At 37.1% G+C, this 144,179-nt stretch overlaps 5 protein-coding genes and 2 pseudogenes across 10 annotated transcripts; 3 read left to right on the top strand and 4 right to left on the bottom strand.

The window, feature by feature from the left end:
• Nucleotides 1–187: 187 nt before the first annotated feature.
• LOC306880816 (UMP-CMP kinase-like) lies at nt 188–6,036 on the top strand. 2 transcript variants are annotated; one of them, XR_013785107.1, is made up of 7 exons: nt 209–471; nt 2,050–2,196; nt 2,562–2,714; nt 3,796–3,872; nt 4,113–4,209; nt 4,369–4,523; nt 4,920–5,803. XR_013785107.1 is itself a non-coding variant. In XM_079434586.1 (6 exons), the coding sequence occupies exons 1-6, from the start codon at nt 328–330 to the stop codon at nt 4,959–4,961; spliced, it is 660 nt and encodes a 219-aa protein (XP_079290712.1). In that variant the 5' UTR covers nt 188–327; the 3' UTR covers nt 4,962–6,036. The 2 variants fall into 2 exon arrangements, 1 of the variants encoding a protein (XP_079290712.1); XM_079434586.1 differs by lacking the exon at nt 4,369–4,523 and having other exon boundaries at nt 188–471; nt 4,920–6,036.
• Nucleotides 6,037–7,134: 1,098 nt separating this feature from the next.
• LOC306881778 (B-cell lymphoma 6 protein-like) lies at nt 7,135–15,243 on the bottom strand. Of its 2 annotated transcripts, none has more exons than XM_079436053.1 (9): nt 14,948–15,243; nt 13,553–13,720; nt 13,249–13,470; nt 10,707–11,408; nt 10,527–10,618; nt 8,705–8,863; nt 8,483–8,616; nt 8,262–8,399; nt 7,135–7,769 (listed from the first exon to the last, which is right to left on the bottom strand). In XM_079436053.1, the coding sequence occupies exons 2-9, from the start codon at nt 13,711–13,713 to the stop codon at nt 7,626–7,628; spliced, it is 1,752 nt and encodes a 583-aa protein (XP_079292179.1). In that variant the 5' UTR covers nt 13,714–13,720; nt 14,948–15,243; the 3' UTR covers nt 7,135–7,625. The 2 variants fall into 2 exon arrangements, with proteins under 2 accessions (XP_079292179.1, XP_079292180.1); XM_079436054.1 differs by having other exon boundaries at nt 7,139–7,769; nt 8,483–8,613; nt 14,948–15,057.
• An 11,372-nt stretch (nt 15,244–26,615) lies between these two features.
• LOC306881141 (relaxin-like) lies at nt 26,616–27,477 on the top strand (the record flags this gene model as incomplete). The annotated part of the gene is made up of 2 exons (XM_079435062.1): nt 26,616–26,781; nt 27,353–27,477. The coding sequence occupies 2 exons, from the start codon at nt 26,616–26,618 to the stop codon at nt 27,475–27,477; spliced, it is 291 nt and encodes a 96-aa protein (XP_079291188.1).
• A 10,251-nt stretch (nt 27,478–37,728) lies between these two features.
• On the top strand, nt 37,729–47,867 carry LOC306881607 (NLR family CARD domain-containing protein 3-like; the record flags this gene model as incomplete). The annotated part of the gene is made up of 7 exons (XM_079435774.1): nt 37,729–37,862; nt 39,648–41,450; nt 42,808–42,981; nt 43,162–43,335; nt 46,219–46,382; nt 47,185–47,235; nt 47,320–47,867. The coding sequence occupies 7 exons, from the start codon at nt 37,729–37,731 to the stop codon at nt 47,865–47,867; spliced, it is 3,048 nt and encodes a 1,015-aa protein (XP_079291900.1).
• Nucleotides 47,868–48,470: 603 nt separating this feature from the next.
• LOC306880793 (dynein light chain Tctex-type 5-like) lies at nt 48,471–50,766 on the bottom strand (annotated as a pseudogene). Its single transcript has 4 exons — nt 50,657–50,766; nt 50,001–50,092; nt 49,381–49,505; nt 48,471–49,202 (listed from the first exon to the last, which is right to left on the bottom strand). The product of its transcript is annotated as a dynein light chain Tctex-type 5-like (transcript).
• A 3,098-nt stretch (nt 50,767–53,864) lies between these two features.
• LOC306881605 (SH3-containing GRB2-like protein 3-interacting protein 1) lies at nt 53,865–82,394 on the bottom strand (annotated as a pseudogene). The gene is made up of 21 exons: nt 81,965–82,394; nt 79,426–79,489; nt 78,726–78,750; nt 78,564–78,620; nt 78,381–78,471; nt 78,082–78,272; nt 71,245–71,256; nt 66,957–66,981; nt 66,791–66,866; nt 66,573–66,637; nt 66,303–66,383; nt 63,697–64,368; nt 60,835–60,956; nt 60,321–60,523; nt 60,120–60,231; nt 59,856–60,011; nt 58,442–58,574; nt 58,126–58,328; nt 57,975–58,039; nt 54,583–54,747; nt 53,865–53,887 (listed from the first exon to the last, which is right to left on the bottom strand). The product of its transcript is annotated as an SH3-containing GRB2-like protein 3-interacting protein 1 (transcript).
• Nucleotides 82,395–86,366: 3,972 nt separating this feature from the next.
• LOC306881050 (3',5'-cyclic-AMP phosphodiesterase 4B-like) lies at nt 86,367–97,612 on the bottom strand. Of its 2 annotated transcripts, none has more exons than XM_079434937.1 (10): nt 97,495–97,612; nt 95,735–95,828; nt 92,735–92,919; nt 92,537–92,635; nt 92,288–92,452; nt 91,212–91,311; nt 90,904–91,058; nt 89,430–89,552; nt 89,150–89,332; nt 86,367–88,353 (listed from the first exon to the last, which is right to left on the bottom strand). In XM_079434937.1, exons 1-10 carry the CDS (start codon nt 97,591–97,593, stop codon nt 88,072–88,074), a joined length of 1,485 nt encoding a protein of 494 aa, XP_079291063.1. In that variant the 5' UTR covers nt 97,594–97,612; the 3' UTR covers nt 86,367–88,071. The 2 variants fall into 2 exon arrangements, with proteins under 2 accessions (XP_079291063.1, XP_079291064.1); XM_079434938.1 differs by lacking the exon at nt 97,495–97,612 and adding an exon at nt 96,024–96,140.
• Nucleotides 97,613–144,179: the final 46,567 nt, after the last annotated feature.

Raw genomic sequence — 144,179 nt, 5'->3', positions numbered from 1 at the left:
GATCTTAATCCGTATCTTAAAAAAATCTTTAAAAAAATCCGTCGCTTATAATAAGCGGACATGGCAACACGGTGCTGATGCTGGCGCGCGAACCCCAGGTTCAGGAGGGGTGCGCGTTCTAGAGAGCGTTCAGAGCTGTGGGCGTGGCTTAAGTAACGTCAGCGTCTCCTCTGCTCTCTGATTGGTCGGATACGTGTACGGCGGAAGTGGAATCTGCCCCGCGCACTTCCTGGACACGCATCAACCGGTCATTCAAGCAGCTCTGTACCTGACTCGCAGGGGTCGATGGTCATTCATTAGTGCAGCTCTCTCTTATCCGCTCTGTTTATGATTGTGGCTTTGCTGCACAGGCTGTCGGAGAAGCTCCCACGCGGTGTGCACAGGTTGAGTGTGATGATGAAGCCGCAGGTTGTGTTTGTTTTGGGCGGGCCTGGCGCGGGGAAGGGGACACAATGCGCGAGAATCGTCGAGGTAAGAGAGATGCAGAGCATTAAGTCTTTTATCATATTAATAGAGAATAACTATATAAGCGCTGTATGCAAGACAACGAGGCTTTATGGGGCTGCTGGAGTGACATTTCATAAAGAAAAAGCCTTTCCCAGCGCCATTTGGTCCCTTCTGCAGCGATACTATGTTTCATCATGCTATAATAAATTTGATGGAAAGAGAATTTTCTCAGAATGAAAATGTGCATTGAGTTGTAATAATTCCCTGGAGTGTTCCCACAGTCATATATCCTTGTTATGAGCAGGAGCTGTGTTTAATCTGCTGTCTGTGCAGTGTTCAGCTGTCATGGCACCAGTAATGGGTTAAAGGCCATATGTGTGAAATGTACAATTGATATGACTGTGAATGGGATTTTTTTTATTTCTTTTGGATTTTTAGATTTATTATCGGTTTGATCAAAAATACAGTAAAAACAGTGATATTGTATATAATGTTGAATACTTTCTGAAGGATCATGTAAGGACACTAAAGATGCACATGAATAAGTAAAATGATGAAATATGTGAAAATTGAAAAATTTGAAAGTGATATGTACAGTATTGCTGTTTTACTGTAGTTTTGATCAACATATGTCCTTCAAAAGCTTAAAAAAAACCTAATTACATTTATTCATTTAGCAGACGCTTTTATCCCAAAGTAACTTACAATAGAGGAGTACAAAACGATTTATCATAGAGGCCAATAAACTCAGGAAGTGCTCGTAATACAAGACATTTCAGACATTGTTCAGATTACTACAAGGTAGACAGGAAGGGGTTAAGGAAAGCCCCCCCCCCAGCTTTAGACTGGAAAGTGTATATTGTAATAACCCTTTTTGAATCTTCTAGTTCATTTTCTTTTGGATAATTGGAATTTTTAATAATTGGAATAATTGTTTAAAATGGTTTTAGATGAATAATTTAGAAGAATAACATCACGCCACTTCAATGTCAACTACTCATTTCTTATAACTTTGTTGTTAGGTTGCATTTAATGCAAAAGAGTTATTGAACAAGTAGTCTCTGTTCTTATATTGTACTTTGAGTGCTAGAAAAAAACTCTTCTTTATTAGCCTTATGGCATCTGAACAAGGTTGTGAAACGATTTTTTTTGGATGCTTATGAAGGCCACACAAAAGGAAACCGCTATTTTTAGCGCTCCAAAAGCTGCACCTTGTGCCAAAGAAATGAATTTGCATTTTCATTCAGACCAACGCGAAAATCAAGTCGACTCTTTCTTTTGAGAGACAATAACTTCATACACGGTGCACTTTCAGATTTAAAACTTTGCAGGATGTTTTCATTCATCTTACACACTGCATGAAAGGTCTTTTTCAAAAATCCATAATAGGGGCACTTTAAAAACCATTTGATCTGTCAAAAGGAGTGTCTGGACAGCCTTTGTTACCAAACTCATACACATCCCTCTTTTGTGATTCCATTCATATAAATGACTGCTGTCATGTTCCTTTGTAAGAAGCTTACAATCTGACTATATATCGACTATAATGCACTGAAGTTTGTAATGTGTAAAGGTGTGTAATGAGTTTTCTCCTGCGCTCAGAACTACAGCTACACTCACCTGTCAGCCGGAGACCTGCTGAGAGAGGAGCGCAGCCGCACCGGCTCCGAGTTTGGTCAGCTCATCGACACCTACATCAAAGACGGCAAAATAGTTCCTGTTGAAATCACCATCAACTTGCTGAAAAAGGTGGTTACACTCGTCCGTCACGCTTACCAAGCCAAAGCATTCCAGGTCGTGACTCATGGTGATTGTAGAAGGAAAGAGGTGGACATTTTCAAACAGATTGAGAATTATCACTGAGAATGAACTTGATGACAAATGCGAGCAGATTCACTATCAGGGGTGGAGAGTTCAAAGAGCAGCTTATAATGGACAGGCTTGTCTCATAATAGGCATAAATCATAACTGCGATACCATTATAAAACTGACGAGCCTCTTTACAGTCATGTTATAATTCTGATGGACCAGCCTTTTCTGAACAGATGAGTCATTTATCTAAAAATGGATGTTTTCAGATATTTATTTTTACTGAAGAAACATGTATTTGTCAGGCAATGGAAGATACCATGAAAGCCGATGAAAAGAAGTTCCGCTTTCTTATCGATGGGTTCCCACGAAACCATGACAACCTGCAGGGATGGAACACTGTCATGGACGGGAAGGCGGATGTCAAGTTTGTGCTTTTCTTTGACTGCAGTAATGAGGTGAGGAGCAGCTTAGGTTTTAAGAGTTTATTTATTGTACTACCATTACAGTTGATTAAAGTGGCATATGATTATTGAAATATAATTTTGAATGTATAATGAACTAATTTTGGGGAATTTTTATTTGTAAATAATAGGGGTGTAACGGTATACGGTATACTGGTTTTGATGTCACTTCAGTACAGCAGGGAGGAATTTTTTTAATTTTTTTATTTTTTAAATTAAAGAGTGGTTTACTGAACAAATTGTTTCTCTGATTAAATAAGTTCAATTATAATTTGGTTCTTAGCCCGATTACTTTCACATTTTTATTATACTATAGGTTAAAATGAACAACGGTGTTATTTTTATGTATAATAAATAATGTTTTTATTTGACGTAAATTGCACGTAAGGCCATTTTTACATTAACCTCTAATTATAAAGTTTCTATTTGTTGTTGAAATATAATAATATGCACAGTGGCTGTCATAACTTGTTAATAATTGAGACGTTAATTAAGATAGGTAAATATTATGAAAATATAGGCTAATATATAGTGAAATGCTCTTCTCTAGTGAACAAACAAGCTGAGGTAAATGTGATGTTGTTTTATTGACATCTTTCTGTGGTTGAAACACTGATTGAGTGATTACACGAGGCATGAGATGTTCAGTCATGTTTATTTCATGCTATAACTAGTAGTAAAGCTGCCGTTTGAACTCAAACATCAAAAAGCGTCAAAACAGCATTTCTTTTTTTTTCAATTTCCTAAAAAAAAGACTTTTTTTTTTTTTTTTTATTGAAAGTAACAATATATAAAACTGTAAGTTTCACTCGTGTAGTGGTTAAAACAACACTGTATTTGTACCGTACACATGCGTAGCGAACCAAAAGACCTGTGCACCCCTAGTAAATAACATTTAGTAGAAAGTATGTTCAGAATTTTTTTAAATAACATCATCTTAAGGATTTGTTTTATTAATAATGTAAAACAAAACAAACAAAAAAGCACAGTTGAACAAGCAGAAACACCAAAAAGATCACATTGACAATTTAAACTGTCTAGATTGAATGTGATTTTCAGCTGTTGTGTATTTCAGGTTTGCATTGACAGATGTTTAGAGCGGGGGAAGAGCAGCGGACGCAGCGATGACAACAGGGAAAGTCTAGAGAAAAGGTAGTTCTCCCCATTATAACTGTGTCAGATATATTGAGCTATATGCAAAGCATGTAGTATGACTACTGGAATAATTTTAGCAGATCTCAGAAATTAGCATTGTGTTTGGAAAATGTTGTGTGTGGTGACAGTCACCATATAGTTTGGCATTATATGGAAATGTATGGACTACTGTCTCTTTGTTTACAGTGACTTTGCACTTTTAGTTCACCTCATGAAACGTTTTTGTTTCATTTTCAGGATCCAGACGTACCTCCAGTCCACACGGCCCATTATAGAGCAGTACGAGAAGCAGGGGAAGGTGTGCACGATTGATGCCTCCCGATCAGTGGATGAGGTATGACTGTTGTTTTAGCTCATTTCATTAAATTGATCAGTTTTTTTGAGCCTGAGGCTTTTGGTGCAGTTCTGCATGAAAGGTAAATCATATATAAGTTATTTTATTATGCTTTATTAATTGAAAGGTTTTGAAAAAATGAAAATTACTCACCCTCAGGCCTTCTAAAACATAGAGGAAATATGTTTCTTCAATTTCTTCAACTTGGAGAAATGTAGCATTGCATCACTTGCTCAGCAACGGATCCTCTGCAGTGAATGGGTGCCGTCAGAATGAGAGTCCAAACAGAATGAGAGTCCATACTGTCATAGTTTGTATGTTGTTGTTGAAATTCCACGTGTCGCTGTCGCGGCTAGTTAGGACAAAACCTCTGATTAACATGGAAAAGATACCTTTTATAGCGTCTCGTGTGTAGTTAAGACTGAAGTCAAAATAAATCAGAGCTAAATAGAACAAATATTTAAATTACAAAAGCACATAAAATGACTAAAATTAAAATGAAAAACTTGAAATTGACTTTGCATAATTTTTGTTTTTTAATTAGTTTTTATACCCTATTAATACATTGATGTATTATTAAATATTATAATAATATAGAAATAACACTAAAGTGCTTTACTGTGCCATAGTGCAGTCAAGGTCAATAATAAACATCTGTCCATTCTTTTGAGTTTCATTTTGCTTCCTTTTATCTGTTTTTGTTCTTGCAGGTGTTTGGAGATGTGAAGAACATTCTGGAGAAAGAAGGCTAAACATCCACAGCAAAAATCCAAATTCTTGAAAATTAAGGAGTCTGTTACTTGTCAGCAGCGCTATGCCTTCATGTACCGATATATACATTTTTACTCATTCAACAGTACAATTTTTTTATTTTTTATTTTTTTTATATAGACGCGAGAGAGTGTGTGCTTATATCTATGTTTGTAAGTCTGAAAGGAAAACACTTTTGCTGAGCAAGCGATCTGTACTTAATATTACGCTGATGAGGAACAATATTTCATTAGAGAATCAAGCAAGCTTGAGCAATAATGTTCAGGGCACTTCTATAGGAAGAGAACATGCACGCTTCTGCTCTTAACTTCAGGAGAATCTTCCATTCAGTGTATAAAACACAATTACAAATAAGAAATACTGCAGTTCCTATTGGCTCCTGCACTTAACCGTTTCATTGTCCAAGCTGTAAATGACCAACAGGAAGTAAGAGTGTTTGAGTAGATTTCCAGACCTGTTTGTGTTATATTTGGTGACGTATTTCTCATTGTTTTGTACAGTAATCCACAGCAGGTTCTGAGGACCGTTTGCTGGCCACCCATTAGAGTGCTGCGTTTTAGCTGTATGTTTTTCTTTTATCATATTGTGACTGCTGTATTCCAAACACATGCCATCTTTGCTCAGGCGGTAGATTTTAAGTTGTGGTGCTCATGCTTTTATTTGATTGTCTCAGCATCTTGGTGTTCTTCATGAAGAAACTGAATTTGTCATATTGATGTGACCGTTCCATAAATAACACAAAACAATATATGAAATATCAAGGATGACAGAACCCACTGAACAAAATAAATAAACGTTCTGATGTTGAATGTCTTCTGACTCCAATCTAATGCTCCGTTTGAATTTCAGTATTTCACAATTCTGCACTAAAGGATAAAAGCCTTCTTGAGTTGAATGCTAGTTTCACAAGGCACTATTATATGCATCACCAATTTTTTTGTTCTGATGATTCATAAGCTGTTAGTCATTTCTAAATTCAGTTTAGACAATATCCTGAGGTCAATTTTTTTTTACTTTTCCTGATTTCAAATAAATGAAAAAAAAATGTTTCCCACAAAAATATGAACTGTTTTCAAAATTAATAATCAAAAATGCATATAAGACTGATTTCTGACGGATCATGTGACACTGAAGACTGGAAATTCAGCTTTGCATCATAATAAATTACATTTTAAAATATATTGCAATTGAACAGTTATTTTAAATTGTAATATTTCATAATATACCTGTTTTTCCTGTATTTGTAATCAAATAAATCCAATGTAAGAAACTTGGCATTGAAATAATCTTACAGAACAGAAAGTGAGGGACGAAGAAATTTAGCATTACCTCACAGTGAAGAACAACAGTAAATTCACTTAGTAATAATTTAGATTTATAGCATCTAATTTTTACTCTATAACTCATTCAATTGTGATGCTTCTCAACACAGACTAAAACACTTCAAACGTGATGCGTCCAATTGGGAATTGCTGTTCTTTCACACGCAATTACAATAGAAAAGATTAAAATATCTAGTTTCTCAACTATAATAACATGTGCTCACACTGTTCGCATTCATTGGAGGAAAATAATAGCTGACGCCCTTTAAATGCGCTGTAGGTATAAAGCACTGCTTGTGAAAGGACCTCTCGTGTTTCTGCACAACAATAACCCTTTGGACAAAGCTTCATTCATACAGAAATTGTATTGTATTCTGTGTTGTGTGGAAGAACTAGAAGAGCATGAGAAGTGCCTTATATATAATGGACCCTAGAACTTATATAGGTGAATGTGTGACAAAATCCTTTTTGGTAATACTTTACAATAATTCATTAACTTACAATAAAGCAAACTAAACATGACAATGTCAAATAGTGTGTTAAAATTGTAACTACACAAACCAACTCTTTAGAAATTGTTGGTATGAAACTTGACAATTGATTTAAAATTTCATACTTCAGCTATGCTACTCAACACCACTCCATTTGAATAATCTATTAATATTTTCTATCATTGAATGTCAGCATTCAATGATATCATTGAACTGTGATTTGGCTGTACATAATTATTAGCATTTAACTATAGAATATCAAAAATGTGTATGCATATGTAAGATTCTTAAATATGCAAAAAAGAGGAAATAAATAATAATCAAACCAGAACTTTGCTTTTGTTTGGTATGAAATATTTTATTGCAAGGACCTTCGGCCCTCTAGTACCAAAAGTAGCTGTACAAATACATATAAATCCAATATAACTGTCAGACAAAGCAGAGCTTCTTTAAAATGTACCACACTGACAACATATACACTGCAAATGCATAATTATTTTTGTACCAATATTCCCTGTCATATATTATATACAATGCATAGTTTTAATGAAAAGGGAGTGAAATAGCATTCTTCATAAAAAAATAAATACTACTTAGACTATAACTCAGGCTGTCATGACAAGTGCTTGACGTACGATGCCCGTATTTACAGTAAAATCTTAAATCATCATGATGAAATAAATCATGCCATATTTAAGAAATAATATACAGCGCCACCATACGAGTAAACAAGGACATTGGCAAGACAACGATCCATGCGGGCATCTGTATTTTGTCCTCGGCTTTTCTCGCTAAAGGAACTGTAAAATGTCTGAAACAGCTTGATGTGTTTTCAAGAGGTCACGAGGGAGGCGACGGGCAGGTCTGTTCTGCTTCTGCGGTACTGGACCTTGGTGTTGGTGACGGCTCCGTGCTTTTGTCGTAGATGCAGACGCAGCTGACTCTTGTGGCGGAAGTGCAGGTCACAGTTCTCACACTGAAATGAGAAACCAAGAAGCGTTCACATCAAATGCTCTCTCAGTTCTAACATTCAATACTGATACTAGAACAAATGTGACCCAGGACCACAAAACCAGTCACAAGGGTCATTTGTTTTTAATGAATGAATGAGTTTTCCATTGATGTATGGTTTGTTAGGCTAGGATAACATTTGGCTGAGATACAACTATTTGAAAATCTGGAATCTGAGGGTGCAGAAAAAATCTAAAATGTTGAGAAAATTGCCTTTAAAGTTGTCCAAATGAAGTCCTTAGCAATGCATATAACTAATAAAAAAGTTTTGATATGATAGGAAATTTACCAAATATCTTACTGATCTTTCCTTAATATCCTAATGATTTTTTGACATAAACGAAAAATGTATAATTTTGACCCATACAATGTATTTTTGGCTATTGCTACAAATATACCCGTGCGACTTAAGACTGGTTTTGTGCTCCAGGGTCACAAATGTGCAGGTGATGCTCACATGATAAGGTTTCTCTCCCGTGTGTATTCGTAAGTGACTCTTCAGCGTCTGAAGGTGGCGGAAGCGCGTGCCGCAGATGTCACATGGGTACGGTTTCTCTCCGGTGTGGATCAGTACGTGAGCCCTCAGATGAGCCACCTGAAACCACGTAAGTAGAAGATGAAGCACATTTGCTTTGCATCGTCACTGTACATAAACACGCTCTGGGGGTCTGATTGTACCTGGACGAAGCGTGAGCCGCAGGTTTCACATTTGTATGGTTTTTCTCCTGAGTGGATCCGTGAGTGTGTCTTCAGATTGGCAGGTCTGTTGAACTGCGCTCCACACACGCTGCAGCGGTACGGTTTCTCTCCTGCTATAATAAACCAGTATAAAAATGTAAAACTGCAACACACAGGTCTGAGTGAGCACCATCGCAGAGTTCCAAAGCATTGCAAATGTACCTGTGTGGACGGACTTGTGGCTCACTAGGTTTCCGTTATAGCAGAACATGGCCTGGCAGCGGTCACATTTGTACGGTTTTCCGTCCTGCAGCCACCGCGGCTTCTCTGCATCAGATTCGCTCCTGGACTCACAGTCGTTACAGTAGACTCTGTCCCGCTCTGCAAACACAACACAAGAGCTATAAGGATTCATTCACACGCTGGAAGTTATGAAATCAGATCCGTTAGTTCAGACTGTCAACATAGGTTATGATAATAATGATATAACAACAACAAGATTCCATAAGACTTTTATCCACAACAGTTAAGAGTAGCAGACATTGTGGGAAAATTCGGCTGTATTTTTCACATTCACCGCACATACTGCCCTGTGACCAATAGGGGGCCCAAAAAAAATAAAAAAAAATAAAAATTGTTAAATTACAAAATAATGTAATACCAAAATATAGTTAAATATTATTAATATTAACTATTAAAACATTAAAAGATTTAATCAGGTATAACATATACATCACTTAAATATATAACACACACACATATATAAACAAAGTAATTCCTAAATATTATTAAATATGACTGCAACTATTTGGAGATTTGGTCACACTTTATATTAGGTGGCCTTATCCACTATGTACTTACATAAAAAAAATAAGTACATTGTGGTCATATTGTGCTGCTATTGAGGTGGGATACAGGTTAGGGACAGGTTAAGTGGTATGGGCAGGTGTAAGGGATGGGTCAACAGTGTAATTATAAACGTAATTACATACAGGTATTTTTAAAAATATAAGTACAATGTAAGAACATGTATGCACACAATAAGTGCATTGTATCAAATTATTAATTTAAATGTAAGTACATAGTAGTTAAGGCCACCTAATATAAAGTGGGACCGAAGATTTAGTATGTATATTACTTGTATTTTAATACTTAAATTGATCATTTTCCCGTGACGTCACACCCTAATAGGAACGCCCACCTGGAGGGCAAATCGAAGCTTTGCTCCACTGACCGCCAGCTATTTTTAAGCAGATTGCATCAAGTAATAATGTAGTAAAACGCAGATATTAAAAGGCGAGATTCAGTAAACACCTTATTGGTGATGCATGTTTTGTACAGGCAAGAAGATGAAGCCAGAATATAAACGCAATGTGCAAAGTTTCACATTAAATGGCTTCGGAAAGAAAACCATTAGAAGGAAAACACTGAACCATTAAGCGGATTGCATTCATATTCCGGCCTCATCTGCTTGCCTGTGTAAACTATGCATCATTAATGTGGTGATTACTGAATTTGACCTTTTAATATTACTGTTTTAAATATATTAAGGCACTTTAAGTGTTTTTACAATGTTTTGTCGCACTGTTTATGATTGAAATATTGCCGCGGGTGCTTAATATGGATTGCAAATGGCCAAAACTTGCATTTTGTTCAGAAATACCTTTGTTTTATTCTTTTGAGAGGTGATCTAAATATTTGCGGCTGTGAAACTGACAGGCTTGTGCTGGACAGCCCTCCAAGTCTTCGAGCCGGTATTACATTATATATACTATACTAATAAATATAATATAATATGATATAAAATATCCTATTATTTCTTAAAAGTTTTTTACAGAAAAAGATGGGGGCCACAGTCAAATCTTACATGTATCTCAAATTATGAAAAAAATAAAACAAAAAAAACTGTTACTCTGACCACTCTGACTGACACGTGTAATATTAAATTCTCCAAAAAAAAAAAAAAAAAAATCAGATTTCGCCAATGTACGAATGCTGTTTAGGCCTAAAATCCATTTCAACATTGTGAAGAAAGTGTGTTCACCTGATCTTGTGGGTCCTGTGCTGCTCTCCTCTGTCAAAGTGTTGGGAAGTGAAGAGTCGTGTTCCTCTTTTTTGATGTGGTTATCTGCAGAGCTAAAAACACAAGACACCATGTTTAAGAATAATGCGTCAAATACTAACACTTGCCACACTGCCATCTTTAAAGTTTGGCTTCACTGACCTGCTATCCATAATGAGCTGCCCTCGGGCTTCACCACTCTTGTTGGTGGATTCTGTAGCCATGTGGGATGGAGTCGGTGAGCTATTGTCATTCGCCCCGTCTGTGGAGTTTAGCACAATGAACTTGTACTTCTTCCAGTTGCGGACCTTCGGGGGACTGATGGAGCTGGGAGGAGACGCCGCTCCTCGACTGCAGCTGCTGGACTCTGCGGGTGAGTTGGGTTGGCAGTCTGATCTGAGAGGGCTCTTGGGCCCGCTGGTGTGACACGGCTCAATGCTCTCCACCTCCGAATTCAGAAGCGGAGTCTTCCTGTCTCCCTCGGCTCGAGCTGAATGGAAGAGCACAGATGGACGGTTCTTCTCCTCTCTGGCCTCCATGGCTCCTCCGTTAGTCTCAGTCCGAGCCGAGGCTCTGCTGTCTGGCGGGGAGTGCTGCTGGCGAGCTATTGCGCCGGTCTTCGGGATCTGCCAGAGCGGGTTTGTGGTGTTGGAGGTGTCCATGGGGAGAGGTAGATGTCTGTAGAAGCAAGAAGGGCTTTCGGTGGAAGTGCTGACTGCATAGTGCAGATTGGGAGGAGCGTAAGTGCTGAAGTTCACGCTGGATTGGGTGTTCAGGGCATCGCTGAGGATGAAGGGAGCTTCTGAAGATAAACAGCCGTGATTAACCAGCATCTCTGCTCTGGTCTGCTTTACACACAAGCCCCTTTGAGGAAACCAGCAGATGATGAGTCAGTGATAAATAACAGTGTCCAAGATGAAGAAAAAGAAATCTAAGGGCCAGTTCTGTAATTGTATTCTTATTGGTTTATTTTTGTTTTAAAAAACCTTTATACCATTTTTAACCATCATTTGATTTAATGACTGACTTTAAAAATGTAATGTGGTGTAATTGTGTAAAAAGTGGTGCTGTCAAATGATTAACCGTGATTAATCGCATCCAATATAAAAGTTTTTGTTTACATAATATATGTGTGTATTATGTATATTTATTATATACACATATACATATATATATATATATATAAAATATTTTTTACACCTTTATTATATGCAAGCATATACATTAAAATGTTCAAAAAGTATAATTTTGTTTATAAATATAATAATAATAATAAAATATTATAATATAATAAAAATTAATCTAAAAAATCTATAAACAGTATTAAAATTATATATACAGTATAAAATAATTATTATATAAATAACTATTATAATATATATATGAAGAGTTCATTTGCAAAAACCGATAAACGCCATTTAAAAAAAAAAAGAGCTGATTGCCGCGCATTATTCTCCACATATAGCACGATCTGAACCTTAAACACATTTTGTCAAAAAAGCCTGTATTGTCCATTTTCAAGGCATCGCGAGTTCACGTTTTACTGCAGAAGCTGACAAGCGCCCGTGTTATTTTCGAACAGAAGCTGATAAGTCCATTTTAGCGAATCAGCGCGCTGTATTCAGGTCAGGTGACAAGGCTACTTTCACTTTGAAAAGACGTGCTAGAGTGAAGTTTTGTCAAAGCTGACTAAAAGTGATCGAGGATGGATAATTTCGACGAGTTTAATGAACCTGTGATATCTTCTTCAGGGCGAAAAAAGAAAATAAAAGCTGAAATGTTTTCATGGTGAGGGAAAAGCTCTGTGTATTGCGTGTAATCACATCCAGAAATCTATGATCACAACATTAACAACGTTTGTCAGGCATCTACATTTTCATCTGAGGAGATTGCAAAGATTAAATGAGTGTTTTTTAAACTCTAAAACATGAAATGTGGAGTTATCTGCTTTTGCTATAAAACTTTTAATATGTAAAAAAAAAAAAAACATACTTTCAATGAACTTTAATTTTGCAAATTGCCTGTATTTGTTTAGTTATTATTATTTAATCAAAACAACCCAACTGCATTTTGATTGATATTACGATATTACTTGGAATGCGAAATAATAAAACGTGCTTTCTGAAAAAAATTGGTTGTTGAGCAGAGTTGTTGGTTTTTGCAAATTAACTTTTCATATATATATATATATATATATATAACATTTTATTATTATAATATTAAATTTATCCAAAATTACAAATATAATGAATTATAATGTTTAATGTTTTGGAGGCTAGACAAGTTCCAAAGAAGTCAAAAATCTAATTATGTGATATTTTAGGAGACTTAAAAACTTAAAACCGAAGAGTTTTTCCAACTATTCAATATTAACAGGTAGTGAAGCAGTTTTTTCCCCCTAAGAAACAACAATAAACGATGATGCCATTCTATTTAATTGATACATTCCTTTTAATGAGGTTTTTTTCTTCATTATGATGATATCAGGAAAGTTGTATCATCCTATTTGTTTCTATATGCAGCCCAAATAAATAAATTAATTAAAATTTTTAAAATATGCTCATCATATATGAAGTGAACTACATTTGTAATCTATTTCTGAATTATTAATTCAAATATTAAGATATAATTTAAGACAAAAAAGATCAATGTTATGTCTCTGATGTCTGTGTTTGACAGTTTTTGTGTATTTCTAAGCACTCACCTGGAGTCTATGAACCTCTGGCATGTGTCCATCACATGCTCCATCTGTAAGTATGTGGCTGTGTTGAGGGTGGCTATAATGAAGTTATCTGTAAGTGTGAGGCAAGACGTATACATGAACTCCAATAATATGGCGAAGCCGTCGGGGTCCACCTTTGGATCTAAACTTATGATGCTCAAGGTGCTTTTATAAGCATCTGCAAACATGGAGTAGAAGAGGCCACTGGAAAAAGACAAGATGGAATACACTTACTGTGCATGTCATGCAATTAACATTTTGCAAAATGCAAAAGTCATAGCACTACCTGCACGCCATCAGAACTGTCTTATGGGCCCGGAAATGCTGCCCACCGACCACAATGGTGACATCGGTCAGGATGTTTCTGCTGCGGAGGCGGTTGAAGTTGAACAGCACATCACCAGCATGGCGAGTGAACTTAATGCAGCCGTCTGCTGCACTTGACATTGTTCACCTGCACACAAAGCATTCAGAATCAAACATTTGAATGAATGTTATACATTCAATGAATACAAGCCCTCTTGTCTACTAAACTTTTAAAAATAAACACACCAGAAATACTTAAAAAAAAAAAAAAAAATCTGTATAATTATATCTAATGCTACACAATAGGCTATATTAACCTAAAATCTTCATGTCAAAACTGAAGGTGTGCAAGTTTAGTCAAATGAACACTAGATGTCCATGATGAGTTTGTTCATTTTGAATAGTTCTTCATTTATAGTAAGATATCTGATGTTTTACACATATGCACACATACTGTACAATCTATACATACTTTTAAATATTTAAAAATCCCCCTTAACTGCTATATTCATATAATTTTAATATGTACTATATGCATTTTACCTGAGAGACCAAAGTGTGCAGACAAACCTAGAGAGCTGCCTATCTAGACAACTTTAAACAGCATTATTTATGCTTTTATATTAGATAGAAAATGCCATCTAAGTAGGCAGCTTACTAAGTCATGAAATTACACTTTTGATATGACTTCAGAACAACAACAACAACAAAAACATGCATACCCTTGCATTTAGACAAACATCACTAGATAGTGAGCATAGGCGTATGATTTAAGACACTTTGACACTTGTTGAACAGCGAAGCTTCAAACCTTGTGGCATATTGACTAAGTATTATGAGTTTATGAATAAAAGCCACATGAGCAGACTCTATTAATCTCACGATATTAATATGCTTGAACAGAACATAAAACATATCCGCATGCTGCATTTATTGACCATAATTTATTACATTTTCCATGAAAATAAATCAGTTTGAGAGTTCACCAGCATTTAATCACATGCACATGAATGACAAAGTCAGAGAAAACTTATGAATAATAATAAAAACAGCAATTTTGACATTTAAAATGATCCAGGCGTCTGTTTTATCAGCACACAGGCTGTCTATTATAGAGTTTCCCTCCCATATAAACCTGTCTATAGAATTCAGAGCGTTCTAAAGCAGCTTAACTTCATTGATTCTAACGCAACTCTACAGAAACTGACAAATGAGTCGAAGACTAGTAATTAGGCCAACAAAAGTCGAGTTGCGTAATTAACACGACAGCTCTAAAGACAAGAAAGTAGTCTGGAGTAAAACAAAATAACTATAGAAATAACTCGTTTCTTTTGAGCGTCTCGTGTTTAGTCTAGACTCGATAGAAGAAAATCACCTGGTGTATTTTTCTTGGAAGTGTCCACCGAAGGCAGTTCTTGGAAGAACTCTTCAGAGAACACGCAGCTCGCAATTCTCGGAATTTTACCAGTGGACCGTACCACTGAGGCACCAGAGAGGGGACACCCAGACTTTCTGTCCTCGCGCTCCTGTACTGCTAACCTACCGCTTATCAGAAACACCATCCAAGTCATTCTGAACGCTTTAAAACTAACACGTATGCTAGATGATATCGCTTTTAACTCCTTATTTATTAACATTGTCGTTGTAAACCCACTCCGCGCCTCTGTATGTGGTGGTTTGCCCCAGAGACTCGGTCATAATCTACGTCACTCCTCCTCCCACAGATCCGGCAGAGACGGCTCCTCCCTCTATTATAATAATGTGTATATTATTATTATATCATGTTGAATTAACTCAGCTATTACCGTCATAAGCTACATTGTGAAGATAAATCACTTTGATTTACAAAGTAAATCACACAGAAAACGCAATCTATTTTTGTATGTATATATATATATATGTCAGATGATGACAGTAGCTGTTTGATATTCTCCAGTTCTAGGTTAACTACATCACAATATTATAATAATATTATTACATTGTTATTATTATTATTTAACATTTTGGGAGTTGTCTATTTTATAAAAGGTTGAGATACTTCTTCCAAATCAATAAATTTGTGGTTTTGCTCAGTTTATAATAGATAAAATCTCGAATCACTTGTCACTGATTGTTTGCATTATTTGTTTGCATTATTTTTAAATAAAAATGAAACATGAACCTGTTACAAAAAAACAAATCTTGTTTATTAACATTATTTAAAAAAAAAACTTTTTTTTTTTACAAAAAAAAAAAAAAATAAAAAACAAAAAAAAATTGTCTGTATCCACATATATTTTTAATGAGTCAGGGAATGTGGCAGCATTATAATAATACTGTACTATAATATTATGACAAATGATGCGTTTTGATACTTTAAGAAGGTGTTATATCTAAATGAATTTGCTCTTTAACATGGTCCTTTTCTAATTACATGCTCTCTAAAGTAATATCACAAGATCTGGGAGGTCACAGATTGATTACAGCATAGAATTACGATGGCAACTGAGGCCAATAAGGTCTCACACACACACACACACACACACACACACACACACACACACACTTAAGCTCATGACTGCTTCAGCAGTGTACTGTAACTTAACACTCAACAAAGCAGCTATTCAGGACCATAACGCAGTGCACACAGCTCTCAAAACTATTTATAAATCAGTCCCAAAGAGGTTCTGGAAACATGCACAGAAAAAAACTCTCATCTAACACATTGTGCTTCAGGTACTTCAGGAACAAAGCATAAAATGTACAAAACTAATAGACGATCGTGAATTCCCCTCAAGAAATAGGTCCAGAGGTCAAACTAAAAAATAAATTATATATTATATTATATATATATAATTTGTAGGCATCTGAATGCAGATATTAATTAGAAATAATAGGTAAATAAATGAAAATTGCATTAAACTGCTATTGAATGTGCACGAGCAGAAATTACAGCATTTTTTTATAGTAAAAAAAAAAGTAGCATGCTAGAAATGACGGGCATATCAGAGCGCTGAACGACTGGCCTAGAAACGTCTGCAATGCCGAGACAATCATTACAGTGTAGCGCTTTGATATTGCACATCTTCCTGACAGTTAAGTGAAGTTCTGTATTGCTTCTGTATGGGAAATCATTTCTGAAGTTCTTTCATTGTGAAAGGTTGGCAACATCTCATATATCTTAAACCTCATTGTGAAACTGCCCCCACCTCTCACACATCCAAATACATGCTTCCTCTTTCTTCAGAAGAGGAAAGTGGCCTATCGGAAATAAACGCTGCTGTCACAGACCTCTCATTCTCATATGGACGATGACTTTTTCTAGAGAAATTTGTCTCACAGTATTTCTTTATACCGATTTCAGTGTTTTAGGCCTTGTTGAAAGTGAAGGTCATCCTTTTCTTCAGAAACATGAACATATTTATTCCATATTTATTGGCAGGCCCAGCTCACTCCACCCGGCCAGGGTAATATATTTTTTGTTTGTTGGTCATTTTATGGCTTGTCCTTTGGCACACCTCAGAACTGGAGTCAAGTCTGTTCACCAACATTTCTTCAAATAGACCATACTGCTTTATAACTCTAGTTTGAATGCTAAATCAAGTTGCTGTTTTTATCAACATAGATTGAATACACAAACACATATCTGTCACATCGATATACTTGTCAATGGCAACAATGCAGTGTCAATTTTACTCATCACTATCACACATCAAAGACACAGTTCAGAAAGTTGACAGGCTGTTCCAAGAAAAGCATTCATATCCAGGCCATAGATGACTCAGTGACTGTCATCTAGTGTGGTTATCTCAGTCCTTCAGGTTTTGTAGTGATCTGCAAGGCTGCACCTACAGTGGTGTAAAACCTCACTGCATTCGAACACCTCGTTCATTGACAAACACACACAGACGCTTGTCTCTCTTTAGCTTCAGATAAAACACAAGTTTGTTTTGAAATATGTCTGAAAGTGTTCCTTTACATTATGATGTTTTATTTGGTTGTCGGTTGTGACATTAGTGACAATATATATATTTTTTAAAAAGAAAACCTATATGACTTTCTTTTGTGTAACACAAAAGAAGATATTTTGAAGAATGTTGATGACCAAACAGTTTTGGTTCCTATTGACAGAATAGAGTAAGTCATACAGGGTTAGAACAACATGAGGGCGAGTAAACGATGACAGGACTTTCATTTTTGGATGGACTATGCCTTTAATAGAAACTTTCACCCAGTGATATAACCGGTGACTTTTCACTGCTCTAGAAAATAATGCATGAAAATTTTAGCATGGGATCATTCCTGCACACAAACATCCGTTAAAGTTACCATGAAATTAAAGTCATGGCAGTTATAAAGGTCATTTTATAACAGTACTTTGAGGTTGTGCTCAATATTTACAACTTCATTTAAGTGTATTCATTTCACAATGACAGTTTTTCTCTTCTGAGAAAATGGATAAAAAATAACGAACAATCAAATACTTTCCAAAATGAGAATTTATTCACCTAAATGTCATCTGCAACCAACAAGCAAGTAGCAAATCCTTAGCTAAAGCCTATTGGCTACTTATAATGAGCCCTTCAATATGCTCCTGTTTCAAAAGGGAAAGATATTTCAACACACCGTGCTTTCACAGGGTCTTGGAGCTGTAAGTCCCCATGCAGAGCTGGATCCAGTGCACACACCTGTACTGCACTTTGCACCCGCGTGTACTTTCAAAACACATGTGTCGGTTTTCTCAGGTCAGGATCGATTCAGCACACATGACCTGGTACTGGAAACATAAGAAAACTACTAAACCAAACAGATCCAGAAGTCCATTGATCTTCCATGGAGTATGTTGACCTTAGCTCAGTTCAACGGTACAGAATCTGTGCATGAGGGGTCAAGCACTGCACCAAACTACGGTTTACTTTTTAATGAATCTGTATTGAATTGCACTGCTATTGCTTTGCTACTTGAACAGTACTGATCGATGAAGTGACAGAGGTCATAATACAGACTTTACATACTGGGATAGTTCTCCCAAAAAAAAGAAATTCTGTCATCATTTGCTCACTTTCATGTCGATCCAAACCCTTAACAGTTTCGATCATCTTTAACCCACAAATGAAAATATTTTTTAAAGAAATCTAAGAGGTTTTTTTATGTTCAATGAGAATCCATTCCTCAAACTTTCAAGCTTAAAACAGTTCATGAAGACATGGTAAAAGAAGTTCACCCAAAAATGAAAACACTCACCCTCATGTCGTTCCAAACCCGTAAGACCTACGTTCATCTCCGGAACACAAATTAAGATATTTTTGATGAAATCCAATAGCTTTCTGACCCTGCATAGACAGCAACACAACTACCACATTAAAGGCCCAGAAAGGTAGTAAAGACATTGTTAAAATAGTCCCCATGACATCAGTGGTTCAACCGTAATGAATACTTTTTGTGCGCAAAGAAAACAAAAACAAAGACTTTATTCAACAATTTCTAACCCTAACCCTAACCCTGTGGTCTGTGTGGGTCCTAATGCCCCAGTATAGTGATGGGGACACTATACTGTCAACAAGCACCATCCTTCAGATGAGACGTTAAACCGAGGTCCTGACTCTCTGTGCTCATTAAAAATCCAAAAAGAGTAAGGGTGTGAGCTCGGCATCCTGGCCAAATTTGCCCATTGGCCTCTGATCAACATGGCCTCCTAACAATCCCCATATCTACTGATTGGCTCCTCTCCATCAATAAGCTGGTGTGTGGTGGGCGTTCTGGCACAATATGGCTGCCATCGCATCATCCAGGTGGATGCTGCACACTGGTGGTCGATGAGGAGAAACCCCCGTCACAATTGTAGAGCGCTTTGAGTGTTTAGAAAAAAGCAGAAATGTAATGAATTAATTCTTACTGATGTCACATTTTAACAATGTCCTTTCAGGGCCTTGAAGGTGGCAGTTCCCTTGCTGTCTATGGAGGGTCAGAGAGCTCTCGGATTTCATCAAAAATAGTTTTGTTCCAAAGATGAACGAAGGTCTTATGGGTTTGGAATAACATGAGGGTGAGACAGTTTTGGGTGAACTATTCCTTAAATACAAGTCTAATGAAGAGACACGATAACTTTATATAATTTAGTGAATGAATTAAATTAGAATTGAATCAATTACAAATTTAGGCTTTTACACTCTTAAAAATAAAGCTTCTTTATTGGCATCAATGGATCCATGATGAACATTTAACATTCATGCAACTTTTTCATTCCACAAAAGGTTATGGAAAAAGATTCCTTAGATGTTCATACATAAAAAAAAATATTCTTCATACTAAGAAAGAAATGTTAATTAAAAGGTTCTCTGGGGAACAAAAGGTTTCTTTATTGTGAACTATGGTTCCATAAAAACACGAAGGACCTTTAACATCTATGGAACCTTTGAAAATGTTCTTTATAGTCAAAAATGGTTATTTAGATTTTTTTGAAATGTTCTTCACACTAAGGAAAAAAATAATTCTGTTAAGAAATATTCACTGAAAGGTTCTTTTAGGAACCCAAAATGGTTCTTCTATGGCAGGGGTCGGTCCTGGAGTACCGCTGTTCTGTAGAGTTTAGCTCTAACCCTAACCAAACACACCTGAACAAGCTAATCAAGGTCTTCAGAATTACTAGGGTTAAAGGCAGGTGAGTTTTTTTCAGGGTTGGAGCTAAACTCTGAAGGACATTGGCACTCCAGGACCGACGTTGCCTACCCCTGTTCTATGGCATCACTGCGGAGGGAAAAACTTTTGGAACCTTTATTTTTAAGAGTGTATAAACATCGATTGATGCACATACAGAGCACATCAAATATGGTCAACAGAAGCCAAGCTATACATGCCTGACGAGTGAGAACTAATGTGAAGACTCTTCAGAAACTGCTCAGTTCATATGGATTACTCTTACAATGTCTTTATGAACTTTCTGAAGAGTCAAAATTTTGGTGTAACTGATTTTCAGTGGAGCGTCATAAATCTTTCAGGTTTCATTAAAAATATATTCATTGTTTTCGAAGATAAATAAAAATCTAACAGTGACACGAGACAGTTTTCATTTTTGAGGAACCTTTTACGAGTTTTCCAAAAAAATGTGTCATGTTTTTGACAGGAAGGGGATTAAAAAAAATCGTTTTTATTCAGAAAGTACTGTGTTTCCCCCTTATATTAGTGGATTTTTTCGAAAGCGCCACTATTGCTCATTCTTACAGGGATTTTCCCCAAATCCTTAAGTATTAAACTTTGGCATATAAATCATCCTGTCCCGTTTTTGCAACAGATTTGAATCATACGCCAAATCATACGTCAAAATAGATTAAACTGATTTCTAGCTTTATCCCTCACCCGCCCCCTTCTATGATTCTCTTGTTTCAACACCTGATCTGATTACTTAACTTTCTCCTCCATCCAGCGCTGCCCTATCCAATTACCTCACCTCACGCTGGTGTGACGTCTCTCCGCCTAAACATTTTAATAATGCACATCCAATGCAGCTTAGCAAAGATTTACAACATCTTGTAACAGTCAGCCAAATCGGTTAAAGTTGCCGGGTTCGATTGTACTGTGTATGTACAAGCTGTTTGTGCATAGATAAGAACCTCACAGAACCTCGAACCGCGTAAACATTACACCAAATAAACAAAATAATGTTTATTTTGCCCCCTTTAAAAGAATGAGACACAGGCCTACAACAGAAATACATTAGATAAGAATGGTGTATTTACAATATTCACATGAAAAATTAAACATGTTCTCTGAATCTTTTTTTATTAAAAAAGAACAAAAACTTTGTGGTTGGTATAATTTTTTTTACGTTTTTCAAAGAAGTCTCTTATTCTTCTAAGGCCGCATATTTGCAATATGAATGTGGAATTATTTGGAATAGACGTCTTTTGTAACATTATAAATGTTGATAATGTCACTTGATCGATGTAATACAACCTTGCTGAATAAAAATATTAATTTCTTTAAAAAATTAATAAATAAATCTTTAACTGATAAAGTCTATGCAGCTGTGCCTTAGGTGTCTTTTTCTGTTGTTTAATTTTTAAAGGAAATGCAGATAGACAAGTCATTTCATGACAAAAACTAACATTGACAACAACAACAACAGCATTAATAAAGTAACAATCCTATAACAGTAATGGCATAATTGATTCATGATGCAATGCATGCTGGGAGCCCGTAAACAAATAAGCAGCATTGTTCAATATGAAACTGTTTGTTCAGGCAGCTCTGTTCTGCGGGACAACATTTGGGGTGAATATTGTGTACGTTTTATGTAAAGTCACATTTCATATCTTCATATCACCACATGGGGTGGTGATGGCGCAGTGGATAAGACACATGCCTTTGGTGTGAGAGACCCGGGTTCGAATCCACTGTGAGACACCAAGGTGTCCCTGAGCAAGACACTTAACCCCTAGTTGCTCCAGAGGCGTGCGACCTCTGACATATATAGCAATTGTAAGTCGCTTTGGATAAAAGCGTCAGCTAAATGAATAAATGTAAATGTAATATCTGTGACTCAAGATGTTCCATATGCTGCAATTACTTTAAATGTAATAGCTTTTTTAACCATGTGTGTTTATACACATTAACGATAGCGTTGGCCCCATGTCAGTGTGTTTGCGCTTGAACCATCTCACAGACCCTGACCTCTGTATGGCTGATACTAAGATGATATGATATAAACCCCTAAACACAGTGAACTTACACCTCAAGCACATGTCGACATCCTAACCTAAATATAGAGAAAACCACACACAAGTGACTGTGTTTCCCATGCATTCTAAACACATGAAACATTATCATTTAACTTAGGTGATAATTGGTAACTCATTAACATGAACCAACAATTTATTAATTTTAGTTAAAGAAATAGCTCATCCAAAAATAAAATTTGCTTAAAATGTACTCACCCTCAGGCCATCCAATATGTACAGCAGGTCAGTTTGTTTCTTCATCAGAACAGATTTGGAGAAAGTTAGCATTATACTTGTTCACCAATGGATGCTCTGCAGTGAATGGGTGCCGTCAGAGAGTCCAAACAGCTGATAAAAACATCACAATAATCCACACAACTCCAGTCCATCAATTAATGTCTTTTAACTCTATACTATTGTTTCTGGGCAAAGTCCATAATCCATAATAATGCTTTCTCCAATGACGGTGCTTGATCTGTGCATATTTCTCTCCTGATTCAGACGAGACGCCTTTTTTACTAGAGAAAGCAATTTCTATGGATAGAGGACTAATTTGAAGATAAAATGTCCTGAGGGTAAATTTTCAGCATATTTTAATTTTCGGGTGAACTATTCCGTTAATGTTACTTTTATCATTTACTAATACATTATTAAAATTCATATCTGTTAACATTATTTAATGGTCCTAACATGAATTAACAACAAACAGCTGTATTTTTTATTAGGTGACATTAACAAAAATTTATAAAAATCTTTAATTTCTCATTGTTAGATTATTTTAGTTAATGCTTTACCTAAAATTATGGGACCTTATTGTAAAGTGTTCATTATTAAGTCACTAACAAATATTATATAATGACATGCATGCATGAACATACATAAAAAACTAACTGAATCACTGTTGCATATTTATAATATTTCATATTTCTATTATTAAGCATACAATCCTAAGCATAATATTATGTGGTTTTTGAAAGTTTTTATGAAGTGATATCAACGTAAGACATCTAGAGCCCTTCAGCTGTGATCATACAGGCTCAGAAGTGATACCCTCAGCACTTGTTGCTTCTGCAAGTGCTCACTTCAGCTATCTTTAGCCCTGACACTTCCATACTTAGAGTAAACAGCTTATCATTGGCCAGCGTTGGGTCATAAACCTGTTACACCATATATCACTACTTCCGCTTCCAGAAATACAGCATTATAAGCGCAAACGGATCATCTTTTTGAGGTTATTCAAAGTTTACTGTGCACTTAATATTATATGATGTTCAATATTGATCATACAGCAGCAAAACTGACAAGGAGGACTGATTTGATGATTAACATAAATGCTCTAGTTTGGTGGTAAATATCAGTGTTCCATAGGCATCTGTTTGCGTATGTTCTGTACAAAGCAATTAAGGAGACATAGTTACTGGAAAAGAACAACATGCAAAACTGGATCTCTCACCTCAGGCATTACTATCTAGTATGTTGAAATGGGTGAGGCGAGTCACGGCAGGTTGAATACAGGTTATTTTAAGAAGGTGAATGTTACAGCAAACCCCACCTTATGCGTGAAGGTATCTGCCAAGACTGTCAGCTGAGTGAGGAGTGCATGGCTTTCTAGGAATTCAGGACAGAGTGATAGAGCTCTTCAAAAACAAGACCTCGACCTACAGCGGGAACCTGTTTTCAATGCGTCCCCTGGTGGACAAACAAACACATCTGAAATGACTCAACTTGACTAGTCTTTACCCCTTAAAGTGGATTATTAAATAAACATCCTTGAGCTGTAATACCTCTAATAATGCTAACCTCCTTTATGGTTGAAAGGACAACATACGAACAGGTTTGAACTGAAGAACTAGGCCACGCAATGTTTCCACAGAACTCTGAGATGGAATTTCAACTGGATCGCGTGAGCTTCTGTTTCCACCCTCATTCCTCATCAACCTCATTTAAACCACAGTTTTGTTCAGTTTGTCTTCTGTTTGAAGTGTCATTACATTGGTAAGGTTAGAGGGCATTATGCATTATTCAAGAAGGGAACTCATTTAGTTTGTACATCTACATAACTAAAAAATAAATTAAATAAAAAATAAATTATATATATATATATGAGACCCGGGGCCACAAAACCAGTGTTATGTCGTTTGGGTATAATTGTAGCAATAGCCAAAATAACATTGTATGGGTCAAAATTATCGATATTTCTTGCCAAAAATCATTAGGATATTAAGTAAATATCATGTTCCATGAAGACATTGTACATTTTCTACCGCAAATATATCAAAACTTATTTTTTGATTAGTAATGTGCATTACTAAGAACTTAATTTGGACAACTTTTAAGGCAATTCTCTCAATATTTAGATTTTTTTGCACCCTCAGATTCCAGATTTTCAAATACAGTAGCTGTATCTCGGCCAAATATTGTCCTATCCTTACAAACCATACATCGATGGAAAGCTTATTTATTCAGCTTTCATATGTATAAATCTCAATTTCAAATAATTGACCCTTATGACTGGTTTTGTGGTCCAGGGTCACATACATACACATTGATATTTTGAAGAATATTAGTAACCAAACAGTTGCTGGTAGCCATTGACTACCACAGTATGGGGAAAAATATAATGAAGTCAATGGCTACAAATGTCTCACTCCTCTGGGAGCAAGGGAATGAAGGAGCGAGGAGATGAGGAGTAAACGTCTGTGAAGGTTTTAATCAAGACAAATGAGGGTACAAACACACGGGAACTCTGGTATGACATTTTGAACACAGTACACTGGGCTAATAAACACAGGATAACGAGGGACCTAAGGAGAACCACCTGGAAACTAATTAAAAACGAATCAAACACAGTTGGGACTAATAGAACTGAATGGGGACAGGAGCAGAAACACCAAATAAGGGCACAAGATGGAGGGAAACACAAGACATGGGGAACCAGGACTGACAACCAACAAGTGTTTGGTTAACATTTTTCAAAATATTATATTTTGTGTTCAGCAGTAGAGAGAAACTCATACAGGTTTATTTTATTATACTTTATTTTATTGTCTGGAACCCATTTTGACACATTTTTGGATTTTAACTTACAAAAGTTAATTTTGCACCTACATTTTTTTGCCTTTCAGTCAATGTATTTACTTTTTTTTATGCACTATGCATATTTTACAACTTAAGAACAAAAATAAATAAATAAAAAATAACCTTTAGGCCCTCACAAGACCCAAGGCACTTCAGTTACGTGGAATTCAGACTTTAATCTAGTGATGTCAGTATTACGGTGTTTCTCACTGATTTTTCCTACTCGGAGAACAAACTCAAACACACAAACAAAATATAAATGTTCTCTCAGGTTACTAACATAGCATTTTAAGAACTGCAAAGCTAAGTGCTGGTGTTGAATGCCAGAATGACTAGGAGTGATCATGTGCTACATACTTTACAACTTCTTATCTATAAACATTGTAGATAAGGTTTTATAGCATCTCTTTTGTTTCTATGCCCTGCCTAGGTCAACAATAACAACAAATATGAGCTTTAGAAATAAATCGCACTTGTTCAGTTAAAATAGCTTTACAAAGAGCCCAAACTGTCCTAATTCCAGAGGCCGACTTCAAAATGAGTTCAACTCTCACATCCGTTTGTTCAAAAGCAAGCCACACTGTCACTCAGTTGCTGCTGCTTTATGAACAACCGCATAAAATTAATTGACACGCTACATAAAACAAATGACGCAAAATGAAAGGATTAGGTGTAGGCTGTATCTTCTGATGACTCATAGAAGTGTCCTTTAGGAATGACTGCAATTAAAGCCAAAACGTGTACGCCTGCGCCAAATACTGATGGTAGGGTTATCCCATAAACCGCAATGTTATGTGGAAGCACTTGGCAACAAAGTGTTTGCCAGCCAGATATATATAGGCTCATTATGGTGCTCAGCCTTTTAGGTCAAATTAACAAGGTTTGGGAGGAAGTAAGTGCTGTCATTATCCCGGTGTCAATCCATAATGCTGGTGTGACACATGCTCAAATTTGCGATATTCAGTTTTATGGACATGCATCTCTAAAACATCATTAAAGAGCACTTTGCCGTAGCAAATAAAACAAAGACCTCACGCCACTTTGTTAAATTAGCTGTATTTTGATACACCATTTGTACATCATCTACTTATTTAAAACCAACAAACCCATTTTGACAAACGGAAGTCTCTGCTCATTTAAAAGGTCATGGAAAAGAAGTGCGTCAATAACACATAAATCACTCTTTGTGTGGTATATAAATGAAGATGCTCCGAGGTCAGAAAACAAAAGACTTCCATTAGCTCAGCAGAAGACACTCGATTTCCAGCCATGAAGGTGGTGCTGCTGGTGGTGCTGTTGGTGTTGGCCGCGTGGGCAGATACGACCCAGGCCCAGAAAGCTCTGAGACTCTGTGGCCGTGAGTTTTTTCGGGCTGTCGTCTACACATGCGGGGGTTCCAGATGGAGGCGGGGCCAAAACGAGGACCCCTTAAATGGTCAGTATATGTTTTGACTTTTCTTGATCAGTCTTCATCCCAATGTAAGTGAGAGCAGAAAACAACCTCCTAGATTTTTGGTAATTGTTATTACTGTAACAACACCAACTACTTACATTTTAGACAGTGTCTTTAATGTATTATATGTTTTAAAGTTTTAGTGGCCTGCCTTTTACAGATATATAATATACTATGTTTGCAATATAATATTCTCTATCTACAGGAAAAGTGCTCTGTACATTTAATTATGTGCTCTGATCACGTAATTAAATGTAGTTTTTAGCTTTGTAGATAAGAACTCACAAGACCCACTGAAATTATGCAATGATGCAATCAAAATAAAACTTCAAATTAAATCTTGGCCGAATTTGGCTATTTCTACCATACAAAGCTATTGCACAAATAGCAGGAGTAGCATAACTGTGCTGTTTCAAATTCAGCTCTTCTGCTGTAGAGATATGAATTTTACATTCTGAAGTACCTTTCCGACATCCCCAACTCATCCCTAGTACAGCATGAACTGTGGAGGAAACAGAAATCATGTACAGTGCATGTCTTTGTTTTTACACAGGTTATGAAGTCGAGTCACTGACCTCTGCAGAAATGGATCGAGTAAGAAGAGAGGACTATGAAGCGCTGCCCTCCACGTGCTGTACAGTGGGATGCAGAAAAAGTGATCTTGTTCGCATGTGCTGAGAAACACTCCCAACATCATCATCTTCTCTTTGCAAAATGCATTTAAAATATTATTTTTCAGAGGGCTTGAATTACATAGAAACAAAGTTAAAATGGTTTTAAAATGAACATTTGAAAAATGTTCAGATGTTGTTTTCCAAGAAATTCTTCAAATGCACAAAAGTATCTATTTAAAACAAGGCAACATTTAAAGAGGACCAGTACTCAACAGAAAGGATTGTCCTTTTTTAAGAGGTAGTATTAAGGAAATAGTTCACCTTAAAAGAAAACGACAACAAAAAAACACCCTATGTTGTTCAGAACCCATGGCCTACTTTTGGCTGTCAGACAGTACTGAAATATATAGGGTATTGCTTGAGTATTGACTATACTATATGTGCCCCAAAACATGGTTAAGTGGTTAAATGTTTATGAAGTTAAATGGTTATGAACCTGAACTAATGTTTTTAAAAATGTTAAGATAGGTTAAAATCTAGAAGCAAAATTTGAATATATATATATTTTTATTATTATTATTTATAGTCTACCCAATATTGTATTTTAAGGAATATATCCAATATCAACTGTGAAATTGAAATAAAATTATTTTGAACAAAAACATAAACATGGTTTATTTGAGTCCTTATTTGTAGGGAAATAGCAATAAATACAGTATTTTTAAATTCCTGCCACTTTAACTTGAGATTCACAATAACCTCATATTACCCAGTCCTTAAAGCAGTGGTCCCAAAGTGACAGCGCCACCTACCGGTTTAGAGAGGACCAGCGAAGATGGATGACAATCACAGTGTGAATCCATTTTTATTTGTTTAACATTAAAAACAATTGTGATGCATTTTATTGGAAAGTTAACGTAGCCGAAGTGATTTGCTAAATAGTCTTGAATGCATAGCCATCATATATGAGCCTCTAATGCTGTACAATTAATTGTTAGCACATTAATTTAACGAAACTGTTGCATGATAAGCTTGTGTTGACTTATTGATAAACTGTAGCACGTTCGTTGTGAAAGCTTGTTAATTACTCATTGTTTTTCCATTTTAATTAAGTTGATGTTTTAACTGTCACGTGCTCACAGTCACCCCGCAATACATGTTATGAGTACATCTCTTCATTTTGACATGGTTTTATTATGTTGGTTGAGACATATGACATTTTAATAGTCAGACATAACAGAGAGGCCATCATAATAACTGACTGTTGAAATACCACGTGTTAGATTGTGTAATTACTGTGTACTGTACTCTATATGAAGTGCTTTCAAGGACACAGCTCAGGGCAGGCAATGGTATGAAGTGCAGTTAAAATTTCCAGAGGTATGCAAAACAATATAATGTATTGTGCATGTTTCATACCTTATGCTACTTATGTACAGACCTGTGTATATTTCAATTAACAATTTTCTTTTGATAGGCCATCATATATGGCCAGGCTGGGCTTCAGAATTGGTCTCTGCAGGATGCTGAGCAGGCCTTCCTCTCTGGTCCTGATTATCATCACAGGTAAGAGTAGAAAATGGAGTTGTTTTTACACAATGGCCAATGTATCCTTTTTTTTAAGCGTTAACAGTACTTCTGTTAACCTAGCAGTGATTATGCTCTCCATTTACTATTTCAGTGAAGTGGAAGAATTGAATAGGGTGATAGAGAAACAATTGAGAAAAGAGGGGAGAGCATCCAGGTGGTAGGTAGTGCTGCTGCATACATCACAATGTGTGCTTTAAATATTTAAAGGTCAGGAAAAGTCATGTTAATAATATGTTATTTCTATTCAGATTTCTTGCATCAGATGGGCTTTATTGACATGAATGTTTCAAGAACCTTTGTTCCCACATCATCAAAATATATTTTTTTCCCAAATCTTTGAACAGTATGCAATAATAATATTATGAACATTAACTGGCATGAAGATTGATATAATTATTTGTGTATCGTATATGTGTGTGCGCTCTGTGGTAACTAAGATCTTTTAAATATGAACTTTAAAATTAGAGAGAACATGTTCAACTAAATGTTCCTTATTTCATTCACTTCTCTCTCTTAGGAGTCGGTGAAGACGTTGTCCATGAAGTTCTTTCTATGTGGTTCACGTCATGAACAAATTTGTTTTTGTGTGTGTTCAAGTTCAACTGTTGTAATATATTATTTTATAAAATATACACAATCTTAAATCTACCCCCAGAGTCACTCTTGTGTCTTCCCTCTGTACTTGAAAATGTGGTTGATCTAGTGACTGAAAACACTATACCATGATTCCTTGTTTATTTTACTTGAGTTATTATATCATGCTACTTAGACCCAATAATTACTCAACATTCCTAGGAACCAGGTTTAATTGCGATAAAGAAAGTAGCATTTCTGTGTAATAAAACAAAACAAAAAAACCCTCTAAAACTCTAATGTAGTTAAAACTGGGTGGAAATACTGCCTGGGTGGAAGTTTTGTCGGTCCTCCAAAACTAGGGTCCTGGAAATACGGTCCTGAAAGTGTGGCCTCCGGTACGAGAAGGAGGTCTCTGCAGAGCAACAAAAGGCGTGCCTCAATTTTGGGGCGTTTTCCAACTGGGTAGGCGTTTTTCAACCTCTGTGCCTGGTTTGCTAAAACTTGAGTGGGCGATTCCTAATACTTGAATACGCTTTTCCCATCAGATAGGAGTGAGAAAGCAAGAAAGCGGTGAAATGAGGAGAGAGATCACCTGTCCTGCATATGGATGTAAGTGGATTTTTGTAAATTCTCATTTTGTCAAAGTTAACGTTTTAATTAGTTTGTGTAAATTTGCTTGCAACATGATTAGACAGAAAAAGCTCCAAGAGGTCTGCCACTTACAATCTATCGCTAACCATTATTAGCAAACATTCGCTAACTTTTTGGTGCATAAGTTTGTTACTTTAGTGTTGATGGTGGTAGTTTGCTTAATTTTTTCCTGTCGGCGTATTCTAATATAAAAATGAATAGTTAGCTTGTCAGACTAGAAAACACTACATAAATAAGTTAATAAATAGTTGTAAACAAATGTTAATGGCCTATTCCACCGAATAGGTGCCATTTATGTCCCCAGGACATTATGGCCCGGTTTCACAGACAGGGTTTAGCCTAAACCAGGATTAGTCCATAGTTCAATTAGGACATTTAAATAATTTTCATAAACATGCTTAGAAAAAAACATTACTGGTGTTCATCTTGAGACAAAACAAAGGCACTGATATATTTTAAGATCAGTCAGTGCAAGTTTATTTCAGTTGGAACAGCTCAGACTTACATTTTAGTCTGGGACTAGGCTTTAAAATTGTTTGTGAAACCGGGGGGTATAGGTACTATGTACAAAAAATAACTATAAATACATTTTGTGCACATTAATCTAACTGCAAATTTGATCTAATTAAAAAATATTAAAAACTATAATATTTTGGTTAAATCATCAAAATATAAAAAATATCAATTTTAATGTAATATTTATAATTTTTCTGTTATTTATATTATATCTCATAACCCATTATGTAAACATAACCCTAACAAAAACCTCTGCAGACCACTAGATTTAAATAGAAACATGATTTGACCTTTTTTAGCAGTGATATCAGCTCACTAGTCAATGTTCAACACTCTTCATTATATCAGTGCAGGCATTAATACCTCACATGTGTAGTCAAACCTATAGACTAACATAATGGATGAATGTTAAAATGTAAAATGATTATGTACAGAGGAGGCAACTTGTTTTAAATTAAAATGTATGAATTTGTTGTCTATTCAGCACATCACAATTCAGGGGAGAGGACTAGAGCCTCAACCACAGTGCTACCTTGCAGATGCCCCTTCTGCACATCTCAAATATGTAAGCCCAGACAGTATCATCAAATAGTGGCCCATATAGCTGGGCATAAAATAAGAGCAATTGAATATGGAGGTGAGTGTATATGCATATCTTATAAATGTGTATTAAAACATTTTTTACGTCTACTAACATGGCTATTTTCAATTTTGCTTTAGATTATGTTATATACAGCTGTGGCCTTGGCTGTGGCCAAAAGGCCAAGCATTTTCACTGCTGTCAGTGTCCACAGACCTACATAAATAAAGCTGCTATAAAAAGGCATCTTTGCAGTTTCCACCCGCTGCTGATCCACCACAAGAAAAATACGATGAGGAAAAGTACCTCAAATACTTCAACTAACAATTTTCTTTTTGCGGCCAGAATGTGGACATCTATCCAGTTGACAGCCATGCCATAGTGACATGGTTGCCACCAATTTGTGCACATCCCATGGACCACTTACCTGTAAGGATCACTGACATTTGTAATGTCTTTAAACATTAAACATACTGTATACTATAAAATATATTTTTAATATACATGTAGCCTGAAATTATGAGCAAGGATGCTGTGGTCTTCCCATCTTGGGTGCCAGGGCATTGGATGCTGTGTGTGAGTCTGCTTTAATGTTGCGATACATAAACATACAATACCAATTGTTGTGGAAACTCAAATCAGCGGCATATTTCTGATTATTTCCTTGATATTATGCGTTTCCTAACAACTAACACAGGGTGAAAACATTTTTTCAGATCATGAAGCCAAAATTGCGTGAATTGTATTTTCTCAATTCCCTGAAAACTGCAGGTTTTGGAGATGGCACTTACATTGCCATATACAGGTTTTCCTGTTACAGAATTTTGTGTTCTCTTGTACTATGTTCAGTTCTTTTTTTCCATTGGCTTTTTTCTCATTGCATACAATTTAAGAAACACTTTACTTGCAACACACTTTAATTTTAGGGTCATATATTAATTAATTTTGTGCATCCCTGCATTAAGAAGAAATCCATGGGAAAAATAAAGGCGGGACCGTTCCTGTTAAACTCTGCCTTTATTATTTTCTGTTCTATTTCAAATTTACTTGGTAATCATATGTAGTATTGCAGGGTAGTTATATTTTAAAAACCCTGTTTGATTGGCTGTTTGTAGTGTATATCTTAATGTGTTGGGTTTTTTTTTTTTGCGGCTGGGGGGGCATTCATTTATTTTGACAGAGAAATTGCTCAGAGCCTGTGTCCTGGGACATGGACAGAATTATATTCTGAGGACCTTGGGGTATGTTTCATTTTACACCAAGTGATTGAAAATTTTAATGAATTAGGAATTTAGTGGTACTAGTTAAAAATGATATCATATGTAATTTACTTATATCTAGGATATACCTTGACAAGAGATGTCTTGCAGCTGTGGAGTCTTCTTTCTAATGGTAGGATCAATGGCTACTATTGGTTCTGCAGGTGCCATGTCAGAATTAAACCCATGTGCAGTTATTAATACATAATTCATGTTGCAGTATGCTCTCTATGTCATCTTGGGGGGAACATTTGACTTTTCAGAGGTGGGTTTTCCAAGCTCATTAAAAAACATTCTGTAAGTTTAAGAATTGTTTTGATAAACTTGTGCTTTTTCCAACAATAGTCAGACATGCCAAGCATAAGAAGATGTCCTTTTGCTGGAGAAATTCCCACCAAGGTGTTTGACTCTTTCTTTCTTTCTTTCTTTCTTTCATTTTCCTTGTTATTAGTCCTTTTCTAAAAAATAATGACAAGGATGGCAAAATGCCTTTACAGTTAGTGTGACTTTTAGTTGTCATATCTTCATGCAATGAAACTTGATATACTGTATTATTAATGTGTGTTTTTATGTCATAAATTTATCAAGATCGGTCATGGAAATCCAGCAAAGAAAGAGAAGGCGGACTGACAAGCCACACAAAACTGGTATGATTTATTTTGTTTGAGATGCTCTATTATTTATAATAAATGTTGACTGTCATTTACTGATGTTCTTAATTTGTCCCTTCATAGTGGCAAACGTTGACCAACCCCTGAACATACAGGAGGCATGTATTTGTTATTACTCAATTTATAAAATGCAAGGGAATCATTATAACCACAAGAAGTTCAGATTATGTTTTGTTCATGTATAGCTTCCTCCGCTGGTCCTTCGTGAAATCTTACTGGAGGTTGTGCTTCAAGATGGTGATGTTGCAATTGGCTCCCTTGCCCTCACTTCAACAGCATTGTGAGCATGGAAAGTGTCCGCCGAGAGGCTCACTTTCGGTGGTTGGACAGTAAGTTTTATTAGTGTCACTGTTTGGTTAATCACAGCTCTCTCTCTGTTTTTTCTCAGTTATGTATGGTTGAATATTAAGACAATGATGAGGTCAGCTGACAACTTTTTTTTTTTTTTTTTTTCCAGGTGTCGTAAACTGGAAGGCATTCAGTGAAAATTTCACAAACCTGTACAGGGTTCCATACAGTCTATCCAGATGTCTCCATTGTGAGACTACATACAAAGACTGTGGTGAAGGCTACAGAGGAAGAGGGCAAAGAGGTGTGATGCAGGGGTTCTTTGGCTCTGATGACTTCCAAGGATACTGCGCAAGCGACTGTTTCTATGAGGCTGGAGGAAGCATCTAATGTTTCATGCAATGTGTTCCTCATGTTGAGCTTGCCACATTTATTGCTTATTTTATTTTATTGGATTCTCTCTTTTTTACTATTACATTAATCTAATAGTAAAAAAGAGAGAATCCAACAATGCTGCATTTATCAATATAGTTTTTCATCATATTGGTTACAGTATCTATACGGTCAATAAAGTAATGCTAATGTTTAAAATTTTCAGAGTCATTATTGTAAGTTAACACATTTTACCTTAATTTAAAGGTCAATACGTTTTACTTTATATATCATTTAATGTAAGCTACAAATGTCACTTAAATATCAGTCATTACATATAAATATCATATTTTGAAAAATACAGGTGAGAAAGACCAATACAATCATTTTCACCATTGCTTTACAATAGGATTTGGTAACTTTATTGGAAATTGCTATTAATTTTCCTTGTTAATCACCGTTACAACTTGATTTATGTTGTGTTGTTCACACACACACACACACACACACACACACAAAACGAAAATAAAACAGTAATGTAATTATAAGTAGTTGAGTAATAAAGTAATTTTTAATACTTTTAGCTTTTAAGGTTTACATTTAGAGAAAAATTGCATGCAGGTAGGAGAGAATATTATAAAATATAATACACACTTACAGGCCATTATATACAAGATCTGTATCTTATAACATAAGAACGGGAAATTTGGTTTATGAAAGAATTCCATATTAAAGGTCTCTCAGTAGTTTAATGTAACAGTTTTTTTTTTTTTTTAAAGAAAATAGGTGCTGTAGCCTGTATTTTATACACATATTTTATTTTGACATAAATGTTGTCGCGATATCGACATAATAGTAAAAAACAAGAAATAATAATAACGCATTTCCGCTTCTGAAAGGGCTTCCGTACGGTTTTGATTGGATGGTTGGAAAATGCCTAGACCGGTTTGAAAACGCCCAATAATTGGGAAACACCTTCTTGTTGTTCCGCAAAGACGTATGTTTGTGTCCGGTACTGCAGACGGATAATATTGGGTTCTTCCGCTTGTCAAAGACAACCAAAGCAGTAAAAAAACCACGACCGAAGCAGATAAAAAACGAAACATGGCAGCTATGAAGAAGCTGATGGGGTAACAAGCGGCAGTTCTTCTCTGTAAGTTCTTCAGAAAAAATATAGGCAGGTTTTGTTAAACAATTTATGAAACAAAAGTGTCAAATAGGCTATATATCTTTTAAAACAGACCTACCATTACCTCTTAAGTTGTTGATATAGTAAACAGTTGCGAAAGAAAACGCAAGTATTGAAAATGTGAAATAGGTCTTGTGACAGTAATGTTAATCAAACAACAAAAGACAGAGGAAATCCCTCACTGCTCTTGAATAATGTTTTGTTGAATAACTTTAATGTTAATTTAAACTTTATTCAATTTCTGTAGCCTATTTAGAAAATGAAGTTACTATTTGCATCATTAATGATTTATCTTATCCAACCGCGACCCACCTGCAAATAATCAGAATGCATTTTTTTATATCCGCGGGTCGGGTATAACCGCCATCATCACTAACACACACACAAAAAAACCCTTCCCAATGAAGAACTACAATACCCACGCTGTGCTATCAGTGAACTACTACTCCCATGAAGCATTGCGAATGACGTAATCAAATCGACTTTTGTTTATTTATTCATCTGATTGTTGTAATTCTTATAATAATTCACTAAACGTGCTTTGCAGGTCTTGGGGACTCACACGATTGAAGCCGATAAAAACCAAACATGGCAGCTTGAAATCAAGGAAGATCAACGAGGGGTGTCCGAAGTTCATCAGATAAAAGAAATATACTGCATATTAAGTCAGATAATTTAACAGTATAAAACGAAAGTGTCTAACATATAGGTAAAATCCAAAGTGTAGGAATGACGTAATCAAATCGACTTTTTTGTCTAATGTAATAATTTGTTTATAATTTTGGGGAGACTTCGAGACATTTCAATCAATTCAATGCACTGTTTTTTTTATTTATTTATTTAGTCATTTAGCAGATGCTTTTATCCAAAGCGACTTACAAATGAGGACATAAGAAGCAATCAAAACCAACAAAAGAGCGACAATGTGCAAGTGCTATTACAAGTCTCAGTTAGCCTAATGCAGTACAGATAAATATTATTATTAATTTTTTTTTTTTTTTAAATAAAAAGACAGATAAAATAAAATTAGAATAGAGAGTGCTAGAGTTAGAGGGTCAAGTAAAGATGGAACAGATGAGTTTTTAGCCGTTTCGTGAAGATGGGTAAGGATTCGGCTACACGGAATTGGGCAGGTCATTCCACCAGATGGGAACAGTTAATGAAAAAGTCTGTGAAAGTGTTTTTGTGTGTCTTTGGGATGGTACAATAATGCGTCGTTCACTTGAAGAACGCAAGCTTCTAGAGGGCATATAAGTCTGAATTAATGAATTTAGGTAAAGGGGTGCAGAGCCAGTGGTGGTTCTGTAGGCAAACATTAATGCCTTGAATTTAATGCGAGCAGCTATTGGTAGCCAGTGCAAATTGATGAACAGAGGCGTGACGTGCGTTCTTTTCGGCTCATTAAAGATTAATCTAGCAGTGGCATTTTGGATTAATTGTAGAGGTTTAATAGAATTGGCTGGAAGACCTGCCAAGAGAGCATTGCAATAGTCAAGTCTGGACAGAACAAGAGCCTGAACAAGGAGTTGTGTTGCATGTTCCGAGAGAAAAGGCCTGATCTTCTTAATATTGTATAATGCAAATCTGCAGGACCGGGCAGTTTTAGCAATGTGGTCTGAGAAATTTAGCTTATCATCAATCACAACTCCAAGGTTTCTGGCTGTTTTTGAAGGAGTTATGGTAGATGAGCCTAACTGGAAGGTGAGCTTGTGATGAAGCGATGGGTTAGCTGAAACTACAAGCAGTTCTGTCTTAGCTAGGTTGAGTTGAAGGTGATGGTCCATCATCCAGCAAGAAATGTCTGTTAGACATGCTGAGATGTGAGCAGCTATCGTCGGATCATCAGGATGGAATGAGAGGTAGAGTTGAGTGTCATCAGCATAGCAGTGATATGAAAAGCCATGTTTCTGAATGACAGAACCTAGTGATGCCATGTAGACAGAAAAGAGAAGTGGTCCAAGAACTGAGCCCAGAGGCACCCCAGTAGTTAGATGTTGCGACTTGGATACCTCACCTCTCCAAGATACTTTGAAGGACCTATCAGAGAGGTAAGACTCAAACCACTGGAGTGCGGTTCCTGAGATGCCCTTTCTCAATAGGGTTGACAAGAGGATCTGATGGTTGACCGTATCAAAAGCAGCAGACAGATCCAGCAAGATAAGTAATGAAGATTTTAGAGATGATGTTAGAGATGATGAAGGAGGAGGAGGACAAAGGAGGGAGGAAAATGTTTTAAAGAGCATGCGAGAGTTAGGCGAATTGTTAATTTTGTCACTGTTAGCATTAAGAGAGGATAACTGTTTAGGGGGAGGAAGTGAAGATGAAACCATAGCAGATAGCCGGGAGGGTGAGAGTGAACGCAAGTTACATCGAAAAGTGACATGTGGAGGGTTATGTGATGTATCAGGAATCATGTTGAGGTTGAGAGTGAGGAGGAAGTGATCCGAGGTTATCTGTATAGCTATGTTTAGCAATATTTGGCCAGTTTTTTTTCTTTTAATAATATTCTGAAAACAAATTTTGTTAAGGAAACTGACAAATAAATGGTTTCCATGCAATGAAACCTTCTTTTTTTTTCTTACTGTACATGTCTTCTCTATGAGAAGTGAGATATTGCCTCAAAATGAGTGTGTATGAGGGGAGCGATGAGGATGGTGCTATCCATCACCAGATCCCGAAAACATCTCCAAACTCCATTTGTATGTCAGTGAGTAATAAATCCATGGATTACCCACCTGCAATGGCCTCTGACCCCAGGTAAGACAAAACACTTAAATCGAATAATTTAGTAAAGAAATACTTTAATTTCAGCGTCTTTAACATTTTACATTCATTGTAATAATTTTAATTTAATCAGACATGAGGTACACACAACCGCATCTCCAGAGCCCAGCTGTGTGTCCTTGAAGAGCAGCGGTTTCTTTCAGCCATGCAGTAAGAAAACAATGACCTCTGATTTCAGGTAAATGACAATTATGTAATACGAAAGGATGCAAAATATATGACAAATGAGTAATTTAAAAGCAGTTCAAAAAAATAAATAAAAACTGAATCTGTCATCGTTTACTCACTCTTATGGTTTTAAACCTGAAGAACTTCCCCCTTCCTTCCATATAACTCAAAAGGAAATTTTGTAGAATGTTTATCCCCCTCTTTTCCATACAATTAAAGTAAATGGGTTGGCCACTGATGAGCACAAAAATTATTTTAAAAAAAGGTGTAAAAATACCATAAAATAGTCTGTGTGAGCTGTAATGCGAGTCTTTTGATAGCAGTTATTTATATTTTCAATGTGCTTATCTAGTTGACTAAACATCACTTACACAGTCTGCAAGAATACTTAAAAATCCAGAAATTTTCAGAGACACAAGCTGTATTAATTAGATGTCCCTAATCATTTTTATTGTATAAAAAGTAGATTCAGTCCAAATGTGATGTTTGTGAGCAAATTCAGAAATATTTAGTCCCTATGAGCTATGCATCAGCATTCATACTGTGATCAAACAGGTCATATCAGACATCAAATTTTTTGGAAAAAATATTATTTATATATATATATATATATATATATATATATATATATATTTTTTTTTTTTATTTTTTTATTATTTTTATTTTTTTACAATAACGATAATTAGGCGATATTTTACAGAGTGTGTTATTGTACTGAAATCTGACTACCGTGGACAGCTGCAGTCAATTAGAATAATAAGACATTTAGGCTGTTACCAAACAAATGAAACCAGTATAAAACAAAATGAATCTTTGCAGAAGTTGCATCTGAATGGCATTTAGATGTATTTACACACTGTTTAATGCAGCTCAGAGGGACATGGAGTTCTTTAACCTGCAGTTACAAATGCATAATGTTTTTATTTTAAACATTGATCATAATACATTGAATACTGATATTTGAAATTATTTAAAAAATGAAAAGATACTTTAAATGTGAAATTAAAATCGTCAGAAGGTAGCAGCACGTCACTGTTACCGAGTCATTGCGATTGAACTGATTCATTTAAACAGTTGATTAATTCAGGAACGAAACACTGTCATGTTGCTCAGAGACGTAAAACAGTGCTGTGGCTGTGTTTGGAATAATTTTTTTGTTGGCGAAATAGAGCAAAAACAGGCAATACGGTATCTAAAATTTAAGTCTCTTAATATTAACTTATTGTTTATTGAACTGTTGGTTAAAATCAATATCACATTTTTTTTAACTACATGAAATGATATACATTTTCTGCCCCCATATCATATTTTGTGATCTTTCTTAATGCATTTTAATAGACTGAATCATGCACTGAAAGAATACTCTAAATGCGCACGCGCACTGTTTAACCCACTAGACTTCACGTAATGTATGCGTGCACTCCGTAGGTGTTTTGTTTGGTTTTTGCAAAATACTCCATGATGTCAAATTGCACATCGTTAAAACAACAATTACGACATTATCGCAGACGATATATATCGCACACCCCTAATCAGACACTTTAATTTTCCCCGGTGCAGAGATAAACACTCTGTTCTACATCCACACAGAGTTGAGGTGAATGAAGACTTGCAACAGGATTGTCACCAACCAGTGGATGACGTTCTACAAAGAGTCAAAGAGATTCACAAAACCAGCATGAAGAACAAGTATGAGCACTTATTTGAGGGACTCAAAATACAAGAGAATCAAACCCTACTCAACATGATTTATACACATCTGTACATCATAGAGGGAGAATGTGAAAGGGTGAATGGAGAACATGAGGTTTTACACATGGAGAAAACACCCAGAACACAAAACTCACAAGACACTCCAATCTACTGCAATGACATATTTGACCCTTCACTTAAACAAGTAAAAATAAAGACTGTTCTCACTAAAGGCATTGCTGGAATCGGAAAAACGGTCTCTGTGCAGAAGTTCATTCTGGATTGGGCTGAGGGAAAAGCCAATCAGGATGTAGATTTCATGTTTGTGCTTCCATTTCGAGAGATTAACTTGGTTAAAGAGCAGTGGTATAGTCTTCACAAACTTCTTCTGACCTTCTACCCTGAGCTTCAATGTCTGGACTCAAAGATTTATGCTAAGAGTAAAGTGGTGTTCATCTTTGATGGTTTGGATGAAAGCAGAATTTCACTCTTTTTAGACACTGACACAGTTTCTGATGTGAATGAGTTTTCATCAGTGGGTGTGTTGATGTCAAACCTCATGAAAGGAGAGCTGCTTCCCACTGCTCTCATCTGGATCACCTCCAGACCAGCAGCAGCCAGTCAGATCCCCTCAAAATACATCAACCGTGTGACTGAAATTCAGGGATTCAATGACTCTCAGAAGGAACAGTATTTCAGGAAGAGAATCAGTGATGAGCATCAGGCCAGTAGAATCATCTCACACATTAGAAGATCAAGAAGCCTCCACATCATGTGTCACATCCCCGTCTTTTGCTGGATCTCAGCCACTGTGCTTCAAAACCTTCTGAAACAAGATGACAGCGCAGAAATCCCTCAAACTCTGACGGAAATGTATATACACTTCCTGATCATTCAGACAAATGTTAAGAACCAAAAGTATGATGGGTCAGATCCAAAAATCCTGCAGTCCAACAAAGAAGTCATCTTGAAGCTTGCTGAACTGGCTTACAAGCACCTGATGAAGGGCAATATCATGTTCTATGAGGAGGACCTGAAAGAGTGCAGCATAAATGTCATTGAGGCCTCAGTGTATTCTGGGATTTGCACTGAGATCTTCAAGGAGGAAGCTGTGGTTAATGAGATAAAAGTCTACTGCTTCATACATCTGAGTTTTCAAGAGTTCCTTGCTGCATTTTATGTTTTTTACTATTATGTGAGTACGACTATGGAGGTGCTGAGTTGTTTTACCGCACTGCATCGCTTGTTTAAAGGGGTAGTAGACAAAGCTTTAGAAAGTCAGAATGGACAATTTGATCTTTTCCTTCGATTCCTTTTGGGCATCTCACTGGAGTCCAATCGAGGACTTTTATATGGTCTTTTGGCTCACACTGAGAGCAGCTCCGAGAGCATAAAGGAAATCACAAGGTATATTAAAGAGAAAATCAAAAAGGATCCCCAACTATCAGCAGATAGATCCATCTGCCTGTTCCTCTGTCTGCTGGAAGTCAAAGATCAGACTCTGTACAGAGAGATCCAGGAGTTTCTGACCTCAGCGAAACACTTAGAGAAGAAACTGTCTCCTGGACACTGTTCAGCAATAGCCTACATGCTTCAGATGTCAGACAAAGTGATGGATGAGCTAGATCTAAAGAAATACAACACATCAGAGGAGGGTAGAAAGAGACTAATACCTGCTGTGACGAACTGCAGAAAAGCTCTGTAAGTGTTAAATTGTTGTAGTTTTACAATTACAGTTCCATTTATCTGTTTATCAATTTAAAAGTGTAGTGTAATTAATGGTCACTTCTTAAATTGACATTTGTCAAATATTTAATAGTTGGAATAATTTATTTACATTTGATTTTTTGATAAATTAATTGATCGTTTTATTTTTAAATGGCACTCCTCGTTCTCCATATAGATGAACTGGGAACAAAAACTTAAAATTGTTCAACCAACCTGTTTAACTGCTTCTATAATTTGTAGCAAGCAGTGACCGTGTGAGAAAATATATGTGATATAGGGAAAAATAGTGTACATGGAATTTATTTGAGACAACTGAAAGGTGAGTGAGCTGCCTGGTGAACTTGCAGATGCTTGCTTTTCTGCTGATCCCATGGAATTTACTGTAACACCTTCCTTGCATGCTCAACCTGTTCCTCCTTTGGCCACAACAAAATATCATTTATGTATACAGTGATGTGGAGTTAAATGTCTTTGAGCTATAAAATGAAAAAGTCAGCAAAGGTGAGGGTGCCCTCTGGTGATTTGCAGAAGTACTGAATGCAGATGTACATGTACAGATTTTTTTTGGTGTTTAGCTTAGTGTTATGTTAGAAACATTATTATACTCATACCTTTTGTTGTTTTAATATTTGAAATTGTTTTTAGCTTATTTTTTTTGTTTTCATTTAAATGTTTAGTATTGAAATGTTGTATGCATTTGTCAATTTTATTTCATTTCTTTATTTTCTTAAATGTGAGTATATAGTATTTACAGAGTTTTGACTTTTAGTTTTAGTTACTTTTTCTTATTTGCAAGTCGCTTTGGATAAAAGCGTTTGCTAAATGACTAAAAGTAAAGTATGTACATTTTCCTATAACTAATACAATCAGAGGTCCCAAAGCTATGTTACGACCAATTCATATGTATTTTACGAGGTGGCTAATTCGTACGACCTCACTCATATGATTTTGTATGATTTCTGTGAGGGGTAGGTTTAGGGGCGGGGTTAGGGGTAGTCATTCTTATGTCCTGCTACAAATTAGCCACCAAGTAAAATATATACGAATTGGGTTGGAAGTCCAGCTGCCACAAAAACATTCCGCACAATATTCAACTTAGAACATCCTCTTTGACCTTTGTATTTGGTTATTTAAATAACACCGTGTGGATTATATTCAAAATTTCTAAAATATTGTGAATAATTCTAGACTTCAGCAGAAATATGTAACATTAAGCATTATGTTGACATCTTACATTCAACATATACTATATTTAAATAAAAAGCAAACTGATTATGACCAATTGTGTATTTGTTATTCATACAGAGGATTGTGTTTCCTTCTGTTTTAGGTTTTTTGGCTGTGATCTCATTGATCAGTGCTGTGAAAGTGTGGCTTCAGCTCTACAATCAACAGACTGCCCCCTGAGAGAGCTGGACTTGAGTAATAATGACCTGCGGGATTCAGGAGTGAAGCTGCTCTGTGATGGACTGAAGAATCCTAACTGTCAACTAGAAATACTCAGGTGTCTAGTTAAAAGGACAGTTCACCCAAAAATTTATATTCTGTCATCATTTACTCACCCTTATATAGTTTAAAAACTTTCTTACTTCTGTGGAACACGAAATATATTTTGAATAGTGTCTCAACTGTTTTTCTGTGTGTTTCACAATACTCTGTTTTGCTGTGATTCCTTCCTCTCTAGATTGTCTGGCTGTATGGTGACAGAGGAAGGCTGCTCAGACCTGACGTCGGCTCTGAGTTCAAACCCCTCACACCTGAGAGAGCTGGATCTGAGCTACAATCACCCAGGAGATTCAGGAGTGAAGCTGCTATCAGATCTATTGAAGAATCCAAACATTAATTTGGAGAAACTCAAGTACCTGTTATTGCTATAAAATTAATTGTATAAAATTGTATTCCATTTTTAGGACTCAAAGGGCCAGATTTACTAAACAGGGCACATTAGTGCAATCCCATAAAAGTACAGAAAAGAGTTCTGTGGATGATTTACTGACAATATGCGAAACACAGTAATGTAAAGAACACAGATGCAGCCAGATCATTTCCATTATGACCAATGCAATCTACCAAAAGCAGCACAAATGAGAAACTATCACAGACACGTCAAGTGCAAAATGGGATAAAAAAAAAAAAGATTTTTGGGAGGCATTAAAGTGCCCCTATTATGGGTTATGATGGGTTCATATTTTGGTTTTGGGAGTCCCCAACAACAGGTTGACATGCATGCATGGCCAAAAAACACTTTCATTTTCTTATAATATGCATATACACTCACTGGCCACTTTATTAGGTACACCTTGCTAGTACCGGGTTGGACCCCCTTTTGCCTTCAGACCTGCCTTAATTTGTCGTGGCATAGATTCAACTAGGTGTTGGAAACATTCCTCAGAGATTTTGGTCAATATTGACATGATTTTGTCGGCTGCACATCCATGATGCGAATCTCCCGTTCCACCACATCCCAAAGGTGCTCTATTGGATTGAGATATGGTGACTGTGGAGGCCATTTGAGTAAAGTGAACTCATTGTCATGTTCAAGAAACCAGTCTGAGATGATTTGAGCTTTGTGACATGGTGCATTATCCTGCTGGAAGTAGCCATCAGAAGATGGGTACACTGTAGTCATAAAGGGATGGACATGGTCAGCAACAATACTCAGATAGGCTGTGGCGTTTAAACAATGCTCAATTGGTACTAAGGGGCCCACAGTGTGCCAAGAAAATATCCCCCACACCATTACACCACCACCACTAGCCTGAACCGTTGAGACAAGGCAGATTGGATCTATGCTTTCATGTTCTTTACACCAAATTCTGACCCTACCATCTGAATGTCGCAGCAGAAATCGAGACTCATCAGACCAGGCAACGTTTTTCCAATCTTCTATTGTCCATTAGGTGAGCCTGTGCGAATTGTAGCCTCTGTTTCCTGTTCTTAGCAGACAGGAGCGGCACCCGGTGTGGTCTTCTGCTGCTGTAGCCCATCTGCTTCAGGGTTCGACGTGTTGTGTTCAGAGATGGTATTCTGCATACCTTGCTTGTAACGAGTGGTTATTTGAGTTACTGTTGCCTTTCTATCATCTCTAACCAGTCTGCCCATTCTCCTCTGACATCAACAAGGCATTTTCGTCCACACAACTGCCGCTCACTGGATATTTTCTCTTTTTCTGACCATTCTCTGTAAACCCTAGAGATGTTTGTGCGTGAAAATCCCAGTAGATCAGCAGTTTTTGAAATACTCAGACCAGCCCATCTGGCACCAACAACCATTCCACGTTCAAAGTCACTTAAATCCCCTTTCTTCCTCATTCTGATGCTCGGTTTGAACTTCAGCAAGTCGTCTTCACCAAATCTAGATGCCTAAATGCATTGAGTTGCTGCCATGTGATTGGTTGATTAGCAATTTGTGTTACCAAGCAATTGAACAGGTGTACCTAATAAAGTGGCCGGTGAGTGTATTTTTACCTTATTTGCTCAATGACTCCCAAACAATTCATTTTTCCAAACCCCTCCTTTGCATGACGCTAATCTGCGGTGATTGGTCGATTTCATTTAAAGCAGTGTTTGTGAGCTTGTGGCAAAGAATGAATTTGCAGTTTCATTCAGATCAACGCGAAAATCAAGTTTCCCAGGAGTAATGTCACGTTTTTGTCTTGTTTTGCCCTGAGTTCTTACTGTTTTTCCTCATATGGTTATTTTCCTGTTCTTGTTTAGTTTAATTGATTATTACCCGGCACCTGTGTTTTGTAATTATCCTGTGTACTTAAGTTCCAGTCTGTTCAGTTCTGGTTTGTTGGGTCTACTCGTTACATTCTCTGTGTTTCTTTGTTTAATGTGCAAGCCTTAATGTTGGATTATCCCTGTGTTTCGTCATTAAAGACTGTTATTTAGTTTATTCCTCATCTTTTGCGTTCTCCCTGCTCCTACGTTACGTTACGGAAGACCCGACCTATACAGTAAGCGGCGCCCCATCTTCCTGTTTTGTTTCTCGTTTTTTTTAATGTTTTTTTGTTTTCCTGCTTTTTCCCCCTGCGGCATGGAAGTCGCCACTCGCTATTCTGTCCTAGCCCGCAGCGGGTTAGCGAGGAAATTCAGACTCATCAGTCATGTTCGCCGGCCGCTCCAAAGTCAAGTTCGTGGGCTGCCGCTAGCTCAAGCCCGCCGGCCGTTCCGAAGTCAAGCCTGCCGGCTGCGGCTCCCTCAACCACCGGCTGGACCTCACTTCAGCTCCAGAGTTTGCTCCAGCCCCTGACCAAGGGTCCAGTGCAGGCTCCAGCCCCTGAGCAAGGGTCCAGTGCAGGCTCCAGCCCCTGACCAAGAGTCCAGTGCAGGCTCCAGCCCCTGACCAAGAGTCCAGTGCAGGCTCCAGCCCCTGACCAAGAGTCCAGTGCAGGCTCCAGCCCCTGACCAAGAGTCCAGTGCAGGCTCCAGCCCCTGACCAAGAGTCCAGTGCAGGCTCCAGCCCCTGACCAAGAGTCCAGTGCAGGCTCCAGCCCCTGACCAAGAGTCCAGTGCAGGCTCCAGCCCCTGACCAAGAGTCCAGTGCAGGCTCCAGCCCCTGACCAAGAGTCCAGTGCAGGCTCCAGCCCCTGACCAAGAGTCCAGTGCAGGCACCAGCCCCTGACCAAGAGTCCAGTGCAGGCACCAGCCCCTGACTAGAGTCCAGTGCAGGCTCCAGCCCCTGACCAGAGTCAAGTCATGTCCCCTGAAGTACTGTCCACAGGAAAATTTTCAATCAGTCTTGTCGGTCTTGTCTTGTCTGTTGGGGTTCCTCAAAAGCAGGCTGCTTCTCCTGTCATAGCCATTCCCAAGGCGCTTGCTTCTCGTGTTGCCTCGATGGAAGCGGTTCCTGAGTTCACCCCTGAGAAGGGCTCCTGTCACCATGTTCAGCCCAAGGAGGGCTGTTGGTCTCATGTCTGGCCCAGAGAGGGCCTCAGATTCCGAGCCTTGCCCAGAACGGGCTCCTGTTCCTGTGGATAGCCCCGATAGGGCTCCTGTTCCTGAGTTTAGCCCAAGGAGGGCTCCTTTTCCTGAGTTTAGCCCACAGAGGACTCCAGTTCCTGAGTTTAGCCCACGGAGGGCTCCTCTTCCTGAGTTTAGCCCATGGAGGGCTCCAATCCCCGTATCCAGCCCTGAGAGGGCTCCAGTCCTCGAATCCAGCCCAGGGAGGGCCCCTAGACCCGATTCTCCTCAAGTTATTTTTTTGGGGGGGCTAATGGGATCCGGCCGTAGTGGCCAGGTTGAGACCAAGGTCACGGAGGCTGGCCCGCCAGGGGACTGTCTATCCCACCCTGGCCCCGGAGCTCCCAGCTCCGCCCTGACTTCCTGGACTGAATGTCTGAAAGGAAAACTTCTCCAAATGCAATAAAGTCAGCCACAAAAATAACTGTCAATGCGTTTTCATTGCTAATTTTTCACTGCATGTTTTTAGTAAATCCTGACAGCAGTTTTTTAACACCAAAAGAGGGTTTGCTCTGGTGCAAGCTGTTAGTAAATCTGTCTCAAAGCATTAATATACAAACATAAAATTAATACAAATACTACAACAGAACAGAAGCTGGGAAAGAGTAAAAAAGCATAAAGGAGGCCTATACAAAGATAAAAATAATTTTATAAAAATAATTACATGATAGTAATTAAATTCACTTTGGTTCAATTGAGTTTAGTTTAGATTTAAATGTAATTTATGTTTTATGTCTTTATAGTTTGGAACATGGAGAACAGCTCAGAATCACACCTGGGTTACGGAAATGTAGGTACTCACTCAGACACAAACCTTTTGTCACACTTGCTTTAAATATTTGTAATTATAATGTTCCCTAATACCTTTTTGTATGCAGATTCATGTGCTATCACATTGGACCCAAACACAGCACACACTCAGCTCATCCTGTCTGAGGGCTACACAAAAGTGACATATGTGAAAGAGAAGCAACTGTATCCTGACCATCCGGAGAGATTTGAGAACTTAGAGCAGGTGTTGAGCAGAGAGAGTCTGTCTGGACGCTGTTACTGGGAGGCTGAATGCAGCGGACAGGCTGTTGTAGCAGTGTCGTATAAAGGAATCAGCAGGAAAGGAGGAAGAGAATGTCGGTTTGGACTCAATGAAAAGTCTTGGATTCTGTTCAACTCCGATAACAGATTTACTGCCTGTCATAATAATAAGAGAATTGACGTACCTGCCCCTTCAACTCCCTCTACTAGAGTCGGCCTGTTTGTAGACTGGCTGGGTGGCAGTCTGTCCTTCTACAGCGTCTCTGACACACTCACACACTTGCACACATTTCATTGCACTTTCACTGAGCCTCTCTATGCAGGATTTTTGCTTGACTTGGGATCCACAGCATCTCTGTCCCCTGTCAGAAACAACAGACACACAACTGGGTGAATTATTTAGAATATTTAGTTTTATTCAAATTCACACTTTTTCTGTCTTAAAAAAAGAATATGCTGCCATTATTCATGCACACTCACATCAAACCAAACTTATATGACATTCCGTCCTCTGTGGAACACAAAAGAAGATATTATGTTAATTCAGTTAAATGAACTGTTAAGCCTGAAGCTAAAAGATGTCGCTAATGTTACTTTGTTGGTCTTTCAAGTATAACAATATTTGTCTATTTATAATTGTTTTATTTATTTTAATATTTTCAAACTTGTACAAAGTGTTAACTGATGACTGTGCGAATGCGAGTAAGAGTTTTTTCCGCAAAATAATAATTTGATGGTTTACTTAATAGTAATGGTATGATTTTTGGTATGAATGTTCAATTTATTTTCATTTAAATAATTTTAAACCATATTTTCATAGACTTCTGTTGCAGAGTTATTTTCTGTTAAACAAAACATGAATTAAAACTATATTAACTAAACTGAATAAATAACATTGTCAATTATATTGAAATGTATAATTGGCATTAATGAATTACCAAACAATAATAGTTGAAACAGTTAATAATAATAACTGGAAATACTTATAAAGTAGTCTAAGTTCTTAAATACAGATTTATTGACACACAATGAGGTATTAAAATGATGACCTTTCAACTCAATGTGCAGGAAGAGATTAATATTTTTAATTGTTTATATGAGGAAAAATGTTTTCTTGTTACGACAATGGTATTTAAATTGTGTCCATAATATAAACATTAAATAGTAGGCATTAATATAGACAATAATTACACTTCTGGCCAACATTTACAGCCCTTAGTAACTTCATTTGAATCTGTCACAAATATCATCAGCAAGAATGTAGAATTAACATGAGTGCAATATATATATATATATATATAAACAGCAGTATGTTCCTATGTTTGTTTAAACCGTTGCATTTAACTTATCATTATGAGAGATGTTGAGGAAACAGAATTGCCTCATACATACTCAACCTCTAGTTATAATCTCAAAAAGTCATTTTAAAGGCCTTTTAACTGGCTTGAGAAAGCTCACAGCAAATATGTAGTGATGCCACTGTTTGGCTGAAATCATTCGTTACTAAAACCCAGCTGATATTCTTACACACTCATTCAAAATAAACACCATAGACAGAAGCGGTGGCAAAGAGCGAGCTGTTTTTGAAAGTATGCGAGGAGAAATTATCGTGCGTATCGTCCCACAGGCATCGACTCCCCATGTTCTGGTCTCTGATCTGACCAATGCTGATGATGACGATGATCTTATAGCGGGGAATCATCAAATCTTTAACTCTGGCCTTGACCACCTGAAATCACAATAACAGAACATGCTTTAGCATATATTTGTGTTTATATATTTATAACCTCAATGTGCTTTTACTAAATAAAATATGCGTGCTGATAAGTCAGTGTTAAATGTTGATGTGCTATGTCTTTATTATGATTTAGAAAAAATGACTAATGAGTGTGTGAAGGTCGGCTGACCTCAGAGATGGTTTTGGTCATCTGTCTGCACAGCTCGGGTTCATATTTCTCCTCCTGCAGGTAGCTGGTCAACACATCCTTCAGAATGTCCTTCACTGTTAACACCGGGAAACGTCATGCAGGGCCTGCGCAAACATTTACCATGATTTACTGATATAAAACTCATAAAATGCACATGACTGTGGGGCAAAATAAGAAGGACAAGATGGCTAGCAAATGACCTCTGACTTCATAGCCCATCTCAATTCCAAACTTTTAAATGTATTTCTGTCATATTATTCCTGTTCTGCACTGTGTGGCTAAAACTCTGTGACTAAAAAAAATCCTAATAAGCTTGTTGTGTTGCAGTTTAAAGAAGTATTTCTATAAAATTATATACCAGACATCACAGTTTGGACCAGACAAGCTCGATTACTTTACAGCTTGATTACTTTCACATTATGAGTTATATCCAATATACTAAGACATATACAACGAGGACTTGAAAAATGTACTGCACGACAGGAATTACCCATGTATGATATCAGTTTGTTTTGAGTAAAATCATGTTGCTGGATCTTAATGAATGGCTGATTTGGTGAGGTCAGTATCTCTAAGGCAGTGGAGGAGAAGAGACTCACTGAGCTGATAGGTGTTCTCCATTTGCACCGCAGGCCGTGGAATATCATCATGATGTCCAGGCTCCTCCATGTAGGACACTGTGCTCATAGAGCTACACACAAACACTAATGATCCTTCATCATCTATACTTTTATAGTGACACCTTTCAGCATTATTAGTTTGTTCCGTGAGTTGGTAGATAACTCACATTATTACACGGCTCTCTGGAATGCTTGATTCTGATTGGTCAGTTGAGACATTTGCAGGTTAGTTCTTTTCAAATAATAACCGCTCCAAAGTAATAACGCATAGCCGGCACTACTTGTATGTTTAAAATCCCTCCGCGCCAACAAAGATTACCGTTTGGCGCCATCTTGTGACAAACATAATGTTAGTCACGTGGTACTATATCGTTTCGCGGAAGGATAAAAATGTTAATTTAAAACAAATATGCCAATAAAATGTTTCAAATTCATATTCATGTCCAGTTTTTTTTCCTTATGTGGCAAGTAGCCGTGTAATAAGCGGGATAATGTACAGGCAGCCTGTAGTTATCGCGAAATAAGCCCCTTCAGTGTGATACAAGACCCGCTTCGCGTCTGGTCCTGATCACACTGTCGGGGCTTATTTCGCGATAACTACCGGCTGCCTGTACATTATCCCTTACGTAACTCACTCCTTAGTTTTGGCAAAGGTTTCTTTAGCTCTGACCTCATGACTGCCCAGAGATACGCTTCCGCGCTTCTTCAGCAGACGTGCTGCTTTCTCTTTCGCCAAATCAGACATTTTATCGCAGAATATCGACTAAATTGAAAATGCTCTTCTATGAAAACCTGATAGACATAAAACAAACATTTACAACAGTTTAGTTTTGAAACGTTAATTATAGCCTGCTGACTTTGCTTAGTTACGTTCACGTGAGTTGATATTAATGTATTCTAGTCTTTGAAATATCTTACAATGAGCTTAATTCAAAAGGAAATTCAATTCCAATTTCATACCCCACTGACAGATATTTTGTTCTTATTTTAAACAAACACATTTAATTTTGTTCAGTTTCTCTGAAAACAAGACTTCATATGCTTCTACTTGCACCTCAAGTAAATGTATCATGATTTAAGGATGTTTCATGCCATGACTTTAAGACTTTCTGCTTTGATTCAAGACCTTTTTAAGTCTTAATTTGTGGATGGTCAAGGCAGAAACCCTGTAATTAGTGTTTATAAGATAAAGTGATAGTTATAGTGGGATTTGTGTGAATTAGGATTAATCAAAATTAATTTTTTTTCCTCTGTGGACAAAAGTCCACCAGTTATTATGTTAAACACAGTTCAGATTGTTTGGTAAAACTGTAGTCATTCTTTTTAAAGAAAGAAAACAAAAAATAAAATTATGAATATTTTATGTTCTAAGCATAAACTCATAGTGTTGACTATAGTTGATAATTTCTGAGAATATTTAATACTGGTAATTTTATCCCAGCAATAATAAATAAAAAGCAATGTTTTTCGTGTCAGGATTTGTTTAAGTGTGTATATTGTGTTTGGTGACAATAACTAGTAACCAAGAATGTTAAACATGAATTTCTTGATTTTATTTTTAAGACATTACATAATTTTCACTGATATATTTAGCATTTTCAGTCTCTATATTCTCTTAAAATCTGGGGAGAGGTTACTCTATGCATGAAATGTTTGCATATTCCATTTTCTGAACGATGTATGAACAAGATGCAAGATAGCTGACAAACACAATACCACAACATCTGTGGGATAAAAAGAAATAAGTACATTTTATATATATATAAAATGAGAGATGGAGACATGTTTTAACTGGAATAAACCATCCACAAGCAGCAGCTGTCTTTCAATCCCTCCACTTTTAGGGTAAGGCCTCCAAACCACTGAAATAAAGTACACTTAATGAATGGCAGAAATAATGTGACACTTAACTAAAACCAGGCTAGCCGACCCACATGACCAGGAATGTCATGTGCATTTCTAAATGATATCTCTACAACTAGAGATATTTTTTAGACGCTGTAAGTTTCTACACACTTGGATGGATGGATACTCTCACAATCGTAAATGCAACGATCCACATATAAGTCTTTTGACAAAGTCTACATAGCTCAGCAAACAAAAACATTGAGAATAAAGATGAACATTTTCTTACTTTCAACACAAAACATTACAAGGATGTGATAAATGCTGTTTCTTTCCCGTTTTCCACAATAAAAACAGTCTGAGTGTTCATAACCCATTACAAACCACACAATAGGCATAAAATAAATTCCATGAATTTTAAACAAATTAAATTAAAATAAAGTGCCGTCATGAACTGTAAATGCTAACAATAACTTGACAGGAAAGACATAGAAACTTTATCCATTTGGATACATGTATAACAATTTCTATTTTACATTTTTACACATCATCTTTAAATATTGCTACATACAGTACAATGATTTGGGAAAATAAAATCCACATTGTGGAAAACCAAAAGGGAAATTGTTTATATTGGACCAATTCCTTAAATTTGTTTCGATTTAAGGAATTCTACATCCCTGACACAAATGAAATTTGTCTACATAAATAAATTATTTAAAGAAAAAAAAAAAAAAAAGTATGCATCACTTTTTGCATGAATTATGAATGTCAGTTACATCCATGTTTAAGCACTTCATTTAACAAAGGGCTACGGGCAACTAGACAGAAGTGATGCACTCTAACATGCATTCATCAAATCAACATTAACACTGACGCTAGAAGCATTTGAGATGATATTGAGGAGAATATTCTGTGGAAGCATGTCTGTATTTCTCTCTAATTGTAGCAAGGTAAGACTTTACAATAAGGGTTAATTCTTTAATATTGGTTTTACGCATCATAAACTAATAATGAACAACATTTTTACAGCATTAATAATCTAGGGCAATGTTAATTCATAAATTTACTAACATAGCTAATTCATATTTGCTCATAATTAATGTTCATTTCTATGACTGGAAATGTTTGAGGTCGGTGAGATTAAATTTGTTTTTGTTTTTAAAGAAGTCAATTTATTTAATCAAAATTACAATAAAAACATTAAGATATTATTACAATTTAAAATAACTGCTTTCTATTTGAATATATATTATTAATGTAATTTATTCCTGTGAGACAAAGCTGAATTTCCAGCATCATTACTCCAGTCTATATGCTGTTTTGATGCTCAAGAAAGAATTATTATTAGAAATCTTCTGTAACATTATAAATGTATTTATTGTTACAACTGAGTGAATCCTTGCTGAATAAATATTAATAAAAAAAATAAAAAAAAATAAAAAACTTACTGACTTTAAACAGTAGTGTACAGTACATGCAGAAATGAACATTAACCTAGAATTAAAAAGGCTGTAACAATATTGTTTGTTGTCAGTGATACCTAATGCAATAACTAATGTTAACAAACTGAATCTCAAAATCTGTAGCATTGTTTGGGAGAGACCTCGTGTTAGTTAAACCCTATGGTTTATAATCTGTCAAAATAGCTAAAAGAAAACCAAACACTGCTGACAGGTGTGTTCCCTGTGTGAACCCTGGTATCATTAGATTGTATTGGGCAGAGAGAGAATGTGCGATAGTGACAAAGGAAACTAACCCAGCGAAAAAAAGTCCACGTATTGCATTTGTCCTGAAGTTTTATCATATACACACAAAATATTTACTAATATTCACATACACACACCCACAGAACGCACTGATGATATTCTACACCAGACATTATACGTGAGATTTTGAGTGCTGTATTTCAATAAAAACATTTTCGAAAGTCTTTGTAGTACCAAAAGAGCATCCTAACATCCCACTCACGGTCCATCCTACATCGCTGTGGCCGGGTCAGTTGTCTGCCAGATATTTACCTGTAGAATACAAAAAAAGCCCATCTTTGTATCAGATACTGCATAAAAATGAACTTCAGGGTTCGTACAGATACTATAATAATTCCAGGACTTTTCCGTTTTCAAACACTATTTTGGAGGTTTTCAAGGATTACAGTTGGGCCAGTGGTTCATATGTCTACTTGCCCTGCCACAAAATAAAGAAATGAATTAAAAAAATATAAAAGTTATTGTTTTCATTGTGTTTGATCCAGGAAACTTTATAAATAAAAACGCCACCAAAAATTTGAGATATTTTAGAAACTGAAATTTCGCAATTTCAATACCACAGCAAAAACTATTAGCAAATAGTCAGTAATGCAATAAGAACAAATGAGCTAATTACAAGCAATAGCACAAATAAATACAACAGAACAAAGATGCAAATGAAATAAACAGTGCTTTAAATTGTCCAAGCTGGTCTAAAAGTCATATTCAGCTACAGAAATTGAAAATAGATTAAATCCTTGTTAAAGCAACAAAAGTTATTCAGTCAAGAGCAGCGAGCGATTTCTTTTTCTTTGTTGTTAGGACACAGACCGCATCAAGTATATTATGCTGCGGTCACTTTAAGACCTAATGCACAGATCCAATATATCCACAGTATATTAATTTTCAAAAACTCAAATTCAAGTAGTTTAAGCACCTTGTAGGTAGATATTTCTTAAAAGACATACCTGCAGAAAACCTTTTTTTAACCAGGGAGAGTCTGTAGCCTGAACCTAGGAGTTGAAAATCACAGCCAGACAGAGTGCTGCCCTCACTGGTGAACTGCACTGCCAGCTGAGAAGGTCTGCTGGGACCCTCGGCTAACTGGAAGCGAGCCAGAAGAGCGCCCACCCCTGACACACAATGACAGGACAACAGATTTATATCCTACCAGAATCTTTATTCACACAGTACATTTCATCGCCTTGCAATTATAAGATTCTTTCTGACATTTTTGTCAAAACTGCGTTTTTCACATATTCTTATTCTGTGACAACTTATTTACATTATGTGATGCTTCTTTTGTAAGCTGTGTAAGCTTTTGTAAGAGTTCTATCTACAGAAGTCGATGGAACGCAAAAACTTTGAAGCTCAATATCTCAAAACTGCTCAGAATGCAGATAGAACCTTGTAATTAAGGCGGCGATTTGTTAACATTTGCACTGACATATGTGACCCTGGACCACAAAACCAGTCATAAGGGTCAATTTTTCGTGACTCTCTATGTGTCAGAGACTCACCACCGTCACCGCAGTCTCCACCAACGACACTCACCAGATCCCAATCCCCTGATTTCTGATCACCGACACCTGTCAGCACTAATCAGCAGCACTATATCCCTGCACTCCTCCCGTTCAGTTATTGCTGTCCTTATTCAAACTGATTTTTTTTTCTCGTGAATATATGGTTGACCTGAAGAATGAAAGCTATATCATACACTTGGAAAATTATGAGCTATATCATCGCTTATCGACACTAGGGGTGTGACAAAACACTTGAGACAAAATTCAGATACTTGAAAAATTCAGAGAACGTGAAAAAGTTAATTTTTTCTTGTAAATTATTTCAAAAAGTGAAACTTTCATATATTTTATATTCATTGAATGTAAAGTAAAACATATCAAAAGTTTTTTGTTTTAATTTTGATGATTTGAGTTTACAGCTCATGAAAGTCAAAAATCAGTATCAAAACATTTTAATATTTACATTTGAGTTTCAATAAATGACCATCCCTACAGTATAAATTCCGGGTATCTCTTGTTCTTTGAAACCACAATAATGGAGAAGACTGCTGACTTGGCAATGATCCAGAAGACGAACATTGACGCCCTCCACAAAGAGGGTAAGTCACAGAGGGTCATTACTGAAAGGTGTGGCTGTTTACAGAGTGCTGTATCAAAGCATATTAAATGCAAAGTTGACTGGAAGGAATAATTTGGGTAGGAAAAGGTGCAGAAGCAACAGTAATGACCGCAAGCTTGAGAATACTGTCAAGCAAAGCTGATTCAAACACTCGGGAGAGCTTCACAAGGAGTGGACTGAAGCTGGAGTCAGTGCATCAAGAGTCACCAGCTCAGACGTCTTCAGGAAAAGGGCTACCAAGCCACTTCTGAACCAGAGACAACGTCAGAAGCGTCTTACCTGGGCTGTGGAGAAAAAGAACTGGACTGTTGCTCAGTGGTCCAAAGTCCTCTTTTCAGATGAAAGTAAATTTTGCATTTCATTGTAAATCAAGGTCCCAGAGTCTGGAGGAAGAGTGGAGAGGCACAGAATCCATGTTGCTTGAAGTCCAGTGTGAAGTTTCCACAGTCAGTGATGATTTGGGCTGCCATGTCATCTGCTGGTGTTGGTCCACTGTGTTTTCTGAAGTCCACAGTCAACGTAGCCATCTACCAGGAAATGTTAGAGCACTTCATGCTTCCTTCTGCTGACAAGCTTTATGGAGATGCTGATTTCATTTTACAGCAGGACTTCGCACCTGCCCACACTGCCAAAGGTACCAAAAGCTGGTTCAAAGACCATGGTGTTACTGTACTTGATTGGCCAGCAAACTCGCCTGATCTGAACCCCATAGAGAATCTATGGGGTATTGTCAAGAGGAAGATGAGAGACACCAGACCCAACAATGCAGATGACCTAAAGGCCGCTATCAAAGCAACCTGGGCTTTGCGGCACCCGGTGTGGTCTTCTGCTGCTGTAGCCCATCTGCTTCAGGGTTCGACGTGTTGTGCGTTCAGAGATGGTATTCTGCATACCTTGCTTGTAACGAGTGGTTATTTGAGTTACTGTTGCCTTTCTATCATCTCTAACCAGTCTGCCCATTCTCCTCTGACCTCTGACATCAACAAGGCATTTTCGTCCACACAACTGCCGCTCACAGGATATTTTCTCTTTTTCGGACCATTCTCTGTAAACCCTAGAGATGGTTGTACGTGAAAATCCCAGTAGATCAGCTGTTTTTGAAATACTCAGACCAGCCCGTCTGGCACCAACAAGTTAACTATTCCATGTTCAAAGTCACTTAAATCCCCTTTCTTCCCCATTCTGATGCTCGGTTTGAACTTCAGCAAGTCGTCTTCACCACATCTAGATGCCTAAATGCATTGTGATTGGCTGATTAGCAATTTGTGTTACCAAGCAATTGAACAGGTACACCTAATAAAGTGGCCGGTGAGTGTACAGCCTATTTTAAGGGTATAATCAAGTATTTAAAGTTTTTCCCATGGTCTAGAGTTAAAAACAAAAATCGCAACACATAGCAATATCAAATCGCAATACTTGTAGAATCAAAATTCTTCACAAAAAAAAACCCAATACATATCGTTTCGGCACACAAGTATTGTGATAGTATCGAATCGGTAGGTAGGTGTATCGTCCCATCCCAACTGTCTATGCAGGTCAGGTTTGATTTTTATCAAAAATATCTTCATTTGTGTTCCGAAGATGAACAACGGTCTTACAGGTTTGGAATGACATGAGGGTGAGTAATTAATGACAGATTTTACATTTCGGGGTGAACTATTCTTTAAGCATAATGCATAAATCCCTTTTGAGACTTAGTTTTAAATTTCAGGAGGATTTGTGTATTAATATGTCACATAACTCAAAAGTAGAGAAATACGAAAGAGCATTTCCATGCATTTATTTCAGTTTGTTTTGAGCAAACTGCAGTTGGAGTGAAAGCAGATGACAAGCCTCTGCAGTGAACAGAGACGTTTCATCTGCTAAGCTTGCAGCAAGAAAAGTAACTTGCCAGCACTTGTGCCGCCCGAACAGCCTTTCATTAATGACCTCAGCATCAGCGAGCTGCGGTTCAGGACTTTCAACCAGGGTGCTTATACATGATTTCTATAAAAATTCTAAAATTCCATTCAAAGCTTCCATGGAATCATGTATGATAAAGAGTGTAATGCAGAAACAGCTAGTTGGGCTAAGTCAATCCATTACTTAATTCAATTTACTACCATTAGGGCATGCTGCCAAGTGAACCACATTGTATAGCTGCCAACATCAGCCAAGCATTCCAGCAAAGCTATTAGAGGGCTTCCCTTGCTTCAGTTAATATCTAAAGGGCATTTACCTCCATTTTCAGACCTCTGTGAGAGCTCTGGGACCTTCCACGTTATTTTCTGCATCTCTGGGTTCCTTAAAATGCAACAAATGGGCAAACATCACTATACAACACCACACTGCTGTTGATTTGCAATGTGATTTTCTTGACAGATCCTCACCAGGTGGCAGGTGGGAGCATAGCCTGCAGTCTGTTCACGCCGCCGTCCACAGATGCCATGAAGTGGATGTTGGTGAGCGGTGTGGGAATGGGCATGGCCTCTGTGTTGTATTTATAGTCTATCCTGAGGTCTGTGCTGCTGGCATCACCACGCCAGCTCACCGCAAGGTTCAGCGGGGTGGATTGGATGCCTTGAGTGGACACCTGTGAGCCCAAATCTCAAATATCACACACTACTATACAAACATCCAAGAGGATGACCAGGTTCGGATTTCACTGATATAGATAACGGATCATGCTCAAATATAAAATCTCACCTGGTACTTCAGCATGTCTACGTTGTAATATGTGGCCTGTGGTCTCTGCTCAGCCACTTTCTTCAGGTGACTCAACAAGTTTGACATATTGACCCAGAACTCCTTCGAATCACCTATAGGTGGCGTGGTGTCACTGCAGGGCGAAAATATTTGCAGAATAAATCTCACACAATATTTATACCTTCTGCATGCAGTATTATATTCACTAAACTAAAACTTCCCAAAGAGTATTCAAAAACAAAATAAATCTGTAAAATTAGCACTTTTTTATATGGTTAGTTAGCTGGTTATAGACTGATGCAGATAATCTCAAAATGACTTTATTGGAATGGACAATATATATATATATTGGTCCTTTTATTACATTTATTTACCAAAAACAATTCAGAATTATTGGTCAAAAACAGCAGTTTAGTGTACAGTGGAATTGTTATTTCTTTTATTTGCAGTAAAATATCCTGAGTATTAAGTTACTGCTGCTTCTACAGCAGTCTTATTTCAGTATTCTTTAAATACTATTACAGTATTTATAGCATTGGCATTTTCAATTAGCATTTATTTTAGTTTTAGTAATTTTGTTATGTGCTGTTGTCATTTTTTTTATAAATATTTCTGTTTAGCTTTAATTTATTTAAATTTAAGTTTTAGTTTGTTATTTTAGTACTTGAAATTATTTCAGTTACTTCCCAAGTCTGTTTTTTAGTTTAGTCAAATATTTATTTTATTTTTCAGCTTTATTTCAAATAACAAAAACTTTTTAAAATATCATTTATAATAATATTTTTAATAGTTTTAGTTAACAATTACAACACTGTTATACAGTAGCTCTGCTTTTGAATAAATTGCATAAATTATTCCAAATGTTAATGTTTACATTCCCAAATAGCGGAGTCTGATATAATGGTACCATATTGGTTATTAGCTAATATTGCAATTTTTAAGTGTATCTGTACTGTTCATTGTTTCATATGTTTATCAGCGGATATTGGATATCTAATTGTTCAAATGAATTTTTACTATTTGTACATTTAGATTCCCCTTTACCGCCATCTTACTGTCACTTTAATCAGTTAAAAACTAATAATTTAATCACACTGGTTAATAAACTCTTTAGCAGGTCTCAAAATGAATATATATTTTCATACTATACATCATATGTTGTAATGCTTAAATTAGCTTGTAGCATTTTTTGTGTTTTGGACAAAATAATATAGAATTTGTAATACTGACCATGATTAGTATAAGCCATAAACGTAATATCGTGACAACCCTATTTCCAACTTCAATCCCCTCGGTTTTACTCCCAAACAAAGGGATGATTTACAGACTATTTCTGAAATGGCTTGACAGAATCTTTAAAAAGCCCGGCTCAAAAGATCAATTCCTTCACTAGTGGGACATCACTATGTATTACCAGCACAGAAGCTGTGGGTTGGGAAGGACCTGCTCCAGCCGACTGTACTGGCTGATGGTGAAGGTCAGAACTGGTGGACTGGGATGAGAGGAGAAGTGTCTGGTGATCCCTGCTGGGAAAGACAGCACCATCTCCCCAGTGATCTTCACCAAACACCTACCACAAACAGTAAGACATGAGAGATGATAAAGTACAGTTTCATTCAATTCAACCAAATGTGAACTGAATTCAAAAGGTGACTTCAAAATGTGCTCTGTGGCCTACTTAGTGGGATCTGCTCCTTTAAAGTAGGCGCTGATGGTCTCTGTGAAGGCGGCTGCCACTGGTAGAGTGTCATGGGGTCCCATTGTGAGAGGACTCGGACCTCTGGAACACACTGAAATACAGACGTAGATCTAATATCATACAAAACACACAACTTACTGAACTTAAGAAGGCATTATGCCTTTGTATCATCATCCTCACTTATCATAATCAGCAATAACTGCCTTGGGACAGCTCTGTTGTGGCCCACCTGACATAGAGAGGTTGAGCTCTCGGCCTAGTGTAGGTGTGGAGGCTGCGCTCAGAGAGGTGACGGAGGAGATGGAGGAGGTGCTCTCAGCTCTGGCCAGAGGAGCGAAGGGTGGAGGACTCCACGAGTGGATGGGGGGGCTGAAGGGTCGGGCCTGAGGAGAAACAAAACAGCCTGAACCAGACATACTCAGAAGCCCAGTTTGGACTCCAGTAAGTGCTGTTTGATGGAGCAGTTTACTGGATTCAGCATTTACATGGGTATAGAGTACACACATACACTAGACAATCAAAGATCATTGGGGTTGCTGCTTAATTAGTCAGGTTTAACGTTTGGATCTTCAGATTTACTGAGAACAAATATAGCCTTATAACCTTAAAAACAAACACAAACAAAAGCACTCCTTGTGATTTCAATGCTTAAATGTTTCACAGCAATGGAGAAAGTGGACTGATGCAGTCATACCAGATCTGCTAGGTTTGGTTTTCCAGGTGGTAGTTTAGGTCGTGATGATGGTCTTGGTGGTAGAGGTGGGATCGGACTGCCAGCAGACAGAGGAGTGTCAGCACGTGCGGGAGAGGACCGTCCTGAGAACACAAAATCAGATTACTAACAATGCTAAACCTACCAATGCTATTACCTTAAAGAGCTATTGAACCCATAAAAACAAGTTTTGTTGGGATAAATTGTTGTATATATATATATATACCCCAATACCTAAACTTAACAACTACTATCCTACTAATTATTAATAAGCAGCAATTTAGTAGTTTGAGGCAAAAGCTGTAGTTAATGGTTTGTTAATAGTACGGGTGACCCTGAATAGTTGAAGATACGATGCTTCAATAGGAGGAGCCTGATTCTCACAGTCGAATATTCACAGGGGTGTTATGATCATGCCATTTTGGCTACATGGGGGTGCTCAAATGTCTGATTTCACATAGAACTACCGATTTTCTCCCAATAAGTTAATTTACTGCCTGTTAAGATAATGCTGTAAATAAGAATCTGAAAAGAAAGAACTTAATGTGCGTGAATAAATCCAACCACCCCTATAGATTTAAGTTTCACTTTTTTTCATAATCCGTGACCGACAGAGGAGCATCTTGGCAGCAGGGATTTAAATCTTTAACAAGACTCAAAGTGACACAGGCAGAGTAAAAGACTGGAATTTTTATATATTGTGTATATATTATTTATCTCGTATAAGATGCATTTGGTTGAGTTGCACTGCAGTAAAGCGCTTCATTGTAGTACTACGGTGATTATCTCGTCAGCGCGCAGTGAGAGCAGGACAAGCAACAATGCAGAATATTAAGAACTATGACTGGGACTGTCATATACATAACATTATAACGAGAACACTATTAGAATAAATGCTGTGAATTTTTAGAGTTTAGTTGCAGTGTTTCTGCACGTTGTTGCATGAAGAATGCGTTTTCTGCGTTTTCTGCAGATAGCCTATAAGTCTTAATATTAACGTTACGTTGTATAAATAATGAAGAGTATTCTATATGAGATAAATGAGGAGTTAAATATCATTGATTAAAAACCTGCTATCATATGTTTCATTCTACTGGTCATCTTCAGCCCGCACAGCTCAAAACAAATGCAGAACATTAATAACTACTGTCATATACATAACTTTATAATGAGAGCACTATTGTAAAAAATATTCTTAGGAATTCTGCGAGGCGTCCGTTACACATTTTCGACTATCGGCAAGATTCGAAAATTCCGATTCGAATATGTAAATCCTTAGCCGGGGACACCCCTAGTTAATAGTGAGAAATGGACCTTAAAATAAAGTGTGACTTAATTTTTTTTCAGTGTAGATAAATCCTTGTGTGGTTATTATTATTGTAATTAATGCAAATGTTAAGACAATATTTTTTAAAATAATATAATCAAATAATTCAATCAAGGTTCATGTTGACTTCTCCAATTAATTTATTTTTATAAAAATAATTATAAATATTAATACAGCTACTAAGATAATAAAAAATGATTCAATTGAGGTTCGTGTTGACTTGTTGATTTCTGAAATGTATAGTTTTGCAAATAATAATAATGGAATTTTATTTCTTTCTTTTGGATTATTAATAATACTGAATGACCGTTGAAATCCTCCTCACACAATGGACAGACGAACCTGGACGGTGTATTTGTTGGACATTATCTCGATGGAACTCTCTACTTCTCGTATACACGGATCTAACGTGAAAACTGTAAATTCATGGCATTCAGTCTTCTTTTCTAAAATCTTTGTAAAAATTATTTTATTATTATTTGTTTATCTATTAATATTAATTAATGTGTTTATTATTATTATTTATTTTATTTAATCTATTTATTTATTTTTTGAGTCTACCAAGGAGAGGGGTGGGTTTTAAATTTGTACAGCTGCTTTTTGTTTTGTGCTACTGTTCCACAAAATAAAACGTAATAAACAGTTGTTAACAAAAAAAAAAAAAATACTGAATGAGTTTAAAATATTAATAATACTATTCCTTGTAACAGTATTTCAGACGTTCATTACAAACTGTTCATTAGTTTTCACAGAGAAGGCAAAACGGCAATATACTGTAAATAACCCTTTTAAATTAAGTTAATAATCTAATTAATTTTTTTGTGGTGGCATTAAGGCAGTAGAACAGCCGCTGTAAAAACTACAACTTTGGTTAATATGCACAGTCACAAAAGCAGCTCTGGGTGCCCTGCACATGACACGCAGGGGAAAAAACAAGATATCATGGCCACAAATAAACATGTGTTCCCACAACTTATCGATTAGTGCCTTTGTTTGAATTAAATTTGGGCTAAGACATAAGTAAATTAAAACAAGGAAAAGAATCAGTAAAACACGATCACGATTTAACTAAAACAAGGGAATTAATTAATAAAACATGGCCATAAATTAATAATGTGGCTACAGCATCTAGTTTTCCCTCAGCATGCCGTTTGCACTACTTAAATATTTTAGACAAGGTAAATCATGAAATTTGAGTGTGCTCGCCATTAAGCATTCATAGTTTTATTTAAACTTACACAAAACATTGGTATGTCTGTTGCTAATCATCTTACTGTAACACCACATTGTTTTACACTGTACAAGTTCAGCAACACAATGCAGGGTTAACACTACAAAAGTGGTGCTAATCCTGCTCCAGAGCAAGCTCCGTTTTTTACCCATTAGGGTCCAACTACTGTTTGATTATGTACATTCTGCAAAATATCTTCTTTTATGTTCAACAAAAGACAGAAATTCATACAGCCTTGGAACAACTTGAGGGTGAGTAAATGACAGAATTTTCTTTCTCAACTCACCACTGCCGGGCCCCGGGGAGCCCACCACACTCCTGTAAGTAGGAGGTGGCAGTGGAGGTGGGGTTCCTCTGAAGCTTCCTGCTGCGAGATCTTTGGGTGATGTGCCAAACACAGAAATCTCGTCCCTCATGCCCACCAGGTCAGGGGTTCTCCTGCTGTCGTCTCTCAAGGCAAGAGGGGAAGGTATGGCTCCATGTGGGGGGTGATCTGATGGCAGGAAGGGCAGTCCAGGGCTGGCAGGGGTGACGGGGGACTCAGGCTCGGACTCTGGGAGCTGAAAGCAGCAGGGGAGGTCTAGTGGACTCAGAGGAGAGTCTGAGGGCGGCGGTGGTGGAGGTGAATCTGGAGGTGGGATGGAGTGGAGTGGGGGAGGGGGAGAGGTGGGAGGCGGAAGGTGGAGGGGCGAGGTCGGGGGCGAGTCTGCGGGGGAAGAGGACAGAGGTGGAGAAGGGGCGGGTTCGTCTGGGGGAGGGGGTCGGGCGGGAGAGCCTTCGCTGAAGCTCACCCAGCTGCACTGCAGCACATCTGATCCAGAACTGGGCGTCTCAGCAGGCCCAAAAACACTGTCCAAGTCAGGTATAGATGCCCCTCCGGATGGGTCAGATAAAGGGGCATCCTGACAGACTGAAGCTGATCCATCGCCTCTAAAACTAGGAACCACACTATAATAACCTGTTCAGACAAAATGAAAACAAGTTGTCAAATACTCTTCCAACATTCACCACCACAAACTAGGGGTGTGCAATATTTATAGTCTTGATGTTTCAATAATGTAGAACAGGGGTAGGCAACGTCGGTCCTGGAGTACCGCTGTCCTGTAGAGTTTAGCTCCAACCCTAATCAAACAAACCTGAACAAGCTAATAAAGGTCTTCAGAATTACTAGGGCTATAGGCAGGTGAGGTTTTTTTCAGGGTTGGAGCAAAACTCTGCAGGACATCGGCACTCCAGGACCGACGTTGCCTACCCATGATGTAGAAGCTGACATTACTGAGTATGTCACTCACTAAAAACAAACTTTCACAGTCTAGTAGAATGTAGTTAGAATGACCCCAAAATTCAATATATGGGGGCAAAGCGTGCCCCCCCCCCCCCAAATATTAGCACAATTGCAAATATGATATTGATTTTATACGGTTCAACAAGAAGTTAATCTTGTCTGTTTTTGCTCTATTTCACCAACGAAAATAGTTTCGAACAAAGCAGCAGTGTGTATCTGAAAACACATCTGAGACGTTTCATTCCTGAACGAATCAGCATTTTTGAACAAATCAGTGATTCTGTGCCTTTGTTGCTGAATGAATCAGACGTTTAAACTAATTTGCTGAATGAATGACTCACTCAGTGACATGTCGCCACCTACAGGCAGCTTAAATTTCATATTTTAAAGTATCATTTCATTTTGTAAATAATTTTTTTAATAACTTTAATAATTTTATATTTCAATATTTAAATAATATTATTCTCATAGAATTATCTATGCATTTGTAATTGAGGACTAAATGCATCTAAATTGATTCTATGCAACTTCTGGAGAGAAAAAAGCATTTTATTTGATTTAGAATTAGATTTAATTTGGTTGGTAATAGCCTATAATTATTCTAGCTGAATTTACTGATTACATTTAAGAATTTGACATAAATATAAGGTATGCATAAATTCAATAAATTCAATAATAAGGTTAAAAAAATTATCTTATAAAGATAAAAATGTCCCTGGAAATCACTTTAAGGTGGCAATTTTCTTCCCACTGCACAGGATATAAAGAATGTAATGTAATTTTTGTTGATATCGCACACCCCTACCACAAACATAGAGCTGAGAACAAGTATTCTGTAGTAAGACACTTCTGTCAAGAACTCTATTCTTTCAAGAGATGAAACTATGTGATTTTGGATTCTAAATTGGAAGTGTCAGGAATGTTCTTTGGAAGAAGTGGAGGCGGAGCTGAAAGTACTTTCTTACTGAATACTGCACAGTATAAATATCTTACTTTAATAATTTATGAATAGCATAAATTATTATGATGCTTAAAATATCATAACACATGCTTACATCTAACATCTAAATTACAAACTGAAATAAAGCTAAAATTAAAACTGAAATGAATTCAAACTATTTTCAGTATTTTATTAATCAAAACTAATAAAAATGACAAAAGCACAACAAAATTAAGTCAACTTGATTTAAAATGAAATTTGAAAATAAAAGCTAACTCAAAATACAAGTTAAAAACTATAAAAATATATAAATAATAATACAATAACACTGCTTTAAAGGAGACATGTGCCTAGCACCCTTGTTTATGCATATCAATTTACATTGCTAATCAATTAATAAAATCAGTAATAATTATAAATTAAAGTGGATTCTTTTGTGTGACCTGTTCAAAGTGTCTTTGTGCTAATACATGTGATTTTTTTCTGGTTAATCTTGTAGATCCAGTCACACTCTGCAGTGAGCAGTGAAATGTGATGCTTTGTAGCATTCAGGCCTATCATTAGGAACTATTTTAGCATTTGTCACCATTGTGTGTCTTCACTGGGGCAGTTTTGAAGCTTTAAACTGGCATTATCAAAAAGATTTTGGACATTTGACATGCAGTACCTCCAGTGGGTAGAGATCTGCTCAGAACACGGGTGGAGAGAGAAGTGGACTGACACCACAGCTCCGGCTCAACCGGGAACACTGTCATTAACATTCACGAATGAAATACCCGTCAATACATCCCTTAACTAACTTACAAATCACAGCAATGCATGACACAGAAGAACAATTCCTTGAATTACATTTCAGTTCATGTAAACCACAAACCACATTTATTTTGACAAATAAATTAACTCATCAATGTTAGGTTATTGAGGAATACTGCTGTACCTTTTGAGTTGTGTGCTTCAATATTGGTCTCAAACGGTGGGCCAAAGAACGCTGTTGTGTTGTCTCTTTTTATGAGACAGAAGCAAAATACAAGGTCAAAAACAATCCAAGGGTATTCAGGCAATGAAATTTAGTAATGTTATTTAATTTAAAATGAATAATTCAATAGTGAGCAGAAGCACAAACAGTTCTTTAAGGGTTTGTGACGGTGTACTAACCTGGGCGGGTCTGAACCAGGTCCTGGAGTTGTCGTGGGTGTTGGAGTAGATCGTCGTGGTCTGGCAATCTCCTCATCTGGAATATGCAAAGTGAAATTGACTACTATACAAAACTGGAGTGATATGACAATACACAGGAAGTCAATATTTCCAAATAAACACTCACTTGACAGGTTTCGCTTCATCTGGCACTGTAACAAAGGTCATAAAAGAAGATAATGTCAATAACGAAGACCACAAATACTATAAAACATTTATATTAACTGACACGAGGGGATAGAAACCCTATTGCTTTGACAATCACACATGCATTACTATAAAACAGGGCTGTCCAAACTCGGTCCTGGAGGGCCGGTGTCCTGCAGAGTTTAGCTCCAACCCTAATTAAACACACCGGAAGCAGCTAATCAAGCTCTTATTAGGCATACTAGAAGCTTCCATGCAGGTGTGTTGAGGTAAGTCGGAGCTAAACTCTGCAGGACACCGGCCCTCCAGGACCGAGTTTGGACAGCCCTGCTATAAAACATGTACCAAACTCCTACATGCCTGTGAAGGTTTCATAGACTACCGTTCAAATGTTCAGTGAGATTTTCTTTACGTTTTTGAAAAGAATCCCTTATGTTCATCAAAGCTGCATTTATTTGATCAAAAATACAGTAAAAATGGTAATATTGTGAAATATTAGTACAAAGTAACTTTTCTATTTTAATGTATTTTCAAATGTAATTTATTTCTGTGATGAAAGCTAAATATTCAGCATTTTTACTCCAGTCTTTAGAGTCACGCAGAAATCATTCCAATATGCAGATTTGCGGCTCAAAAAACATTTCTGATTATCAATGTTGAAAACCGTTTTGCTTCTTTATATTTTTGTAACTTTTGAAACTGAAATTTGTCTTATACTGTCACTTTTGATCAAATCAATGCATCCATGCTTAAAAAAGAAGGGAAAAAATGAGTGCTGTCAAACCATTAATCGCATCCAAAATAAAAGTTTTTGTTTACATAATATACAGTGCCCTCCATAAGTATCGGAACAGTAAAGACAAAATTGCTCTGTTTGCTGTGGTGTCAAGACATTTGCAATGTCAGATTGGTCTAATTGACTTCCTCTTTTCTTTTAGCATCCAAATTGCTTGCTTTTCTCTCAAAGTCAGCTCACTCGTCTTCATCCTGGTTTGTGTGTGTCATCATCGAATGCAAGATTCAGAATGCAGAAGTAATGGATATAACTGATACGACACATTCCCTGCTTTTAATATCTGAAGAATTAATGCAACAGGACACAGCTGATCACTTAGAAAGACCTGTGAGGCAACTGCTCCAATACTTATGCTCACATCAGATAGAGGGATGAAACTCTAAAAGTGCTGAACTTCTTAGCTGGTAAAACATGTATGTGTTGAATCACCCAATAATAAAATGTGACATTCTGTAATTTTGTCTCATATTCATCTTTTAATCATATTTGTAAATGTCTTGACTCCACAGCCAACAGAGCAATTTTGTCTTTACTGTTCCAATACTTTTGGAGGACACTGTATGTTAGTGTACTTTGTATATTTATTATGTAAGGAATAATTGACGACGGGCCGTTGAATTATTAGAAAAATAATGCACACCCGATGTGGTGATGCGGCCACGACGCGAAGCGGAGTGGCCGTTACACCTCGGGTGTGCATTATTTTTCTAATAATTCAACGGTCCGGAGTCAATTATTCCGCTTATACTACGGTTGCCACACCTCAAGACATCGATCAGATTATATATTTCAAGGGATTCGTCCGGTTTTTCTACTTAAATCGCTATTGTGAGTAGGATTATTTCTTCCGCATCTCATCCAACGACTCTTTTGCTAGTTCCAAAACGTCATTTTAAAGCTGGCAATGGAGGCTTGAGCCGTTGATAGCAGACTAATGCAGTTAATAATGAAGTTATTAGAAAGAGAGCGAGAGAGACAGAGACACAGAGAAAGAGAAACAGAGAGAGAGAGAGAGAGAGAGAGAGAGAGAGAGAGAGAGAGAGAGAGAGAGCTTGTATGAATTAGGCTACCTCTGTGTGTCCCTCAACAGTGTTCTGAAGCACCGTCTCTAAACTGTAAGTCTGCTTTAAGATGCAGCGCTGTTATTACCTCGCTAGTGAGAAATGTCATGTGTAGCCTTTAAGTTGCTACACTAGGCTAACTGATAAAATCGTCAGGGCAGCGCTGACAACGATGCGAAGTGATATGGAACTGTAATGCGGTCAAGAAAGCTGCCTGGAACTACGTTCGCCGTGCGTTTCCCTGAAAATAATTGCACACCTCAGAACGTTCGTCAGCCAATCAGATTCAAGCATTCAACGGCCCCGTAGTATAAGTATATATAAATACACACACACACACACACACACACACATGCATGTTTATATTTCAGAAAAAAATTTATGTTTATTTATTAAATATATTTATATATAATATAAATTATATGAATATACAGTATCTCACAGAAGTGAGTACACCCCTCACATTTTTGTAAATATTTTATTATATCTTTTCATGTGACAACACTGAAGAAATGACACTTTGCCACAATGTAAAGTAGTGAGTGTACAGCTTGTATAACTTTGTATATTTGCTGTCTCCTCAAAATAACTCAACACAGCCATTAATGTCTAAGCCGCTGGCCACAAAAGTGAGTGCACCCCTAAGTGAAAATGTCCAAATTGGGCCCAAAGTGTCAATATTTTGTGTGGCCACCATTATTTTCCAGCACTGCCTTAACCCTCTTGGGCATGTAGTTCACCAGAGCTTCACAGGTTGCCACTGGAGTCCTCTTCCACTCCTCCATGACGACATCACGGAGCTGGTGGATGTTAGAGACCTTGCGCTCCTCCACCTTCCGTTTGAGGATGCCCCACAGATGCTCAATAGGGTTTAGGTCTGGAGTCATGCTTGGCCAGTCCATCACCTTTACCCTCAGCTTCTTTAGCAAGGCAGTGGTCATCTTGGAGGTGTGTTTGCGGTCGTTATCATGTTGGAATACTGCCCTGCGGCCCAGTCTCTGCTTCAGTATGTCACAGTACATGTTGGCATTCATGGTTCCCTCAATGAACTGTAGCTCCCCAGTGCCGGCAGCACACATGCAGCCCCAGACCATGACACTCCCACCACCATGCTTGACTGTAGGCAAGACACACCTGTCTTTGTACTCCTCACCTGGTTGCCGCCACACACGCTTGACACCATCTGAACCAAATAAGTTTATCTTGGTCTCATCAGACCACAGGACATGGTTCCAGTAATCCATGTCCTTAGTCTGCTTGTCTTCAGCAAACTGTTTGCGGGCTTTCTTGTGCATCAGAAGAGGCTTCCTTCTGGGATGCAAGCCATGCAGACCAATTTGATGCAATGTGCAGCGTATGGTCTGAGTACTGACAGGCTGACCCCCCACCCCTTCAACCAAAATGTAGAGCAACAATTATTTTTTTCAGATCCTCAGAGAGTTCTTTGCCATGAGGTGACATGTTGAACTTCCAGTGACCAGTATGAGAGAGTGAGAGCAATAACACCAAATTTAACACACCTGCTCCCCATTCACACCTGAGACCTTGTAACACTAACGAGTCACATGACACCGGGGAGAGAAAATGGCTAACTGGGCCCAATTTGGACATTTTCACTTATGGTTGTACTCACTTTTGTGGCCAGCGGTTTAGACATTAATGGCTGTGTGTTGAGTTATTTTCAGGGGACAGCAAATTTACACTGTTATACAAAATCTACACTCACTACTTTACATTGTAGCAAAGTATAATTTCTTCAGTGTTGTCACATGAAAATATATAAAATATTTACAAAAATGTGAGGGGTGTACTCACATCTGTGAGATACTGTAAATATATACATGTAAATATACATTTTCAAAATATATGTGTGTATTTACATTTACATAATAAATATACACATAACATTTATTTTGGATGTGATTAATCATTTGACAGCACTAAAAAAAAACAAATCGGACCCAAAAAATCTTGTAATGACCAAAATAGTGCATAATTTATTAAAACACGAAAGAGTCAAAAACAGTACAACACATATTATAAAACTAAAAAAATCTATGAGATAACAGACAGAGGGTATTATTTGGCACCTGGTCAATGTTTTCCATTTGTTCCATTTATTACAGCTGATGAGTGACAAACATCTTCAGCTAATAGAAAACAGAGTCCAGGTGCCAACGCTGGAACATCCACATCCAACATGCTGAAGCTGCAGATGATATCAAGAATCGAATGATTCACTCCTATTGATCCATGAGGGTATCAAGCTGTCAGTACAGCAGTAAAACAGTATGAAGCATCACTGAAAGGTTTAGCGTAACTCAGGCTCTACTGCGCATGCGATAGCAGCATCAGACCTCTGTATCATACGCAACACAGTTTTGTAGTACATTAACAAGATCCATACTTACTGGACTTCGCCTCTGAGATCAGTAAAAAAGGAGAAAGAACAGACCTGGTCAGAGAGCGAGTCACAGATCAGTACTATTAACAAAAAATAAATAATGTCTGTGATGGATCTTTTCCCACCTATTGCTTCAAACCAAACTAACAACACATTTTGTTGCTTGTGTTTACACTTTCTTAATATTAAGACTGGCAAACCTGGCTACTAATTGTATGTGATATTAAAAAGTTGAATAAAACTGTAGAAGCACAGTTTTCTATTATATGAAGCACACAGTAAATGCTTATAACTTAAATATAACTATGTATAACTTAAATGCAATGTACTGTAAGCTGCTTTGGATAAAAGTCTCTGCAAAATTCATAAACGTAAATGTACATGAAGGCATTAATGTTTTTAAAAAAGTAAATAATTTCTATTTAAAAAATGAATTATGATACGTGATCTCGGTAAGTATTTATTCAAACATACAGTGAGGGAATTTTTTTTTGATCCCCTGCTGATTTAGTATGTTTGCCCACTGACAAAGAAATGATCAGTCTATAATTTTAATGGTAGGTTTATTTGAACAGTGAGAGACAGAATAACAACAAAAACTACAGAAAATGCATTTAAAAAAAGTTATAAATTGATTTGCATTTTAATGAGTGAAAGAAGTATTTGACCCCTTCGCAAAACATGACATGATGTTTTAACAAAGTTCGGGAGGAGCACGTTCAGATAATTAACCTAATTAACACGAGAGGAGAACAATCAGTAATCAACCCAGTTAACAAGATAAGAGGTGTGTATATATACACAGCAGACTTACCTCTGTTCATTGGCAGTTTTCCAGCATCCCTCCGCCACCCCTTCTTCGCACTTACAACTATTCCTGTCCTAACCTGTAGGGGGGGGGGGCTCGGAGACTCTCTGAAATTCCGAGCTCGGAGCCCTCCCCTCGGACAGCACGCCAAATACGCATAAACTTTATTCCATTTATTATATGTAAGTGTGAACTCGTGAGTTAGTACTTGGTGGCAAAACCCTTGTTGGCAACCACAGAGGTCAGACGTTTCTTGTAGTTGGCCATCAGGTTTGCACACATCTCAGGAGGGATTTTCTCAGGAAGTCATTAATGTGCTTCTTCTTGAGCCACTCCTTTGTTGCCTTGGCCGTGTGTTTTGGGTCATTTTCATGCTGGAATACCCATCCACGACCCATTTTCAGCTCCCTGGCTGGCTTCAATGCCCTGGCCCTGACGGTACATGGCCCTGTCCATCGTCCCTTTGATGCGGTGCAGTTGTCCTGTCCCCTCAGCAGAAAAACACCCCCAAAGCATAATGTTTCCACCTCCATGTTTGACGGTGGGGATGGTGTTCTTGGGGTCATAGGCAGCATTCCTCCTCCTCCAAACACGGCGAGTTGAGTTGATGCCAAAGAGCATGATTTTGGTCTCATCTGACCACAACACTTTCACCCAGTTCTCCTCTGAATCATTGGCAAACTTCAGACGGCTCTGTACATGTGCTTTCTTGAGCAGGGGGATCTTGCGTGTGCTGCAGGATTTCAGTCCTTCACGGCATAGTGTGTTACCAATTGTTTTCTTGGTGCTCCCAGCTGCCTTGAGATCATTGACAAGATCCTACCGTGTAGTTCTGGGCTGATTCCTCACCGTTCTCATACTCCACAAGGTGAGATCTTGCATGGAGACCCAGACCGAGGGAGATTGACAGTTATTTTGTGTTTCTTCCATTTGCAAATAATCGCACCAACTGTTGTCACCTTCTCACCAAGCTGCTTGGCGATGGTCTTGTAGCCCATTCCAGCCTTGTGTAGGTCTACAATCTTGTCCCTGACATCCTTGGACAGCTCTTTGGTCTTGGCCATGGTGGAGAGTTTGGAATCTGATTGATTGATTGCTTCTGTGGACAGGTGTCTTTTATATAGGTAACAAACTGAGATTAGGAGCACTCCTTTTAAGAGAGTGTTCCTAATCTCAGCTCTTTACCTGTGTAAAAGACACCTGGGAGCCAGAAATCTTACTGACTGATAGGGGATCAAATACTTATTTCACTCATTAAAATGAAAAATCAATTTATAACTTTTTTGAAATGCGGTTTTCTGGATTTTTTTGTTCTTATTCTGTCTCTCACTGTTCAAATAAACCTACCATTAAAATGATAGACTGATCATTTCTTTGTCAGTGGGCAAGCGCACAAAATCAGCAGGGGATCAAATAATTTTTCCCTCACTGTAGCTGGATCAATATTAAAATTCAGTATTGTTAAGAAAACACCATTTTCATGTTATGGCCAATAACCAATATCAATACTACAGTGCATTCAGAAAGTATTCAGACCCCCTTCACTTTTTCAATTTGTTATGTTGCAGCCTGTTAGTAAAAAAAAAAATAATCTTTTTTTTTCTCATTAATCTACATTCTGCATTAATCTACATTAATCTATCTCATAATGACAACGTGAAAACTGAATTTTAGAAATGTCTGTGAATTTATTAAAAATTTACATAAGTATTCAGCAATTACAGAGGCAGCAATTACAGCCTCGAGTCTCTTTGGGTATGACGCAACAAGCTTTGCACACCTGAATTGGGGGAGTCTCTGCCATTCTTCTTTGCAAATCCTCTCAAGCTCGGTCAGGTTGGATGGGGGCCGCCAGTGGACAGCCATTTTCAGGTCTCTTCAGAGATGTTTGATAGGGTTCAAGTCAGGGCTCTGGCTGGGCCACTCTAGAACATTCACAAAGTTGTCCAAATGCCGCTCCTGTGTTCCCTTGGCTGTGTACTTAGGGCCATTGTCCTGTTGGAAGGTGAACCTTCTGCCCAGTCTGAGGTTCCGAATGCTCTGGACTAGGTTATCATTAAGGCTACCTCAATATTTTGTTGCATTGAGCTTTTCTTCTACTCTCACGAGTCCCTCATTCCCTAATGCTGAAAAACAGCCCCACAGCATGAGGCTGCTACCAGCACACTTTACTTTTGGGATGGTACTCGGCAGGTGATAAGCAGAGTTGGTTTCCTTCAAACATGATGCTTAGAATTCAGGTTCATCAGACAAGAGAGTCTTGTTTCACAGAGTCTGAGGGTCCTTTAGGTGCCGTTTTGCAAATTCAAAGTGTGTTTTCATGCGTCTTAACTGAAGAGAGGATTGACTCTTGCCACACCACCATAAAGCCCAGATCAGTGGAGTGTTGCAGTGATGTTTGCCCTTCTGTAGGTTTCTCTCATCTGCATATATGATCATGGAGCTCAACTAGAGTGACCATCAGCTTCTTGGTCACCAGTCTAGGCCCTTCTCCATCAGTTGCTCAGTTTGGCTGGGCAACCCAGCTCTTGGAAGAGTCCTGGTTGTGCCAAACATCATCTATTTGAGAATTAAGGAAGTCACTGTGCTCTTGGGAACCTTCAGTGCAGCAGAAATTTTTTGTAGCCTTCCCCAGATCATGTCCAATCAAATTTAATTTGACTCCAATAAAGGTGTAGAAACATCTCAGCAATGATCAAGAGAAATGGGAGGCACCTGAGCTAAATTTCAAGTGTTGTTGCAAAGGGTCTGAATACTTACGTAAATGGGATATTTCAGTTTTTTCTTTTTAATAAATTTACAGACATTTCTAAAATCCTGTTTTCACTTTGTCATTATGAGGTACGGAGTATAGATTAATGAGGAGCAAAAAAAAAAAAAAAAAAAAAAAAGGATTTAAACTTGTATTGACAATTTAAAATTGTAGTGTCAGGCTGCAACATAAAAAAGTGAAGGGGGTCTGAATACTTTCTGAATGCACTGTATTTTGTCTAAATAGCTTTCCATTTTAATTTTAATCTTTTTATTTTAAATAGTACAAGTGTACAAGGCATCACAGCATAAACATGTATGAAATAATAACACCCTAAAAATAATATAATATATAATATAATCATAATAATATAACAACATACTATCATTCAAAACTTTAGGGTCAGTAAGATTTTTATCAAAAGTGTCAGTAAAAGCCATTATTGTCAGAGAGTCAGCGCAGTCTCCACCAACGACACTCACCAGATCCCAATCCCCTGATTTCTGATCACCGCCACCTGTCAGCACTAATCAGCAGCACTATATCCCTGCACTCCTCCAGTTCACTCACTATCTGGTCAACTTTTCATGTTGATTAACCTGACCCACTTACCTTTTGTCTACTTACCAGTTGCTTCAGTGTTCTTATCACTGTTCTCCACCGTCTTCAAGCTCCAATGTTACCTCCGGATCCTCTGGAAAAGGAAAAAGGACATTCACACTCAGATAAGCCTCTAGAGACATTCCCATTACCCGCCTGCTTACCTGGACATTCTGCTCATCTCATTCCCCGCTGCTACTACTCAATAAACCTGTTGATTGTATTGCACTTACCTCTGTGTCCTCTGTCTATCTGCTGACAGAAGACCAGATCAGAACCGAGGACCGGAGATGGAGTTCCCGAACCCCGCCGCTGCTAATTCCCTTCGAAGGGCTGGTCAATGCTCTTCGAACAGCTCTTCTTCACCCGGTTCCAGTTTTCCATCATGTATTAACCCGGAGATAAGAATGTCAAGGCAGATTCCCCCTCACGTATCCATGCCCCCGACAAACCCTCCACACCTGAAACCATACTCCCTCCAGCCGTCCTTGTGAGCCCCCTGGATGAACAGATCCGCATCGCCTCCATCACCAAACCCACACCGCTGGGAGGCCAGAGGGCAAAACCTACGTGCCCACTTCCTTGAGGACTTCCCTTCTGGGTTCCCTGCATGCTTCCCCGGACACCCAGGCAGCTAGCGTACTCTCTCGCTCCTCCAAGCTCTGTACTGGTGGTCCAGTATGGCCCAGGATGTCTCCCAGTACGTTCGTGGATGCTCAGTCTGTGCCATCTCCAAGACTCCACTTCACTTACCCGGCGGAAAATTAGTCCCATTACCCATTCCACGTCGCCCCTGGTCCCGCGTCGGAGTCGACTTCGTCACAGATCTCCCCAAGTCAGAAGGTTATACCTGCATACTCGTTGCAGTTGACAGATTCTCCAAAGCCTGCAAGTTAATTCCCCTCCGGGGTTTACCCACAGCCCTCGAAACAGCAGAGGCCCTCTTCCATAATCTCTTCCACACCTTTGGCATCCCGGAAGATGTCGCTTCCGACCATGGGCCACAGTTTGTCTCCAGTGTCTGGAAGGCATTCTTCAAACTCCTCGATGTCACCGTCAGTTTCTCCTCAGGGAGTCCCCGCTATATCAGTCCCTTTACCATCGAGAGGCAGATAAATGAGGCCACCTTCCGTCTCCAACTCCCTGCACGGTATCGTATCCATCCAGCATTCCATGTCTCACTCCTCAAGCCTGTCTCTTCCTCTGTCACAGAACCCGAAGAGCCTGCAGTACTTCCTCCTCCCGAGATCATCGAGGAGCCCCTAGTCTACAGGGTGCAGGACATCTTGGACTCTCGGCGACGGGAGTCGCCGTAATAGGGCGTCAGGAGCCGCACCTGGAGGAGGGGGTACTGTCAGAGAGTCACCGCAGTCTCCACCAACGACACTCACCAGATCCCAATCCTCTGATTTCTGATCACCGCCACCTGTCAGCACTAATTAGCAGCACTATATCCCTGCACTCCTCCCGTTCACTCACTGTCTGGTCTCAAACTTTCCATGTTGACTAACCTGATGCACTTACCTTTTGTCTACTTACCAGTTGCTCCAGTGTTCCTTTTCCTGTTCTCCACCACTCCTGTTCTCCACGCTCCACTGTTACCTCTGGATCCCCTGGAAAAGGGAAAAGGACATTCACACTCAGATAAGCCCCTAGAGACATTCCTATTCCCCGCCTGCTTACCAGGACATTCTGCTCATCTCAGTCCCCTCTGCTACTACTCAATAAACCTGTTGATTGTATTGCACTTACCTCTGTGTCCTGTGTCTATCTTCTGACAATTATAGGGTTATAAAAAGATGAAAAATGTATCATGGATTCACAAATATATTAAGCAACACAACTGTTCCACATTGATAATAATAAGGAATTTCTTATTCATGAACATTCGTGTTTCATGAACATCAAATCAGCATATTAGAATGATTTCTGAAGGATCATGTGACTGGAGTAATGATGCTGATAATTCAACTTCGCATCACAGGAATAAATTACATTTTAAAATATATTAAATAGAAAAAAATTAAATATAGAAATTGTAATAAAATGGCATTATAATAAATAAATTACAATCAATATATGTTTACTCTTTTTTTTTTTTTTGATCACATGAATGCAGTCATAGTGAGGATAGAAGACTTTTTAAAAAGTTAAAAAAAAACTTACTGACTCCAAACTTTTGAGTGTATATATGTGTGTGTAAAAAAATGCATATTCATTTTGAGCTTTAGATTACATTTAATAGTGTTATTAAATTATTAGTGTTTTTGACTTTAAGTGGGCATTAGATGATAAGCAAATATATTCTAAATGTACAAGCAGTGGATATGAATATGCACAATTGTATATCCAATAGCATCCAAAACCAATAAATAAATAAATAAATAAATCATTGATATACAGTATCATGTATCCCTACATTGATACACCATCTTGGACTAGGCATTGATTGATTCACCATTTGCTGTTACGCTCCTAAGGGCTAATATCCGTAAACTAAACTACAGATGTGACAGAGGTTATGCAATTCTAATTTGCATCTTTAAAGGTCTAAGGAAGTGTAAAAAAACGCTTGCTTACCGGACTCTTTCTCTGTGTGAGGAAACAAACAGAAGAACAGAGGAAATCATCTCAGTATTGTAATGTGAATATTATTATGGGACATCAGCTCTGTAAAGCATAACTGCGAGACTAACCAGAGGAGAAGGAGAGATTGCCAGCGTCCCTACTGAGGCCTTCAGCTCATCCATAGTAGACACTGTGCAGTTTCCACTGTTTGCTGTCAACGGCTTGATCTTGATCTTAAATTTCTTCCCATGCTCCTCCTCTCCCTCTGACTCACTGGAGGAGAAGAGTGTCTTGATGACTTTTGGAGCTGGTGAGTCTTGTTAAAGAAGATTCATTTTAGAAGAAGGAGTCCCATCTCCATAGTTTTTTGTCTTTTTTTAACTAATTAAAGGTTAGAAAAGATGAGAAACACTACAGATCAATAAGCAAACATAGACTGGAAGGATATTTCCCCCTTGTTCTCCGGGTTTAACGCTGAAACCCTCATCATCCACATCAGGAGAGTTCTGTTATCAAACAGACAATCAGATGAGGCATTACATTCACAGGAACTATAAAAGACAGTATGAATAATCAGCATTCGGAGAGATTTACTTACATATCGATCCCAGTCAATCTCACCGCAGAAACCATTAGGTGCACCATTGGCTTTTTTCTGGGAATAAAACATGCGAGACGAGACATTGTAAGAAAAAAAACAATGATATATTATTTCACAAGGTATATTAGTCTTCACTGTCATGAATTATGCTGTACTCACAGATTTGTCTTTGTCTGGGGATCCACTGAAAAAATATCAAATTAAATGTTCATATTTTAGATACCCGACTGAATGATAAGTATAAACAATGTGTACACAATATACTTCAAATTTATCAAATTAATGGGCATAAAGACAATATAATGTGATTATGTGACCCTACACAAAGTTTACTATTCATGCTATCAGCTTCAGATGCACACTCTATTTACTGACCATTTCATACACTTTGTACACAAAAATATTATTACAAACTGGCTGAAAATTATAATCTTCAGTATAACTGGCTAGCTGATACGCAACATCCAAAGTCAGGTATACGGCAAGGTAACAAGGCTGCTACAAACAATCACTGGATTTTCCAAATTTTGTGAGATATCCTGTATCAAATCTTTGGGAAATCTTTTTATGAGAAAGTAAAAGACCAATAAACTAGATATGCACAAGCAAAATTGTGGGCCAGACTTTATGCCAATAGTAAAAGACTGGCTCCTCTACTACTGCACATTTGACAAAATTACACTGAGCCAAGTCTTAGCAATGCATCATTATAGAAAGCACAATTCACTCAAATCACAATAAACTAAGCTGTGCCAAGGCAGCCATTTCTACACATGCACCAGTGAGCAAATCAGAATATTCTTTAGAGATCTGTGTAGAGCTGATGTCCTCGGTCACATCACGGACTGCTCTTACTCACGTGGAGTCACTGTCCTTTTCTTTCTTCCGTATCCCGAAGGCCTTTCGGGTACGCTTTTTCAGTCCTGTTAAAAGTCATGGTTATCATCAGGAACAAAATAATACATAGTTCCTAGTGCAACATGTGACACGAAAATATATATACTGTATAAAGTCTGGGGTCAGTAAGATTTTCATTTTAATATTTCACATTTAAACATTTTAAGAAAACTGTTTTCTATTGTAATTATTTTACAATGTAATTTATCCCTGTGATGCAAAGCTGTATTTCCAGCATCATTATTCCAGTCTTTAGTGTCACATGATCCTCCAGAAATCACTCTAATATGCTGATTTGAAGCTGAAAAAACGAAAAACATCAATAATGACAACAGTTGTGCTACAATTATACAAGAATTTGCAAAACGTTAAATGTTTTTAGACAAACTATGTCACACTGCTGTCACTGAACGCTATCAGCTACCCAAACACAAAGCAAAATGTTAAACAGTAGAGAGTTAAATTTACTAACATCTAAAAAACAAATGCAAAATTCAGTCACCAGGGGAGAGACATTTCACATAAATATTTCAACATCTGCAACTAAAAAATGCAAAAACATTTTTTCCCCCCAAGATCTCATTTTAAGTGGACTGGATTAAATGATGATTTTTTTACTAAATATTTCCATCAAGGCAACATTACTGCGTAATTGTACTGGGATTCAAAGAGCATGTTCAACCTGGATGACCAAATTTGCAATGAGGCCATGCAGTCGTTTACTGATGGAAGGGTGTCCGCAGAAACAAATATGCAAGATCTAATGCTTATTTTCCAATATTTTCTCTATGTTCTGGTTTACTTGTATGCAGAAAGAAAAGCCCCTACGGATGACTGGCATCATGGTTGATATTAACAGATAAGGCACAAGAATTTATAGCCTGCAGATCTTGGCATGATGGCATACGGGACGGCTTGAGGGGCTCTGTGCCAGTGTAAAAGCCTCTAGTTGAAGGTTCACCCATCATGCCTCTGGTCTAAAAGATCTGTAGGGAAAAGCTGACATTTCCTCCTCCGCTTGGCTAAATGTGAAACAATTAAGTCGAGTTACTCCAAAACAAATATGAGGAGATGAAACTGCGTGCAGCTTGCTCACTCCCTTAAACACTTGCATCCTAAAACGCCACTTAATAAACAGTTTTGTAAGATTGGATTCAAGGAATAGTTCACCCACTAATATGATGTAATTACACACCCTTATGTCATTCAAAACCTCTTTGACTTTCTTCTTCCGTGGAACAAAAAAGGAGGCATTTTGGCTGTTCTTTCCAAAAACTGCTTGCACTGACGATCAGTGTGGACTGGAGCTTTCAAGCTCCACAAAAGGACACAAACACATCATAACGGTGGTCCATACAACACATACACTACATTCTATGTGTTTTTGATCGGTTCATTTGATAGCTTGGTTTGAGAAACCAATTGAAATTTAAACTGTCATTCATTTGAGATCTGGATCCAAGCAATTTGTGGACAAACAGGCATTTTTATTTCAACCAGTATGATCCATTTTTACTTAACTTGCTTATTTCGAGAAAAAAAAAAAGAGATTCAGACTGGTATCGAGAATGGTATCAACTAATTCACTAAAAAATCTTACTTCTTGGGTCAAAGAAGTCACTTTTGCTCATTAAGTCTACATTTATTTTAATACAGTATCATTCTGAAATATTATTAAAGTTTTTTCTGTCTGAAAACATTATAAAATGTAATTATTCCTGTGATGGAGAGCTGAATTTTCAGCTTCATTACTCCAGTCTTCAGTGTCACATGATTTTTCAGAAATCATTCTTATATGCAGATTTGATGCTCAAGAAAAAAAATATTATTATCAATGTGGAAAATTATTAATATTTTTGTGAAACCAAGATACATATTTTTTCAGCATTCGGTGATGAACAGAACAGCATTTATTTGAAATATAATTTTTTAATTTGAAAATTATTATAATTATTTTACAATACTGACCCCAAACTTTTGAACAGTGACCAGTCTATTCTCCACTCAATTTCTCCAGGAAAAAAATAAATAAATAAATTAAAAAAAAAAATCACACGAGTTTGGAACTACACAAGGATGAATAAATGATGACAAAAAGTACATTTTTGGGTGATCTATCCCTTTAAATTAGAGGAAATAATTCAAGGGATGAAGTGACCTATAAGATCATGAGGGTGGGCCTGTGGACCACAGAGCAAAGGCACACAAGCATCCTGATGGCAGATTTATTTTGTGCACTGGACCACATGTGTAAATCTGGCCCACAGAAAACCCTGGTTTTAAATGTGCCATCGTGATGTTTGTGTGTGTCACGGTGCAAACACACATGCCCACTGGAACTACAACATGAGACACATAATCCTTCACCTCCTTCAAGGAGACAGACACCAAAACAATCATGTGCTGCATTCAGATGTAACGTTACAGGGAATACTAGCGCGCGAATACATAACATCAACAGACAAGCGATGCATTTAAGGGCCCAGAGTGGAATTTTTTACCTTGCATCATGGTTGCAGCACTTCATTCCTCGGTTTCACGCGAGCAAACAAACTGACATGAGATACAGCAGTGATCCGGTAACCGGTCGTTAAAGGAAAGGTTCATACTGCCCACCCCCTCGCGTCCTCGTCTCTCGGGTTTCCCGGTAACCGGTGGGTTAGGCCCCAGGCACCGCCGCATGAGCAGCATCCACGCACACCATCATCACAGAGCAAGGGGATGCTGAGGACAGCCGCTGATGAACGGAGAATGTGGGAGGGTCGCGTAATTACGAACCGTACTATGGCGGAGGCTTAGCTCGTGAATATTAATAAGGTCATGTCGACGTAGGTTGGTAACCTTCCTGGACCGTCCAGTCAGGTAACGAATCGATATTCATGAGCCAAGCCTTTCAACGCATTGGATTCGTTGGTTCGCAGATTCACCAGCGTTCTACCACACTCCGTCAGCAAATCAGGTAGGCCTGCGTCACGGTGCGTAATTAATATTCATGACCTGAGCAAAGCCGTAGTAGGGTTCGTACATTCAGAGAGGGATACACTGGTCTGATCCTGTGAACGATACTTCAGTTGAGCGTTTTTGTAATTTCACAGATTTTATTTTCTAATTCTATTTTTATTTTGACAGTTTGGATACATTAATATTATTTCCTCCTTTATACTCGGCGCTTGTGGAAAAACACTGTACTTTGATTTGAAGTCAATGTTTTGCTTAAAATGTACTACTTTCAGGTCATCCAAGATGAGTTTGTTTCTTCATTGGAACAGATTTGGAGAAAGCAGTGAATGAGTCCCGTCAGAATGAGACTAAAAACAGCCGAAAAAATATCACAATAATCCACAAGACTCTAGTCCATAAATTAACATTGTTTAAGCGAACCATTGCATGTTTAAAAAACAAATAAATCATTAGTACATTTGAATTTTAAACTGTTGCTTCTGGGCAAAATATGAGTCCATAATCCATCATAACACTTCCTTCCTCTGTTGTCCTCTCACATCAAAATCCACAATTCAAGTCAACAGAAGTTAAAAATGGCTTAAAAATTAGTTTTCTTACAAACACACAGCTTTTCGCTTCACAAGACATTAACTGATGGACTATTAAATGGATTACTTGTGGATTATTGTGATGTCTCATTCTGACGGCACCCATTCACTGCAGAGCATCCATTGGTGACATAATGTTAAATTTCTCTAAATATGTTTCGGCGAAGAAATAAACTCATCTACATCTTGAATGACCTGAAAGTGAATAAATTTTCAGCAAATGTTCTTTTTTTGGGTTAACTAATCCTTTAATATCAATTAATCTGTGACCCCTCTCCCTCCTTTCACCAAATACATTTGATGCTTGCTCAGATCACGAACTAATACAAGACTTGCCCTAAAACTAATCACAAAATGAAGTTTTATCTATGTGTCAGATATAAAGGTCTAAAATATAAATCTTTGTATTTTATTGAATTAAAAGTTTTCAGCCCTGAAATAATTGTTCATGCTCATTATTTTGGTGCACATGATGCTGCACACTGTCATTCATTACTGAAGCTCTTTTGCAACAGAGGTACCATATATAGCCACAAGGGGTCAGCAGCCAAAACTGATTTTCAGATGATAAAAAAGACTGCAATAAAGGGCCAATGAAATCTTGAAATCTTGTCAACAACTACTGGAATCTCTCATCTGAGATGACTGATTGAAAACAGGTAGGTCATTTCACAGAAATGTGACCAACAACACCAGAGTATAGGTTAGTTAACAGGAATAAACACAGACACACTATTTATTTCAGACTGCAGAGAAAATATATGCATAATTTACAGTGAACACACAGCCATTTTAAAAATCACGTATAAATGGCATTGTACATTTTACAGAAAATTAACCTTAAAACATACAATATGAATAAAATGAGTATTGTTATGCATCAGTTCATGTTACAATCTGGTGGCATATGCCTGAATTTATTCAAACTGCATCAACTCTGTCAACAAACTTTGAAACTTTGTTTTATTCTCCTTGAATTAATTCTCTGAAAGCATCATCAGATATGCAACTTGGCCCTCATCTTGAGTGCGTGATAAACAAACATGCTATAAGGAAATTCTGCCTTTTCTGTGAAGGGAAAGTGATCAGACTTGTTTTTGCCTTGATCACTTCCTCCTCTGGAGCCGGGGGCCCTAAGAAAAGCCTCCAGTGGCCCACATGTATTGAGTTTCCACGTGCTGCACTCTGGAACAACAAGCGCTTTGACGTCAAACACTGCAAACTTATTGCAGTGCTCCCAAAAAAATTCCCAAGCTTTCATGGCTCCTGACATGGTGGCAATGGAAAAAGTTGACCCAAGTGTCACGGGATTTTTAGTAAGAAGTGACTGTACCCTAAATAGCACGTCCCAAGCATCTTCACCGGGTTCTCTGATAACTGAGACCCCCTCCTCTTGTCTCTTTTTTGTTCTTTCAAGCAAGTACTAATATTAACAACACCACATCAGAAAATATATTTCAGAGAAATGTTATATTTATGGTTTTTATAGTGGCGCCTACCAATGCAAAACTTTCCTGCCACACTCAGGGGACCCATTAACTTAAAGAAATGCATAGTTGCAAGTTAAATATTCTGATTTACTGATTTAATTAAATGTTGCAAACATTATTTTGGTGAGTTCTGTTTACATAATAATGTTGATCATTACACTGCAACTTAATATTGTGTGTAATTTAACATTTCAACTTTTTGTCTTCGGTACTAAATTTTCTTGAAAACTCAAAATCTGGGCAGCAGATGCTTTGAATAGGACTAGATAAAGAGAATAAATGTTGGAATTAAGTGTTATTTTATATGTTTTTTTTAGTAAAGGGTTTTTAGTTTACTAAAAAAAATAAAATTCTGTCATCATTTACTTACCCTCAAGTTGTTCCAAACCTGTTTGAATTTCTTTCTGGCTACATCAACTGTTTGGTTACCAATATTCTTCAAAATATCTTCGTTTGTGTTCGGCAGAAGAAAGAAATACATATAGTGAAAGTGAAAAAGTGAAAGTGACATGACATACGGCCAAGTATGGTGACCCATACTCGGAAGTCATGCTCTGTATTTAACCCGTCCAAAGTGCACACACACACAGCAGTGAACACACACACCGTGAACACTCACCCGGAGCAGTGGGCAGCCATTTATGCTGCAGCGCCCGGGGAGCAATTGGGGGTTCAGTGCCTTGCTCAAGGGCATCTCAGTCGTGGTATTGAAGGTGGAGAGAGTGCTGTACATTCTACCCCACCTACAATTCCTGCCGGCCTGAGACTCGAACTTGCAACCTTTGGATTACGAGTCCGACTCTCTAACCATTAGGCCACGACTTCCCCAATATAAGTAAAGGATGAGTAAATTTTATTTTTTGCGATTATGTCATTCCCCATTTCATTTCTTTCTCAGATTGATTTATTGGAGTGGTGAGCCATAATAATAATAACCCCCCCCCCCCCCCATTTTCTTTTTCTTCATCTTTTCTCTTTTTCTATTTTATGTCTTGTTCTCTTGTTTGATTTTAAGTTATGTTTGTAATGTTTGAGAATTAATAAACAAGTCAGAACAAAATACCATGCAAACTGCAAGTTTGCTCCAATTGGATAAAAAATTTTCCCTTTCTAGGGTGGCGTCCATGATATCCTGAGATGTTTGATAACAACTTACAAAGGTCATCTGGCTTAAGCTGATCATCGTCATTACTGGTAAACTTTAGCATAAATGTTGCTCAAACCAGACTTGCTGTGCAGGATACGCTTCAGTTGTTTCTGTGTGGTGGCAGATGTCACGTATGCATGATCTGTACTCTGATACGTGGTGAATGAATGCGTTTGGTGTTTTGTTATGTCTGTGTGATCAGGGGAAATAGCTAACAGTTAAATCGTAACTGTAAAGTTGTTTTAAATATTCCACCCCTTTCCATGTATTCATGCAATAGCATGAAGGCATATGCAATAGTATGAAAAGGGGTATGAATTTATGCAATACTATGAAAGAATTTATTACATACAGCATTTATGCAATACTGTATCTAATACGGTGCACTTTTGACACATTTGTTCTAAGAAGTTTTTACGTCACCACTAGTTTTGAGTGAACAAATATTAACAAAAAACCTAAATACATACAAAATTATATATTAACTTATGAATAAACTACTGAAGCAAATTTGCCAGATTGCATAATTATATGCTCTTAGCACGCTGTTACATAACACATTTGACCATTTTTTTCTTGTAGATGTACAATGGTTTATAGTATGTGCAGGACTGTTACTGTGACAAACAAAATCCTAGTCTGACCTTAAAAAGAAGAATTACAGACCAAAACGTTTTCATTTATTTCGGTTTAATTTCTTTCTTTCTTTTTTTTTGGGACAAATAAGAAATGTGAAACAACTTTAACAGAGGTTTAATACTAAAAATGAGAATATAATAGTAATAAATATAATAATAATAGAAATCACAATGATTCCACCAGTGAAATCACAGTTGTTCAACAGTGTGCATGTTCATCATTGGTTTCAAAATGACAAACATGAGTAAAAAAGACAAAGTCTGCAGTTACAGCTTCATATCGTAACCGTAATTTCGATTTGGGTGATTTACACATCGTCTGCGGCAAAGCTTCTGTGAATAATACTCCTCCACTGATTAAAAAAAATGCATTAACACAAAAGGTAAGCAAAAGCAAACAGTGAACATCTGGAAAGATCTTGGAAAGAAAGATACTTGTTTAGGCCAATTGAAAGGCTGATCTCAATCAGAATGACGCACGTTCACCACATCCCGTTCCTGACCAGTAAGAACGTACATCAGGAGGAACCGCATTGTTTGACATCAGTGATTGTGTAATTGAGGTTTATTGCTGACTTTGTTCTGTGAATATTAACAGCTTAGATTCTAAGAAAAGAAAGGCATAAAGATAAATGAATAAGGATTTAAGAGTTTACATTTTTTGAATGTTAAATCTCTTTTGTTGATTTGACAAATGTATCTTAATGACATTTACAGACACAAAGAGGTCATTTTAAATATATAGTATATAAAAAACAATTAGTTATAAATCGGTTTAATATCGCTGTTGAGTGTTGGGATGTTTGTTTCCCATATTAAAGTGGTTAAAAGAAATAATCTGGGTTTAATAGTGCTTGATCGACAACATCTGTGGGATAATGTCAGTTAATACAGAAAAAAATCATTTGGACTCATTCATAATTTTTTTAAAGAGCAAAAATCACTAATACAATACTTATAAAAGTAGCTCTTTGCTGTACTTATAATGGCTCTTACAATGGAAGAATAAAAAAAAGACATTATTTTCTGTGGCAATCAACATAAGCTCCACAAATAGAGTCGAAAGAGCTTAATTCAGAACATTCCTTTAAGAGTAACCACTCTTTGGATCCTGTTTTTAGTTAATACGACATATAACGTCACATTAATTGTACCAGAAGAATCACTTAATAAGAACGCCTTTTAAAAGAGAAACTGTTCGTTACAAAATACAAAGGCTCTGTATTACTTGAATAAAGTATGCTGGCACTAGATTATTCTGAAGTCCAAACTTTAGGAAGACAGCATTCCCAATCCACAACTGGGAATTACATGCTTTTGCTTTCAGCATGACAACATCTCTCATGTTTCCAAAAGAGTAGTTGGATGTGACACCAAAAAAAGTCACACAATAACACACAAGTACAAAAATGTAGTTACTTTTTTTTACAAAAAAGTCACTTTGACGTTGTAGTACAAAGCCCTCTTATAAGAGGGTCAGCAGACACAGAACTCCATTCCAACTTTCGGATCAGACTGTAACGTCTGATTAAGAAAATCCAGTTTATGGCACTTTCGGTACGTCCGTCCACTTCTGGCAATGTCCAGCTTGAATGGATTCCTGCAAATTCCAGCTAGATTGTGTAGGATGTTTGCTTACTCCCCCATTTGGGCTCTGAAACAACAGCAGAGTCCCAAGACACAGTGGTCCTCTGAGGGATTCTCAGGAAGCAGGAGAATAACGTTCCTCCACTTTACTCTCTCATCAAATATGGCCAACATGACAGCCATTGTAGTGAGGTGCTACGTCTCGGTGGATGGAGGCGAATGCGTCACTATCTCTACACAGTCTGACTGGTTCTCTGTATCCTGCTTGGCTCCTTCCTCAACCTCCAACTCGAACTGAAACTTGTCTCCACCATCAGTTCCCGTTTCGAAGAAGGGAGGGGAGGGACTTTGCGGTATCATGCTGTGGTACCAGTTCCTGTTTTCCTCTAAAGTGTCCAAGATATCCTGCGCATCTGGATGCACCAGGTCCGCCCAGGTCTCCCATAGTGGATGCACGATGTAATCAATGAAACCAACCTAAAAGGAAAACAAAAAAACAAATGATAAATTCCTTCTATAAGATGCTTGACTTAACCAATACCTTGTAAAAAAGAAGCATGCTTAATTGTATTTAAATGTGCACTTGTAGTTTACTTCAAATGTTTAATTTTATAACAAATTAACATTTTTAAAACGTATATTTTTAAAAAATCTGTCCCTGCAGATTATATAATATAATATTAATGAATTAAAGGGCCACTTAAAGAGTACACATTCACGTTTCTTAGCACACTTAAGTACAATTTTAAAGACAATTTTACTTTGTAAAAATGTAAAACTAAAAGTTTTATTTTAAAGTCCATTTTAAATCATTATGTTTTAGTAATATTTTCATCCTTTAGAGAAGTACACTTATTTTGATGTGCTGACTAACATACTAAAGCAGGTTAAGTTTTTGAATATAAATGTACTGTATTACAAATATTTTTTAAATACATGACATACAAGTTTAAACGGAAATACAGTGTATTTTAGTTTACCATAAATGCTTTTCAGTACATTCAACAGTATGCTTTAACCATATTTCAAAGACAATATAATTATTAAACGGCACATAAAGATGCACTTAGTGGGTCAAAAAAAAAGTGTTAATTGCATTTAGTTTAAATTTAAATTATAATCTATTTTAATTTACAAATACCGTGCAATTAAGTGTTCAAAAACATTACATTGATTACATTAAAGTATATTATTTCCATAATAAGTACACTAAGGTATGCTAAAGTGTACTTATTTTTCCACATGGAATGACTTGAATGTGAAGGATGCCCACCTGAGACTTCTCCACTGAAGCGGTGTGTTTGTCACACATCGGGCTGATCTCCATGCCTCGCTCTCTCTCTCGGTCACCCTGGTGGAAGAACTCATCCATAATGCAGTCCGTCCATTGCCGGTACAGATCTAATGGCTTGGTGGGATTGCTGAGATCGGCACAGTGAACCATATTTCGTAAGACCTGTGGACATTGTGAGACAGGACGTTGAAGGATATTGACTTGAGGAACTAGTAATGAAGAAACAAATGTTGTTGAGGACACACAGGCCAGGACTTACCTGTATCCTGTCCGTATAGTTGTCCAGTAGCAACACTCCTGAACTGGTCACCTTCTTAGTCTCGACCATTGTTTTCAAGTCAGCCAGTAAGCTCATGTGCTTGGACATGTCTGTTGCTAGTACCTATGGAAACAGATTGAGACTTAGGGTGTTTTCAGACATGTAGATCGTTTGCTTAATTTGTTACAATGTTGCATTTGCTTCACTGTCTTAAGGCAACATATCAAAATGTGTCACATGTGAATATAAATGTCCTCTCATTGGTCAAAGTGCAACTTCACTTGTTTGCTGTCACCATTTGACACCCCTCAAATGTGAAACGACTGATTATACAACACGCAGTGTTTTCGTGACTGTCCAAAATGTGTGAATATGAGGCACGCAATAAGTTGTCTGTGCTACATAAGTTTTACACAAGTTTGGTACCACATTGTGGTGTTAACATCGCAAAAGCGCAGTTAATCCTGCTTCCGAGTGGGGTTTCATAACCCTGAGTGGCGCTAAAACACGAGCTGAATATGTGACCATGGCCATGTTTTTATAACGTTGTTACAGGCATGTATTGTGGTGTTTTAAATAAATTGCTTCACATATGTATTTGAGCGGTTTAGAATTCAAATATCTGGAGAGTGTTGCCAAAAGCTCTATCTTGTTGGAAAATAACAAACGCCCTAAAACCAAACCCAACCCTAAACCTACCCGATAGTGTTAACGAAAGCTAAAGTGATATAAAAATGCATTCACTGATGCAATACTTCTACAGTATATACTCTGGTTTGAGCTGCTTTGTTTAACTGTAGTTTCATATGACTTGTACCGGAGTGCTTCAACTCTCAAGTGCAACGTGTGAGCTACCGAGCAAAACTACTGCGTTAGAAAACCCATACATATGAAGCTGTATGTGATGATAAAAGTATCAGTTTTTAAATCATGCAGCGTGTTAAAATTGTATTTGCTATCATAAGATAATATTGAGCAAAAAATTAAGGTTTCTTAAAACTTTGGGCCTTTAAATCATAATTTGTGTGAAGATGAATACAAGTTCTCTGAGATTTAATGCCTCTAGTGTTCATTTCAACTGGAAACTGCAGCGATGGGTAAGTATAGGAATATTTTTTGAGTTTGCAGAAATGTAGGTAGAGCCATGTATTTGCAATGAGCCTAGGTAGGTCTTCTCGAGAGTTCAGGCAATCTCAGACTGTTATTTTGGTGTGAAACCGAGCACAACTGCTATGTTCATCTATGCCTAAACGAACCAAACTAAGTGAGAAAATGCTTCAGGTTTTGAAACAAACACACCTACTCGACGAAATTTCAAATACGCATGTGAGGGCGAAAAAGTTACCCACACAGATGTTCCCCCTGTTAGAATTTTGACCAACAAAAAGCTGCTTGGTTTGAAGGTAACTTCTGTGAGAGTTGCGTGAACACTAAAAGCTTAAAGATGAAAACATCAACAAGCACAAAAGCCTACCATATCAATGACCATCTTTCTGAGAGTCTGTCGCTGCTTCTTGGGGAGGTTTTGGAAGATATCACAGTTTTCCCCTTGCAAGAGCTTGAAACCAACTGCTAGGTGATGGTTCTCCAGAACAGACTCATCATTGTACATGAGCGCCAGCTCGGAGTCTGCAGAAAAGACAGGCATGATGTTTATAAGAGACATGAAACAGCCATAACATTGAGGCTTTGTTCCTCCATATGGTTTGTTTTTCAATAACTGCAGCAGTTTGGATCCATAAGCACGCATGGTCTTCTATATGTAGATAAAAACACACTCACTGGTATTAATTAGGAACTGGTTTGAGACTCCTGGGTGGTCCACATCATGGATGGCTGCTGCAAAGATAGCGGCCAGGATATCCAGGTCTGTAAAGACCGCCTGTGGATTATAATAGAGAAAGACAGTGTTACACAACCCAGATCAACTGAGTAAAGCACGCTGCACACAGTTTAAGCATTGTAACACAATTCTGCAAGTTGAAACGGTTTCAGTTTTGACTCTGTTTGCCACTGACCTTTAATTAAACAAAATATTTTGCAGATAAAAGACAGCTTGTCTTTTCAAGTTTCATTTTTGCGTTAAAAGAAGACAAAGCAAAAAAGAGCTGCAGACAAAACACTGCACGCTGTTTAGAGATCGGAGGGGTCATGCATCAGGAAAATGAGAGACAAATCAGTTCAAAGGGTTCAGAAACAGCTATGACTAGCTGGAAATATGGAATGAGGAGAACATATTTTGTTTACATTTTATTCTCTTAAATTTAATTTTTTTTAGTTTAAAACTATTTTATTCAATTATTTTGTTTATACATACATTTTTTAATGTATAAACAACATTTAATTGCTCCCATTTATTTGTATTTTAATCTCTTATTATGTATTTTATTTCTTTTATTTTTATTTCTATTTTATTTTTTTATTTTCTTTTAAGCAATTTAATTTTAAATTCTTTAAAAATTATTCCCTTATTTTATTACATGCTGTTTAAAAAAATAATAATTTATACTTTATTCTCTTGTTTTGTTTTATGTATTTAAATTTTTCATTTATATCTATCTTATTCAATTTTTTATGCATTTAATTTTTTTTGTTCATTTAAATTTTATTACCTAATTTTTATGCATTTTAATTTTTGTATTTGAATCTCTTATTTCGTGTTAAGCATTTTATTTTGAATTTTTAAATGTATTTTCTTATTTAGTTATATGCAGTTGTAAAACATTTTTTTATTTGTACTTAATTTTAAATTTTGTTTTCATTATATGTCTTTTTATAAAGCACTGTGCTAAATAAATAAAGCCTTAAAGCTTTACTACATTATAACTTCATTTCTAAGACATATAGGAGTTTCTTACATCCAGTGCAGGTGTGGACAGCAGGATGTGTGTGGACTGGGCCACGTCAGCCGCGTGTAGACTGTTGTGATAGGCCACATCTGCGTGGTAGTGATCTTCAAGGGTCATCATGTACGTCACAAAGGTATCCACTGGGATCTGAAATGTCTTCATTAAATCTCTCTCCTACAGAAGAAAATTTAGTTACATTTCATTTTTAAAAACACATCTCTGGACTTGTGAGATGGGTTTTTTGTTTTGCGCACTAACCTGAAAGATGGCGTACATGATGCAGGTCAGCGGCCGATGGTGAGAGTGCTCTGAAACGTTAAAGATGTTCAGACCCCACTTGTTGATGTCCTCCAGGTCCTACAAAATGCAAGAGAGGATATACATTCAATTACAATACAAACTAGACAAAAGTGAACGATTTCTGTGCTACATGTGGTTTGTAATGTATGACTATACCTTTGAGAGCAAGTCTTCCAAATCTGTTTTCACGCCGAAGCGGGCCGTACTGCAGCTGCTGGAGAGACCCGGGCCGTGTGTGACCTTCCTCACCCCGCTGATCTGAGTCATCAGCTGCTGCTGCCTCCTCTTTCTGTCCCGCGATTTTGTAGTGGGCGATGGGATCTCCAGTTCGTTCTGTTTATCTACAGGGGGAAAGGTTTCAGCCCGTGACTGTTAATTTCAGCACTCACACACTCAACTCACAACAGATACCATGACTTTACACACTCTCTGAGTGAATTCAAGTCAGCAAAATGAAGTTGGATATTAGTAAAAGCCACCTACAAGAACTTCAACAGTTCAACAGTTTATGCTACAGCTAAATATTCCCTGATGTAAAAAAAAAACTTAGACTAGAGTGATGATCCAGGCTGGTTTAATGCTGGTACTGTATAGCTGGACCAGCACAGCCATGGCATAAGTTAAGCTTACATAAGTTAAGCAGTTTTGATGGGAATGCGAATACGAAAACTAAATATACAATGAAACAAAATGAAATGAAAAAGATTAAACCTGATTTGTTCAGCGTCTAAAAGCAAATAACGCTCCCCATCGAAAAAAAAACTACAAAAAACAAAACTATTTTGTTTAAATTGTGTTTTCACTTGAAAAGGTACTTGATAATGGCTAGCTTTATTGACTGCAGAAATTATTATGCATTTTATTCATTTGTGTTTTTTGGTAGTACATAACAGAAAATATGATGCATGTTTTAATGAAGACATCACAACAAACATCAAGGTCTTTTGAAGTTGCCTTTATTTCTAGTAAATAAATTAAAATATTTTTAGTTTATTTTAAGTAAAAATTCTACTTTCATATTCTAGGTAATTTAGCTTTTGGTTATGGTGAAATCAAAGCAAAAAAGTATTATATTGACCTACATTAAGTAACATTATTATAGTAAAATATATTACATAATTATGGTCTTTATGATAAATCTATATTTTATTTTACTTAGTATAAATGTTTTTGTTTTTGGAAAAATAAATATTTTTGATAAATACTAAATCAGAATTAAAGGTATAAACTAAACTAAATATAAATATGGTGATAAAAAGAAAAAAGTATTATATTGACCAACATTAAGTAACTTAATTAGGGTCTTTACAATAAATAATCTTTGTATGAATGTTTTTGTCTTTGGGAAAAAAAATTATTTGGACAAATATTACATTAAAAACATCAAAATTAAATCATTAATAAATACAATTTAAGAAAAACTAATAAATCTGACTGTAACAAATTAGAGTATTTTGTTTTTCCAAAGTATAATTTTTAAGCTGGTGCCAATCCATCTTAGTTGTATGTAATGTTATTTCTACTGAGGTTTTTTTTAAGAGAAACATCAGAGACAAAGTTGATACTTAAAACATGCATGAGAAAATGATCCAAGTCTCCTGAGATGAAAGAGAAATCTCTTGATTTTTTTTCTCCAGTGACGTCCCTCAGAACCACACATTCGTTCTACTCTTTCAAACATCTCTTGTTTCTCAGTCAGGAGAGTTGAGCTTTCGCTAACACTGCATATTAAGAGTGTTTGTCTGAAAATCTCCCTGCTGATGACTCTGTGAGTAGTGTGTAGGCTGTAGGGCTCTGAACGGCAGGGTTAGGGGAGTACAGTGACCCCGTGGCATCTGACGCAGTCTTCTCACGCGCTCTCCCTCTCGCTGAGTAGACGTCAGACCAGATCAGACTGGTTTGAATAACAGGTGCAGGCGAACCACAGACATTCAGCAATGATTAAACCCCCTCTTTCTAGATATCAGTGTTTTCATAGAGGAGCTTGACAACCTCTCTATTCACCTTTAATCATTATCATCATCTGAAGAATGGCTTTCACCAAATTTCTGTTTAGCTCACTAGTCTGAAACACTGTATACTGTAGTAAAAACATTGTAGGATTCTGGAAACAATCAATAGATCTTGTCTGATATGTAAGTTTCGTGGTTTTCAGTATGGCATATTGTTGTTGAAAGAAGCCTCTTATGCTCACCAAGGATGCTTTGTTTAATCAAAAATACTGTAAAAATAGTAAAATCATGAAATGATTACTACAATTTAAAATAACTGCTTTCTATTTGAATATATTTTAAAATGTAATTTATTCCTGTGTTGAAAAGCTGAATTTTCAGCATCATTACTCCAGTCTTCAGTGTCACATGACCCTTCAGAAATCATTCCAATATGCTGATTTGATTCTCAAGAAACATTTATAATATTATCAATGTAAAATAGTTGTGCTGCTTAATTGTTTTGTGAAAACGGTAATTTTTTTTCAGGATTCTGTGGCAAATAAACCGTCAAGAAAACAGCATTTATTTTAAATTCACTCTAAAAATGCTGGGTTAAATACAACCCAGTGCTGGGTAAAATATGGACAAACCCAGCAATTGGGTTGTTTTCAACCAACAGTTGGGTTAAATGTTTAACCCAACCTTCTGGGCAGTAACCCAACCGCTGGGTCAAAAACAACCCAATCGCTGGGTTTGTCCATATTTTACCCAGCGCTGGGTTGTATTTAACCCAGCATTTTTTAGAGTGTAGAAATCTTTAATAACATTAAACATTTTATCTTAACTCTATTTCCTTGACAATTAAACCAAATGCATCCTTTCTGAATAAAAGTATTAATTAATTTACTTTAACTTTTGAACAGGCCGTATTTGAAAAGATGACTCCAACTAAAAGGCATTTACAATAATTATGCATACTGCTTTTAGGAGCTCATATTAACTGGGGTTTTAGTACATGGAATATATTAAATGTTCAATTTAAAATATTAAACATTCTATTCTATTCATATATGCATGTAATGCATCTATTTCTTGAATTCCCAAGCTTTTAAACATTCAAAAAACAAAGGGTTTACAAAGGAACTATCAGTCACCATGTAATGTTTTCTTCCAAGCGTTTGAATCATCTTATGAAGACAATGAAAAGAACGTTCAGACTCACCTAAGAATGTGTTGGAGATGAACTCAGACACCTGGTTTCCAGAGCGACTCATCTCAGACAGATGTGTCAGCTCCCGATTCAACATCCTCTTGAACTAAAACACACAAAAAGACAAGTCTTGTTAAATTCATACACTAGCAATATTTCTAAACTTCTCATTGCACGAATTGCCAGTCCCTCACACTATATTTTTAACCAAGCACTGCAAGAAACTCGAGCAACATCCAAATTAAATGACTAATACATGGCAAACAATGTATGCCGGTAAATAACTCTCACAAACACACACCTTAATGTAACCCCAGGACACCGAGAGCAAATAGTTGACTTCAGGCATGTTGGAGTCTTCAGTTAGTCGCCTAAACCCTGAACTCAAACTAAAGCCCAGCACTGACTCCAGCGGCTCCGCACCGTCTCTCCTCATCTCATCCTTTTCACATCCCAGCCAGGCTTGGATAAATAGCAACCGTCAGGAGAGATCCAGACAGAATTATAGGAGATCTACTGCATCTGCCCTACAGTGTGTTTCCAACACTAAGTCCGGATATTTTCTGTCTCCCTTTCCTCCTCCTCCTTCTGTCTCTCTCTCCTGTTTTTACACTCCACATCCACTGCTGTGCCAAAGATGGACACATGTAAACACACAAAACTTGAAACACAATGCTCTGCTTTTTTACTTGCTGGACTAACAATTTCAATTTACATTTATATGCATGTTTTTTTTATTTAATTTTTATCCACACTAGAATCAACTTTAGTTCTAGTTCCTATCTGCATATCTGAGCAAATTTTCATTAATGTTTGCATGAAAAAAACCGGCAAGACTAAACTAACATGCAGTCAACACACACACACACACACACACAAATACTACAATTATTAATCAGTCCTGCACATCCTCCACATTTAAATCACATATCTGTTCCTATCAGCTGTATTTCCGCAATATGTTGTTCTACTGGGAAGTTATGAACATGGTTTTACAACAGCCTATTTTTACTCAATGGAGCAAATGTTTTTTTTCCCCAGGGAATGCAAAACTTCTATAAGTTGCATTGTATAAAAGCTTCTATTAAATGTATAAATGCAATGAAAGTGCACTTCAGCTGATATTTTACTAGCACTAGACACTGTTGAACTGAAGTCTAAATGCTTATATAAATAAAAACTATTATTTAATAATTACATATTTTCAAATATATTTTAAATGAATTCTTATAAAATATAATACATATTTTATAGAACATGTATTTATTTAAACAGCATATGTTTTTTAATAATTCTTAAATTATTTATTTAAAAAAAATAACAGTATCAATTAATTATTTAAATTCAACCTCAAAATAATTATTATATACTTTATAGTGCAGGATATCGGTTTAAAATAATAAATTGTTTTTAGAAATTTGTAAATAAATGTATATTTTTTAAATATAAATATGTATCAATAAATTATTTAAATTTAACCTTATAATCAAAAGTGCAGTAAAATAAAATCGAATAAAAGTTATAATAAAAATAATAGTTTAATAGTAGTAAGTTTTAATAATTTTTGCACACATCTAAACATATTCAAACTTCCAAAAATAAAAGACAATTCTGAGCTCATGCTCTCATTTCTTATAAGAACATAAAGCATAAGCCAGTCCCTTAAACAAAAGAGGACAACAAATCTCCAATAAACAGATGAATCAGTTTCTTCAGCATAAAACCTCAAAGCAAAGCCAGAATTTGTTCAAAAATCCCTTGCACTATCTCACCTCTCTCCAGCTTTTTAGCACACCAAACTTTCTTCTTTTCTCTGAGTAGCATAGTCCCATTGTTGCAGCGATGGTGTCTGGTGCACTGTTGGTGAGCATGTGGCAAGGCAGTGCCTGTGAGCTCACTTTGACGGGTGTCAGGAAATGCGTTAGACTAAGTCTTGAGTGATTCACCTCTCCTCCCTCACGACTCACAGCGCCTCCCTCTCTCTGTCTGCAGCCACAGGTACCGTGCTACTCATGTTCTGACTGCACACATGGGTGGAACTCGCTCAATTACTACTCACAGAGCTTCAAAGGCATGACAAGAAGACTCAATCTTTTGTCTTTCATGTTTTATGACGTGAATTGAAGACTTGCACAACGTAGCTGAATTTCATTATGTGTTACCTTTCCGGTTCAAAGAAAGATATAACTATAAATAATAAACCAAAAATAATACTTTTTTTTTTTTTAATAATTACCTATATGCCTAGAATGCTTTTTTATTCTGTAAATGATTTATGTAAAATAACAATTAGAATATATATATATATATATATATATATATATATATACATAATAATTCATAATTTAGTCAATAAATTATATTTTGTCTACTTTTAATAACTTTAAATATAATGAACCTTATACAGTATATACACTCACTGGCCACTTTATTAGGTACACCTGTTCAATTGCTTGGTAACACAAATTGCTAATCAGCCAATCACAATGCAGCAACTCAAAGCATTTAGTCATCTAGATGTGGTCAGAGGAGAATGGGCAGACTGGTTAGAGATGATAGAAAGGCAACAGTAACTCAAATAACCACTCGTTACAAGCAAGGTATGCAGAATACCATCCCTGAACACACAACACGTCGAACCCTGAAGCAGATGGGCTACAGCAGCAGAAGACCACACCGGGTGCCGCTCCTGTCTGCTAAGAACAGGAAACGGAGGCTACAATTCGCACAGGCTCACCAAAATTGGACAATAGAAGATTGGAAAAACATTGCCTGGTCTGATGTGTCTCGATTTCTGCTGCGACATTCAGATGGTAGGGTCAGAATTTGGCTTAAAGAACATGAAAGCATGGATCCATCCTGCCTTGTCTCAACGGTTCAGGCTGGTGGTGGTGGTGTAATGGTGTGGGGGATATTTTCTTGGCCCACTTTGGGCCCCTTAGTACCAATTGAGCATCGTTTAAACGCCACATCTGAGTATTGTTGCTGACCATGTCCATCCCTTTATGACTACAGTGTACCCATCTTCTGATGGCTACTTCCACCAGGATAATGCACCATGTCACAAAGCTCAAATCATCTCAGACTGGTTTCTTGAACATGACAATGAGTTCACTTTACTCAAATGGCCTCCACAGTCACCAGATCTCAATCTAATAGAGCACCTTTGGGATGTGGTGGAACGGGAGATTCGCATCATGGATGTGCAGCCGACAAATCTGCAGCAACTGCGTGATGCTATCATGTCAATATGGACCAAAATCTCAGAGGAATGTTTGCAACACCTTGTTGAATCTATGCCACGAAGAATTAAGGCAGTTACGAAGGCAAAAGGGGGTCCAACCCGGTACTAGCAAGGTGTACCTAATAAAGTGGCCAGTGAGTGTATATGTATATATGTATAGCAAATATTACAGAAAGTTAAATAATAGAATGAAATATAATTTGATTCTGTAAATAATTTTATTCTGTACATTATGAAATATATACCAGGCATCAGTTTTATATTGTATCTAAATACGCCAAGGCCAAGTGATTTTTAAAAATGAGAAAAAAGTAACAGACCCCAAAATAAAATGATGCTTTGTTATTTTTATCTTTTCTCTCATATTTAAAAATAACTGTATATATTATATATACACTGAAATAAAATTGGTGTACAGTTTAGAATAGTAAATTTCACAAATAATTACAAAGAAATGGCAAGTAATATTGAATTAAATGTGAAATTGTGAAATAGAAAAACTGACATATTTTTTCCTGTAAAGCATACTCTAATATTTTTTGTTTTATTTACACGTTCAGCATTTTACATATGAAATAATATTACATATATTTATTTGTAAATATCATTATGCTACAGCTATAATTCTACATGATAAAATGCAGTGTAATGCTTGAATGTCAGTGAGGTAACGTGTCTCTTCATGCTCTCTATCTACATCTGATTAGGTATCAGGGTAAACAAAGCAATGAGGTCAAAGCTGACAAAGAGGCCAGTGCCAGCGTAGGTACTCAAATAATGCCTGCGTGAAAAAAGGGTTTAATCGTTTAATTTTTCACTCTTAGTAATGAGTGTTTCAACAGTTTCCTTTCAACACTGATTCCAGTAAATCCACTGAACCCATAACCACCCACACATACAGAGTTGAATTCTTGTGCGAGATAAAATATGCTAAAAAAAGATCAAATAATTGCTTGGGCCAACTGCCTTTCACCAAGACAACAAACTGTAACTAAGATATTATATTAATGTTTCTTCTGTAATTCTTTGGGTAATAATCAGGCAATCAGTCAAGTTGTCATTGCATGCTTTCTTGTTGACATATACATGTGGCGATATCTGTAGATCTCAGATCAACAGCTCATCATTAATGACGTCCTCAGTATAAACCACTGTTCTACATGACCAACCACACATTGTAGTCATGCATCAACATAAAAAAATCCAGGATTCAAAACTGCATTTGAGAGCTGTGACTAACCAATACCAGCAGGCTATGGTAAAAGGGTGACTAAAATGTTCAATGTTCATGTTGTCTAAGACAAGCATCTTAACTCCTAACAACTAATAAACCATCATAAAAGATACTTAAATTAGATAAGATACTTAATTTACTCACACTCATGTCATTACAAACCTGTATGAATTTCTTTCTTCTTTTGTGTGCACCGAGGTTTGGAATGGCATGAGGGTGAGAGTGAATGATGACAGAATTATCATTTTTGTATGGACTATTGCCATAAGTAGTGTTTGTAAAATGCCACAATAGAGTGTAAAATCTTCCTTATTACATCTCATTGATATTCCAACAAAACTTTGACTTACTAGGCTTTGAAATAACACATGAATGTGGAAAGCAATAAAAACTACTTTCTAACATAAACTGAAAAATCTCAAACAAACAAACTTTGCAGTACATTTATAAAAATTTAAGTTCCAAAAGAGAGGTTTTGCAGCAATGCCTTAGAAAAACACCTTTCAATGAACCATTTTTCTTTGTGAGAAGAACATCTAAAAATAATTTTTTTTTCCACTATAAAGAAGCTCAATGGAGAGATTCCATGGATGGTAAAGGTTCTAAATGGAATCATCAGTGCCAATAAAGAACCTTTATTTCTAAGAGTACTGAAGTGTGAATTTCTCTGAAAACATGCATAAAGATGCCCCGCTGTTTCCAGCAATAAGGAAGAGGTAAAGTGGGAGTAGACGAGCTGCCGTCTCACCTTGTTGGAGGCCATGTCACTGACAGAGCGGTACGTCTGGATGGTCTCCAGCTGGTCCAGGCACCAGTCTAGCTCCTCCATGGTCTCCACGGCCAGCTTCTGGTAGGATTCATCTGGTAAGAGACACACGGATATGTATTCAGGATCCAGCCTCTGCTGCATGGCCAGAAAAGGTGGTCCGACGGGAGCGGTGCAGATAGAGGAGCAGTGATCTTTCATGGTGGGCTGAGAGCTGCTGATGTAGTCATTCTGCACTGATTAATAGCTCACTGTTTGCTTCATAGTCCTTTCCATTGTGTCACTGGCTCGGTCTCCAAACTCACCTACTGTGCAGTCTGTCTGCCAGTCTCTCTCTCTCTCTCTCTCTCTCTGTGCTGATGTGTCAATGAGCCTCAGACCCAGGGGAGCTTAGTGGGAGGGACTCGAAAACTCATTCCCTATTTCTCTCCTCTTCTGTTGACTGAAAATGTAGTTAATTGAAGCCAAATTGGGGAGAGAATGATTAATGCTCAGTTATCTTGTTAGTAAATTATCTTGATGGATGAATCTCATCAAAAGACACAATAAGGTCATATTTAAACCCAAAACAACAAGAAAATTAAGCGTATTTTTAGGACCGCAATGCATTTGTAAAATTGTTGTTAATTCATTATCGTAATATGTGTTTTGAGTTTTTAATTTTTGTACTTTTTTCAATGCTGATTCTCATTATGACGTAGTGTAAGAAAAAAAAGGATAAATATATATATAAGTTTAACAACCTTTTATTTAATTGTAAAATACAACACAATGTAATGGGTAATTCAAAACACAATATCATTTGGAATTTGAAATGTAATATATTCATTGTAAATATTAATATATTATTAATAATGAAATAAATGACAAGAAAATGTTATTTAAATAATAACATTTATAATATATATTCAAATATTATTTTTAGCCTTATGAAATGAAAATAAAAGAATTAAAAATATACTTTAATACAATTATGTTTGCATATATATATATATAATTAAAATACAACAATATAATAAATAGTAAATATTAAACATTCAACTATTTTTTGAGAATGAGAATTATAGATTTGCATTATGGTATTGAGTGAGAATGTACTTAAATATCATGAATGCAAATATCATAAAAAAAGAAAAGAAAACAAAAACAACTGCCCCTAAATAGGTTTAATTTGGGGCTGGAAAAAAATCCCAGAAAAGTATAAAGTATGACTCTTGAAAATATCTTTTTTTTGCCTAATTTAACAGGTTGAAACTATAATGTACTAGTGACAATAAAGACAGGGTGCTGGACAAAGGGTTGACAAGACAACATGGAAAAGGCCTAAAGCTGAGAGGAATGAATCACACCCGTTACAAATCCTGCAGAAGGGCTCTGCAATGTATCCGTCATTTTGAATGACTCCACCACCCTCGCGCTGAGCATTAACTTTGATCTTTTAGTAGACACGAGGCTTTTCCAAGGTGGTATCAGCATTTATATTTATTGAGAGATCACTACTCGCAGAACCCCCCACCACCTCCATTTGATCCCCGATAGGGCTAACGAGAAGGAGCTATGAAATCAAAGCCAGGGCTGTGTTTGCAGGAGCAACCCGAGAGGCAAACTTTACACCCCTTGCTGGCCAGCGTCCAGTCAAAGCTCAACAGGAGCCAAGCAAAGTAAACCACATCCCCTGAGGTTGAGACGCCGCTAAATCATGGAGCAGATTTCTGTGTGTCGCTCAGGCTGGAGTCTCCCCTCAGGCTGCAGCTATTGATTTCACAAAGACGGCAAAACTTTGTTTGCACGAAGAAAGAATGATATGTTGTCTACATGAACATTTATTGACCTTGGGACATGTTGCACTGACAAGTTCATCTGGATTCCAGTTCAAACTCTACTCACAGATCTGTATTACACAACTACACACACAACCAGAAATCTCAGGTCAGATACATACTGTATACAAGTGTGCAAATGCATTATCAGTGTAGATTACTAACAAATTGTAGTCTGTTACTGATTACATGAGGAAAAATTATAATCAATACACTCTTAAAAAATAAAAGTGCTTAAAAGGTTATTCACAGCAATGCCATACAAGAACCATTTTTGGCTCCACAAAGAACCATCTCTTCCTTACCTTTTTATAATCCGAAGAACCTTCTTTTGCCACAAAGAACCTTTTGTGAAACAGAAAGGTTCTTCAGATGTGAAAGGTTCTTTATGGAACCATTTAGACAAAAAGGTACAAAAAGTACCTTTATTTTTAAGAGTGTAATGTATTTCAGATTACTGTATTCTGATTACTTTTGGATTCCTTTTAGATTACTTATGACCTGTTACTTGTTGATTTGTTGATAACACATCTAAGATGGCGCTGCAGATGGCAGCCACAGTGCTTTGCTCTTCAGTGTTTGTACTGTTTTTGTTTTTTTTTCCCTGTTTTTTTATAAAAAAAATATGATCAGTTTTACCAGGGATGACCTGCTGAACATTCGGCAGAACACACCACAAAATCTTTTACCGGATTTTGATTATTTGGACGTTTTGTTGGACATTGTAGTTGGTGGAGCCGTAGCTCTGGTCAAATGCTTCAGGACGCGCAGACAGGGGAAGCGAGCCGGCACGCTTGTGAAGCTTCGTCAGCGCGGATTTAGAACGGCGTTGCCTAGCATCCATCTGGCGAATCTCCGCTCTCTACCCAACAAAACGGACGAACTCCTTCTGCTCTCCCGGACAAACAAGGATTTTTCTAACTCTGCTGCTCTGTGTTTCATGGAAACCTGGCTGAATGGCGACATACCGGACAGCGTGCTACATCTGGCTAACTTCCAGCTGATCAGAGCAGATCGCGACACGGAATCAATGGGGAAATCACGCGGCGGATGGACGTGCTTTTACATCAATGAGAGGTGGTGTACAGATGTAACAGTGTTAAAGAAGATGTGCTGTTCAGATCTAGAAACGCTCTTCATTAACTGCAAGCCGTTCTATTCGCCGGGGGAGATTTGTTCATTCATTCTCGTGAGTGTCTACATTCCACCACAAGCGCACGTGAGCTCAGATCACAGTCACAGAACAAAAACACCCGGACTCTATTTTAATCATTCTTGGGGACTTTAATAAAGCAAATCTCTCCCGTGAACTGCCAAAATACAGACAGCACATTACATGTCCCACCAGAGACAGTAATATATTGGATCACTGTTACAGAGTGATAAAGGACGCATATTATTCTGTCCCACGAGCAGCTTTAGGACTCTCTGATCACTGTTTTGTACATGATTTTTTAAAAAGTTAAATAAAGCAAAGATTATTGGAGTATGTTTTATAAGAAAGTATTATTTAGGTCTTTATACTTAAAAATATACAGTAATGTTAGTTCAATGTATAATGTTAATTAAAAAAGTGTTACATGTTTCTTTACCAAATTATTAAAATATAAAACATGAAATAAATGCAGCTTTGATTAGCACCCCCCCCCCCCCCCCCCCAATAACTACAGTATTTTATCACACTAGTCACATTACAACTTGTATAATGTTTATATCCTCTTGCTACACAGTACAGAAACGGGAAATGTAATGCTTACTTCTTGACCCTGTGTACTTCCTTTGTGATATGTTTTGTGTTTGTTTTTTAACTGTTAAAAAAACTCTGGTAATGCTGACAATGCAAAATGTCCTTACGTTGCATTATGAACTGCACTCTGACACAGGAACGCAGTGTTATGTGAATCAAGATTACTAGAAATGCCTGTGTTCATAAACTTGAGTATTGTTCTGGCCTCACATTATCCCCAACATATGAACATTTTACCTTTTTAAATCACATTAATATCTTAAGGCAAGCCATTGTCATTTAAAGGCATTAAAACAACCATTTGATGAGGAGCACACTAATCAATCCAAACATTTATCAAGAAAAAATGATTTAAACAAAACATTAAGCAAGTGCGGTTTTCTGCTGTGGATTGACTAAGACCAAATTAATTACTGCGGTATTCATCATGCTCCTATGATTAGTCATGTGGCAGAAATATCACATGCATCGATTAGCATGAATGCTAGCGCTTCAATAAATCCGATCCCTCGAGTATAACTGATGAGTTAATCACTGAGTTCCAGTGAGCATCTACAAATAAAGTGACCACATCCAACAACGAGCTCCGGATGCCATGTGCGTAAGCGCTGTAAAAGCGAGCGAAGGGTTTGCATTAACCCTGCTGACGTCTGTGAGGTATATACAATGCATTACTCCTGATGAATAAGGTCATTTGAGAGGAGCCTCCTGCGCTCAAGATGTTTCACATATGGAGGCCATTTAAGTGGCATGTGTAGATCTGAAGCCTGGCATGAATATACACGAATAACTGCATCAATATGTCATCGCCACGGGAGCTTGAGGGAGAACAACGAGTGGGCAACTTTCATCAGGGGCCTAAGCATGTGCCACTGACAACTAGTGACGCCTAAAATTATGGGCTGGATCATTCTGATACAATCAGGGGATTGAAAGTAGCAATTTTGACATCTGTGAAAATTTTAAAATTATATACAGACTATTATATGGAAAAATCTGCTTAACTGTCACAGAAAAGATAAAAGTGACAATTTCAAACATTATTACTGTTTTTAACTGTAGGTTTTAATGGACTGCATTTTAATAATAATACAGTTCCAAAATAAAAGTATAGTTATTCCCTATAACAACCACTAAAACACACTAGTTTTGGAGTAAAGAAAACCCCAATTGCTCATGTGACGCAAGGTAAAGTGTTCAAATACTACAGGCACAGTAGCAGACACAATCTTCACAAACTATCAAAACAGGATGCATCTCACCTTTAACATCAGAAAAAAAAATCATCATGACAATCCGTCCTGAACTGACAACTCATCCACCCTACACTTCACAAAAAAAAAGTTCAAATTTGAACAACATTACATTGCTTGCATAACCTTCAGTTATACCAATAAAATTTTATTTTAATTATATACACACTATCATATAAAAAAAATCAGCTTAACTGTCACAGAAAATATACAATTGACATAATTTCAAACAATATTTATTTTATAATATATTTTATTTTATTTGTTTTACTGTTTTTGACTGTGTTTTTGATTAAATAAATGCAGCCTTGGTGAACACAATTCACCATAGTATTATAATTAATGTAATTATTTTATAATAATAATAATAATAGAATTTATATAATTTAAAATTAGTATTTTTATGAAATACTTTACAGTTCAATAGTATTATTTATCATTTGATTAAACATCATTATAAACAAACAAATGAACAAATGAAAAAAATTGGTTTTCATGTATTTCCCCAATTTGTTCAGCCTGTTTTTACTAAAATAATATTACACATACCGTTTCATGGCTGGTAAAAATATTAACTGTATGACAGGTGTGGCAAAAGGTTTTTGTCCCTGTTTACATGCATTTAATATATGCTTAAACAAAAATTGTTGTATTATTATTATTATGATTATCATATAAATAATATGGTTATTCTTCAAAGATTTTGTGTTTTATTCACACTGTAAAAATTATTTTTTTTGTTTTGTAAATGAAACAAGTGTCGTTGGCGTATGTGAAAAGTGTGAGTGAAAACTATTTAAAAGTAAATCCTACATTTTTTTTTCAGTGTAGTGTCAAACATAATAACTGCTATTACTATTACTCATACTTTATGTTAAAGTATAGTTACGCCCTAACAACCACCAAAAACACCCTAGTTTTGCAGTAAAAAACTACTTTGAATCTGATTGAGATTTTTCCTCTTGATGCAGATTGTGTGTTTTCTGTTGTTAGTGCGATACCAGGGCAAAGGGTAGTAAAGTTCAACAGTTCAAATACTATTACAGTAGCAGATAAAATCTTGACAACATCATGGTTTCCTATAAAAACAGGATGCATCTCACCTTTAACAACACGCAAAAACCACCATGACAATCTGTCCTGAACTGTCCTGACAACTCATCCAGCCTACACTTTTCAAAACAAAAAAAAACTGTTCAAAGTCAACATAACAGTGGTGTGGCTTGCATAACCGTCATTTATATCAATCAACCTCTGCATTATCTTTCTTACAGTTATGAAAAAAATCAAAGACAGCAAGCAAAAATCTAACTGAGTACATTAAAGGTGTCACAAGAACACTGATTTTCCATATTTAGACACGCACCAGTACACAGAGCAGTGTTGATTTAACACTGCGGAATTTACTGTATACTCTCATACTGAACACGCACATCTGATACAATTATTAGACTCAAAGTAAATGTCATGAGGTGTTTCACAATTTCCATTTCGCCCAACCCCGTGATGTACATCAGCAGTGCGTGAACGGTGAGACTCTTTACCGTTGACCTTTAAGAAGTCAAACCTTCCTCGCTAAGGTCTACAGAGCGCCTGGCTTTCTGTTTGATCGGCCTACCGTATGACTCTCTTCACAAAAGACCGTAGTGTAAATTTACCCAGCATTCTCTCTGTCCCACAAAACTACCTCTGTGAGAGCAGCCCCTCCTCCCCTCGCCGGCGCACACTGCCCCTCTCTGTGCGCTCGTGTTCTGGGCCGCACCTCTGATATATGGGCCAGGTTTTCCTGATTTCGCTCATAAAGAGGCTAACAGCTTCTCGTTTCGACCGGTCTGCTGAATGGGACTCATAAAGCTGCAAACTCACGATAGAGAGCGGTGCGATTCAGACGCATTTGATAGTCACGGCCAATTCTGTGTCACTTCAGAACGGAGTGGACAGGCTGATGCCGGTAAAATGCCTTATCAAAGCATTGACAACGAAGCAGATTGTGACTGCAGACCACGTGTCCTGAATAATTTTATGAATGATGGGCTGTTCGTATGGAAAACTCAACATTGCTAAAGAAAATGTGAATGGTGTTTGAACATGCAAAACTCTGGCCTTGATGCCAAGGTGTTTCACGCAGTTTCTGTGCAGATCTGGGTGGTTGCTTACTAGTTCGAGTCAAAAGTCTATGACCCGGGTACTTCCTTCAGTGTAAGTCTATGGGATTTTTCATTCATATTAACATCTTTCATGCAAAAATGGCAAATTGCACAAAAAGCAAATAATCGCACACCTCTCTCCTCAACAAGCCGCTCAACTTGAGACATCATTCATAACCCACAGCATATACTAAATGTGTAGGACAAGTAATGTTTGTCCAGATTTTGTTAAATTGTTGTTCAAATAACAGAGCATTCACAATTCACAACAAAGTTAGTTTAATTTACTTTCAACACAAGTAGTTTACCTTGAATTATTATTCAAAAATATCATGAATGTCATGAAAAATACTAATATTAAATTCACAGCCTGATCGAACCTTGTCTTGTCATAAATAGGTCAAATTACCTGACGTTTAAAGAGATTTATTGAGCAGCGGTATTTCAGTATTATGTATACCATCATAGTGTTCATTATTATTTTGAATGAGCTTTTATGTTCATAAAATATTCATTTTAGTTTTAGCAATTTTGTTATGCACATGTCATTTTTATTTTTTTAAATACAAACCCGATTCCAAAAAAGTTGGGACACTGTACAAATTACGAATAAAAAAGGAATGCAATAATTTACAAATCTCATAATCTTATATTTTATTCACAATAGAATATAGATAACATATCAAATGTTGAAAGTGAGACATTTTGAAATGTCATGACAAATATTGGCTCATTTTGGATTTCATGAGAGCTACACATTCCAAAAAAGTTGGGACAGGTAGCAATAAGAGGCCGGAAAAGTTAAATGTACATATAAGGAACAGCTGGAGGACCAATTTGCAACTTATTAGGTCAATTGGCAACATGATTGGGTATAAAAAGAGCCTCTCAGAGTAGCAGTGTCTCTCAGAAGTCAAGATGGCAAGAGGATCACCAATTCCCCCAATGCTGCGGCGAAAAATAGTGGAGCAATATCAGAAAGGAGTTTCTCAGAGAAAAATTGCAAAGAGTTTGAAGTTATCATCATCTACAGTGCATAATATCATCCAAAGATTCAGAGAATCTGGAACAATCTCTGTGCGTAAGGGTCAAGGCCGGAAAACCATACTGGATGCCCATGATCTTCGGGCCCTTAGACGGCACTGCATCACATACAGGAATGCTACTGTAATGGAAATCACAACATGGGCTCAGGAATACTTCCAGAAAACATTGTCGGTGAACACAATCCACAGTGCCGTTCGCTGTTGCCGGCTAAAACTCTATAGGTCAAAAAAGAAGCCATATCTAAACATGATCCAGAAGCGCAGGCGTTTTCTCTGGGCCAAGGCTTATTTAAAATGGACTGTGGCAAAGTGGAAAACTGTTCTGTGGTCAGACGAATCAAAATTTGAAGTTCTTTTTGGAAAACTGGGACGCCATGTCATCCGGACTAAAGAGGACAAGGACAACCCAAGTTGTTATCAGCGCTCAGTTCAGAAGCCTGCATCTCTGATGGTATGGGGTTGCATGAGTGCGTGTGGCATGGGCAGCTTACACATCTGGAAAGGCACCATCAATGCTGAAAGGTATATCCAAGTTCTAGAACAACATATGCTCCCATCCAGACGTTGTCTCTTTCAGGGAAGACCTTGCATTTTCCAACATGACAATGCCAGACCACATACTGCATCAATTACAACATCATGGCTGCGTAGAAGGAGGATCCGGGTACTGAAATGGCCAGCCTGCAGTCCAGATCTTTCACCCATAGAAAACATTTGGCGCATCATAAAGAGGAAGATGCGACAAAGAAGACCTAAGACAGTTGAGCAACTAGAAGCCTGTATTAGACAAGAATGGGACAACATTCCTATTCCTAAACTTGAGCAACTTGTCTCCTCAGTCCCCAGACGTTTGCAGACTGTTATAAAAAGAAGAGGGGAGGCCACAGAGTGGTAAACATGGCCTTGGCCCAACATTTTTGAGATGTGTTGATGCCATGAAATTTAAAATAAACTTATTTTTCCCTTAAAATGATACATTTTCTCAGTTTAAACATTTGATATGTCATCTATGTTGTATTCTGAATAAAATATTGAAATTGGAAACTTCCACATCATTGCATTCTGTTTTTATTCACAATTTGTACAGTGTCCCAACTTTTTTGGAATCGGGTTTGTAGTTGTATTTAGCTTTAAATTTTTTTTAATTAATTTTAGTACTTCAGTTTAAACTTATTTCAGTTAGCTGTCAATGCAATTTTTATTTTATTTTATATTTTAATTTAGTTTCTTTTTTGTAATTTCCTGAATGTTGATTGCACTACTTGAGGTGTTCAAGAGGTGTTTAAGTCATTGTGCTTTATGTCTGAATCACATTTTGTGTTTTGGAGTAATTTTGTCATTGTCACGTCGTTGAACCATAATGTGGATCGTTACAGTTATCATGTTTTTGTCAGTGTTGTTTTGATCCAAATTACATATGCAAAAATAATAAAGCCGTTTGGGATACCTTCCCACACACAAACAAAGGGAGCGTGGAGGTTGAGCTGATGGATTGCAGGAGTTTAGCTGACTGGATCACACACGTTTGCTCTCTGGCATGGCTCGTTGGCTCTCGCTGTCCCACTCGTGTTTTTGTTTGTCTGGGCTTCGCACGTGGGCAGGAGGACTAGAATGCCAAACGGCTCCATGAATCAACACTGTGTCATTGGGGTCAACTGCATTCAGGCCGGTTGCCAAATATGACGGACGTGCTTATCTGCAGTCCAGACAAAAGACTGGTGTCCTGCTAACAGTTAAAAAGAAAGTCAGTTATCTTAAATATCCTTATTTTTGCCATGCAGTTGGAAGAATATTGGCACCAGGAAAAAAGAAACATTTGGTTCAAACTATTTATTCCTCATGTGATTCTGTGGGCCTTTTGCCGCACAATCTGCATCATGGGCCGTGAGGGTCTTGTGTAGGTTATTTGACATTTATTGCTCCTACGAAACACCTATTCGGGGTCTAACTTTCACTGTCTACAGCAGTGGTTTTTGTATCTCAACCTACATCTGCTGCTGCATCACCGGCGAACAACACTTTCCACACACTTCCTCTCTCCTTCGCTTTCTTTCATTCTTGCTCTCTCTCCTTCATGTCTGCAACTCATCTTGCGCCTGTTTGACAGCCTCCACAATGCACCATAGAGAGCTCTTGGCCAGAAATTACTTTAGGGAAGGGACGCCGGTCAGCTTTACAGCTCTGCTGACGTCAATGGCATAATTCAAATACTAACCGGGTGCAACACTTTAAGACCTGCACTGCTGCTCTGCAGCCTGGGCAAACAGAAAATCTGGACTGGATTTGCAATGTGAGAAAACATCTAGGAGGTTTAGAGCAACGCAGAACAGATCGGGGCAGAGAATGATTTTTTCCTGCAAACACATTAAGATCAAAGCAACAAGAAATGTTTTTCCAAGCACTTTGAAACTACAAGGATTACTGTCCTTTTCGAGCAGGAAACATTAGCATAAGTCATAAGTTGGTCCTTGAGATATAAATATTAAAATACTTAACCAGGGTAATAAAATTGGTTGAATATATAATAATTTGCACATTTGGCAAGTTTTGTAAAAAAAAAAAAATAAATAAAAATATATATATATATTTCTCATGGATTTGGACTTAGCAGTAATAGTTAATATAGTTATATTTGCTTAGTTTGGTAATAAATGCATATAATTATTAATAATAATGTAAAATATTATTATGAACAACAAGTTCAGCTGCAGCTGACTGAAAACATCTGAAAACACGTCACTAGGGTTTCATGTGCCAAAATAAGCTAGCTGACTTACATGCAAAAACATGTACGCACACATACTGTAGCATGCATGCAGGTGTGGATGTGACGTTTACACATCCTGTTACATCTCGTCAGAATCTGAACAAAAGCAAGTCTGCAGCAATCTTGCTAATATGGTTTACAACCGCTAATAATGTCTGTGCATCAGCACCAGTAACCACTGATTCACATCCAGTCTTACGTACTAACTTCAACTAACTAGCGGCATCATGCAGTTTTTGCAAAATTAGATCACACGTAAAGATATCTAAATATCAAACTAAAGTGGAATCTGCAAAGAAACAATGCTGGAGTTTTTTCTGGAGCATCTTTGAGCCAATTTTGCAACTTTTAACCAGCTGGTGTTATTTAGTGGATGAAGTCAGTTCTCCTTTTGTGTTTAAAGAATCACATTAACTATGCACATGACCCAGAAAGTGCCATAATACTATTAGTCTTCATTTTAATCAGTGTTGTATTGCAAGTTGAAACCTAACAAATTTATTTTTGTGATATATATTTGTCAAGTCGAACTGCGATGAGGCGGATCATCCAGGCAGTGTTTTTTTCTCTTGTTTTCTGTCATTAAAGCTGCACGGTCTTCCTGCTCCAGCGTGACGGCTCTTGGCAGCACCAGAGAGAGAGAAAGAGAGAGATTTACATGAGAAAGTATAAACAGAGGCCGGAGGATGAGACCTCTCTCCCTGAAGAGCCTGGCTCCTGATGAAAGTTCTTCTCTTTATTGTCTGTGTGTTTTTCTGCCTCTCTGTTCCTCCTTAATTTCTCTGGAAGTGTTTTATGAAGCCGCGGTTCAGGGCCAGGGCACTGGCAGCAGAGCCTTATGACGACACAACGACAATAAAAAAGCCCTCTCTCTGCTGCTCTGACTGCTGAAGACCTGCAGCTGAAATGACAAGTTTGTTTTCAATAGTCTATTAAACACAGTTTTACTTAGAAGTTTGGTGTAAGATATTTATTTATAGAAACAACAGGACTATTGGTAGTACATTATGCTTGGTTTGGTTTGTCTGGTTTTTGTTATATAAATTGGTGATGATGATGATGATTACTATTAAAATCAACAACAAAAATAAATAAATTCAAACAATCAAAATAATAATTTTATAATGAAAACAACATTATTTGTTGTTATTAATAAAATCAACAACATTAACGATAATAATTAAATAAACAATAATGAAAATTAAATGATATAATAAAATAAGGAATTAGATTTTTTACCTTTCTAAGGACATCTATAGTTCATTTGTTTATGATGACGATGATAATTATTAAAACCAGAACAATAAATAAATAAAAAAACAATATCAATTATTTTATAACAACAACAGGTGTAATTATTGTTGTTATTTTAAAAGTAAAACAATAATAATTAAATCAATAATAATATTAATAATTACAACAATAACAATAATAATAATAATTTATTATATATATATATATTTTTTTACCTTCATAAGGACATTTGTGAACATGTGAAAACATACAATACACTGTCTATTTATACTTATTTAAACATACTAAATTAAAATTAAATTAAATTTCTGATGGCACGTTTGCCATGAGGCCTGGTTAATTTCTGACCACAGACATAAATTGCAGCCATGCTAATAAACAATAGATTACAGTCTGTTAATTTCTCTGTTATTACTGATCTGTTTCATTAATGTTATCATTCCAAACCTGTATCTATTTATTTCTTCTGCTGAACACAGAGGAAGATATTTGAAAGGTTATTGGTAACTAAACAGTTTTGGTTCCCATTGTATGAACAAAAAATACCATGGAAATCAATGGGAACCAAAACTGTTTGGTTATCAGTATTTTTTAAAGTATCTTCTTTTGGAATAAGCAGAAGAAAGAAGCTCATACAGGTGTGGAATGATGGTGACAGAATGTTACTTTTTGGGTGAACTATCCCTTTAATTGAATGATTTATTTCATGTCTCTTGATTTATTCATGAATGTGTATGTGTTAAGTAATTAATAAGTTGCTGCTGCTGTAAGAATTAATGGAGTAAAAGTGAAAGTAAAGCATCTGGTCAAAAACATTTCAGTATTATTGCTGTGTTCCGGGCAGGTTTTTGAGCCCGTAAATCATGACTTCAAACCACGACTCACGGCTTTGTAGCGTTCCAGGCAAGTCACGCCAAACTGCCTGAGCGCAAGGAATTGTGGTAGCTAGATGTAAACAAACCAGAATGGCGGACCGTACGGGGCTATGCTCATTTACAATCATTTCTATTGCTAAAGGTGCTTCCTTGTTTATTTAAGGGAAACGGAGGAGCATAAGTTATTTGTATATTTGGAGATGCATCCGTAGGGGCTGCCATTGTTGTTTCACGGGCTATGTGACATCAGAGCGCGGAACTGGGAGTACATCGATCTAGTACGAGTTCACGGGTGGGAAGTCACGGGTTTGACTGCCGTTCCAGTGCACTTTCACCAGGCATAAGTATTAAGAAATGAAGCTCCTGTAATCAACTAGCAACCACATGGTCAGCTGTGTTATTACACACAGCAGTGGCCAGCAGGGACAGAGCATGTGCAACATCACACTCTTATTTCCTCCGGCGCACTTGATATGCTTGTGCAATGTTAGTGAGTTTTCAGCGCGTGAGAGTGTGTTTCTTCCTGCCAGGACCATGAGGCATCTGCGCTTTCAAACACACAGGAAGTGAAGCTACTAGTAGGTGGGTGGTGATGACGTCAATGTGGCTAAGAGGCCTCTGAAACAGGAACTAAAACATCCCACAATCCTTTGCCCCCCTCCTCGCAACTCTCAGCTCTGTAGATCAGTGGCTAAAGCCTCTACACCTGGAGCACACACACACACACACACACATGCAAACGCACACACAGCTCACAAACAAAAACCTGCAGACGGGTCAAAGACAAAGATAGGTGTTTCAATCGGCTTAAGTTTTTTCCTCTCATACAGTAGAATGTGTCCTATTTAATTTAATTTTTCTAAACAAAAAATAATGACTATCACGCATTTCTGCTATGATTTATAAACGACACCTACTAAAATGTCATTCAGTGTAACAATATGTAGTTTATATATCAAAAATCTCGTCAGACATATTTAGAACAAGAATCAAGAATACGTATTTTTTTCATTTCTAAATAAATATATCTGTTAAGCTGAATGACAGTGGAGTCATTCACTCATATTGTGACATTTTATTTTCACAGAAGTTGTTAAAGTAAAAATACTTGCATTTAATATGCTTTTTATGTATATAAAATCACTATTGTAAATTTTGTAAATCTCGTCTTTCACCCCGGCACACAAGCATGATTTTTTTTTTTCTCTCAACATAAACCGAAAACCACTCACAGAAATCTTGCGAAAACATGTTTAGGCCACAGATATCAAAAGATAAAAAGATTTTGTAAAATATTTTTTGAATTGTGATATTATTTTCATGACAGTTAAGCACATTTTCCTCCAAATTCTACTCACTATAAAGAGAATGCTTTACTTTTTAACTTTTGAGTTGCTTTTGTAATTCCCATTATTACAAATAATTGTAAAATTCTCATTAGATTCAGATTAATATTTTATTTTTAGTCTAAGTTTACATGTACAAATACTACCATGTTGAAAAAACTGATGTTTTCTAACGGTTTCAAAGTGATAAAATGGATTGTTCCTCTAACGTTCACATAACCAAGAAAAACGTATTATGCACAGTCGAACACAATCCTGCTCTTTTTAACACACCCGCACAAACGCACACACACATGCATGAAATAAACACAGCTTTTAATATGTGTCGCTGTGCTGCATTTATGCACATTGCATCTCTGTGGTTTGTGTGTGTGTGTAAGAGGTCATACAAACATGTTATCTTACTCAAACTTTCATTCTTCCCCCTCCACCCACACTCACACCCTCATTTATCTTTTCTTCAAAGAGACTAGTTGTGGTGGCCATTGTACAAATGGTGCTGAGGAGTCTTTAAAACATGCATAAGAGACCAACAACACCTGCTGCTTCATTTCACAAAAACATGCTGGCTCATATTTCATCCCAAAATAGAAAGAAAAATCTGAAATTCTATTTTGTGTTGAAAATAGGGCTTATAAAAATCTAAATTAAATAAAAAATTTAATAATTAAGTATCTATCTATTATAATAGCATTTATTGCATTTGAGTGCATTTGAACCAGATATATTCAGACCCATAACTTTATTGCGAAACAGGGACTTGAATTGCTACAAAGTTGCATTTTCTTCTTGGTTTGTCATTTCAAAGCATACCAAAATGTCCTGGCAGAAAATAGCCACTACCTTTTCAGTTTTTCTGCATATCATTAAGATAGAAATGTTCAAGGTTCTGAAACAAAAGTGTGAAATGAGACAGGTGTGAAAACGCTCTTAGTCTACCATCTATATTCTAGACACTATGACAAACTGAACGGGAAAAACTGAACAAAAATGACTCAACTTTGCAGTCACAAACATAACAAATTTTTTGTCAAATCATATTTTGTACAATGGAATCAGAATGCTCCTCTCTACTTCTGACTAACAATAGCACTAGCAAATCAAGCTCTGTGGCTGTGACATATTTAAAGGTAGGTGATTTGGTTTTTTGTTATACTGGTTGAAAGTCTTTTAACATCCCAATAGCAACCACTAAGTTAAAGGGTTAGTTCACCCAAAAATGAAAATTAGTCCATGTTTTACTCACCCTCAAAGCATCCTAGGTGTATATGACTTTCTTCTTTCAGATGAATCCAGTCAGAGTTATATTAAAAATTATTCTTGCTCTTCCAAGCTTTATAATGGCATGGGTGGGTGTTTTTGTTCAACAGTCCAAAAGCAGTCAAATAAAGTGTACGCATCCATAATAAAACTCCTGTAGCGAATCCATGCGATTTTGTAAGAAAAATATTCATATTTAAAATGCTATAAATACTTTTTTTCTCACTTCTGATGACTGATACGTGCAAGCCGTTCCCGGCGGATGACATAGGATGTATGCGTCGCGCACATGGGCTAATTTTCATTTTTGGGTGAACTAGTGGTCTAAGTGGTCTAAATGTATTTATTTATGTATTTTTTTATTTTATTTAAAGGTAAACTCAAATATACACACACACACAAAAAAACATGAATACAAAAACTACACATCAAAGAGAAGAAATAAGATAGTAGAAGACCAGATAGTTGTTATGGGCAATGGTCTGCATGATTGTTCGAGGAGAAAAGAGCAAACAACTGAAGCAGAAACCACAGAATTATCAGTGGGTAGAATTACTTTTCACAAGGGATGTACAAGCAATTCTGTCAGCATTGTCACCATTTCTGTCCAAAATGAAAACATTCAAATCTCTTCAAACAGTTATCAAAACACCCCTAGTTCCACTATCAGTCACAGCAAAAGAGACCACCTCACAATATTTACCATTGCATCCATGAACACCATCCTTCCACAAATGGGCCTCCTGGACCAAAGCAATGTCAACCCTCTTTCGCCGCAATAGTTCTAAAAACTTTAACGTTTATGGGGGCCATTTAAACCATTGACATAACAACTTAGTATATTAATTTCAGTCATTACTATCAAATAGGTGAACTGAACAAATGAGAGAAAGTTATACCACTGCAAATGAATTAACTAGATCAGTAAATCAGAATTCGAGTCACTCGGTATTATCAAAGCCTTAAGCCACATCCATCCAGGGAGAATGAGGAGCGGGAATGGAGCTCAGGAATTGACGTGCTTCGTCCGGTGAGTGCATAAGTTTGGTCTCGCCGTGTTTCATGATGATCTTCAGAGTAGCTGGATACTGAAGAAAGGTCTGCAGACCTGCCTCTTTCAATTCGTTCCGTATTGTGCTGAAGGAGCTCCGCTTCTTTGCAATCGTGGGAGAGAAGTCAGGGAAGAAGCTCAACATCGCACCGTCTCCCGCTTACACAGGACCGTGGCATCTTGCTTAATTTAGAACCAGATTCCTGTTGTTGTAGCGTAAACAGTTTGAAGAGAAACACTCGTGGTTTGGAGTGATTCGTTGAAGCTCTGGAGTAAACTCGATGCGCGCATTCGATCTCAATATCTCTGTCCGCAAGTGATGGGATCCAGATCGGCAGTGACCGTTTCAGAAAGCCAATTGGGTAATCCTTCTTGGCCCCTTCAGGTAGTCCCAGCCAAGGTTATTTTTGTAAACGAAAACTGAAACTAAGACTAAAACTATTGGTCAAAAAACATTTTCGTAAACTGAAATAAAATAAAAATTTCTAAATAAATGAAAAACTAAAACTAAACGAACCTAACAACAGTAACTGAAAAACTAATTAAAATAAAATAATAATTAGCAAAAATAAATAATCGTGTTCATGATTTAATAAACTCTCGTTCTGTGTCAGAAAATCGGACCTGTGGTTGTTTAGGGAAATAGAGCGATTCATGCACGTGAGCTGCATCCTAAGAATGCGTTTTAAGGGCTATGACATGGGAAGTAATAATAATGCACACCTTACAGCGCACGAACGTTTGAAAGCGTGCTTGAAGTGCGAGTGAGTGAGTTAACAGACACAGAATTAACATTTTTGGATGAGCTGACTTTAGTGAATAGTCATTTTGTCACGCTTTGCGATTACTATGGTAACGTCCGCCTCGAGTCCATGACACGAGCACCGCCTTGACTGTATAAAACTCATACAAAATGAGAGAAAGCGATAGCCGCACTGTGTTCTCAGCGCTTGCCGTGTTGTGTAAAAGGGGCTTCAGAATGGGGATTGATTACGTTGCTCATCTGGAGTGTGTGCGTACTGGAGCGGCTCGTCAAAGTAAAGTGCAAACATCATTTAAATCACCATATCGCATTTATTTTTGAGTAGTATGAGGTTTCAAAGCATTTTAGATTGTTTGTTTCTTCTTATTGTGTACGTTCATAGAGGGAGAGACGGGACATACAGTAGGTATAGTGTGCACCGGTGGCGTTGTGCAAAATATCCAACAAATTAATGCATTGAAAACACAGATGGACAAAAATAACGTTTACAGAGTTTCAATGACGATTGCAAAGAACATGCCTGCATCCCATTGTGCACACTGTCCATGCTAAATTCTATGTGATATTAGTCATTTTTAATACTATTTAGGGCAGATAGGGTGGATAGTATGCACATTGGGATGCAGGGCATGTTTCCTCAAATCCAGCACTGGCCATTGTCCTGCAGAATTTAGCTCTAACCCTGATAAAAACTCAACTGCCTGATACTGTCTAGTAACTCCGAAAATCTTGATTAGCTTGTTGTTTTTAAACTATTGGCATATTAAACAAGATAACAATATGAATGAATATTAACATGAATATGAATTAATAAATTGTATACATATAAGTTGCATATTTTAGTTTTTTGTTGAATTGTAAAGAATTATTTTATTTTCATTATTAAGAGGTTTGCACAAGAGTTAAGTGTAAACTGCATTCAACTTTGCTAAAATTAAATGTCTTGGTTTGGTCTACACTGGAAGTGTTCCATTAACTCTGTTAAACTATAATTACTAAAACTAAAACTGAAACTAAAATATATAAAACCTAAATAGAAATGTGTTCACAAAATAAAAACTAAACTAAAACTAACAAAACCATTAATGAAACTAACTAAAACTAAACTGAAATTATAGTAAATTTGAAAACTATATTAAAATAAAAAATAATTTAAAACTTCAAAACTATAATATCCTTGGTCCCAGCAGCCAGAGATTACTGCGTCTGCTGCAGTCTTGTAAATCAGTCACTTGTTGCTCGAGGGCATCCAGATGCATTGTGTGTTCGCCGATCACTTTTTTCTGCTCTCTCTGTTCCCCGATTAAAAAGTCAACTTTAGAGCATGTATTCTGGATTGTAGTCATGTGAGGGGGGAATTCGTTGCTGCTAATTCAGCCTTCAAAATCGCCATATTGTCTTCTCGGCCCGCCGTGGCCGCTGGTTTTGTTTTCTTCTTACTTGGCGAGGATGATGGTGAAAGATAAGCGAGTTTCCGACTGTGTGACATCTCCAGATAACGGCAAACGAAACACCCCAAATGTAAGAAAAGAAGACAAACAACAGTAAAAGACGGGTTATATACATGGAGCTCAGCTAATGTGCGTCTTGGCTCATGAAAGCGCCACGTGATCCCCCTGCGCAGTCCGATAGATCTAACTCAATATGACATAATGACATCATTATCACATGGCACAGCTGATTGGTTCTCTTCTGTATCAGTAGCCAATGAGCTTGCTGCTAAACATTCAAATATTTGGCTAATGCTTGTGGTAGCAGTTGCAGGACACTTCAGAAACCTTCCACCTTCCCCAGCTCCACCTGAATAGATCTACTATGGGGTGATCATGCATGCTATGGGGGTTATTCATATATGTTATATGTGCAGCAGCAATATTCCTTACATGCTCACAGCAGCATGTCTGTGGATGTATTGGCAGTAGCAAGTCTCGGTACTTGTTCTGCAGTAGCAGCGGCGTAGCAGATCTATTCCTCCAAGACAAAATACTTTAACATTGTCATGTACTGTACATTACCATGCAAATCCCTCCGAGAGTTGTCATAACATAAATGTATTTATATCATCTGTGGAAGGCATAGGACCATAAAATGTTTGCCCAATCACATTCTGTCACGGTGCACACACGAGGAGGATACAGGAACACGCAGACGAGGATGTAAACCAAAATAACAGTCTTTAATGACTCCAAACAAGGCAGGGCAAGACAAGGCAAGGCTGACACAGACAGGAACACCGGGGAGTAACGAGTAGACCAGCCGGCACGAAACTGAACAGGTAGGAACTAAAATACACAGGTTAATGACTAAAACACAGCTGGACAAGAATTAACTAATAATCACACTAAACAAGGACAGGAAACAAACCAAATATGGATACAAGAGCCTGGAACACATGACACGCACGACAGAGGACTGACACATCTCTTGGTCCGAGGCTATGATAGGCTGTCCTACCTGCCTGCTAACGTATATATTTCTATACCTCCGCTTTACTTCCTACCTTTTTGTGCAAACATGATATGTCATCAGCGTGTTCCATTACGCTATTGCAGACCGAGCAAGAATGGAAGGCGTTATTATTTTAAAATTACGCGTTTTGAACTGTAAAGTTTTCTCACATGGGCTATGTTCACACTGTCAGTTTTTGGGATTGACAATCACATTTACTTACAGGTGTGAGTCTTGAAATGTCCCGTTCATGTAGCAACTTACATTTGCATTTGGAATACTGTCTGTATGAACGTGCAATGTGAGTCAAGCCCGTATTCCTTACCAGTAACCATAGCAACAATGACCAAAGTAATATCAAAGATGGCAACGTCCATAAAACTGAAGGTCTCATCACTTTCTGACAGGACAAGAATTCATCCATCAAGTCTTCGTTAAGGACTCAAATACAGGACTGACAACTATATTCTGTATTTTTGATTTGTACGTGATGTATTTTACAGCTGTGGCTGTCGAGCTAGCTGGACATGGTAATGTTCCTAGAATATTAAAAATAAACATTTAAATAATGCTATGTTTTGGGTGAAAAAATGTTTAGTAGAATGTTGCAAGAAACACTTTTGCAAACTTTAAAGGGGTCATTGGATACAAAATTCACTTTACAAGTTGTTTGAACATAAATGTGTGTTGGAAGTGTGTACACATCCATCCTATAATAATAAAAATCAACCCAGTGTTTTTTTTTTTAAATCCCTATTTTAAAATTCCCTTATTCAAATCAGGCTGTTCTGAGAATCCTGTCAGAATGAAGTAGTTCTGTACAGGCCGCTCCCACGAGAGTTGATTGACAAGACCGTCTTACCTTAGACCCGCCCTGAGTGAGCTGAGAGCTGTCTGCCTCCGGTGCAGGGGAAGACAAGATGTCTCCGATTAAGTGATTGAGGTGTTTAGTTGTTGGATGTAATAATGAATATAGCAGTCGTCATTTACTCCTGACATCTGAGCGCTGAAGAGGCAGACTCAGAGGATTAACGCTACTTTCGCTTTGAAGTGAATGCGCCGATCCCTGATCTACATAAATGTTCACCCGAATCATTCGTGATCCAGCTTTATCTACAGAAGAAGTGAGTATAAGGGTTTTTATGAATCTTTGCAAATCACCGTTCCTAATAATGTGCTAGTTAGCCAGTTTCGTGGCTGAAGTTTAGTATGCTCCATAGATATATATCTAGATGCCTCATTATCGACTGTTTCTATGGGCCGCCATTTTTGGAACAGTCTGCGAATCTTTGAACACATTGACTGTGTGCGTCTACAACAGCAGGTTATACGTTTGTATATCTTTGAATATTCATTGATTATTATGGTGAATGTGAGATGGCTGACGCGTCAACGTATCAGGAGCGGTCGAATAGGGAATCTACACATATCTATGGTCTGCTCGTCACTAAACGGAAGAGAGGGGCGGGGTCAGCAGAGCTCATTAGCATTTAAAGCAACATGGACTAGATCAGCATGCTGAAGACAGAGCTGATTTTGACTGGGCAGAGAAGGTGTTATTTACACTACCATAGAGAAATTTTAACCAAAGTATGTTATAGACTTTTCATTAAGACCCTAAAGAATCATAACAACTTGTGTAAAATGGGCATCTGATGACCCCTTTAAATAACATAACGATCAAAACAAAAAACTGGACATTTTAACGTTCTTAGAATATCAAAAATAACGTTCTACTTTTAGTGAAAAAGTAAGTATAATGTTGTCAGATTTTTTTGCAGCAGAGCATTGTAGAAAACATTTTTGCAACATTTAAATATTGTTAATCACAACAAGAAAACATTTTAATGTTAAAAATAAACATTCAAATAACCTTATATTTTGGGTCAAAATAAATTTACTAGAAAATTGTAAGAAATGTTCAAATCAAGATAACAAAACAGGACATTTCTTTTTTTTTTAAAGATATATATTTTTGGCATTTTTGCCTTTATTACGATAGGACAGTCTAGATCTGGCAGGAAGAGAAGTGGAAGAGAGGGGGGATGGGATCGGGGAAGGATTCGAACTCAGGACACCCGTAGCGCTCGGAGCTGTATGTCGGCACGCATACGTTTCATAACGTTTCAACATTTTAGAAACATTTCAAAACAATTTTCCCACAACATTTTTATAACCTAAATTTGTTACCTTGGTATTCATAAGTTTGATGAATGTCGATTAAGAAGTTTAGTATGTCATTTGTTATTTATTTGTATATTCCTTTTGAAACATTTGTGTAAACATATGGTCTTGGGCACTAAACTCCTGGGCTGAAAATAGGCCCTATTCTGGCTCTGTTTAAAAGTATCCATTTATTCATTTATTGGATCCTTTGATATGTCGAGTCCAAATACAGGGAAAATAAAACTGAACTTGTTTTAAACACTGATTTCATTAACAAAATAATTTGTATTTAAAGCTGCAGTCCGTAACTTTTTTTGGTTAAAAATAATCCGTAATCAACATTTGAGCAAGTACATAACCAGCCAGTGTTCAAAACTATCGCCTTACTTTAGCCTGATTCACAACGGTTAGCTTATAATAATGTTTTCTAATTTGAGTGGTACGGGTAGGTTTTCGCGTGCAGTTGCAGTGCTGTATTAAAGCTTTAATTAGGATAAAAACGTATATTAAAGGCTATCAGAAGCAGTAGCACTTACAAATAACAGCGTATCTAAAGGTATGAATCAACAACAAACAAAAAAACCCATACCATTAAGAGCCGTGCTTGCACAGGCTTCATCTGATCACCTCTTCAATATCCTCTGCATCTCAATCGGGCTCAAATTGTTAAGCAATATTGATGACGCTATTGTTTACAATACAACCGGAGCACATGCCACTGAGCTGAGGGACGGCACGTTTAGACACGCAGACGCAGTAGAGGCGGTTAAGCCAATCACAACACACTGGATCAGCTAACCAATCTGAACCCATTGCGTATTTCTGAGGGAGGGGCTTCATAAAAACAGGAAATAATCGGGCGTTTATCAGAGAAGGGACAGAGCGGTGTAGAATAAAGGTAAATTATGTGAAAAATAATGCATTTTTTAAAAACAAAGCATGAACACATGTTTGACTGCACCCCATAAACACAATCAAGCCTAGAAAAAAAAACAGTCAACCACCCCTTTAAAAGAAAACCTGCTTTTTGGGTTAGGAGAATTATTAGCCTGTACAGAAATTGAAATCTACACATTAATACACACTATACTCATAATCATGCAATGCTGATGTTGTTAACATTAATGATATGAGAATAAAGTATAACAATAATAATAATAATTTGCACGGTTTGATGTGATATGAGCTAACCGATCGTTAGATTTAATCATCATTGTAGCGCGATTTATTGTAATGCTTTTTCCTCAGTTGGTCCGAACAAACGTGGCAGACTTATTACTTACTTGTTCAGATGACAATATACAGTGAAAATTCTTATTTGGGTCATATATTCCAAGACGTAGGCTAGAAGCTGTGATTGTGAAGTACAGTAAACATCCACACCGGTGTGTGACAGCAACACATTCACCTCAAAACATAAGTTTCATCTGCGCTGGAGCCGTGCTGGAGCACAACCCACGCAATAAAAATAATTCCACAAGCAGCTGCAATTCCAGGTTTTCAAACAGAGATGGCGACAAAGAGGCAAAACTTACGGACTGTAGCTTTAATTTACTTTTTTCTATTTTGGGGTGAAATATGAAACAGTTCTTGACAGCCTTTACAAGACTTGACACATTTCACATCCTCCACTGAGATTTTCCTTTTCCCCAGTAGTTCTCTCAATTTAACTAATAACTTGTTTGTCGTTTCATATTTATTCATAACACAGGTCATAGTATCCCCTTCATGATGCTGTAAGACTTCAAATGAAGATGATATGAGTAATTCAGCTATAGGTCTGCAGCTTTGTAATTACTGACTGATGCCACATTGAGGTTAACAACCAATGCAAAGGATCTTTCCTCAGTTTAACGTCTGTGAATGGATGGAGAGGATCTTACCTGACAGGTTGGCTTTGGTCACCGGCGGTTGACTGCTGACTGGTGATCTCCTGTTAAGTGAAGTAGGAAAATAAACACATTAATAAGATAAAAGAAGGAACTTAAATTGAATCGAAACTGATAATTCAATCCTCAACTGAGCACACTAGACTTATGTTTGCTGAATAACTTAAGAGTTATTTTAACTTAAGAGTTAATTTTTTCCCGTTTTTTTTTAATAAAGTCAAAGTATCTGTATATTTTGTTACATTGACCAAGCAAATAAAAAAAATAATAATTAATCAATACACTTTTACCATTATCATTATAAGGAGGAAGGTCAGTACAGTAGGTTAGTGTAGTATCTATCTAGTCTAACAAAAAGTCATATTAAGTGAGTTCTGCCCTCTTGTGGTATTTTATCACACTACATTTTATGATACAAATGTAAATGTCACTTACTTGCTGGAGGGACACTGGACATTTGTCAGGATGCTGAAATTATTCCTAACAGTGCGAAGACTTGCAAGCACCTATTGAACAAAAAGACAGCAACGAAGACGTGAAAGGACTTGAAACAGTCCACACATGTCAAATTATTCACATTTTGGTCTTAGTTTTCCAATCCAGAAAGCAAGAGCAAAATGTACCTGAGCAAAAGGAGTGACAATCAGGTCTTCATTGTGTCTGAGAACCAAAAAAAGAAAGAAACAACACAAAAATCATGCATAATACAAAACCAAAATTCAGATAATCACTGGGTTAGTTCTTTAGTTCATGCACTTCATCTTACTTCTTGTCAATATACTGAGCAATATCTCAAGACCAGACTATCTCTCAGGTTTAAATAGGGTCTGTTATGCATTATTTCTGCATTGCTTCTGTAGTTTCTCTCCTGTTTGTACTGCAGCTTCAAAGAGTTGAATGATTTATTGCAGAAGTGCTCAGTCCTGTTCGTGGCGATGGAGTTAACTGCAGAGTTTAGTGTCAAACCTGTTCAAACACAGCTGCCTGTAGGTGTCTGGTGAACCTGAAGACCTTGATTTACCGATACAGGTGTGTACCAGTTGAGCTAAACTCTGCTGGAAGTGATATTAGACTGTGAAACAATTTGTCAAAGACCTCAAAAAACGATGGGAAAATAAAAAACAAAGATTATGAGATCAAATCATATACAAAGCACACTGTAAGTTAACAGCAGGTAAAGTTTCAGAGCCTTCCTTGTGCTCATATAGCGTTCTCATAGATGTCCTAAAACCTGACTAAAAAAAATCCAAACTTCCTATATCCTATCACTATAAATCTACCTAAATTAAACATTTATAGACTAATAAATATACATTTCAAAAGGTGAAATATTAATGCATAAATAAATGCCCTGCTAAGTCGAGAAATTATTAATAAATACAAAAAATCAAGATTTTAATTTCATTCTGATTTCATTTGTTCCTATTAATGGATGCCTAAAGACATGCTTCCCTCATGAATAATTAAAACATGAAACATGCAAAAATAAAATAAAACCAAAAGCAATAAACTAATAATAAACACAATAAATATAAAACAAATAAACGCTAAAATAAGTAAACAAATAAATATTAAACAAAGCAACAAAATACTAATACAAATAAATCAATAATTCACCAACAAGAAATATGATCCATCTGGGATTACAAAAAACTGACAGACTAATTCCAGAAGAACTGTGGAAATGTTCAAGAAACCTGTATACAAAGCTACAGTACTGTCAAGAGTTTTAGGCACATGTATGAAAATGCTGTAAAGTGAGGATGATTTCAAAAATAATGTCATGAATTGATTTCGTTTCTCAGTTAACTTCTATTAACTGAATCAAATTAACATTTGGTGTGTGTGTATATACTATGTGTTTCCAGATCAATACTATCACTACCACTCGCAAGTGTACTATTCACACCTAAGGCTGTGGCTGAAGTCAGTTGTAGTTCTTGTGTTTCTCTTTTCTTCAGTGATTCTGCTTGTTAACAGCAGGTGTTCATCACTAATGCTCAATCATCATTTAATTACCTCATTAACTTTAACTCTGCTTCAGTGTTAATTTAACTCTATTTAGAGTGGGACCAAATGTTCTCTGAATAGAGTTAATTTTACTCTGGGGAGTTTACTGTGTGTATATGTGTGTGTGTACATTGGGGTCTGGCTCAAATTAAATGAAAAGCATGCATGGATACACATGGATAATCCACTTGAAAAAGCACATCACCTTTGGCTTGCTATTTTCAACAAACTGTGCAGAACTGAGCACTTTTGATTTATTGTATCAGCATTGGTCTATTATAATGTCGGTAAAGGAGTAAAAAAGTGCTGAGTTCTTACTCACAGCTGCTCTCCAACAAGAGAGGAGTTGCGAGAGGTGGATTTGGGAGAGAGGTCGTAGTCGCTGTCTGAGCGGTAAAGGAAAGACTCCCGGCGTTGACCATGACTGGCCATGTTGGGATGAAGGACCAAACCAGAGCCCGGTGATGCCTGCAGGTCCAGTGGACTACAGCCGATAGAAGGGCCATTCTCCACCTCCAAACTACACAGAGGGACACAGAAAACAACACGGTGATCAGATGAATAAAACACCACCCCATAAACTAAACAGTTAGTCTGCAACGTGAAAACAACTGATGTTCTGCTTTCAAAATCATACTCTTTATATATTGTTTAAATCCGCCCATAAATGGCACGTCAAAATGAAACAAATTTGTGGTTGTCATTTTACAAAACGGTCTGACATTTTCCTCCTGTCTACGTGGGTGGTTCGTATTGAGAATAAGCAAGAAAGTGGACCAGACTGAAGAAATTTGCCAAAGAGAACACAGTAGCAGAGGACAAATCAAGAGAGACCAAGAGGGCAAAATAAAAGGAGGGTCAGGATATCCAAAATCTGGTTCGTGAAGCAGAACAAAGCTGATCTAGAAAAGCTCAGAGGCTTGACTGAGTCAGTGTATTTCCACTGAATGAAGACATTAGTTACAGAAAAAAAGGCAAAAAAGACAGAAAGATGTCAGAGAGATGCAGAAAACCATTGAGAAGCATGTACTGCGGTCAATGTAAGAGCTAATGGAAAACAACATTGAACAGAGATGAAAAGATTGATGGGGACGAAAGTAATCGTGGAGAACAGGTCAAAATTGATGCTTTGAAGTGAAGGTCATTGCCTGCATCAGTGAGAAAGCAAAGGGAAAGACAATTTGACTTCAATAAAAATAAATACTGAAAACAATTTTCTGTCTTTTCATATCAGGGATATTTGGAGAGTAATATATATGTATACGCACACATTTCAGTGCTGTACATGCGTGATACATGATATAAACCCCCTCAGATACACAGTCAGTATGAAACCATTCTGTAGATTCAATTTAGTCTTAATCAGTGCGGAAAATTATGCCGTTTAACAGTTTGGGATTAGTAAGATTTGTTTTGTTTGCTTGATGAATCTCTTATGCTCATCAAGGCTGTATTTATTTGATTAAAAATACAGAAAAATCTGCAATATTGTGAAATATTATTGCAATTTCTAATATCAGTTTCCTATTTTAATATACTTTAAAATATAATTTATTTCTGTGACGCAGCGCTGAATTCTCATCAGCCATTACTCCAGTCTTCAATGTCACACGATCCTTCTGAAACTGTTGTGCTGCTTAGTATTTTTTTAGAACCTGACATCAAATAAAGTAAAATAATGAAGTCATCGGCTACCCTGTTTGCTAGAGCAGCATCTCGGAGATCTCAAATCAATGTATTAGTAGAAGTCATTACTCCACCTTCTGCTCATACTATGGTGGTTAGGAAAAGCACTAAAGTTACAGACTAAAGTCCAGCAACTGAGATTTTAGAGCGCCTAACAACTTGGCAGTAGTCAAGTGTACTTAGACTGTAAAGGCTAAAAAGAGAATTCCCATGTAGCACAGAGGGAAAAAGGGGAAACTGGATATTCAATGTTAGACAGTATGTTGCTCAACCAACCTAAATAGGCTGAGTTCATTGTAATATTACTCTAGCTAAGTGTACATGGGAAACCATGGCATGACCACAGCTACTATTAGAGAAAGTAATATTGGTCGGCTTATATCTATAGTAGAGGTCATGACCTCCGACTATAGGGAAGTATTGCTTTGATTCAAGTGTATATAGGTGGATAGGGACTAAATAAAGACTCTGTGAGACTCTGAGCAACACTGGAATCGCAATGAACTAATCAAAAGTAAAGAGTGCAAAAGGGTAATCAAATTATTATAAGTATAAATTATAAATTATCAACTGGCATTGCAGCTCAAAATCTAAAATGCTAATATTTTATTGCTTAGATGTTATAAAAGTGTCTACTAATCCATTGTCTGTTTTGGGTTTACATAATGAACAGAAAGAATGCAAAACAACTATAAAAGAAAGCACATTGAGAAGGCATCTCAGCTGACACAAAAACAGGCCACCGAGTGACACGGTTAAGAGGAACTGGGGGAAATGACATTGGGCGTTGTGCCAGAGGGTTGCGAAGGGTGTCTGACGACACATTCAAAATGGTATAAAAATCTGTCAAAGCCCTTGGTAGAAGAGCCTAGCAACTATCACCTCCTCTTACGTGTGTGTGTGTGTGTGTGTGGTAATAGGCTGGTTTTGCAAGAGTCTAGTTACTGGTGAAAATGCAGCATCATCATAAGTGGCGTCTGGAGGGCAGAAACTCTACTGGGAATTTGAGATCACAACAGTGTTTTTTTGTACGTTTTATGAAAATGTGAATAGTGCCTGCCCATGAAAACCCACCACTGTGCTGCTGGGGTGTTGTTGATGGTTGCTAAGGATCTATTTTGAACAATAATGCGTTTAATCTCTAAAAACAGGCCTACTATAATATACAAGGTTGTTAAACAATGATAAATACTTCTGCTCACCAAGGCTGCATTTATTTGATCAAAAGTACTGTAAAAACAGTAATACTTTGAAATATTATTATAATTTAAAATGATAGTTTTCTATTGTAATATAATTTGAAATGTAATTTATTCCTGTGATGCACAGCTGGATTTTCAGCATCATTACTCCAGTCTTCAGTGTCACATGATCCTTCAGAAATCATTCTAATATCCTGATTTGCTGCTCAAGGAACATTTCTTATTATCAGTGTTAACAACAGTTGTGCTGCTTCATATTTTTGTGTTTTCATACATTAATTATTCAGGATTTTTGAAGAATAGAGAGTTCAAAAGAACGGTATTTATTTGAAATCTAACATTATAAATCTCTTCACTGTCATCTTTAAATTTTATGCATCCTTTGTCCAATGAAAGTATTAATTTATTTACTACCTTCAAACTTTTTTTTATTGATTTTCAACCTAGTTTTTTCTTCCCAGACCTTTTACTTATTGCCAATAGTAAGTCAATACAACACAATACAATATTTATTTATAAAGCACATTTAAAAATGACCAAAGTGCTGTACAGAACAAAAATAAAATAAATAAAACAAGACTACGAAATTCAAAACACAACAATAACAAAAACAATAATCAAAGTCAAAATATTTTTATTATACCATCATTGTACATTATTCCCAATGATTTATGGGATGAGCATTTTCATATACTGTACTTTTTGCTTCAAGTCAAAGTGGATGATTTTGCCTTTGATTCAAATGTAATGATGTAATTAGTCTCTGAGATCCAAAGCTGCAGGAAAAGCACGTGGTCACTGTTGTACTATTCCAATCCTTAAAAATGGCAACGGCCTATTTTTTTTTGCTATTTTTCCACCCATTTTATCGCCTCCAGGTAAAAATCCAGTTTCATAAAAAAAATAATAACACACCAGAAAACCACACAATTCGAGGTATCATTCATGTCTAAAGGTAAGAATGCTTCCGGGGATATGCACTTAAGTGTAATACACAAAATTTGGTCACACTTTATTTTAAGGTCCAATTCTTATCGCTATTAAGTAATTATTAACTATGACTTTTGCCTCAATAAACCACTCATTTTCTGCTTTTTAATAGTTAATAGGTGTTAAGTTTAGGTATGGGGTAGTATTAAGGGATCTAAAATATGCTCATGCAGAATAAGGCATTAATATGTGCTAATAAACAGCCAATATGCTAGTAATATGCATAATAGGTAATAGTGAGAATGGGTCCTTAAAATAAAGTGTTACCAAAAAAAACATTAACTATGATATTTGCCTCAATAAACTCCTAATTTGCTGCTTAGTAAGGTAGTTGTTAAGTTTAGGTTTAGGGATGTAGAATATGGTTATGCAGAATATGTGCTTTATAAGTACTAATAAACATCCAATATGTTATTAATAGGCATGCAAATAAGTACCAAGTTAATAGTGAGAATTGGTCCCTATACTAAATTGTTACCGTTTTTTTTTTAATAACGAGAATTGGACTTTAAAATAAAGTGTGACCAAACTCACAGTAGGACTCAATTAAAGCAAGGATCCAGCCAGACAAGGTTGCAAACACTGAGTCTTACCAGGTATGAGACACAGCCACTGTGAAGCGTCTGCGTTGGCGGACTGTTTTATTCACCGCCAGCTTTCTGAACATGCCTGGCCAGTTTTGGGGCGCGTTTCTTGCACCATCTGCGAGCTCTTTCACATCAGACTGACAGCCCGTGTCCAAACCGATATCCATCCTCTGACTGACAGGGCAAATGTCAGCATCTTGTTTTAAATCCATGAGGAAGTGTCATATGCAGAGGTTGGTTAAAGCCTTGAATCCCACGGTTTGGCTGTATAAGTGCGTTGAGGTTCTGTGTCATTCTCTATCACTATCTGCTTCAGTCCTACACTTTCCCCTCTATCCTCCCCTCTTGCCTACTCGTCAGGCCTCTGCCCGGCACACCCTCCCCTCCCAAGAGTCGCCTTGCTGGAATGTTCTTGGAGTTTTTACTTGGCCCAGTTTAGATGGAGCCTGAACATGATACAGATAGACAGGTGCGGATGGAGAGGCAGCGTTAAAAGCGATACACTTGGTATAAACAGCAGTGTGTTTTGACAGAAAACGTCTGATCTATTCAACCAAATCAGGTGTAAATGGGGACAATGTGAACTGGACATACATACATTTATATACACCGGTGGGTGAGCCATTACATTATGACCACTTATCTAATAACCTGTAGGACCTCCTTTAGCCCACAAAACCCAATAGGTCTCCTGCGGTATCTGGTACCATAATGTCAACAGCAGGTCCTCCAGTTCCCATACATTGCGGGGTGGTGGTGATGTAATGCAAACCCACTTTTCGATTGGGTTCCTCTTAGGTGAATTTGGAGGCCAAGGCATTAACAGATATTCACCATCATCTTCTTTATACCACTTCTTGACTCATGAGAGCAGGCCACTTTTTCTTCCAATCATCCACAGTCCAGTCTCAATGATTTCGGCTAATTTCATGCACTGTTGGTGATGGCGTGCAATTAGCATGGTGGGTCACCACTGTTGTAGCTGCTGGTGATTCAATGCGCTGTGAACAATGTGCGACAGTCTCTGCACCCCTCTGGCGACACACGGCTGGACCAAGGTTTGTCATTTGGCCACCCATGCACCCCTTTTGATACGTACTCACTACAGTGGCCCGTGAACAACACATAAGACTCACTGTTTCAGAGACTCGAGTTCTGAGGCGCTGTGCCATCACAATTTGTACTTTATAAATCAGCAGCTTTTCCCATTCTGACCTTGGACGCTCCACTGACCGAAAGCCGGTCCTCGAGTGGTATATATGCACCGCACCGCTCTGTGAACTGCACCTGCGGCACCATTCAGTTACCAGATGTGCTCATTGTTTTTTTTTTGTAGCAAGAAGAATTCCGATTTTTCAGTTGCATCTCTAGTAAATGTATGTTTAAATATTTGTATACGAAAACAAAACAAAGTTACTGAGGAAGATATTCAGTTTTTGCAGTGCATGCAACAATGCAATGATTTTATGATATGAACTTACGACCTTCATCCGATTTAAGGCCTTTTAAGTCCTTAATTTATGAAAGGAATTATTATTATTTTTATTTTATTTATAATTATTTTTGCTAACTATTTTGTGCTAGAAATGGCTGCAATTGTTGCTAGGAAGAGGCACCACAGAGAACAGAGAGTGCATAGAAGGAATTTTATCCACACGTATTAATTTATTTGGAATGCCAGAAGAACACATGAAATCCAAACACATCCTTACGCTAATTTGTGCTGCGCTTGGTAGATTGAGTTGGTCATTATGGAAATGATATGCTGTGTCTGTGTCCTTTTGTGCGTTGTCAGTAAATCACCCGCAGAGTTGTTTTTGAATTGCACTCTCGTGCTAATTTGCCCTTTTTAGTAAATCTGGCCTTTAGTCGGTTAGTGCAGTGTCATTCCAAATTGAGATCAAAATTCTATAAAAAAATAGCTATTTGGCATTTGACATCCTTACAGGTTCCAAAAAGTGAATAATCTATTCTGTATCTAAGGGTGTATTCACACCTGTCTTGTTTGGTTCGATTGAATCGAAGTCAAGTTCGTTTCCCCCCTTGGTGCGGATATTTGGGCAGGTGTGTGAATACAGCAATCGCACTCGGGTGCAGACCAAACTACCGTACCGAGACCCAGCTGAAGAGGTGGTCTCGGTCTAGTTGGATCTGATTTGAGCAGCGGATGCATTAAAATATTTGAACTTCTGCGGCTAGACCGTATGCGACCGGCCCGACTGGATGTGATGTATTCTATTAAAAACTATGAGCGTAAGGTTAGAATTACCAATATTTTGTTCACTTTAACATTATTCTTTAAACATTATTTCTGTAAAATGGTGCTTTAGAATAATTATGGCAGAAATAATTATTTTATAATGATTAAATCATTACTTATGTTGATTATCCCCATAAAACATACTATGTTTTTATTTTGGGGATCATGATTTGTGACGATGCATTCCTACATTAATTATATTCGTTAAAATGATTCATTTTACCCTTGGTGAATACGCCGAGGTAACGGCTCCTGCACGACCAGTTTGAAAGTTCTGTGCGACTGCCACTAGGGGGAGAAATGCGACAGTCGTGTCCGAATGTCCTGTGCTGTGGAAAGGCGGCTTAAGACTCAGGAAGTGATATTTTGGGATTTCATTGGTCAAACAAAATACAAAGCACTTAAAAGTTGAACCTTGAATCATCTTTGAACGTTTATTTGCTGACACAATATTCTGGTGTTGTATTTGTTAGATTGAACACTGAGCTCACCTATCAGGTGGCACTGGTGTGATATCTATACGCGGTGGAGTAATGAAGCCCAGTGACGTGGGTCTGGAAACGTGATCTTCTTGAGGACTGCGGGCCCTCTCTGCCTGTCTCCATGACAGCGGCGGCAACACAAGAGTTCCTGAGTGGCGTCTGGGGCCTCGCCAGAGATCCACACCCAACGTGGCTCCTGAAGACATACATAGGTCCTTGCTTTCCTAACATCATAAAAACAGAGCAGAAATGTTGTAGCTGTCCACTATGCATCATCACCTGCATACAGTATGATTACGCACATCAATGAACTCATCAGGAACAATCAATTAATACATGAATAACCAAATGAAATAATGTATGCAAGAATTATGCAGTGTGTTCATGCATCCACTCTACAACTGAGTGAATATGAAATCAAAATGGACCCTTTTCATAATAAATCCAGGTTCCAGGTCTTAATTTTAGATGATTTATTCGGGTTTGTAATACCAAAGAACAAAATATTTCATCAAATTTAAATTACGTGCTAGGCTTCTGAATGATCAACTACCCTTCCCATAAAACCACCTGATATATACAATCCAATTAATTCCTGATGGATGAAATTATTTTACATGATTTCCTCTTGTTAAATATACAGTTTCACACAAAATAGAACAGATAAACCCAAGACGTCTCTTATGTTCATCAAAGCTGCATTTATTTGATGAAAAAATACAGTAAAAACAATAATATTGTGAAATATTATTACAATTTTAAATGACTGTTTTGTATGTTAACATATTTTAAAATGAAATTTATTCTTGCGATGCAAAACTGAATTTTCAGCATCATTACTCCAGTCTTTAGTGCAACATGATCCTTAAGAAATCATTCTAATATGCTGATTTGCTACTCAGTTATTATAAATTATTTTTGGTGCTCAAATATTAAAAATAGTTCTTATTATTATCATGATGAAAGCAGTGTTTGCTAATTAATATTTTTTGTGAAAACTGACTGACTGATGAATACAAAGTTGAAAACAACAGCATTTATTTGAAATAGAAAACTTTTATGAATGGCTTTACTGTCACTTTTGATCAATTTAATGTATCCTTTTCAAATATTATTTATTCAAATATATATACATATATATATTTTTTTTTAAATCTTACGTACCCCAAACTTTTGAATGGTAGCATATCATTAAATATTAGATGTTAGCATATTAGAACGATTTCTGAAGGATCATGTGACACTGAAAGGGTTAGTTCATCCAAAAATGAAAATTCTGTGATTAATTATATGATATCGGCGTAAATTAATCTGTCATTAATGTCAGCGTACAAGCACGCGCATGCTGAACGACGTAAACAACGCTCATTACATTGATTACGTTCTGGGATACTCTCCAAAATGGCGGAATACAGTAACTCGGGGAGAATAATTGCTTAATAAATAATGTTATTGTTTTCTTTGCGCACAAAAACTATTCTCGTAGCTTCGTAAAATTACGGTTGAACCCCTGATGGACGATTTTACCGATTTCCTTGCTATGTTTCTGTGCGTTGATCGTGTAAGGATCCTTGCTGTCTATGGGTCAGAGAGCTCTCAGATTTCATCAAATACATCTTAATTTGTGTTCTGAAGATGAACGAAGGTCTTACGGGTTTGGAACGACATGAGGGTGGGTGACAGAATTTTCATTTTTGGGTGAACTAACCCTTGAAGACTGGAGTAATGATAGAACAAGTTTTTAAAGAAAATTTGATTGAAATATAATTTACATATACGTTACTTGTTCTATGCAGAAGCAGGAAATTGTTGAATTGTGCATCATTTGTTTCATCATTTTCATGAAAACGACAATTTTGCCCTCTGGTTGAAATGTGCTTATTACACTTAAAAGTACTTTTACAAACACACAAGTATGGGACTGAACTTTGTCAATCAGCTCAGCCCATAAACTGTGTTCTTATCTTGGTTTATTCAGGTTGATGTCAGTGTAGCTTTGGGTGATATATGGCGCTCAAGGGAGCGAGCCTCTCATTTACGCTACGTAAATGTTCAGTCCTGTTCAGTTTCTACTGCTCCAGCATGTTGACTCTATCTCCTGACAGTTCTTTATAGATACAGCTTGTTTAATGGCTGGCTCCCTCAGTGTGATTGCACATCACTGTCAGTGGAGCCGCTGGACAACATCCTTTCTTAACAGCCTATAGCAGAAGACTCAATATATCACCACGAAATATGTTTATTGCTCAATCAGAATTGCCCTGAAGAGAGGAGTGTTCCAGGAATTCCTCGAGCACGGCCTGTATATTGGGATAGCTAACTGATGAGAATCCAGAGATTGAGAAGGGAGAGAGAAAACAGCTACTGCTTCTGTTTGACTGGTAGAGTATCAACGTGAGTTTAGGATGGGCTATAATTCTGGGAAATGTACTGACACTTTGATGGAGAGCTGTATCAGAAAGCAACGGCAGTAATTGGGTGAATCTCATGAAACCTGTCTAGAACAAGTCTGGGTAATATTTCATCCCAAAGCCAGAAGAAACCATTAAAAAAAATAATTTTACCAGAAGAAAACTCAATTACAAGACCATTAAGGGTCATTTTCATTCAAAATTCTCATTACTGTAATGCATCTGGATTTTTTTAAATTATGTTTTAGTTTACAGTATTTTTTATTTAATGGTCAGAAACTAAAAATGTATTGTTTTATTATGCATATTATGTATTATTTAAGTATTTATGCATAATGGTAATATTCATTGTACTAGAATTTAATTAAAGAAGTTATTATACCCATTTATGGTAAAAACGGTACAAACAGTAATATTGTGATGTTTTCTATGTGAATATATTTTTAAATATAATTTATTCCTGTGATGCAAAGCTGTATTTTCAGCATCATTACTCCAGTCTTCAGTGTCACATGATCTTCAGAAATCATTATAATATGATGATTTGCTGCTAAATTATTAGCAGTTATTATTTGGGCTCAAATATTAATAATAGTTATTTTAACATATAGGTTAGAACCTGAATCTGAGGGTGCAAAAAAATCTAAATATTGAGAAAATAGCCTTTAAAGTTGTCCAAATGAATTCCTTAGCAATGCATATTTCTAATCAAAAATTAAGTTTTGATATATTAATGGTAGGAAATTTACAAAATATCTTCATGAAACATGATCTTTACTTAATATCCCAATGATTTTTGGCATAAAAGAAAAATCGATAATTTTGGCCCATACAATGTATTTTTGGCTATTTCTACAAATATACCCATGCTACTTATGACTGGTTTTGTGGTCCAGGGTCACAAATAGATAAATAAATAAAGTATATTATACAGTAATGACAATTATCTTTAAGAATGATAATAATGATTTACATGAATTGTCATGTAAATAATGTCACAATGAAACAAAAAAATGTATGGTGCTACAATAGGAAACATATAACATAATATAATATAATATAATATAATATAATATAATATAATATAATATAATATAGGGGTCTATCTTGAACAATCTGTTGTACAGTGAAATTTAAAGCATTGAAACAAAATGTTTTTTACTGGGTAACAGTGGAAGGTCATAGGTAAAAAATGGCTTCATGTGGATTAGAAGACCTAGTCAGTTAATGGAGGGAAATTAATGGAAAGGAAAGGGGAATCCCATGAGAAGCGTATCTTCGTGAAGTATCATCTAATAATCATGTCACGCTTTACAGATGTTACAGCCATTGCAATACAAGCGACGCCTCCTCAGCTCAGACAGCATTAAAGCCCTGAAGGCTGCTACGCTCTGCATTGAATGAGAAAAACATCAGAAAAAATTTGATATTTTCATTGACTGAATTGAGGGAAACATGGTGAAGAAGGATAAGGCTGCCCATGGGCATTAATCCAGTAAATAAATAAATAAACAAATGCATAAAAGAGAAATAAAGATATACATGGATGTATGTCCAGAGAACGGCCGATCGCTGGGAAGATCGGTAACCATGGCAACCACTCCGAATCCTTTAAGAATGAGTATGATTGAGGGTTAAGCTACAAGACTTGTCAGTAAACACGTCCGGCCAGAGCTCAGCGAGGGGAGGATGGGGTCTTGAGGGGTTTGGATATGACTGGAAAACCAATGCTTGGCTTCCTTTGGACCTCACAAAATCCACTTCAAATATTTGAAGTGGGAAAAAATGTGCCTGCCCATTAAGAGTGGAATAATGGTGTTACTTTAAGCCCTGTAGTTTGGGGAAAACGCTAATGCCCAAATCAATAAAGCCCTAAGAGTTCATGAGCATCAGACAAACAGACTCTCTCCTGTAGCTTAGAGGAACAGATGGACAGCATGTTCTCTATGTTCCCCTGCCTTCCTGCAGTCATATGCCTCTGGGTCAATGAGAGTCACAGCCTCACAGTCACAGCATTAAAACCAGCCTACAAATGTTTAATATATGTCAAGTGAGAAACTGACCAATAATTGTTTGTTCTTTGAAACATGCATTGCATAAGCAGCTAGATATTATTATCACTGGTGCATTTCAATCAGAACATCACATGGGCTATTCACACTTGAAATTGTTCTACACTGTACACTGGACTGCTGTCCTATTTTTGCACATTTACAATGTCAATAACATTGATTGGACAAATACAGCTCGCGGCATACATGCGACCTATTTGTCCATCAGCAAAAATGCCCACTCTGGCTTTTAACAAATAATATGGACTGTTGACCATATTTATTTTTGTCTCGGATGACAATGTATCAAGTATTACAGGATGGCATATTGGTATCTGTATATTTCACAACTTTAAAACTGAAAATTTATAATATATAATTTATGACTGCTATTGAACGGAATTGAATCAACACTGAACTGATTTGAGCTGAATAATGACACTATTAACTTCTCTCCTTTAGAGCTGCTTAGAGTTTGTTTCATAACTAATGAACTTTGTAACAGTGACACTGTTATTGAACTAAATTAATCTACATTGAATTAAATGGAGCTGAATAATGACACCATTACCTTCTAAAGAGCTGCTTTACAGACAAAATTAAATTAGCTTCATAATTGATGAATTCTGCAACACTAATACTCTTATTTTCCTGTTTATTACTGTAAGCTGCTTTGAAACGGTCTGTATTGTATAAAGCGCTATATAAATAAATGTGACTTGACTTAATTTACTGTACCAAGATACTGAAATTATCCCAATCTGCTTTGTATCTTAAAATGTACTAATAACTACCATAAAAATACAGGTGGTACAGTAGAAATTCGCAAGAAGAATCAGAGTTCAGCATAAGTTCTGAAAAAATGGCCAAGAGTAACACACGTGACACTAAAATAATTCAATAATCATTAACTAAATAAATGTAACACAAAATGTCATAATGTACAATGCAGATAACAAAAATGGGGAAAAAGCATATATGATGTGTGATGTGTCATGCTTTTACAGTTCCTCTTCAGGAATTCGAGCTGCGTCCGAGAACGCTAGGGGAACGCTTTCAGCGTGACCGTCCATCCATTGGACAGGCGAGACATCCTCGCCCGTGAGAGACTGACTCAACGAACCAGTCTTGAGAGACTGGTTCCCTTAGTAGACTATTTAGCAGCATGGAAACTACTGCCAGATGTGTCTCAGTGGGTCCTGCACACTGTAGAGAGAGGCTACAGAATCCAGTTTGGTTCTCCTCTGCCTCGATTCAACGGGGTGAATCCCACTCTGGTGGGCCCCGAGCAGGCTCTGGTAATGGAACGAGTGTTTTTGGGCAGTGTGTTTTTAAACACACACAAACAGTGTGTGTTTAAAAAGGGTTTGCAGTCTTTCTACATCTACATCTGAGTGGCAGAAAAACTCAAACTCAGGCTCCACTCCTGGCTGAAAAAGTCTCAGTAAGTAATCAGATGCACTTGTTCTGGAGAAGGATTTCAATGAAGAGGGTTATAGAGGGCTGCTGCTACAGACTGAGCAGGGATTCAGAGGTGGACTTTAATCATACGCAGGAGAGGTGAGTGTCAAGCATTCATTGAGTGCTGGTGAAGAAAGGTGAGAACTGCTTTTTACAGACAATCAATACCAGCCTCATTATTTCACTTCATTGTGCATGTGTACTTGCAAATAGACTATTGAAGAAGCGAAGGTATTGTTCTCCTAAATACATGGACAATCCAGAACTTGAGAGTGTATTTTATGAATTCTCTGTCTTTAAACTCAATGAAATAATGTCATATCTCTTTATTACTTTTCAAAGACAAAAAAGACTGTCATATCGGCCAGCATTACATAAATTAAGAAAATACTGAGTGTACCTTTCTTTAAAGGTCATGTGTGTAATTTATGCGTGACTAAAGCACCAGATGGAGAAATAATGATCGTTTATACAAACACTTTCACTGCCGCTTCCGCCCAACTAAAGCACCACCAGCCATTATTCAGACAAACCGGTCGTTCTGTGTCAAAATCATGCCATTGGCTGAGACAGAAGTTTCAGGTTGTTTAAACAAACAGAACAATGTCTTGAAAGCATCACTAAGCAACAGGGTTTTCACTCTTATGAGAAATCAATATACAGCTGTCTCTGCACAATACATTCAACACAAAATGAAAACTGACCAGATTTACTTAAATGAATGTACCCAGTCCTATTGTCTATTGCTATACTGTCTTACTTTCTTTTTTCAGTTTGTTTTTGTATAGCTCCTTTCATAATACACATTGTTTCAAAGCAGCATTTTACGACAATTTGCTATATTGTATATATATATATATATATAATATATATATAAAGAGATGAGCAATAATAGTTCCTCTTTGTTACAAAATCAAAAGTCAGGCAGTTGCAATTTGCGATATAGTAGCATCACATTACATGAGTGTTCTATACTATATCTATCTGGGTAAAGTTGGATATAATTTTTATTCAATTTTATATACACAGGTTGTTCAATAATACAGCTACATTTTGTGATGATACAAACAATCATGCAGCCAAGATTTGCTATATAGCCAGGGCCGGCGCTAGCCATTTGGGTGCCCTAAGCACAAACGCTTGGCGGTGCCCCCCCCCCCCCCCCACCCCCACCACCACCACCAAAGATATAACTACCATTCAGAATTTCTTAGTTAGGTTCTCTTTACTTCCAAAATAACTGCTGCAAATAAATAATTGGAACAGAACAATGTAAACACAGAAAGTTAAAAGTGCAAAAAAAGTTTAAAGTGCAAATAACAGTATAAGTGTATGAATTTTATGAAGTATGAATTTTAAAGTGCACATTTTAAACTGCAAATAACCATACATAACTGCACAGTAGAATTTACTTCTACATACTCCTGGCCTTGAGTTGCTCCTTGCATGTATTTTAGCATTGACCCTGCATTCAGAAATACAAGACAAAATATTCAGGGATTCTACTGAAATGCATTTTTGATTGAACCATCAACCATCATACAAAAATATTGCACACATTAGTCTTTTATATAGGCCTATGTGTCACTGGAACATTTAAAATTCAAAACTCTATTTTACCTTTAAAAGAGGTCTGATGAGGCACAATATAATAATTCTGTACATAATTTGTAGGGCTGGGAAAAGATTAATCGCGATTAATCGCATCCAAAATAAAAGTTTGTGTCTACATGATATATGTGCGTGTACTGTGTATAATTATTTTGTATATATAATTTATATAATTATTTTGTATATATAATTTCTATATACAAAATAATCATACACAGTACACGCACATATATCATGTAGACACAAACTTTTATTTTGGATGCGATTAATCGAGATTAATCTTTTCCCAGCCCTAATAATTTGACAACTCTGTGAATATGAAAATATACAAACACTGAGATTGTGTTTTTTTTTTTTCTAATTTCAGTTTCACCAACAGATGTCGCCCTTGGCCGAACCTCTTGAAAATGACCGCATAGAACAACAACGAAAAAACTTTATCTAAGCGGTCTAATTTGGCAAAATCACATCACGTTCAGTTGCAGGGTTTTTCTAAAGTTCACCTTACCAAGAGGCAGATAGGCATTATATTGAAGCGAAGAAGTTACAATAGGGAACGTTCTGCACTAATAGCTATATGCACACACATCTGTAACGTATAGCCTACCTAGGGGGAAAATTTGCTTTATTTGAAAATTTGCCCATTTTATTACGTCCGCTAGGGGTGAGACGCAATAAATAAAAAAACAAAAAAAACAAAAAGACTTCCAGCAGGCCGTCAGATCAAAAAGAACCCGAACAAATCACAATAAATTATAAAGTAAATTTATTATGGATTACAAAAGAAGATAAGAAACACCAATAATTAGTGGATCTCCCAAAGAGACCCACAACCCAACCAGAAAATCATTAAAGCAATACAATTAAATATAAAATTAATTAATGAAGTGGCATTTTTCGTCAGAGAGACCCAAAGCCAAAATAACAAACAAAACCCAATCTAATCAAATAAAACGGCAATATAAATAACCTACCACAAAGAAAAGAAAAAATAAATACAACCAACCTTACCTAAACTACCCTAAACATAAACATCATGAAAAATGAGGATTAAATCAAAAAGGCAGGTCTCTCCTACATTTCTACCACATTCCAAACTAAACAACAAAGAAAGAAAAGGACAAAAGAAACACTAGAAACACATTTGGTCTGGCGGCTAGCAGGAAGCCCGGAGCAGTGCGACCGGCCCGATGTCACACCAACTCCCTTCTGAGAAACGGAAGAGGCGTTTTAAAGGAAACCGCCAGCTGATCATCCAATTACCGTTGCTAGGCGGCAACACTTAGCAAATCAGCGGCGATCTGAAACTCAAGAAAAAGAAAACATCCAACAACATATAAACATTATAAAACATAATTACACATAACGTAACACCCCCACCACTAAAAATCAACGCACAGTTGATTAATCAATTTACACCGCACGAGATAAAGTATCAGCCAAAACGTTCTCTTTTCCTTTCTTGTAGCGGATTTCTAGATTGAACTCCTGGATGATTAATGCCCAACGCATAATGCGTTGATTAGAATTACGCATACGAGACAGAAACACCAACGGATTATGATCTGTAAATACTACAAGGGGTAATGGACTTGATCCTACATACACTTCAAAATATTGTAGGGCAAGCAGTAACGCCAAAGCTTCCTTCTCAATTGTGCTATAATTTAACTGATGCTTCAAAAATTTTCGGGAGAAGTAGCACACAGGGTGATCAATTCCATGCACATCCTCCTGTAGAAGAACGGCACCAGCGCCAGTAGCGCTAGCATCCACCTCCATCTTGAACGGCGTCGAAAAATTAGGAGCAGAGAGCACTGGCGTACTGCACAGTAATGATTTAACTGACTCAAAAGCTCTCTGACATTCATCAGACCACACATAGTCTCGATGTTGACAAAGCAAATTGGTCAGTGATAACACCACATCAGAGAAATTTTTACAGAATCCTCGGTAGTATCCTGCCATACCAAGGAAACGTCTCAGCTGTCGTTTAGTCGTTGGAACAGGGAACTGTGCAATAGCCTGCACTTTAGCAACAATAGGACGAACTTCACCCTGGCCGACCTGCTTGCCCAAATACGTCACTGTAGCTCTTCCAAACTCGCATTTCGCGAGATTAAGTGTCAACGAAAAGGCTTGCAGACGGTCAAACACCATACCAAGGGTTTTTAAGTGTTCGTTCCAATCAGAAGAATATACCACAATATCGTCTAAATACGCGTCACAATCAGGAATGCCTGCCAGCACCCTATTCATCAGACGCTGAAACGTGGCTGGAGCGTTTCGTAACCCAAATGCCATAACGGTGTACTGTAGCAGGTTGTCAGGTGTAACAAAAGCAGAGATTTCAGCTGCACGAGGAGTCAAGGGCACCTGCCAGTATCCCTTGAGTAAATCTAGCTTCGAAACAAACGTAGCTGACCCCACCCGGTCAACACAATCCTCCATACGGGGCAGAGGAAAGGAATCTGGCTTCGTGATCGCATTGACTCTTCTATAATCAGTGCAGAAACGGGCAGTACCATCACTTTTCGGAACGATAAGACAGGGGGAGCTCCAAGCACTAGAGCTCGGAACAGCCATCCCGTTTTCAAGCAGGTACTTCACCTCATCCCGCATTATTTGAC

Source organism: Barbus barbus, assembly GCF_936440315.1.
Source record: "Barbus barbus genome assembly, chromosome: 15".
Taxonomy (NCBI): Eukaryota; Metazoa; Chordata; class Actinopteri; order Cypriniformes; family Cyprinidae; genus Barbus; species Barbus barbus.
This window is presented reverse-complemented; position numbering and strand designations above follow the sequence as displayed.

Coding starts and splice junctions, on each gene's coding strand:
- LOC306880816 (XM_079434586.1), top strand. CDS start 328: ATGATTGTGGCTTTGCTGCACAGGCTGTCGGAGAAGCTCCCACGCGGT. Junction 3,873..4,112: donor AGGGAAAGTCTAGAGAAAAG/GTAGTTCTCCCC, acceptor TTTCATTTTCAG/GATCCAGACGTACCTCCAGT. Junction 4,210..4,919: donor CCTCCCGATCAGTGGATGAG/GTATGACTGTTG, acceptor TTGTTCTTGCAG/GTGTTTGGAGATGTGAAGAA.
- LOC306881778 (XM_079436053.1), bottom strand. CDS start 13,713: ATGTCAAGTGCAGCAGACGGCTGCATTAAGTTCACTCGCCATGCTGGT. Junction 8,864..10,526: donor CACAGGACCCACAAGATCAG/GTGAACACACTT, acceptor TTGTGTTTGCAG/AGCGGGACAGAGTCTACTGT. Junction 8,400..8,482: donor GCGGCTCACGCTTCGTCCAG/GTACAATCAGAC, acceptor ACGTGGTTTCAG/GTGGCTCATCTGAGGGCTCA.
- LOC306881050 (XM_079434937.1), bottom strand. CDS start 97,593: ATGCTCACCAACAGTGCACCAGACACCATCGCTGCAACAATGGGACTA. Junction 92,920..95,734: donor CATCTCCAACACATTCTTAG/GTGAGTCTGAAC, acceptor TTCCCCCTGTAG/ATAAACAGAACGAACTGGAG. Junction 92,636..92,734: donor TGGAAGACTTGCTCTCAAAG/GTATAGTCATAC, acceptor TGCATTTTGTAG/GACCTGGAGGACATCAACAA.